The sequence below is a fragment of the Pygocentrus nattereri genome, chromosome 20, assembly GCF_015220715.1.
Source record: "Pygocentrus nattereri isolate fPygNat1 chromosome 20, fPygNat1.pri, whole genome shotgun sequence".
Classification (NCBI taxonomy): Eukaryota; Metazoa; Chordata; class Actinopteri; order Characiformes; family Serrasalmidae; genus Pygocentrus; species Pygocentrus nattereri.
In genome coordinates, this window is record NC_051230.1 from 22,649,806 (window position 1) to 22,793,984 (window position 144,179).

Here is a 144,179-nt window from a genome sequence, read left to right on the forward strand (position 1 = left end):
AGTCAACTGAATAAAAACCAAACAACATACTTTCATTTGTATTATTAAATGAAAACATTAATACTAACATTCTGATCTCAGGGGATGTTTGAATTTTGGAAACAACTATCATCAACAAACAAATAAAACTCAGTTAATCCATCACGGAAGGATCTTTTCAACCAGCAGTGAACAGAATTCATTTAAACGTGAAGTGAAAATATTTTTTTATTTTATTTGTTTTATTCTGTTTGAAAGTTTTGTTGATATTCAGAAATGATGAGGAGTAAATAAATAAAATAGTTCAGTTTGTAATGACCTTAGAAGAAGCCGTCACATTTGGCTGGTCTCGAGAACAATCTTCCACCTTACCCCAAGCCTGAGAAAAGTCCAAATGATGCCAAGACAGGACTTGAGTTCTACACCATATAGCAGAAATACTGTATGTAAGAGCTGTACTATGTAAAATTTGGAGACCTCTATGATGGAAATGTGTAATTCAACACACGGAAGGACATTCGTAATGTTTCAGACCCCTTCCCCGAGTGGATGAATCTGATGATTGCGAGTACTTTGGAAGAGCATTCAAAGAGAACTCGGTTGATTTAAGTTTACGTTATAATATGTAATATGGAAAACATGTATATGTATAATGCCATATTTGGTATTACCATCAAGAGAGTTGCCTGCAAAGCCTACATGATGTCTCATCCATTATCATGTGCTTAATTTCTCTCCCATTAAGGTGAGCTGACTAATGTCCTTGGACAAAACCTGTTTCCATTTCTGCTGGGTGATCAATATCCTTGATCAATATTGATTTCTTCATCTGCTGTTCTTTTTCTTTCCTCCATCAATTGCTCTTCCCTTCGCTGGGCAGTTTATCTTCTAGGCTGAGTGAATACGCTGATATCCTCCATCAGACAACATCCCTCATCGCTGTGCTGTGTCTGTTGTGTATTCTAGATGTGTTTATTTAAGCTGCTATGTATGAAGATCTGTGATTGGTACAGCACTTGTTCCATGTACTGGCAGTATTTTCCAAGCAAAATAACAGTCCTAAAAGTAAAGATTCCTCATTCAGTCTTGACCTTAAAGGGCCCACAGCCTACCTTTCTCTTGCATTTTATACCCCCCTAAGCTCCACTTATAATGTTTGTTTGGTTTTATAGAATTGAACAGGCTATTTTTGTTGCCGTGCCTTTAAGACTGATGTGTGTAAATGAGTTTTGTTCTGATTGGCTGCCTTGTATTGCGCCTCTTTCAAAAAGCAGACCAGGCTGAAGCACTTGTTATATCTTCAGTGTGAGTGGGCAGGGCTAAACTGCTGTAAGGCGGGGAGGCTAAATGCAATTTTTTGTGACATCACAGAAGCAACAAACTCAAAATGGGCTGTTTTTGCAGCTTAGTTTCCATGTGTGGACTATATGGAGTGAGGAGACAATGGTACATTTCAAAACTTTAACAATGTTCTTATTCTACATCGAAGTATATTTTCAAAAAGTGTGGAAAATTCAGTTTTCCACGATATGTGCCCTTTAGACGTTGCAGGTTCTTCCACCTCTTCAACATCTCATTTACAAAACTAGTTCTACAAAGCCCCTCTTTGATCCTCTGTCCCCCACCCCCCAGTATGTCTGTGTACGTGCCTTGTTACCCCAACCTGTTTTTCAAAACTGTCAAAAGCTATATACATTATATACGTAATTTGTACATAAATAACATATTTTAAATCATTTAATACTCAGTGCCTGACTCTTCTGGGCCTTGTACTTTTCTAAAATGGGTTTTCAGCAGAGAATAATTTGTAATTTAGTCAGACTTAATACATGTATGGATAACTAATCTTTGCAGGGTTTTTCACAACAATGAGCCAGCAGAGAATTCATCATTTAAGCCAAAGGTTGTTGATTAAATTGAACCAACCAATTGCTGTGGCAATTTGCAAAAATGTTAAGGGCCCAAGTTAATAGATGAAGCAAACAACATCAACATAATTGAATTGCCTTAATTTGATATTGTGATTTTTATGCACCAGGGAGGAGTTCACAAATCAAAAATGTGCACTAAAGGAAGCAGCATGGCTGTAAAGACCACCTCTAGTGCACCTTTTTGATATTTTTGGGAAAGGCACTGTGTGTGCGGGTGTTAATCACCACGTCTCAGTGAATGAGGCCTGTCTTGCTGTGTCATGTAAAAAGAGATTTATTATTTCTCTTAAGCAATGACGCGGCACACTGGGTGCTCAGCTGTGGAAATCACTCTATTGCCATGGAAAATAACCCAGAGCCAGATTTTGTGATCAGACGACGAGCTCATTTATTTTCTCCCCTTGAGTCGCATGTAACTAAAGCTGGTCTATTGTAGCAGTATTTTAGTCTGATTAAATTTAGTCTCACCTCCTGTCTGCCAAACAGGGTCACCCTAGTCTGGGTTCTTCAAGGACATCTGGTTACTGGAAAATGGTGCATTGAAACTGAATACAGTGTGCTTGATAAATTGTATTAACTCCTTAAGCCATTAAATTGGTGGGTTATTATAATTCAGTACATTACATGCCTATTATTACCATCATTAACCTTAGTATTTCACAACTGAGCTCTGCACAATACTGTGCGAAAGTCAGAGATCAGCCTTTTTTATTTCATTCCCAGTCAGTGTCAGTGTGTATGTGATTACTTGGATCAGGAGAAGTAGAAAATGCAACCAACTTCTTAGACCGAACTTTGGAGGAGGGAAGAAACATCCATGCAAGCAAGCAAACATGGAAGCTGTAAAAAAGTGTGCAAATTTAATACTGACCATTTTTAAATGTAGTAGTTGAGTTTTGTGTAATTTTCTGTTTGTGCTTTTTTTCTACATGATACTAAAAATGAATATCATCGTAATTAAAATCTTTTGACTGCAAATGAACTAAATGAAAGATGGCCTTTAATGGGTTCGAATGCAGGCTTGTTATTCCATTATTGATTTTAAGGCTTAACTATTGAGTAACTACTATGAAACTAAGATGTAAGTTAGGTAGTTATGAGAGTGAGGAACTTGTGGTTCATGAGTGATTCAGATCTTAAAGCATGAATTTCAACACATCACTTTCTCTCTTTGACCAAAATGGCTGGAGAGCATTCAGGCATAAATGGTAACAGACCAGTAGCATCTCCTTGCACTGTGATGCCAATGTCATTGTTATTTCTGCTTCTTGTCTGAGGCAGTTTTGCTGTACAGTAGACTTGCATAAAAGCCAAAGACACTGCTCAACTGAAATGATCAGACAGGTCATCCTTCACCATGTTCTCCACAAGTGTGGTGTAAACTATGTATAAATATGTATTTTATATTTAAATACAGTACATGCATAGTATATATAAACTGCATTGAATGTACCGGGCGGCATGGTGGTGTGGTGGGTAGCGCTGTCGCCTCACAGCAAGCAGGGCCTGGGTTCGATTCCCCGGCCGGGTGACCAGGGTCCTCTCTGTGTGGAGTTTGCATGTTCTCCCCATGTTCTCTGGTTTCCTCCCACAGTCCAAAGACATGCAGACCCTGATGGAGAAGCGGCTTAGAAAATGGATGGATTGAATGTACCATGTTGTGAGTTGGTTCTCAGTGTAGTATGAATTAATTATCCTGTTGATTTTGTTGCGTGAAAATAGAGATACCTTTGATAACATACAGGCCTTTAGATCTACCTGTATCACAGTCTTTATCAGACTTTACTCTCTGCTGCTTTATGATTGGTTTAATTCAATTTAACCAATCAGTTTGTTCTCTGCAACCAGTGTGAAGCAAAGATTCTGGGAGCAGATTAAATTGCAAGTTGTAGAACATTAATCTATTTCACATGTTGTCAGTGTGTGTGTGTGTGTGTGTGTGTGTGTGTGTATGGTAGTGGAGCTGATGCCTGGTCCTAATTATCAAAAATAGTTCATGCTCTCTGAGGTGTATCAGCTTCATTGCATCACTGAAATTCTTAGCCTTTGTTTAAGGTTACTTATTCCTAAACAAGGTATACATATGGTGCTTACAATGGGTTCTGATCTACCAGGCATGACCCACATTGTTGATACATTACAACAAACTGACTCACTAGTTGTCCACTGGGGAACCATTTACCAAACAACAGTAATCCTTGTTTCTCCATCAACCTCTACGTAGCTGTAATTTGTTAACAAAAGTATGGCCGACATCCTTCAAGAACAAGAGCTGAATCGACAGCAGCGGTTCTATGAAACCAGGATATTATTTTGGCTAGAATTCAAGGTAGAGTAAAACAGCTTCTGTCATTCTTTAGCCAAGCGGGTTAAAGATGCAGAACATGAAATATCATCCTGCTCAAGTCTCAAGCCATAATGAGATCCAACCATAACTCTTTTACTGGGTTTCATGCTCTATGCTCTAAACCGCTTTGTTAGCGCTGTTTCAGGCATGCTTTGTTTAAAGGATTAGTTCAGATTCAATTAATCTTCCACCCTGGAGAGTTTAGACCCAACACACCTGGCTCTAATTGTCAGATGCTCCTGAAGGCTTTTGTTACCTGGATCATGTGCATTAGGTTAGGGTTGGAGCTAAATTCTACAGAGTGGTAGATCTCCAGGACCTGGACTGAGCACCCCTGCTCTACAGAGAACACACATCTATACATTTTAATGCACAATTACTGTTTATTTGCTGAATTTAACATATTGGGAAAAAATACATAAAATGTGGCCCGTGCACAAGTTATGGCACATTTTATATTTCATGTTTCAATTAGTTCCAATATGTTAAACTCCACAAATAAAAAGAAAATGTGCACTGAAAGTTGGAGAGGAATCCAAACTTGTTTTCTCTTAGAAAATCAACAAAACATGTCATTTGGATACATGAGGATACGTTTTTTTTTGCCACATGATGTTTTTTTTATTTTTCTAAGAGCTTATTTTTTTCATAGTAAAGTATTTTAGAGTCTTTAAAAGGCTGTCCATGTGTTATTATTGCTCATTACTATGTGTGAATACTTTTGGGCTGAACATTAAATATAGAACACATACAAATGTACAGAAGGCCCCCCTTAAAATGAGCTCATCTTCGAGCTAGTATGTGTTCAGTAAGTGGTCCAGTAGCTGTAAACCGCACTGCGTGAAAAATCAGGAGACTGCATGTAATGGTTAAGAACAGTAGATGGCGCCCTTACAGCATTCAAAATAGCTCATTTCACGAGCGACTGTCTTTGGTGCTGACTGTTGGTTGTTGCATCACTGTTAGGATTTCTATTCTATTAATGTGTGATATTAGCTTGTATTATAGCTTGTATTTGATTGCATTGCATTATACTAGCTACTAGCAGTTTATAAAGTCACTTAGGGCCCCTGGGCCACCAGGGGTCCTCCGTATATGTTTGCTTAAGAAATGATTTGACATTATTTGTCCAGAGAGTTTCTTACATTGTTGTTTTGTCAAGAAATAACTATGTATTAATTATAGTTCTGTTTTCGCAGTCGACTACGGATACGACTGGGGTTGGTGAGGTGTGGACCACCCCTTTCCCCAGTAGGACGTCGCTCAGAGTCCCCAAATGTTCAGAGATTACCCTGCATCACACACTGTGGATGCAGTCTGTGCTGATCGCACATTGATCACCAGCCACTTTAACCTAATCATGGTGTCAAGACCTCAGGCCTGCTTCTGTATCTGTGTGTTAGTTACATGTAAATAAATGGTATCACTTTTCTCATGGGATTTTTATCAATTTGCATAAGCAAGAGTTAGATTTTTAAATTAGGTACCAAGTCTTCAGAGTGATGTTAAAAAAGACTGGACACAAACACACACTGTAAGAATGAATGAAATGCCACAGACATGTCTTTCTGCATGTCTGTCTATCTACTCCCTCATGTCTAATAGAAAGACTCAAGACAGTGGTCGCAGAATGCTTACAGCTCATATCTGATCTCTGTGATGGTGATTAATTTGCCTTGCTAAATTACATGAAGGCACTGAAGGCCTGTAAAATGGCTTTATAATTACAAATCTGCAGTAATTGAAAGGCACATGGCAATTATATGTTCTGCAGATAGTAGGGTGTATTTATAGAAAGCCACCGCTCATTGTGATTACATATTTCATCCAGCTGTTGAAGCCCCATCCTCAAGTGGAGAGACTGCAGTGTTCCATCTGCAGTGTGGGATGAATGTAAAGTGATCTTTTACATATTTAGCCATTTATGTAGGCCTGTTTATTATAAAGCATTATAGCAAAGTAATGTTGTAATGAAAAGCTGACAATCCCAGCATTCTTTAGAAATGTTGTGCACAAAAAAACAATGTATACCAGCTTACACATGTACAAAGAAAACCAACTACTTAAAAAAAAACTAATTGAAATCTGTCAAGCAGGAAGACTTTATGGCAGCAGATTAAAAACAATGTCTAAATTACCAGCCACCAAAAAGCGTGTTTTTCAGTATATTATGTTATTTAGGGTGATAGAAAGGCTAAAATATCGCAGAATTTGGTTGCAAATGACTAACGCACAATATGTCCGCACAGAGGCGAATCTTCCCGTAGTCCAGTACTTATTTCTACATCTGCTCAATTAAAATGCTCTGTATGTCCCCCTGGAGGTGGTCAGCATGTTGATATTTATCATTACTCTGAGAAATTACAGAACTTCACGTAACAGTATGCTTTTCTGGGCATACTGTGGATATAAAGAACAAATTTCTAGAACAAAGTTCTATTTGTATGGAACTAGTTCTACAAGGGGAGGCAGGGTGGTGTAATGATTGCTGGTGTTTCTCAGTGGTTTTAGTCCTGTCCGAAACAACCATGTTGGTCATTTTTATGGACTGCACCCCCCTGTGTTAGTGAAGGCTCTGGTAGCTTTAGGTACTATAAAGCAAACCCTAGAAATAACTCTGAAATATATTAATCCGGAATTTCCATGTAGATAAATATTCCATCATATCCTGTGAAAAGGGTGCTTTTTTTCAAGTATACAGAAACATAATAGGGGCCCAAATCAAGCATATATATATAAGGAAAAATAACAGAACATAAGTTTGGTTTTATGCAGCGTCATTGACTGTTGGGTATAAAGTCCCGTGCTAAGGATACACTACTTTCACTCAAGACAGCCAGGTAAACGAGTAAATTAAATTATAATTAAATCAAGGTTTTTGTTGTAAAAGTAATGTGTGAATTGAATAGCCGTTCTCATATCTGCAATTTATACAGAGATTTCTTATCCCATAAGAATCAGCCATGAACATTTCAGACACTCTAAGGTGAAATTGTGTTATCCCACTTCCCCATCAGAGTTGTACTATACAGTGCTAATAGTCCTAAAGAAGCCATAGTTTGGCCTGTTAGTTTTAATTGTAGTGTGATTAACAATTCTAATTGGGAAAACCTCAGAAAAACTTAATATAATTGCACTTATTGTGTATCATGAAAATGGTTGTATTTATTGTACTATATCACGTTGTTGTTGTACAGGGGAGGTCGCCACCATGAAGGTCCCAAACAGATACACTGTATTTGTTAATGCACTATTTAATTTTGTTATATGATGACACAACTGTGTAAAGACAGATTGCTAAGAACAAGGTAATTAAGTGATAATGTTCATTACGGAGAGGACGTGTGTTCACTGTGATTTTTTTGGTGTTTTTCATGTGAAAATTAAATAAGATGTAGCATCCAAGTGCAGCAGAGAAATTCAAAATGAGGGAAGAAAGTAAAAATGTTTGTTGCTAAGCTCTCAAAGCTAGTGATCAGTTTAATAGGGAAACTCCAGGTCTACATGAGTCAGGCAATACCAATAAACTGAGAAATTTGATTACTGAGCTGAATCCAGCGCTCTTTATCTGATTTCTTAATTGGATTTCTAGACCTTGCTCCGATCTAAGAAGTTAGAGGATACTGTTTACATGACCATTTAAATAATCAGAGAACTGCAGAAATCGGATCATGTTTGTATTATTGAATGCATGTAAACGCACTCACTGAGATGATCAGTTATTAATCTCAGTGTTACTGAGCTCTGCTAAATCACTGAGATGATCAGTTATTAATCTCAGTGTTACTGAGCTCTGCTAAAGACTGAGTAGACTGATAAATCACTGAGATGATCAGTTATTAATCTCAGTGTTACTGAGCTCTGCTAAAGCCTGAGTAGACTGATAAATCAATATGGTCAGTTATTAATCTCAGTGTTACTGAGCTCTGCTAAAGCCTGAGTAGACTGATAAATCAATATGGTCAGTTATTAATCTCAGTGTTACTGAGCTCTGCTAAAGCCTGAGTAGACTGATAAATCAATATGGTCAGTTGTTAATCTCAGTGTTACTGAGCTCTGCTAAAGCCTGAGTAGACTGATAAATCAATATGGTCAGTTATTAATCTCAGTGTTACTGAGCTCTGCTAAAGCCTGAGTAGACTGATAAATCAATATGGTCAGTTATTAATCTCAGTGTTACTGAGCTCTGCTAAAGCCTGAGTAGTCTGATAAATCAATATGGTCAGTTATTAATCTCAGTGTTACTGAGCTCTGCTAAAGCCTGAGTAGTCTGATAAATCAATATGGTCAGTTATTAATCTCAGTGTTACTGAGCTCTGCTAAAGCCTGAGTAGTCTGATAAATCAATATGGTCAGTTATTAATCTCAGTGTTACTGAGCTCTGCTAAAGCCTGAGTAGTCTGATAAATCAATGTGCTGATCAGTTATTTACCTCAGCATTACTGAGATCTCTGGACTGATGATTAAACTAATAATATCATTAGCTGGAAAGCTGGAAAAGCTTTCGAGTGATAAGTTTAGCATCTGTCTTGTACTGGACTTGGCTGGACTGGACTGGATATTAAAAATATGTTGTGTCTTATGCATTGAATCGTATTACATTACTGAATACAGTCAGGGCGTCTATCCAGGATTCAGCCATCACTGCTTTCTCAACGTGTCTGTATTTTTGTCATACATGCCTCGAGTTCCCTTAAATGAAGTGCAGATTTGGCGTTCAAACTCTTCCTCATGAGCGGCCAGGTGTGCGGGCATCAGTTAAACAGTCTGAGGACGCCGAGTGTTCAGCCGGGTGGGTGTTCAGGGCTGAGTGGAGACCCTGCCCTCACCGTTTATCGCCCCATTGACGTGCTGGAAGCGAATGGGAGCAGGAGGGCTTGTCTCTCGCCTCCAGAGGTCATTCCGCCCACAGCTGCCACTTGTTGCCAAAAAAGCCTCAGCGCCTGTGGACTCGCCGCGAAAACACACCTCTATAACCTTTATATTCATATAGTTTTTTTCTAAAGCCGAGTTTAATCGCGGTCGTCACATGTCGGTGTTGAGATAGGAATACATCGCCATCTGACTTTGTCTGAAAAAAGGACCTTTCTGAACAGATTAATTGCCTTTGACGGGAGAAGTATGGTGGACAACGCGAGCATAGCAACCAAATCCGCACTGGTGAGCATCCGCGGAGCTTTTCACTCCAGAACAGCCGATTTAACGTCGACTCCAAGTCTCGGTTTATAGCCGGTTTGTCGTGTATTTAGCTCACCTGGGTATCTGCACGTGCTGTGTTCGGGTATAGCTACAGTACCGTGACTGTAAAATGTGCTGTTACATGAATTTCTCCTGTAAAAAATAAAACACTGAATCACTTTTTTCTCTTTTAAATCTTTCTTAAGGAGAGTGTTTCTCTCCGGCGTCGGTTAGCTTTAGCGCGCGCGGCGATATTGACGGCTAACTATCCTGAAGGAGAACTTTTAACCGGCGCCTCGTGCTCGTTTCCATCTGTGCTTTCGCCTAAATGTCCAAGTTTTCCGTAAGTTTTCCAACTTTGCACAATAAAACATTTAGCCATCAGTAAAATGCGGGCGGTTTTTCTTTGACGAATGTTGGCCGAGTGATCCTGAGCAGGTAGCGCTCCGTCAGTCCGGCGGTTGTTTTATCTTCTCTTGTTTACCGCCGCTCTGTTTACCTGTCCGCCACGTCCACAGCTGTTATTACACTAATTGTCTAAAACTGAAGTCTTTTCTCTTTTTTCACCCACAGCAAGCCACGTTTTCGTCGGCCAGCGGTCTCCCCTTACTCGTCCCCTCTTCGGCCGCCTCGCACGGCCACTTCTCCGCCGCTTCGCCTCAGCAGCAGCAGCAGAGCCACGGCGGCGGCGGCGGTATGAAGTTGGAGGCGGTCATGGAGAACCTGCAGCGGCAGCAGGCTGCCCGTCTCGCCCTGGAGGAGAAGCTCCGGCAGGCCGAGAGAGACGGCGACTTCAGGGCGGCCGTGGAGACTCACATGCAGCAGCAGGCTCTGGCTTTCCGCCACTATCACGCGTCCGTCCGCGGAGCGCTGGCCGGTGCAGGGGCGCCCAGCTCCACAGAGAGGCACCGAGGAAGTAGCGGCGGAGGACAGATCGACCTCCGGCGGCCCCCTCAGCGCTCCGACACGGACGAGGAGCAGGACGCGGAGGAGCTGGAGGACCAGGAAAACGGCGGCCAGGACGACGACGACGACCTCGGAGAAGGTGACAGCGCCAACGAGGGCGATTTGGAAGAGGAGATGGAAGGCGTCGACAGCGTCCTGGCGCACTACCCGTCTCGCCACAGCCTCCATTCCCCGAAAAGTGCTCTCCCTTTGGCCAGAGTGCAGCAGCCTCCGTACCTGACGGCGCCCAGGCAGCCCGGCTCTCCGAGCGGCCTGGCGACTCACACAAACCCGCAGCAGCACGAGTGGACTTACCAGGAGCAGTTCAAGCAGGTAAGAGGCTCAGCCAGCATGAGACCAAACTGTTCCACCAAAAGTGAATAAAGTAGAGCAGAGAGACTCTGACTGAGCAGTAACCAGAACTCCTGCTTCTGATACTCGTAATACTCGTAAACAGGGTGGACTCCGGTTTTATGGGACACTTTTAGACAATCTTGTTTTTTTCTAGCTTCAGCTTTTTATTCATACTAGTGCGTTTGTTTTCAGAACAAATGCTGTAAGTTTAAAGAAACTTTTTGCTCTCTGCTGACCTGCTAGACAGTCAGAAATACTGCTTTTATCCACATTCACAGAAACAAGAACAGCCCATGGATCCGGGCGTTTTAGAGCATAAAAGCAGGGACGCTTGTTTTAATTGAATGTTCAGATCATACTCATTATTATATTCTTGGTAAAAGAGCAAGAATGCTGAAAGTACCACCTTAATCCACTTATTGAGGCCAGAATTATTCTGACAAAAAGGGCACTCTGGCTAAGCGACAGTCATAAATGCTGCTTCTGTAGAGACTGACATTGAGCAATAAACAGGGTATATCAATCTATAATGGAACATCAGGTAATAGAGGACACCTGAAACGTCTTTACTCCAATTTCAACTGATGCGATTAGGGCACTCCTTGTTAAAGAGCAAGAACAGTGTTAATAGGCTAAATTACATTAAAAAGAATTTGCCCTCCCTCTGCTTTTCAGTAGCAACCTTTCATCTGATGTGCAAGAGTCAGGAATAATATCTTCTTCCACCTACACAGAGACAAGCAGGGTGGATTCAGATATTATCAATCATCAGGTAACAGGAGACACTTTAATGCTCTGGGGCGAATCCTTATTTGTTTTTTGTTAATCCCTGATTTTGGATCACTTTCTGTTCAGGTAGTCCCTCTATCTGCTGCAGAACCCCTATGACAAATAATATTAAGAGTTATTGAAGTACATTTAAAATAAGTCTTTCCTGTTATGGCAGCACATTAAGACACTTCATGTGTTTATTTCTTGTTCAGTTGACGCTTACTGGTGTATTCTTTCTTAGTGAGAAAGAGGAAACTTAGTGGGAATTATATAAAAGACTGGCTTTGTCATTCAGGGCGTATGACCTACATATCCCATATTAACTAATGAACTGTCACATATTGCCTGGTGCCCTATAATACCTCAGTCCACCCTGCCTTAACCATGAATATCAGGGAATGATAGCTTGTAAACCTCATTGTTCGTACTGATTTTGCAGGAATCAGCACACCATGAACCTTTTCTTTGCTGCATGTCTCAGAAATGTCTCAGCATCTTCCTCTGCATCTCCCCAATTCTGTTAATCCGGGTCATATGACATGATACTGCACTGATCAGTGGGTCTTTTCAGAAAAGGGCTAAAGAAAAATGTCTTTAGGCTTTGTTTTGTGCACTTTATCTCAGAAAGCTGCATTGCATTGAAGGCAGCAGTCTCTTCAGCGTTTACTGTGACTTTACTACACTTACTACAATGAACCCCAGTTAACTTAAAAAATGTCTAAGCAACCTTTCCAGGCTGTAGTTCATTTCATTCGGTCGTATTTGATAGAATACGTTTCTATAAATTCAATAAAGATTTAATTATATGTCTTTGTCAGTGACACCGCAGTGAATATTCCAATTTTGTTCATATACATTCTGCTGGAGGGAGTTGTGATATGAGAAAACTAAGGTATTTGTTATGCAATGCAAACATGTAATGGCATGGCAGAATTATGCACTTCAATAGTGTTGGCATAGTGCTCCTATAATCTCCCCCAGAAGATAGCTCAAGAGTATTCTCTGAGGATAATTTAGATTGATATAATGAGCGCTGAGCTCTTAAGCTAACACAAATCTATATAGAGTGGGCCTGGATGGACTTTTCATTCTTTATTTATGATAGATCATTCAGAGCCATGGCTAAATGAGATATGTACATTAGGGGGCTGCATTAGTGTATGCACTGGTGTAATTTAAGGCGTGGAAATGCAATTCAAACAAGGGCCTGAGCCTTAATTGAGGGTCATAAAATGGAACATTACTATATAGGAGCCTTCTCGTCTTATTCGCACACGAAACCAGCTTTCATTGGTACCGAACGGTGAAGGATAGAGCAAGAAGTTTTACCTTGTCGACTTATGAGTCATACATTAAAACATGCTTAGGTGAAATGTTAACTATGAGGTCAAAATGCTGGACTTTTCATATTAGTGATCAATATTTTGATCATATGATGCTAATTATTACGAAAAAGGTGCCGTTGAGAGTTTTCAGCTATGGTTTATTCCAGTCAGTAAAAGGCTGTCCACTAATGTAAAAACATAAAAGTACATCGAAGCCTCAGCTAATATAGAAGTACTGGTCTAATCACATGCTTTTCGTAATTAGTCTTAAGATATTTCCACAAATCAAGTCACACACAGGAACAATGAAAGGATGCCAGTGGCGTTTGGCAGACTCGCTGGAGCCAGTATACTGCCTGTTTTTGACATTGCAAAAGAAAACCACATTTAAAGGCAATAAATGCCTCTCTGAAATAAGAACAAGATGTGGCTTGGGGGATGGGAGGATGAACTACATCGGACATCGAGACCAAATTCCTCATCTTTGAGTTAATGACAGTAAATAATGTGTGTTTGTCTTTGACCAGCTACCAACTGACAATATATATAAACATTTCATTTTTTAAAAGAAGAAAAACAACATTCTTCATTCACTAAATCTAGCAGTGCGTTTAGGCCAGGTTGTTGCTGTAGAGTTGTATTGCACGCTGTATATTATTTGTTGTAATTTGCGTCTTTCTCTCATCTTTAGTGCATATGGGTTGCAATACATCTTCAACTATATTTACCTCCAAGAATGATAGAACAAAAGAGCAAGAAAAGGCAGAAGAGAGGCGGAAAAGGCAAAACTGGAAGCACTTGCCATATGATTGCTTGTTGTTAAAGAAAGAGTGAGGCGAGGGGGAAAAAAAAAAAAACAAGAAGTTGCGTGGAGTTTTGGCAGGAGAGCAGAAAACTAGACCTGGTGGCATTCCAGTCTGGCTCCCGCCCAAAAACGCTGGGATCTCCCTCTCTGGCAGCTCGCATGTGTGTCGGCTCGCGGCCAAGCCATTACGAAACGAGCAAACTGCATACTTCAACACAATTCAGCCATACAAACGTGCATGCGTGTGTCCACAAAGAGCAGCGCGTACGGTAGACGTCCTCACTTACTGACACACTTTCGCCTGTAGTTGTACAGCTGTAGCAGATGCAGATGTCCAGATTGATTTATTTGGATTTGTATTTTGAATTAATGCTCAAAAAGCAAAATGCGTAAGACTAAAGAGGTAAAATGGCTAAATTTCAATGCAGATTTAATGTGAACTCAAACTGGTGAGGCATTGAATTTGCTTGATTTTATTATGTATGTTGTTTTCACATTTAACATCAATACCGTTATTGCCAGATGTAAATAAACTGGAAGACAAAATTCTGTTAATACTTTGCATTAATGGGGAAATGATTCATTTGCATTGAATAAATTCAATGCATCGGTTTTCTCAGTGCATATGTCTTTCTCAGCTTTAAACTTAGTGAAAAAGGGTTTTCTGAACATCTTTAACACCAATTACAGTCATCTTGTCAGAGCGTAAATCAGAAAAACAACAAGCGGGTTTTTTTGTCTCTTTGAACCCAAAACTTTTGATTGCTCAGTCCAACTTGAACTTTGGATTCAGGGCTCTTGTTTGATCTCTCCGTTGCCCTTGTCGTCCCAATGCCATGTTTTGCAAACATGAAAAACTCTCAGAATGGTTTTTTCCCCATAACAAGCCTCTCTTAGTAGGCCATAGAGGGGGGCTGGGAGGCGATGATGGGGGCGGAGGGAAAGGCAGCCTCGGTGTATGGTTTCACTACAGAAGCCTGCAGAGAGGCGGTTTGTGTTTCCTTCTTTTGTTTGCTTTGGCAGATCAGGGATAATGGTTGGCTTCTTGACTCTAAAAGTGTTAACTCTAAAATCGGGGCAGTATTTGCGCCAGGATTAATGTAGGTGGGTTTGGGTTTTTTCCAGAATCAAGATGAACAAATTAATCCATTAATTAAAAACTGATCAGTTTGATTAGTGTTTGTACAGCATTACTCAGTCTCTGCACATATTAATTAATTAGTTATGTAACATGTAGTTATATATAGCATATAAATATAGCAGCTAGATGTCAGATTGAGCTTGTGAGTTTATAAGGTGTGTTGAAAAGTGTGTTTAAGTGTGAGTGAATACAAGGACACATTGCATCCAACATACAGTATTGTGCAAAAGCCAGAGGCAACTTTCCATTTGTTTAATTTCCAGTCAAAAAGATCATTGAGTTGTTAGTTTTTTTCAGCACTAGAAAAAAAAGAGCAGAGAACATGTATTTAACAGAAGATTACACAAAAGCCTTGACAACCAAAACATAAAACCCTTTGCGTTCAATTTCCATTCAGTTCAATACAGTTTCTATTCTTTTCAAACCTGCTTTCAGTTTTTCAGAGAAATTTGCAGGGATATTTTTCAGACCTCCAAAGTTCAGTCTGAGAAGTTGGTTGCATTCTCTGCCTGTCCAAGCACATTCAGCGATAATAAGGTCTGGACTCTGAGGTAGCCAGTCCATTGTTTTGAGATCACAGATTTGTATCATTTAATATTTTTTTCCAGTTATAGGAACTCCTTGTTTTTCCACTTATGTTTCTTTGACTTTCCCCTTCTGTAGGCAGGATTACTTCATATCTAGTCTCCTCAGAAATGTCTCCTGAAAAGGTAGTAGCTTGTGCTTAATGGCCGTTTTGCCTGTAAATTAAATAAAGTATCTAACTTTTTTGACAGCACTGTGTATAAGCATTCTTCTAAAATGTTTCCCCTTGGTATATCCTAGCCACCAGAACAGCCAAAATTCTTCTTCTCTAAAAGCTTATGACCACAGTTGTTTTTTAATATCTAGACACCTCACCTCTCTTAGATATGCAGCACGTGATTACACACCAGATTACTCAATATAGCAGCAGTTGGCAGTGACCTCATTCACACTGTGAGGAACTGGAGTTAAACATCTCTTGGACGAAAAGGGAAATGAGGCAATTGTGAAATCACTGAAAGGAAGGCAGAGTTCCTCCTTAGCCAGGAAGACGAAATAGGCTTTGTGATTAAATAAACATTGTTATTGGCCTGAGGCTTTGAGATACCCACCTCTTTATTTTGATAAAGAATCTCCTTACGTTTGTTCCATTGCTGAATGTGGCAGAGAGGTCGAGACGTGAAGAAAGAAGTTCTGCAGGCAAGACTAGTCATAACCCATTCTCCTTGGCAATGTGATGTTTTTAACCACTATTTTAGCAAACATATCAGTGGTGGCACATTCAGAGACTTTAGCAAAGTCCCGATCAGCTCATTAAAGTCTGTTTGGCGTGGGAAAATGTGTAAGCGTGAGGAATTAGAGATGTGTTAGAGATGTGTGTTTTGAGCGAGTTTGCACACATATTCAGAATGTAATTTAGATCATTAAAGCTTTATTATCAATTTGTTTCATCAGTGCAACAAAACTGAGGAGCATGCATCCGTTTGCTTGTTTTAAAAGGTGGACTGACACAAATCAAAATTCAGAAAATCACAATATTCTACATAATTCAGCTAAACATGTTCTTTACATGTCAGAACAAATGAACAGCATCAACAAATCATGTTAGAAATGTAGATGAGTGGATAAAGAAACAGCATTGGCCTCTTTATTGGATTGGCAGTGAAAGGTTAAATGACATTCAGGTCAGCTCTCAAGTAACACACATTAATATCTTCATAAAATGCCTGCTGTATGCCTTTGACATAGACACAAGCAGACACATGCATACAAAACCCTCAGTGTCAATACAAGAAATTCTTTCTTTTTATGGCTCCCCCTCCACCCCTCTGGTAGCCCCTTCTGGTTGATTGTGGAGCTTAGGCCGTACCTTTCGAGTCCGGAGATCCATTAAGTCACTCGGCATGCAGCCCCTGTCAAGCTAAAACATATGCATGGAGCAAAACCCTCCATATGGCAAGAAGGTTGCGATTTTTTTCACCCAGCAGCGTTAGTGCAAACGTGGTATGAGAGCCAACACAGGCTCGCCCGACAGCTGTGGCTGCTTACTTGTGAATTTGTGCCATCATTGGAAATATTTAATGGCATTCCTGCAGTGCTCACCGTTCTAAATGGCTGTTTATATATGGGGTTGCTGCAGTGATGGCCACAAGCTCGTAAAAAAAAAAAAAAATTAAACATTCCGTATCCAAGTGCTGGTGTGTGACCAAATCTTCACCTTAACTTTTGTGAGAAAACTTTCAAAACTCTTCTCACATCTGCAGCTAGAGCTGCATTTACAAACACCACCCAAGAGGGTAGCTGGGCAACTGGCCTCTTGTCATAGTGTTCTGTTTTAAGCCTGTGTTTGCCAAAGCCTCGCTCTTCACTCAAGCTCTGTCAGTGAAAGTATGCATGGAACTTTTTTCACCATAACTCAAGCAAAGAGTGCCAATAAAATGCCTTTAAGGATACAATGTGCCATTGAAGCTCTTGTGTTTTGTCAGTAAAGGGCTCCTTATTCATTTAAACATGGGCTGGCTGGCTTGTTTGAACAGCCTTCGTCTGAGTTTTCAATTTTACTTGTGCTGGCCTAGTATTTCTGCAGCTTCTTGAAGAAGACCCTGTACTGGACAAGTCAGTTAACACTTAGAAGTTGCAGTGAAAACCTGTGGCAGCATAAACATGGTGTAGTGAATTAGTTCTCATTGTACTTCACTGAAACAAGTGGAAATTCTGTGGAAAAAATATATTTTATTTATAGATTTGTTAGGATTTTAGTTGAAATGCTATTGACTTGACTCAGCCTGACACAGAACAAAAAATGAGTGTAAATATAAGTCATTATATAACTTCATATGTAATTAAAATACATTAATTTATTAATCTAAATATGCCAACAAATGCAAATGTTCCTTGAATGATTAGTCGTCTGTCATAGCCACCAAGCCACATTTCTGTACTTCAGAAAATGCTAATGATGTCAATGATCTTAACCACCTAAACACAGTACAGTAATTTATAAAATGCTAAAGGTGCTTAAATGCTTTGTTGTTTATTGTAGACAACTATCCTCAGTATAGTCATTTAGCACCTGCTAATGCTGTTTATATGATGGGCCAAATTCCTAATTGTGTTAGTCACTAAAATCAACGCACTTACTTGTAGACCCTCCTGGTTTCAGATTGAATGTAAGTTCACCTCCGTAATCTCCCTGACATTCAAAGTCCAACTACTGTCAGAAAACAAAAGCTTAAGAAGTGAACCTCCTGCTGCTGTGGTGTTTACGGCTACACCACTGTCAACCGTCACTGTGCGGTCTGATATGTCTTGATCAGACAGAGAAGTAGAGAGTAGTAATCAGACTTTTTAACCTCTTTAGTTCAACTCAGACCTGCATTTTTGCAGTCTGAAAACAGACAAGCTAATCACTATAGATTACTGTATACCTGCCTGTACTCTGGTGGTTCCAACACTAACAGAAGACTTGCTTTTCAGACTGTGAGTGATCTATAGGATAGATATCCACATATTCATCAACTAAAGATTAGGCGTAAGCTACGTATGGATGCTGAAAGTGCAGCTATTAATTTTTTTTTGCTGTTTTAAGAGCTGCACTTTAGAGGATCTAGAGTAGGCAGCCCTCTGTGAAAAGTGTTACTAGTTCAAAATAATACTTAGTAATACCTGAGGTTGTAGTTAATTACATTAGTGCTTAATTAGACATCTTACATTTTCAGTTTTGCTAACGACACACTAAATCTAGTTAGTTGAACTCAATTTAACTGAGTGCAAACCACTGTTACCTAGTAACAAAACTTCCAAGTAGTAATTTGTAAGACTATAATTCGAAACAACAATAACAGTTTAAGTGGTGCATTATGTTACCTCATTACAAACCACTGCTTCTTACAAAGGGAGCCTTCAAAGGAATCCTACATGTACAACAGAATATTTGTTATTGACCTTTTTTAATGCCGACGCATGTAGCCACACTCCCTCTGAACACCAGCGAGTTTTGCAGTCCTGCACACTGTAATGCTTTCCATCATTCCTCTGTAGCTAATGGTCTCCAGTGCTTTTTTACACGTCTCCAGATCTCTACCCTTAGACCGAGAATGAGGTGTGATTCTGAACAGCTCGCAGGCCACATGGCATCATTAGTTAGAGTTTAACAGAGTGAGAAGCTGCGTGGTTTCCTCTAACCTGCTGTCAAGGAATTACAAAGTTTTTCACTGTGAATCTTGGGTTCTGTAGCACAACAGCAAGTTTGTTCAAAGAATGCTATTAAGCTTCTCATAACAAATTTTTGTATTTTTGACCTTTTTTTCTGGGTAGATGCACCCCATCTTCAGTCTGTATATGGTTAAATATTGTAAAAGTTCTACATAAATGCAGTGGGGAGGCACTAGGGATATTGGTAATGAGCTATACAGTCTTTCTGTGCATTCCATTGACCACATCTATAAATTTACCTCTTTCAAAAGCTGTATACATTATGGTAACACTGTCTGGGCTGGTTTTATAATAAACTTTAGCATACGTAGCTGCCTGGATGGACAACTCTACATTGGGGGCTAAGCAAAATGCACAGTTGACAGTGAGGTACATAAACATGGCTTGAAAAAAAGCTCCCAGATTGTTGATGGCTTTATTGACAGCGTGATTCTAGCTCAGGGGTTTTTAGTGTGAAGTAACATCCCAAGGCAAGGCTTTACTCCATTATAGTAGGACATCTGTGATTACAGCCTGACCCGTACTGTCTGCTTAATGGCATGTAGCGTATGCTTACGTGCGTTTTTAAAGTTACGTGGCCTCATACAATAAAAACGCTGTTTGTATATGAAGTCCAGTCATACAGTATGAATTGCTATGAATTTTATTGTGTGTTAAAAAGGTACATTTTGACATGTGAGCTTTGTAAAAGACTTGCATGTGTTCAAGCAGCGTGGCAGGTTTATATTCCACAGCTGTCTGTGTTACCTGCTACAGTGTATGTTTATATTTTTGTAAGGCCTGTCTTACACCATTTCTGCAGATTCAGTTAGATGGCAAAGACACTTTAGCCTACCGTGCTTTACTGTTAGCAGCAGTGGTGCTCTAATGTGCAGCACTGTCCAAAAGACAGACAGTGAGAGAGATTTACTTAAGTATATTTAAGCCAGTAAGCATAGTTATTCATTATTCAGCGTCAGGAAGGGAGGCAGAAAACATATTTAACACAAATTTACATAAAATTCTCAAAAAAAAAAAAAAAGCTAAATATATTCCTTTTGTTTTAAATATATTGAGTAAGCTGGCCTGCGTATCAGCATTGAATGCTCAATTTGCCATAGTAAAACTGAATTGATTCCCTCGCTGCAGGGCCGCTGCATGTGCTGTGGTCAGGAGGACAGTAGAGCAGGAACAGGCAGCTGAGGCCGCATGTCATTGGTTTCGCTCCATATGGCCTCGCGTGTCAGCATTCATTAAGGGCAGGAGTGGTAACGTAAGATAGACAGGAATCAAGCATTGAGTGTCTTAGGCTTAGGGTCAGCATCAGATATTCACGTTTCCAGGATTAGCTTCCTCATTACAGCCCCGCCACACACACACACACACACACACACACACACACACACACACACACACACACACACACACACACAGTTCATTGGAATACTATAGTCTGATTGGTTTCCGTGAGGCAGCTGAACGATACAGCTCAGCTTGATAGTCTCATATCGCAGCTGTCCAAAAAAACAAGATGGCAACTTCATAGGACAAGGCAAAAATATCCTTTACTTTTATTTAAAGTTAAGATTCCAAGCCATTTCTATTCGTCCATTTCTCAAGAAGTGTGCTAAAAAATGGAAACACTTATTTTTTATTGTTTTATCATTATTTCTTTTCGTACAGTGATGGTATGCAAGTATTTATACCTGCAAAGTTCAATGTGAATGTTGAAGTTAAAGAGATTATGTCATGAAAAACTGGATGGTCCTTATTTTGTTCAAATAAAAGGTTTGTATTACATAAACATTGATAGATTTTTCAAAACGTGGAAACTATACATGGAAACTAAGCAGAACAGCCCATTTAACATAGATCGTTTTTGTGATACATGTAGATGTATCTGCTCATTCAGCATACAGCAGGTTGGCCCTGGCCATTCACACCAATGTGTACGGTCTGCATTTTTGAATGAGGTACAATACAGAACAGAGGACATTTACATATATTAGTCTTAAAGGAACCGTAACAAAACCTCTGATGAAGACAGGTTGGAAAACGGTCATTTCGAAATCAATTCCGGATGATTTTGGTACATAAATACACACAAATGTCATGAGTAGGAAAAAAAATATCTGCAACTCATGCTTACAAACACAAATGTTGTATAGATCAAAGGTTTAGAATCACACGCATTAGAATTTACCACTTGTCTAAATAAGCTACAAGTGAGAAATAATAGTAAAGGATTGGTAAGATTTGACTGGACTGTACGTAGTTTTGTGTTACGCTATCGTCAAGGTAGCCTTTGCCCCAATTCTTCTGCTACTAAATAATGCATGAGATTTAGGGTAATCTCAGCCCGGCCCATTCACTGTGCTTCAGAGGAACAGTCGGGTGTAAAGATCAGATGTAACGTAAGTCAATTACCTCTGCTAATCCCACAGGCGGAGCAGGTCTGTTTGTTTTGATGATGGAGCAGCTGGATGATTCACTTTAGCATCTGCTCCCTTTGCTCTGTGAAGAAAGAGAGAGAGAGACGGAGAGAGAGAGAGACAGAAAAAATACTGCGCAGAGAGGAAGAGAGCGAAAGGGAAAGGAAGTGTCATTATCTTTGTCCATGAGAGCTTGGCCTCTTTGCATAGGTTTCACATTCCTGACCACTTTTAATCTTTTGATTTGTGTAATCATCAGTGCAAATGCTCTTAAATGTCACACCAACTTCATCCCGTCGTTTCTCGCCTGTTCTGTATTTTAATTAGAGATGGTGTTTGAGCACAGCTGTTGTATGAAGAAATAGTGCTTGTTAAGGGCTTAATCTGATAGTGGTGATTCATATGCATTGGTTTTGGAACATTAGAGTCAATGATAATTGAATATGATGATATTCTATAAATTTTATGCTCATTTTTTTTGCCAAAAATCACATTTTAAAACTTTGAAGCCTAAAACCACTTTGGCAGTGAAAGTACTTCACTGTGTTTTTAAAGAAACTTCTGAACCATACTGAACTAAAGGAATGGAAGGAGACTACAGAGATGCATTAGACTTGTGTGATATTGATTCTTCCCTCCTCATGATTTACCATTTTTAAAAACTTGATGAACAGTGTAGCCATAAAGAAACAGAATAAAAAGTATAAACTAAAAACATGGAGTGGCCCTGTTAAGGTTTAAACAACAGGGACATTGTGACCGCACGTTTCATTCGAACAAGCAGTTATGAATAACGCAGTCTATTTATTCAGCTATGCATAAACCATGATTATTAATAAGAATAATAATGCAGATATGCTGAAGCCTTCTTACCAGTATGAGGGCATGCTGAGGGAGGTCAAGCTCAATTCGGGCCGTTTGGAGTTGGTTTTTGCGCTGCCAACTGAGAAAACGTTGACTAGAGTATGTCGCCCCTAGATTTAAGTTGTGTCCAAAGCAACTCAGCCAGGCCCACTAGAATTTTTTGACAGCCGCCACAGTGTTGGAGCTTTTGTGACTCTTGTGCATCTCTTGGAAATTGTTGATCTTGAGGAAATTTGACTCTACTTTCCAATTGCTGCTGCTGGAGTGTGCAGTAAAGACATGTATGGCTGTAAATACTTAAAGATCGAAAGAACTGCCAAATATTTGACACCATGAATCATATTTACCACATCAAGCAGCCAAAATTATGTGAAAGTTTCACAGTGAAAAACCAGCCTTAGATGATTCTGTAGAGTCTGAAAGTAAAATCTCAAACATTTTTGCCATTTTAAAAGATTGAATTCCAAAACTTAATGGCACACTTGCTCGGCTAGTGAAATATAGTTAGTGCCACTGGAAGTCGTGGCAATGTCAGATCGTGTAGGGACGATCACATCATTATTCATTATACAAGCCTATGATGCGTTGATTTTTTTTCCTAAAGAATTTTTGTGAGGTCAGTGATTTACATCCCTAGAGCCTGTCTATACTAGCAGGGCCCACGTCAGATTGTGGATAATTTTGCCACCACTGCCCGTGATTTCGACTGTGCCCTTGACATGTGTTCAGTCAGGAAAAAGCAGCGGGCCAGGGAGGAAGCTGGGAAATTCAAGTTTTGCTTCCGGCGATGGCAGCGGCTCCTCATCTCTGATTCAGAAGGTTAGTAGTACGCCCCCCCCGCACACTTTGTTTCTTTTACTCTCCCCTTCCGTCACTTAAGTCTCACTAACACCCCTCACCCACCTCACCCTCTGCCTTACAATGAGAAACCTCTTACTAGTAACCCCCCTTTCCAGTGCGGTGACAGTCAAGTGAACTAACAATAGCCCGACAGCCAGTGTCTCTCCTTTAAAGCTCTTTTTCTGATGAGAGGTTGAAAGATGATACTCGGTTTTAATGCACTGTGATGTCTACTGCTGCAGTTAAAGTGCTTCCCAATAATTAGGCAAAAATCAAAATAAAACACTAGTGTATCTCTGGTTATATCGGCCTGGTAAAGCTTACTGTGTTACCAGCCAGTATAACCAGACAAACAGGCAGTGCAGAGAAAAGGGTGCTGTGTTTATTCTTTGCATGCAAAAACATTAAATATATGAAAAATGCGATTGTTCAGCATGTTCACCCTTTAAACTCTTTAATTCTTTAAATGAATGTAATGCTTCATTCATCGACTTACTTGTTATTTTCTTGGTATTAAGGCTGCACAACATGTATAAAATTCCAGTAGTGAGATTATATTGCAATATATTGCGATTATGAAATGTATCAGTGAATCAATAACATGACATTGGCTTGCAATAGTTTGATCAAGTTATTTTTATTGGATTATAATAATACCTTAATTTAACCAGTGAAAACACTTATCAACAACTTTGATTGGTCAAGATGCTCACAGCACACAGTAAAAAAAACACTGTGATTGGTTAGAGGGCCCAATCTCACCATTGCAAAAGCCAATCACAAACAACCAGTATATAGTGCAGCCTTAGTATTCATTAAATATAGTAGTTACTAATACGTCTTAAGATTGAACACTAATAAGCCTGCAGTGTAAGGGCTTAATATAATGTTGTCTGATGTTGATCCATTGTTGAAAAAGCACGTTTACATACCATTATATTACAGCATTGTCCCAGAGTCCCAGGCTTTATTAGATCTATTCTAGTTAAAGCGTATCTTGGTTTTCAACGTACATGAAGATGAGAGGGCCTGCTTTATTTTTAAATAGCCTCCAATAAATTCAGGGGTCAGTTAAAGCCCGGATTCCACAGCCATGTGATACAACCCCCCCCTCCTCATTTTACGAGAGAATCCTTCATCGTAGTCTGCAGCTTTTGTGTCCCATAGGCAATTTGCTGGGCAAAAACAAACCTCATTTTGCCTCTTCTTAAAAAATAAAAAAAAAAGAATAAAGTAAAAGGGAAAAAACCTACAACAGGAATTGACATTCTCTCACCGTGGAAGTAATTGACTTTTGTTTTGCTCAAAACAGAGATAAACTAACACCCAGGTGCTAACAGATTTGAGGGTCAGTGAAAGAAGTGGAGGAAAAAGGGGAGGCAGGACCACGGCAGCAGAGAAATGGGCCACAATTAATAGAGAAAACAGCGCCTGGCTGGCCGTATCCCAGAGGCTGTTTGTTTAACAGATTTTCACCCTGCTCCCAATTCCTCTCCAGCAGCTGTAAAGATGATTTATCAAGTCTGAGGGGAACGATGAAGCATTCAGAATAAAAACAAGCTCACATCACCCTTCACACAGAGTCCGCTGTGTTATTTTCCTTTCTTTTGTTTCGTGCGTCTAGTTCAGTTGGTGATTATATATGAAAAAGACAAATTACTTACTTGCTAGAACGATGAAACACAGTGAACGCAAACAGAGACAGAAATATGGTAAAGCTGTGATGCTGTGCATCTTAAAATCGAATTAAATCATGTCCACACCTCTGTGGATTTTCCTATGGGGAAAATTCCTCAAGTGCATATCCGGAGAGGCAGGAATGTTTGATTTGCCCAGAACTCCACTGAACGCATTGTTTCACATTCTGTCTGCAAAAATAAACAGAGCCGGGCAGGGTCATTTACTTTTGATGTTGTCATTACCAGAGACAGAAAAGTCTATTGTCTGTGCCTAAGCAAAGACAGTGTGTCTATTTATTTTTTTGGATGATGGTTTATGACATTATAAAAGCAAAGACACACATCACAGACACACCAATGAAAAACCACAGTGAATTATAGCAAGTGCTTTTGTTATTTCTGGGGCAAATCTGAAAAAGAAATTAAAAAGATGTGGAGAGATTTCATCCCAACATCATTAGAGTGCTTTTTTATTAGAAGAAATGTTATTGGCGGCACAGGCGCCTTTTACAGGCCACCTTTCTCTCGAGGCGTATGTTATGCAGCGGGACAATTTGTTTTATTGTTTGTAGGCAGGGATGCAGGAGGGTGTTTTTATTTGGGGATGCTTTGAGAAGCATGTATGTGGTGTACACAGTAATGATATGCAAAACAATTTTTATAAATTTGAATTTTGTGAGCAATTAAAACAGAGCTTCACAACGTGCTATAATGTGGTGAGAGGCAACAATTTACACATATACTTGACTAACCAACTGCTCCCTCCGCTCTTACACATTCTGGGTGTACTGTATGCAAATCAGCTGCACGGTGACCAATCAGATTACTGAAATGTGGTGTAGTAACCAATTGTGTCACACCTATATTCATACGCTGAGATTTAATACTTGACCACATGTTGAGTGTAGGCAAGTACACAGGTACTGGAGTACTCAGTTAATCTTTTGAGATGCCAGTATTTAAATACTGAAATCACTGTTCTGGTATTCATTATGTTTCATCTTGGGAAGGCAGTGAAAATGTACCGACCAACAGCTCTGTAAAACGATGACTATGTTCCAACAGAGCTGTAAAATGTAAAGGTTTTGCTTCTATTTGCAAGTATGTTATACTTTGTTACTCTAGAACATAAGTTTTGTAACACGTGCACGTTATTAAGTACGGGACCGAGAAGACTGAGATAATGCGGCTTATGTCTCTATACAGGCTGGACTGATGAGTCCAGAAACCATTCAAATGTGTCTCTGACAGTCTGACAAGTTAGCACATCATCCACTGAAGAGTGTCCATCAACATCCAGGGTTGTACTGGTTAGCTGTAGATTTAGTTCAGTAACTTATCTGAGGCAGCCTCCATTATCTTACTCATCTGGACCAAAATCCCTCTAATATTTTTGACTAATAAAATGTCTTGAAATGTATTCCCCGCAATTCAGCTCACTGTAAATGTAGCATTAATGTAAAGAGCACAGGGCAACAGCTGATTTTCAAAAAGTATGAATAAAACACAAACTCCACCCTAAAACAAACACACTTAGCTCTTTACTACATTAAGATTATGTTAATGCCCCCTCAGCAACCCCCATTTCCTATGTCCCTGTTTGTAGGCTGAAAAGGATTTCAGAATACATCTAGATGTCAGAGACATTCTGTTGGGATATTTCTCTGCTCTGTTTTTTTTTATTTATTGCAATGCATATTTCTTTTATTTTGAACGACTTGAGGGTTTACTGTACATCCTAGGTAACTGTCTCTAGCTGATGTTTGCAAGAGTCTGTGGTGTAAAAATAGGAGGACACACTCTGATTAATTGGGTTAAAAGCCATATCCGTGGACATCTTATCGGTAATACACCCGACTCACTTCTGCTACCCAGCACCCTCAAATAGGGCCAGGGAAGCAATCAGTAAATTTAGATTGAAGTCCCCTCAGAATCAATACAAACTAGATACATCTCCTAATGTTTTAGATCTTTGACCAGTCAAGACAAGACAGTTGTACTTCCTCGCTTTGTTTTTGGCTCTCGGTCTGCCCGGAACCACGTACAACAGTAAATGAATAAAAGTCAGAAGCAAGAAATACAAAGTGAGCTGATAAATCAGAGCATATAATATTAATTATTATTACTGGGACATCGGCCTTTGAACACAATAATAGCAGAAGAATGCAAATATGCAAATAAATCTTTAACCAAAAACAACTTTTTATGTGTGTTGTGAACATTTAACATGAACGTTTTTAATCACAGTGACAATATGTAGACATGTAATGGCTCTACTACTATTTTGTCCATATTGTGCGGCTCTAGACTGCATATCTTTGTAAAACTTTTGACCACCATCACAGATAAATATTTCAGACAAAGACTCAAACATGTCCGATCATGATGGACTACGCTGCTGAAAAGCAGCCAGTTCTATCAACAGAGGACATTATCCCCATCTCCTAGGATAAGGCCTAATGATGTTAAATAGAATTTTGACAAGGTAATGGATTTGTTTTTCCTTCCTCAATTCCATTCTCTTCCCTTCGGTGCCCCTGACAAACGTATTTGTGTAGAAAGGAACTTAGCAGGAAAAGGATTACTCAAGGTTACTCACAAGGGGGATGAAAGATCAATATTGACCCTGTTGGACAGGAAAAAAAGTAAGAAGAAAAATCCAATGGAGGCCTATATAATTTGGGAGCAAGTCAGCACTTAAATAGAAGACCGGGGTTCTTTTGTAGGATCGAGTGGACCATGAGGCTAGTTCACTGGTGCCAGCCCCTCTTTAGGGGGTGATCCCTGACCAATAAAACTTTATAACAGATAGCAGAGAGGAAGTCATTTGCAGAGGAACCCTGCCGAACAATTAAGAGCTGAGGTACTTTTAGCCATAATCAAGAATATATATTTTTATGTGTCCTGAAGTGAGACCTGGTCACGTTAATGGTTTGATTAAAAGAAGGCAATTAAGTGAGTGAAACACAGCTGTCATTTAAAAGTACACTCCGGCTGAGGATGGGCGATGTAGCAAAAATTAATCACACAATATGTGTCACAGTATTTTGTTTTGGTGAGTTGCAATGGACAAAATATGCAAAGAAGTCCATTTTTTTAAATTCAGTATTTGTAAAAATAAACTGCTGAAGAAAGAACAAGAGAAAAAAAACAAGCAATTGTTAAAGTAGATTAATAAAATAGCAAAAAGACACACTTGGCTGACATCCATCAGCTACTTGTAACTATGCTCTGAGGATGTGACCGAATGGATTCCTTCCCCTCATCAGTATTGTACTACATGGGATAAACTATTTAGTTGACCAAATTATAGTAAAATCACATAAATGTAAGTTAATTCTGACACCTTTTAATCATCACCCAGTATCAGTATTCTCCAGTCACATAAACAAACCAATTCGTTTTTCAAAAGGAGGCTGAAGTTCTTATTTGTAGCTGTAGACATGAGGATAACATTTTGAAAAGTGCATGGGAACATGAACCAGCAAAAATACTAAACTTGACTGGACTAAACATTTAGAGGACCAGTGTGTAATATTTAATGCCAACCAACTGAATACACCTCCCTCACCACTCCCTTTCCAAGTGTGTAGTAGAACCTACAGTGGCCATCAGGTTTTCTGCCATCTCCTGTCCTGATTTAATTTCGCTTCTTTGTCTTTTCGCTTCTTTGATGATGAGAATTCACCCTCATTTGCTTTTTCTTGAACTAAATAATGAGTTTGATCTTCCATTGTGATTAGCCACCACCAGCAGCAGCCATTCATTCATCCTCCAATCTGTGGTATAGTGGCACCAAATATAAGCTGCCACTTCAACATAACACCATGAAAAGCATCCTCTAGAGCCGGTGTTTGGTTTGTCCACTCTAGACTTCTGTAGAAACATGGGAGTGCATGTTTCATAGTTACAGTTGATTATTCATTGATGCAAACATAATTTTGTATTCTATATTCCATTCCTATTTATAGATCCCCCTAAATCATACACACTGCACCTTTAATTCCTGATCCACAGTCACAGTAAACTACAACATTACCGTTGAGTGTTTTTGCTGTATGGCGAGCAACAAACAGTAAATATGTTTTTGAGATTACATCTGCTGCAGTTTTTTGCCAGAAAATCAAGAAAGTCTGATATATTTTATTTCCCACAAACGTTCCACTGTCCCTTGTTTAATAAGAAGAGACTCACCATGCAATTTTACGACTCAGACACTAAGAGATAAGTGGCCAAAATACGTAATGGTGCTGTAAGATGCAAATAGGAATCCATTTCTGTCATCATCTGAGTGCCGTAGTTTACACGCTCTCATTAATCCGTCTAAATCTTTCTTTTTTATGATGCATGCAGTCGTTTAATGTTCTAAAGTACAGAGGATACCCTTGACATACTCAGAAAAAGCATATTATCACAGTAATGATGACATATCATCATATTCACCATCCTAGTCCAGAACATTTCCCTCTCTCTGCCTTGAAATCTTTTTAAGAAGGAGTATTTTTCTCTGTCCTGAGTTACTGTGTTTATAGGAGCATGGCTAATGCGTCCAGTGGTTCAGTGCTCTATAGAGTCATCATTATTCCTCCATGTTGGCGGAGCTGTACGTTCTTTTTGGGATCAGGAAAGTGGCGCTCCTGCCCCTTTAAGATGGCAGAGTAACGTGATCCTCTTTAATCAGCATTTGCCTCTGTGAAATCTAACATGGGCTTGCTGACACTTTGTTTCTGTTTAGCATAAGCAGAATCTGATGACCTTTGACCTACTCAAAACCCCCTCCCCCCATTCCAGTTCACCATAAAACAGCGTCCGCAGCTCATGGATTCCTTACTAGGTCAGAGATCATTAAGGGATCAAAGAGTTAGGAGGAAGAAAAAAGGTCACCGATGGCACACGCAAGGCAGCGGTGGCTAGAATGGATATATTATAATGATGTATCAGAAGAAACATGTATGATGAGAGAGTTTCTGTATTGTATTCTTATCTTATAAGGGAGGCAGGAATACAAGAATACGTGCATGCACATTAGTTTATTACCTATAAGTTAAGCTCCTCATATTTCCATGTGTCTAGTAGGGCTGTCAGTATCGATTATACTACAGATTACTTTGACAGTTATTCACATAATCAGGTTTAAAACACAGCTGAACAATAGATATAGATGCAGCCTCTTAAACTCCTTGGAACCAACGGTGGTTCCAAAATGCACTTTGTCATATTCTCCATAACTTTCATATTTCATAAGCCACATTCAAAAGGTGGGTGTCATGAAAGCTGTAACTGTCTTCTTTCCACTCAAATAGATGGGTGATGTAATTTTAAACCCTTATAATAAAAGCTGAACTAAAATTTTTTTCTACTGAAAGTCGAGCCATTTTTCCACAAATCTGGGCTATAAACTATAAACAGATGGTGTAAAAATGATTTTTATAAAAAATACACAGAGCGTCTGAGATTTGGTCTTTCAGTAGTAAATTGTAAGCATATGTGTCTGATCATAAACACATTTTCTGTCAATTTGAGGGAACTCAACTAAAAACTAAAAATATATAAATTTGCATTTATTTCATGTAGTTACTGAATAATTGGTCCTGAAAATTCAGATGGAAAAACAAAAATATACCCTGGAGAAAAAGAGGTTAACTAAGCAATGACAAAGCATGCATAGCCTTTCAGTCTAAAAGGCCTTCAAAAAGACGTCTTGAAAAAACGAAGTACGCTGTGAGGCAAAAATGCATATGAATGGGTTTCTGTCAGGCCCTGTTTCTTGTAGTTGCATGAGAAACCAATAGGGAAAAAAAACAAAACAAAATGTGTATCATCATCTTAAAAGTTGCCAAGTTCCAGTTCATCGAAAAGGAAAATTTGAAAGTATTACTTCTGAATTTAGTAATGAAGTTTAATCAAGAAGGTATGACAGCCCTACTTTGTTTATATTTAAGCTCTCCGTATTAATATGTGGCTATAGTATGATGATCATAGCAGCTCTATGGTTTGACTGTTGTCATTCTACTTCTTTCATCAAACGCAAGAGAGAAAAATTCTCTTTCGTCCACTCAGATAACCTGGACTCGTGTTCCCCCTATTCAGTTATTCAGGACCAGAACCATAAAGCTCTTATTAAAGGGCTTTCTTAGTCAGTTTTGTTACGTAGGCTTACATGCTGTCTTAAAACAGGGCGTCCTCCTGTTCAAACAATATATATTGTTATCAGGAGTATGACAGTATATGTGATCTGTTGATCTATTGATCAACAGAAAATTAGTCACTGATAAAAGTGGAAGCAACAGATTTGCAGGTACATTACAATTTGATGGTGAGATCACAAGTATAACAACTGTACAGGCTTTAATGCTTATTTGCGCCGATTATAGCAACACAAGTTTAATTTTAGATTTCCTAAATATAACCATCACTTTCATTATACTAAAATATAATCACAGTAACTTAATTTCAAAATTGTTGTTAATGGATATACAGCATTTTGGATTGGAGCTCTTTATATAAACACTGGTCATTGCATATTTTAGGGCTTGAAGAAGGTCAGTGTTTCTGGCCGTGTATGGTTCTGCTACCCACACAGCCAGATTATTCAGACTAACGAACTTCACTGCTTTATTGCAGACCAGCATTTTTGTAGGCTGGGTGTTGCATACTCCTTTAAACCCTCTGTTTTGGTAAATTAAGCTTCTCCTTTTTTGCTTGTATGAGAGATGCTAAGGCTAAATTTTGAGGAACTACGATAACGCTGGCGCTTATACAGAAGTAGAGCTCAGTTCTTGCTAATTGTCCAAAAAATCTTCAAACCAAAACAAGTGGTTTTCCTGTTTATGTAATGTCCTTTATAATCACTCAGGGTCCATTTTTTTATGCATGAGTGTCAGTGCAGTGTTTCAACCAACAACACGGAGAAGAGCCTTCATCTGGGTGTTGGCCTAGAGAGGATTAGATGGCTATCACGGTGTTCTTTTCGATGTACCACAGTTGAAGGTATCATTTGTGGTGATATCTTCACCATTGGCTTACACATTGTCGAATAGACTCGTCCCCTGGCAGGAAGGAAATGGCAACCCCCTAACTGATGATGTGGCAGTCTAACTCATAAATTTAATAGCCTCCCTCCCCTCCTTTTTCCTTGCTCCTCCCTTCCCTCCCCATTGCCTCATCCCTTCTTTCTGACCCCCTCCTCTTAGGATTGCTGACCTCTTTCCTTCAATTATTCGGCCTCCTAATTTTTTTTGTTCGCTGCTCCAATTTGTTTAGAGCATCATAAAACGGCCACAAGGGATGCATTTGTTGGCTTAGCCACTTCTCCCCGACCCCGTCTTCCTCCCCAACATTTGTGTTGTGATACGCAGATTTTTCGTCCTCATGGATCGGCTTGGTGGACCTTTGTGATCGGCAACAGCAGGAGAGAATTGATGAGAGGATTCCAGCGATTTCCTGTCATTTAAAGTCTTGTTGCCATGTGTCTGCTGATTTATGACCTGATTTATGGTCATCTATTATATAAATTAGGTTATCATAATGAAGTTAGAACTCCTGCAGCAGCAGCAGCGACGGGGGATGTTACTTGGAGGAATGGCTGTGTGTGTATATAGAAACAAGATTGACATCTACTGCATACCTTTCTGTTAGAACCTGCTGGAGTTAGACGGTAGTTTTAGCATGTTAGTATAGTAACAGATTTTATTTTGAACTATATGCCCAAGCCAATCATTTAGCAATCTTCCTTTTTAGGTTTACCAAGAAAAAACTGACTAATCACATGTACAGACAGTAATATGCCTTGGAGCAATGATTTTGAGATTTCAAGAATTGTACTATAGATGCAAAATGTGGTATAATCCCATCTATTAATGCACACACAAAGGAGAGTAAACAGCATGTGGTTAAAAAGATCATTACTGTGGCCTGTATGAAAAAAAAAAACAATGCAAACGATGTGCTTTGCTGTTGAGACTCAACATTTCTGGAAATACCAAACCCACAAAACCAAACAAACTGGTTATGAGCACAGAATGTCAGAACAAACACAGATTAGATTGTTACGTCTGTGCAGAATGCTAAAGAGGTATTGTTATCTTTTTTAGATTTTGTTGGGCTTTGTCAGCAGTTGTATGAAAGTGTTTCCGATCTGCTGATCTGAGAGCAGTTTAGTTGCTGACTTTCTAACAAAGTTAAAGCTTTGGAAGTCTCAGCTGTGGCTGCTGATAATGAAAACATGATTTTTAATTATTTCTCCCTTGTAGCTCATTAAAACAGAGAAATGGTGTTGAATCTGTGGATTCTAGACTGTTAATCGAAACCTCGTTTGTGTTTGTAAGTAGGAGAGCATGTATTTTATTATGATCTGAATTTTGTGACATCAGAACAGACATCCAGACTGACCTCACAGAATTTAAATCAAATGTAAATGTGTTTTTTTGCATAACTCACCGTGCCATTAAATACATAGTTACGTAATATAGTAGTGGCACAAAAGAACAGTAATAGCCTTTGAATACTAAGATTTAAAATGGTCTTTCTGCATATTGAAAAAGATATTTTCTAGCACAGATGCACTCAATGTAGAAAGAGGTGCAGAAGAGTTGCATTTCAAATATCTAATCACAGACCACTGGTAACTTCTTACAAAGTTCAAGCCATTGCAGTGGCTGACATACAGAATAATCAATGTGGCTATTGATTTAAATGTGATATAAGGATGTCAGAGTGACTTGTAGATCAGGCAGTGTGTGTAATGTGTCTGTGCAATGATATGAACATGGAAAGAGTTGTAACTGCATCAGATGACTGTTAGGCTGGCCAGATAAGGATGAGACCGCAGGTTAGGTAGTGAAAGTGGGTTATAGGTCTACTCATAGAGGCATGGTAACCATCTCGAGCCCTGCTGTCAAAGCCCATAAAAGGCTGCCTCACACAGGAGCCAGATTGTTGATATGTCAGAGCAGCCACTCCTTTATGCACATCCTCAGCTGGAGGGGTTTGTAAGACCCCCCCAACACACACAAACAGAGCTTATATTTTACATACCAGAGCTGCGAGCAATGAACTGTAACTCATCAACAACTTTACACAAGGTTATAAATGCCTCTCAGTTGGTAACTGTACAAAGCATTGTGGGACACATTTAAAAAGTAGGGTCATGTTATTACCTCTAGTAATGGTATGCCATTAATAGTGGCACACAGGATGTCATTATTCACAGATAAATGGGAAAATTTCATTATTATTATTATTGGTTTAATATTGGAATTATAAGCAATATTTGCAATCGATAACTTGGTTTCATTTGTGCTAGGGCGCATGTATAGTTACTAGTGGGGAGCATTTTGTTTTGTGTCCTTCTCAAACTCAGTGAAATGGATAGTTTAGTGGATAGCACCACATCCATCCACACAGAAGGTCCTTTGCTGCATCAATAGAAGTCCATGGGCATAACTCCCAAATAGAGCTGTTACAATTAAACTATGAAAATTGATTTCTCAGTAAAAAAATATTAAATTTAAACATACATTCTTGATGAATTGGCTTAGATAAAGATGAATTGGCTCAGCGATAAAGGTAGCGTCTGCAGGAGATTCTAAAACAATGGCAGAATGAAAATTTGAGAGATTTTGAGAGCACCACCAAAAAAAGGGGAAACCCACACCAGCAGGATTTCACTTTTTACACCATTTGAAAATGTCAGCTGCTCTCTTCATTGTGTTAATCTTTATGATGAATGGACCAATAGAAATTAAGCAAAATAATGACTGGAAATCCTGTTCTGTTAACTCCTATTAAAGTAAAGAATGTTTTTTTTCCTTTTCCTGTACAGTTACTGGTTTTGAGATAAAGGTTTTTTTCCAGCAGCAACAATGTATTTGTGTGTATATAAAGTAAAAGTGGGCATGAAGTACAAAGTGTTGTTTAACTTGGTTCAGGTCTGAACACTTTGTAGAAAATATCTAATAGCAATTTTATGACCAATATTGTGATTGCTAGTCAAGTGAGATTTTTTGGAGACTTGAATGCTGAACATAGTGTGCCAGAATGTCAGTGAATAATGAAGGATATAAATAAAAATGAAAATCTTGCTAGTTGAAATTTGCACTTGTTCACATTGCAATTTTGTTATAAATATGATTACTTGTCCAGCCCTAACTGGGTCTAGACTGAAGAGCTTCGCAGACAGCTAACAGCCTAAGAGCCAACTCCACTAATTGAAATGTTCAGTTAGTAAAAATGCAGCATACGACATAAAGAACATGCCACTTGAATGTCTGTTGAACACTAAGCTTTCAAATGCTTAGTTTGTCCATGTTTAAGAAGAATTGGCCTAAGTAGTATGAAGCCCTGTGTGGGAAGTGAACATATACCACCGCTAGCTTGGTGCTTACATAACATGAAAATAATTGGTGTAATCAATAGTGACAGCCCTACTCCTAATTGTTGCATTCAGCTATTATTATAAGTTTCTCGAGATAAGAGCTGCTGCTAAATATGTAGGTGTTTGCTCTATTTATCATTTGTGTATTTTTCTTTTGAAAAACCAATCAGTGACCCTTTTTTTTAGAATTTTAGAATCTCACACTCATTGCTCCAGTGATTATGGTGTCAACCTCAATGAACCTGAATCTGAAATTATGTACTGCACCCTTTATTACCATGTCAGTCCATGTTAGCAGATATTTCTGGATTCAGAGCTTCTGCTGGAACCTAGTGGGGTTAGGGTGTCAGTCAACAGTAGGACTGCACCTACAGGATGAGCAATTATTTTTGAATGCATTGCCTGACAGGAGAAATCACCATTGCACACTTCAGGGTTGCAGGACTAGGAACATCTGGCCAACTGATTTTTCTTTTCTTTCCCTTTGCTTTTTGATAAAAATGTTCTGAGGCTTTATTCTGCCATTCTGATTAACTGTGCATGTACCCAAGAGAATAACAAGCAGGAAGAGAACAGCAAATGACTAATCCAGCCTCCTCCCTGCTATTTCCACATTGTAGCTGTAAATTATTGTTTGCTGATGAGTCTGCTGATGACCTGCAGATATCAAGACTTATGAGATCAGTTGCTTGAAGGCACATCTGTGAGTAAATGTTTTTATGAGTGCATGGTAATGTTAGTCATTTATGATGCTGGTAGAGTTTTGATGTGATATATTGATATATGGTGATGTTTTGGTAGGGTTAGGATAGCTACTTTAGTAGTTAAAATCTGTAGCTAGCTACAATTTAGCTACTTTTCCAAAAAAGTAGTAGCTACTTTTTAGCTGCTTTCTAAGCACGATTGTCTGAACGTTTGTGAATCTCCACCTGACCCACCAAACAAGCCCAACTGACAGTGTGAACAAGACATTTAATCATGAGCCAGAAAGAATCATGCAATTGAAAAGCTGCATTGAAAAATATACAAAAAGATCACCAAAAAGTATAACCAACAATCAGACTTACACACCCAAAGGCATGATATCCAACAAAAATTAAGGCTAAATACAAAGTCAGTCATTCCAGGTTTATCCTAACAAAAATAACCAAATACAAACCAGAGAATTTTGTGCAAAGTGTTGTCAACTGTTGAAATAAAACTGCTCCAATTTAAACATTTCAGCAAGATACACCCATTTTAAACACCTCCATGTCACTGCTGGACTGAGAATAGTCCACCAACCAAAAATATACAGCCCACAGCGTCTTGTGACCACTGATGAAGAGCTAGAGGATGACCAACACAAACTGGGCAGCAACAGATGAGCTGTCGTCTCTTACTTTACATCTACAAGGTGGACCAACAGGATAGGACCGTCTAATAGAGTGGACAGAGAGTGGACACTGTTCAAAAACTCGAGATGTGCTGCTGTGTCTCATCCACTCATGCCAGCGCAACACACCATGTTATTGCAGTGCTAAGAATGATCCACCACCCAAATAGTACCTATTCTGTGACAGTCCATGGGGGTCCTGACCACTAAAGAACAGGGTAAAGGGGGCTAACAAAGTATGCAGGGAAACAGATGGACTACAGTCTGTAATTGTAGAACTACAGTGCACCTGTACAGTAAGAGGAGCTGATTAAATGGACAACGAGTGTAGAAACAAGGAGGTGGTCATAATGTTTCGTCTGATCGATGTGTATACAGACATGACATTCAGAGTCTTTATTAAACTTCAGCAACACTTTAGCCTCAAAATCCTCATCAGTGACTCTGGCTCTGTTTGGGGTGAGAATCAGGCCTGAATAATCTCTCCACTGCTGCTGCAGCTCCACAGCACAAGATAGATAAGATAAGATAAGATGCATTTATTGTCATTGCACAGTGTACAACGAAATTGAGCAGCTATCCAATGGCACTTCCTACATACAAAACAATTTAAACATAGGGCTAAAATATATAAAGTGCGATATTTAAGGGAAAAAAGTATCAAAAATCTTAAATATAAAGAAAAAGGACTATAAAACTATATATTCTAAAACAGTCAATATACAATAGACAGGTGAGGTAGCAGTTGTTGCACATTCCTTGGATAGCTTATAGCGTTATATAATATTATATAACATTATATATAATATAATATTATATAACAACTAGATTTCTAGGTAAAATAATAATCCTCCTTTGCTGTAAAATTATTATAACACACAGTTCTAACACAGTTTTCACTATAAAAGTTCTTAAATGCTGGAGATAATGTAGAACTGCTAATTCACCAACCTTTAACACTGAAGACTGACGTGCAGACTGCTGGTCACCATAGCAACGCAGATAACGCAACGGCAAAGAGAAAGAAGACGAACATCGATAATTTGGAGATATATGGACTTATTCACATTTCTAAATCACTCTGATTTGCTGATGCGTTTAATCTGCAACAAATCGCCACCTTAAATGGCGCAACAGGACAATATGGCGCCTCAGGCATCATTTAAGGTGGAACAGGGGAATTCAAAAGAAAAACTGGAGGATGAGAAGCGACTTCAACCTCATAAAAAATCAAACCTTGAGAGACATTTTACAAGAAACTCGTGGAGAAGTTTCCTGCGATGTGAGAAAAGCAGCTACAGCTGAGGTGAAGGTTAAAGCAGAGCAAAGGGAGTCTGAGTTTGTGTTTATATTTTCAGCCTGTATCAGCACATCAGCACATGCTGAGATATACTTACAGCCAAGAAGTAAAACAGACATAAAATGTTGTGGCTCCCAAGGTGGTTTGATTTTTGCTGAAGGGACAAAACGGCTCTTCTTAACATTTCGGTTGTGACCACTGAGTTAATCCCAGCTACTAGCTATAAAAATTTTTTAGCTAACTACAAAAAATGACTGCGCTACTTAGCTACTTCCCCTGTATACCAGTAGTTCTCATGGTCACTGGAGTAGCTTTGAATTTCAGAAGTCATCAAGACAAAGTCGTTACCTGCCCTGCTTCTAGTGAAAACCGTCAACATGCAGCTGTATGGACAAAATACTCCTACTAATACTAATACTACTAATTACATTTATCTTGCTATGTACTGCAAATGTGCTATGCCTTTCCCCATTGTGTGGGTGAAGGCTGCACTTTTTTTGGTTGTTTGGATCGCATGAATGCCTGGATACCTACATGAATGTTCAGATACCTACAGAAACATTTGTTGGGAAAATGTGCAGTTGGTCAAGATGCTTAGGAGAACACAACAACCAAATTTTGAAATCCGTTAGAGCACTCGTCTGCAGGCCTTAATCGGAAGCTTCATCGTGGTCTTTGACAGTTTGAGTAGTCAGCAGTGCTGTGTCACCGAACTTTACCACGCACTTCAGAGTGCTGACTGTTTCTCACTTCTTGCTGCCCAACTGCTATTCTCTTAAATGACATGTGATCAAGTCACAAATCTGTAAATACCACAGATGTTCCTGCCCCACTCTTGTTTTTTCACTTCCTAGTGTAGCGAGAGGGTTCCCGTGTCAACATCCTTCCCAATAAACAAGCATTCCTGGTTTGGATTTTGTTTCTTTAGACAAAACGTTGGACAATTCTTTAGTTTAAAGTGATAATTCAATGGAAAATCCTCCCCATACTTCAAATGGAGTGAGTCAGCGAAGACATTTCTGCTGTAAAAAATTTGGTTCCTCAGTTTTGCACTGGGGTTATAGGGCTAATATAGCTAACAAGTAATGGAAGCTCATGCCTCATAAATCAACACTGAGCTAAAATGGTGTCTTTGTTAGATTCCACTCAAACAGAAACGCTTTTGTGGTTTCTGACTCTATGTGACATTTTGGTATCTGAAAACTAGACAAAAGGTTCAGGGAACCGGGTTCACGATTTAATATGCGTGCAGCTTTTAGAACAAACCCAAATGTAGCAAAATGATGAGTGTGTTAATGTTGTTGTGCAGCTTACTAAAGAACTAATGAACTTGCAGGAATGAGACGCTGATTGGTGCTGGTTGTTTGCAAATTTTGGTGCTAAAACAACGGCATTCGATGCCATAATGAATTAAGGCCCAAATTCTAGAGTGCATCGTCACATCTCAACAATGCACATTGTTACATTTTGTGATTTCCTATGTCATGATACATTACTACACCCCCATTAGCAGGAATTCTTAAAACCTGAATTTTGGCTGTACATTTGTGTTAATTGTTGAGGTTTAGATTCAGTTGAGTTGACAATTCTTGCAGGACCTCAGGTGGTGATTTAACTACAAGCACATTCAGTACAAGTTTATCAATCAGTCACATTAGAAAGACATCTGTTATGACTTTTTCTAAGCTTTTTCACATGGTTGTCTCAGACAGTGTTATTCAGCACCAAGCCCTGCTTGCACAGCTTCTTCAAAAGCAGCTGCAGCTGCTCGTGCATGAAGTAGCCATCCGTCAAAACTGGCTTCCAGAGCCTGCCCATACTGAGAACCCCCCCCCCACACTCCTAAATTCTGAGCTTTTGCCAAGGTCTGCGTCACACAACACTTTGTTTGACCTCTCTCCATAGTGTTTGCTCACACTTGTGGCCTGCTGACTTATCTGGCAGCGTTTCGTTGGCCCGGCTCCAGCTGGCTGCTGGCTGCTGCTGCTGTTGCTGCTGCAGCGGGCAGGCAATACGCTACAGATGCCTGACGGCAGGGAGCAAGATTTAGGCTTTACGACAGAGGGAAGCTGAGGTTGGGGGAATGAAATGGTGCAGTGTGAACCAATTGCTCAGCTGATTCTATGCGCGAGTTCTCTGTGAATTTTTTTGTGCAAGATTTAGGGAGTTCCTCCTGTGCGTTGTGTGTCTGCTGTCACTTCTTGTTAGCAAGTCCATAGAAACCTCAAAGAGAGAACTTTAAGGGACTGGAATAGAGATCTGCACAGGCTTGATTATTAATGCCTGCACCTGCCTGCTTTAACCAAAACTTACATAGAGCCTAATGCCCACGCATCTCCCGAGCAATCCACACAAGCAGCCACAAAAATAAACCTATGAGTGTTGGAAAAGAGAAGCATATATTTGGTGAATTTTTTTTTTTTTAGGTTAAGTCAAACTATGAAAATCACACATTGCTGCACACAGTAAGTGTCATGTGAGGACAGTGTTGACAGACAACTATGTGGCTGCATAACCAAGCAGCTTGGTTTCACTTTGCTACTCTCTATCTTTATTATCGTTTTTGTTTTTTTCTGCATTAAAACTGTGTTATCAGCTAATTGCGTAACAAATCATCTCCAAGTCAGCCAAAATGAAATTAAAGCCGAAACAGATAGCTGTTGCATGCTGTGACGTGAGTTGAAAAGGCAGTTTTCTTGGACAAAAATATGTTAGATTTTTGTGTTAGAAGTTAATTAGTGGAGGATATAAAGCTTTATGATATTCTCTGTAGCACACATGCAGCTTATTTGTTGCCCATTCGTTTCCGCAAACAGCCAATAGTTCAACCCTTCCTAGCCAGCAAGCCATATAACACCCTCCAACAGGACCCTGCAACCTGTTGGCTGTTTACCTGCTATGACCGTGGTGCCTCAAAATTACTATGGCTACAAATTATTTCCCAGATCATGCAGTAGAACCTGCCTTATGTAGACCTCTAAGCTGGAGTCAACAACAACTGGAGTTCATTGGTGAGGACAAACCCAAGAGTGTGTTCCTAACTTCCCTTGCCAAAAATTGCACCATATATAATTTGTTAATTGTTATTGTTATATTCATGGCAATATGGCAGAATGCTGCAATGTACAAATGAGCCTCTAACCAGTCACAGCTTTTGTTCACTGTGTTGTGAGAATTTTGATCAGTCACAGTTCTAGATGAATATTTCTGTGGATGTTTGATGAATGGAATCCAATATGAGTAAATTATTTTGGTCAATCACTTTTTTTCAGATTTTTCTTATATAGTAAGGTTTATGTAGCAATAAATGACAGTGTTACTTTTTTCCATGTGGTGTCGCTCCAAACGTGCTCTAGAACATTCATTACACACCAAAAAGCAAACATCCGTAAACTTTGTATTGGCATCAGCCTGTTCCCCAAAGGTTTCTCACCTTTATCTTGGTACATCTCTATCCTTTCTCCTCGCTACTCACTCTTTCTTTACTTTTTTCCTCTCATCCTGGCTCTAAAAGGCTACTTAGCACAGAGGGGAGGGGTCCGGCTGACAGATTGAGGGGGCCGGGCTCAGGTCAGAGAGGTTAAATTGAACAAATCTGCCCATTGACGTCCTGTCTCCTCCACCTTCCACTAATATCATTATTGCTGGGTGTCAGGGGGCCAGCGGGCATGTCGCCAAGACTGACAACATGGAGCCCTGAGTGGCCACTTACCCAAAGAAGACCTCCCACCATGACAGGCTCCTTTTGTCCCGGGATGTGTCAGCAGAGGTAGTAAAGGAAAAACATTGAGTACTCCCTGTTCATCTGGGTAAATATATTCCAATGCAGACAGGGCTTGAGCTGCAGAGGTCCAAACATGAGCAGTAGACTGCTGCGTTGTCTGTAAACAGAGGGGCTTGATTTAGAGCAGTCATATTGCAGTCAAGTTGCAGGTTGTTCTTGTAATGAGGTCTCATTTTGAAGGCACAGTACAAAGGTGCTTCTTCTTTACTGTATGTTTTACAGTATGTGCTGATTCTCAAAATTGGAAAAGTAATACTATTTCTTATAATCTTGATTATGGTATTAACCAGTTATTTAACCTACTTACTAGGCCTAAACTTCTCCTGAGGGTTTTTTACTGCCAGGTTAAGTTTGTCTCACTGGTTCTTCTATCATAGAAGAAGTTTTGGTTGTGTACAGTAAGCAGCAGCTATTCAGTTTTTTACAGCAGACACAGACACATGGCATCCCCTTGACTTCAGCCAAAAATAGCCTAGGTGTGGACTTCTTTAACCAGTCGTTGATGGAGTGTTAGGTCTCAGGTCCCTGTTAGGGCTCAGTTAAAAGACAAATTGATGCTTTGCCTCGATTATCCTTCAACCTCAACTTTTAGCCAGCATTTTTTTTTTCATTACAAATGAGCCAGCGACTCAACTTCTTTCACAGCAGTGGAGCATCAAAGAGTAAGGCCTAATTATCTGAAACTCTGTGGCTTTAAGTGCTTTTTTTGGGGGGGCTGGAGGAGTGGCTCGCCATTCCATTCCAGCCATTTATTGTGTTCTAATAAGGACCAGTGAAAGCATGTTCAAACATGCAAGGCTGGAAGTCAAAGCAAGTGGTTGCATAGTGTCTTGAAGACCATCTAAATGGCATTTGAATGCATCTGCATTCTTGTAGCTTCCATGCTGTTTGAAAATTCTTCAGCCACTTGCAAGTACAGGACCTGTTTCCCAATGTTTGAATTGGCAGACCTGCCAAGTTTATATAAAATTAAATGCTGTCTGTTTTAATTCTGCTCAAAAAGCCCCTCACCCCCTCCTTTGTTTATAGGAAAACCAGACTACTGAAGACATATAGAAGCTTCTGGTTTAGCAACAGCCTGGAAAATAAGAGAGTAAAAAGGCTTGCTATTGTATCATTTGGTCACAAAGCACAAGTCTAGATTGAGTAATAAAAACAAAGGAAGGTGTTTCTTTAAGCTTTAATGTAAATCAGTTTGAACATAAGCATGAAGGACGTGCATCGAAAATGCAGTGTGTTTTGAAGATGTGAAACGAAAGCCACAGTCATAGAGATTCTTGCTTACTCCTTGGTATCCACACGAAAACACAAATGCTCCACCTCTAGACTAGACACCTTCATTATCATTGCTGGAGCAAGCCTTCATTGAGGAGCAGTCAAGCATGTGGAATGGGTTTAGGGTTTATGCCTCTCTCGCACGGAGCATTTGAATTGTCTGTCTCAATGTCTGGGTGTGGTTCCGTGCGTGTGTGTTGGGGGGGGTGAAACTGACCAAATCGCTGGTCTAGATTGCAGCTTTGCAACTTTATAGCAGTGCAATTACCCATCGTCTCAGCCTGCGAGCTCCTTTTGTCTCCTCCATTTGGCTGATGGAGGTTTTCCTATCAGAAGCTTCCATGTCTTTGTGGAAGTCTCAGTGATGATGAACACTACTGTAGAAAGTTCTTTACATGATTCTGAGTGGGACGGTTAATGCTTGAACCGAACATGGAGAATCTGTGGATCTTCTATGAATTGCTTTCTAGATCATTGAGTGTGTTGATGTATTATGAACAGGATTTTTCACTGAAAGATATTTGTTGTAGCAACACAACAGATATACTTGGGTTGAGAAACTTGGGAAGCATTTATTAAGCCAGCCTATAACTTTTTTTGCAATGTGCAAATGATGCCTAGTTAAATAACTACAAATCAACCTACAAATCAGTGTCATTTGAAAAAGAGTTTGTGTATTTTCTTATTTCAGTGACAAAATTCTCATTACAGTACGACTTTCCAACTTCATAATATCTGTGCTGTTATTGGACTAAGTATTTAAAGCTAATCATTAAAACAAAATATAGTATTTTGCATGAACACCTTTGCCAGCCATTGATGTTTGTGCCACATTAAAATTTGTTGTTTTTGTTCACTTCCTTAGAGTCGACAAGAAAAAATTAGAGTACCAGTTAAGAGTTAAAAGTAATACAGTCTTTTGTTTCAAATTAAACAAGGCAGTGCTACATATCAGTAATGAGAATGCAGTAGGTGGGTTGATTACAGTTGAGGTACAAGAAATGGCAAAACTTTAAGATAGAAAAATGAATTATTTAACATTTTGCTGTATCATATAGAGTTCCAGTTGATCTACTACTAATCATATGAATGTTTTTGTCTGCATGATGATTATGACAAATATGACAATAATGATGATCATCAAATAATTATGGTCATGGTTTGAGTTGGTTTTGTGAGAATTGCCCAAGTACGTAGTTTACTTTGTGATCATTGGATTAATCGGGCTTCATTCTAGACACATACTTTTCTCAGAAATGCTGTATGTTCAGTTGAATGGAAAAAAAGAAATTTGTAGCCTTTTGACTATGAATATTGTCTCAAGCAGCTTCACACAGATCTGATCCAAGATCTTAATAGATAGAAGCGAGAATAATAAAGGAGAACCTTTCCAGCATTGGATAGTGCATGAAATTGCATGAAATTTAAGTAAATGAGATGTAAAGAAATAAAGAGCGTTCTTAGTGTTTCGATGATGGGAAATACGTATCAGACAAGTCTCTTAGGCTACGTTTACACAGCAGGTAAATCTGATTTTCTCACCAAATGAGATTTTTTGGTTGGGCTGTTCACATTATCTTTTAAATGTGATCTGTGTTAGTCTGATCAGTCTGAACAGATCAGCTCCTAAACCGACCTGCATGCGTGAAAGAGCAATACTTCACGTGGCTCATCCAGAGGTAAACAGTCATGACGGACAGTGAACGCTTGTCGAAACTGTCGCAGTTTTGTGTTCGCCAGCATCACAGGAGCGAGTATGAAGTTCCAGTGGTCGACGGCTGGGCTCATCACCCACAGTGTGTTCGAGTTCACTGTAAAAAGGGCTCATTATTCGGCCACTTTGGTTTGTGTCCTCAGATTCTTTAAACGCAGCCTCGGGCTCCTCCAGCCGCTTCATTCGAAACCTCTTCAAACACGGAGCGGCTGCGATAAGTCTCTTCTATTTTTTTGGTACAGAAACATCAGCCTAAATGTGAGTCTCAGCAGCGCGAAATGATGACGAATGTCGAGTTGTACTGACGTAAAAGTTGCATGAATTCCGATCTGGCTGTTCAGACTGAGCCGCACTGCCGCAGATCGGATTTCAGTACCACATATGAAAGCGTCTCAAATCGGAATTGAAATGGTCAGATTCAGTGTGTTTTTTGCTGTTCACACTGACGCACAGATGACACATCTGTCTCACATATGAGGAAAAAGATCGGATTTGGGCTTTTACCTGCTGTGTTGTTGTTGGTTATGTTGGGAAGTAAAGAAGACGAGACTACGGAACCGACTTTACTCGGTGTTCACATAATTATTATAATTATTACCGCCTACCAAAATAATAATAACTCACATGTAATCACAGTCCAGTTTAGGATGCTCCACTGGTGGAAAAGGGGAGTTATTGTTCAAAAGTTACTTTATCATTTAAAAAGTTATCATAACTCTTTTCTTCTTTTCTGAGACAGAACATTTTCAGATGTAGGATGCTATGGTGGACAGCTTTAAAGAATTCCTCAGCAGCTGCCCACCATATCGAGGACTAGCATAGCCAGCACAGTCCCAGACCGTGAGTAAATTACTGCTGCTCACATTCCAGCGCTGACAGAAACCTATCGACTGGTTTCCATCTCCTGCACAGCAGCAGAAGACATTATCGCCGCTCTTGATAAGGCATTTGTCCCGCTTTTCCAGTATAAACACGCATGGTAAACAGTTTAAGTACATGCAGTACAAAACAATGACCAATGGTCAGACATCTTGGAGCGCCACAGAAGTAGTGTAGTGAATTAGTCAGGCAGTTTTAGAGACACATGGTTGGTAATTTAGGTTTTAAAATCTTCAAATATCTGGAATTTTAGTATCTATATTTACACAAAGATGAGTTATCACTACACGTGGTGTTGGGAACTTTCTAAAATAATAATTAACAATTTTAATAATTAACAAATAATAAATAATTAGCAATAACTTGAGCTGTATGTAACACATAGAATAAAGCTACTGGCAGCCATCTGGTACAGTTATTACAGTTAGGGATGCACTCACATTTCGGCTCATGACAATTTTAGGTTGAAAATGGTAAAAAATAAAAACACTTTCAGCCAAAAGAGGAAAATGGCCTACAATTTTGACTGAAACTAAAAAACAAAGTTTAGATAGACCTACAACAAAGTGTCAAAATCTAAGACTTTACACATAATTCTGAAAACAGGTTCCTTCACTCCCGTGTTGTTCAGAGTAGACACAAATGCAGACAGTTGAAGCCGCAGCGAATCAACAGTGAAAATGTTGGCTGCATGGAACCTTATCAGTTTCATTGATGAGCATTATACAGGTGTTTTATAATCACTGCTCATGCTGACAGAGGGACCCATAGAACTCCTCCACAATGTGTTTGAATTCTTTTGAAAACACGATATCCCCTCAATATGCAGAATACAGCAAAACGACAGGAACAAAAAGGAAAGCTCCTGCTAGAGCACCAGTGGCATCTGTAGTTACAGTTTTTGAAATGATGGAAAAACTCACAAACCACAGTGTCAAAGTGCAAAAAGCAAGTTAAAACTAATGGAATACATTGTCACATTTTGTTGTCGAAGGCATTGAATTTCAGCAGTTTTCATTTGATGTTGGCATTAATGGCCCATACTGTAGCGTATGCACTGCAATAACTTTAGTGTTTTTTTGCTAACTTCTTGTTTGTGTCGTTATCTATTATGGTTTCAGCTAGGCATTTTCATTTTGATGCATTAGTAATTACAGGGGCTAAGAAGTGTTGTTTGTTCATAAAACGGCAAGAAATTGCAATATAATAAAAACCCAGTGTTCATTTAACTGTAATAATCACCATAAACAGCTCTTTCCAAGCAGTGCCGTTTGGGAGCAAAAGACATAACGGAATAAAAGAATATTCTGCAAACAGCACAATGATTTTAATAACTGAATATACATTAACACAGAATTACTTTGATGTGTGCAGTTCTATCTGTGTATATTAAGTATTTTACAGTAGCTTCAATCAAATTATAGCACCAAAAGTGTCCTTTTTTATAATCTTACTATTCAGAATTCAGAGGTTTCCTGGACTGTCCAGTTGGATTAAAAATAAGCACACTATCAGGCTTTGTGCTTATCAGTTCTAGTACAGTCTGTTGAGTGTCGCAGATCCGACGCCTTAAAAGGTAACGCAAGGTTCACTAAAGCCAAGGATGTAGAATGATATAAACATATTTGGCTGAATGGAAACACCATGTGCTACATATCCAGTGTCATGGGACACTGGCATTGTTTAAAAAGCATTGTCTGATGCGTTGCGTGCCACGGCGCTATTGCTTTGGCTTGGCAGAGAGATCAGATAGCACTGATTATCAAAATAAATAAAATAGGTAGGCTGAACGCTTCAGGGCAGACTAGGCACGATTGTAGCGTAACATGCTCAGCTGCAGGTTAAGAACTGGCCTGGTCAGAACATAAATACAAACTGTCAAATTTAACCACTTTTAGCCACCTTAATTAGAACGTTACCAAGTTGAGTTGTGGATATTAATATCCAGTAGGTGTTTATTAAGATCAAGTATTTATTTTCTGTATTTTTTTTAATTCTACTGTGCAAAACCAGGAAGCATGGATCTTTGTTAACCATGTGCACTGAGAATTCACCAACTGGGCCACCTCAGAATCCATGCCTTCAAATAGTGCTGATTAAAAAGTGCCCTGATTTTTGATGAAGTCTGTCTGAAGCTAAGCCTTAATCTGATGCTCATCATCTGTTTTACTCTTTCTTCTGTATAAAAATGAATGGAAACTGTCACTTGAAAGTGCAAGTATGCGACGGACAAATGTCATGCAGTGGATTTAGCTTTATTTTTTTTTCCAGAAAAACTTCATCATCATCTTATTCCTTACGTTGAAATAACGTAAGTCAGGTATGTTATGTTAGAAAACATAATATTTCATATCGCTGTTGTCTAAAGAAAACCTCGTATCTCCAAAATGGTAACTTTACAGGAGAAGGAAAAAAAACCTTCTTTGCTTTTAATGTAAGTCAATGGAACCAGACGTCTTTCCAAGTAATTTTGTCCTGTTTCTTTTGGTCTGTTCATCCTGAAATTTATGTACAATATAAAGGACAACAGGCTTTTTCAAAATACATCAAAAACTGAAAAAGGACAAAAATGGAGATACAATTTTTTGGAGATTTTTGGAGATTTTTTTTCTGACAACAGTGATATGCAGTCTTAACTGAGAGCAGGTTTAATTTATATTGATGTGGCTTCCTGTACAACCCTTATGAGCAATGAAGTATGATGATTTGTCATTTGTTTGGGGCTTTGCTGGCATCACTGATTGAATTTGTTATGGACAAATGTACATCGGGAATTATACACAGATCTTTCCAGAAGATAGCAGAGGGTTGTATGTAACGATCCTTATTACCTATTTAAGTCGAAGAGGAAACAAAAACCCCATTTACCATTAATGTGTTGTCTTAGTGCTGTTATAATGCTGTTAGCATTAGTTTAAGGTGTAAAGAACAACTGAATTTTTATTTATCTTTTAAATAAAGTAGAACCTTTTCCGATTTTTACAGTTCTTCTGCCTGAAGTACTCGTTGCAGGTTAACACTGTTTCCACTAAAGCAACGACAATAACACCGATGACGAGTGGAGTGTGTACAGCTTACTTAAAGTGTTCAAGCTTAAAGCTTAAACAACCTTATCTCAGTTTCAATGGCTTCTCAGCTGAAGCAGAAGAAAAATGGGTTTGTCATATGGAGGAAAAGAAGCTTTGTGTCTGCATTTCCCCGCTTCTGATTAACATTATACTGAGCGCAGTTTGTGCTTTAAAGTTGCTGCTTCAGCCGCTTCCAGAGGAACAGTTTTCATTTTCCCCTTCAAAAACTGTCGGCGTCTGAGAGAGCGAGTGCACAGCAAGAAGTCGATGTTCGTTTACTGGAGCCGGTGGTTGTGTGAAATGTCTACAGTGGCACTACAGATCATGATGAGCTGACACAGCCCTGTTTAGCTTTTTGCCAACTAGTTTATTATTAGCAAGCTATTTCAACGTCTCCAGCTAGCATGGCTTATCTACCACCACCACCTGTCCATGGTTTTATCCCTGGGTAGATGTTAGCTGACATTATCATACTTTGATAGCTGTGGAACAATTTTTCCACAAAGCATTTATGTCCTTAATTTAGTTTGGGCTCCCACATGGTTGTGTGTTTGGTGTTCTCCAACAATTCTACACATATCCTCGAATTTCAGTCTTCACAACTATGACGAAGATAAAGTGACACACCTTTCTGTGGTGAAGTTGAAGTGATATGTATGCCTATTTCTGAGGTTATTAACTGTAACCGCTAAGACAATAGTGGAACTTGCTTTACCCAGCGTTTACACGCTTGCGTTTCTTGCAAAAAGGCCTATTCCGAATCTATTTTAGCTTGCCGAATGTGGTAATTCACGAGTCATAACTACTCTGCTGGCAAATTTAAATCACCAGAGTTTCTAAAAGCATCTGTGATTTATCTTTAAAAGCCAGAACACACCGACCGCACAAACACAAACACAAACACATTTGTTTGAAAGAGTCTAGAATGGTTCCTCCCATTCCTCTGGCCATTTTAAGAACTGCAAAATCTAAATCTTTGTCCCATTAGTAAATTGTGGCCAAATATAGTTTACTTTACTTACGGGATTAAAAAGCTTCCTTAGCAGTTGATAAACTCTTCTAATGTATTCCAGTGACTTAAATATGTGGCAGCATCTCGGAGTGTGAAATGCATGTGTGTTCATAATGCAAATATTTGCTTTGAGAACAAGACAAGACATCTTAAAGAAATGCTCTCACTATCTACTGTAGCCACAACCTTCCCTGACATTGTTGTTTAGGAATGAAACAAGTAAAATTGACCCTCCATTTGTTATTCAAAGGCCTGATTTGCAAAGCAGGACAGGTTAATTGTTATTGCAGGGCAAGGATACCGCACATGGCTGGCTACTACGTGGGATGAGGACGTTATTGTTTTTTTGCTTTTTTTTGTATGTATTTTTCTATGTTTTAGGTTAATGTTTGAATCACAGTCAGGGGTAATGTTAGGCAAGTTATGTAGGTCATGCTGTGCTTTTATTATTTTTTTGTGCAGCTTAACGGACCATTTCTATTAATAGGCATATAAATGAACGCCTCATCACTGTACATTAAACCGCTCTCTCAATTGGAACAGTTAAACATTAGACAAGTTATAGCAAGGTGTGACCATGCAAGGGCTTCACTATTAAACAGTGAGCAGTTTATAGCCAAGCCAAGGAGGAAATTGAATGCATTATGACTTTGTCTTATTTTTTTGCTATATTTATTTTTTAGTGTTGAAACACCACTGAGTTGGTCAGCTGTAAAAAGTAGTAGTTTAAAAAGTTGTGAAGTTTTTGATCAAAACTGAACTTCAATTTTTTTTATTTATTTAATTTTTGCCCATTTAAAGCGACCTTTGGACCTCTGAGAAAGGCGCTACATAAGTTGAACTTATTATTATTATTATTATTATTATTATTATTGCTATTATTAATTAAGCATCTGCTCATTTTATATAAAGAGGTGTGACTTGTATTGTAAAAACATGTGAGAGATAGCAATGAGTGGAAACTCTTCTTTGTCTGATATTGGTTGCGTTGGAGAGGTGGGCTTCCGTGTGCTGCTGGCCCCCAACCCAAAGTACACCAGTCATTAGGCTTTGATGTTGCTAGTCACCCTTTGTGTCACTGGGTTTACATAGCAATGAATAACTTGTGATGTTTGGGTCTCAGTAGCACCCAAACCGCTTTAACTCATCCTCTGGTGAAAAAAGAGAACTAGCATTGAATTACACTCTGTTCATTACGCAAAGTTCATTATTTTATTTGATGCAATACTAAAGTGTCTCGATTTGATACATTTTTTGATTGAGGCAAAGTGCTTCCATTTTCAGTTTACTGGAACAATATGTGAAACAAAAGCTGTAGTTAGCCACAAGCTAAACCGCTAGACCTGGCATTCACAATACGATTATACAACATGATAGATTTATATACAATATGATGCGTTGTATTGTTATGTCCCTACTCTGTACAGACTAAGAGTGGACAGTGCGACAAATATATACACATTATTCTTGAAGGCATTTTCATGATACACATTACGTTTTTGCAGCATTTCATTTGAAATGTGACATGTGACACTACTAAGTTTAAAAAAATAATCGGTTCAACTGCCATCGAATCAGCTACTTGTTATTGTGCAGTTTATGGACTTATACTGGTTGTTGTTATTGTTGTTATCAGACTCTCTATAGTGGCTCTAACTCTGTTTTTGTATGATACATACAAGTTGTTCATTGTTCTACAAGTAGCATATAATTGTAGCACTTTTTGTCAGAATATTCTCACAATAATAAAAAATGTATCTTTACATTGCCCACCTTTAATGTATACTCCTCTCATGAAATGGTAAGGATTATTGTGCTGGGCAGATCAAGCCTAACCTAACTAACCTTTATAGGCAAGTAGCTTTCTTCCTAGGCATAACCTAGAAGCTTTTTTGCTCATTAAACCTAAACATTTGTATTCTGCACGGCTTCTTGGCTTATCAGAATGTCAGACATTGTCTTAATGGTGCTCTGTCGCAAGAGTATTTACCCTGTATGAAAGGTTCTCAGGCTCCTGTCCTAAAAGGCAAATCTTCCTTGCATACTCTCTATTGGAACTTACAGAAAAAGGAAACTGTTTTATCTTTGTTATTAAATGGGACACACAGTTTGCGGTGTTCTGTTTGGCTCAAACATTTGCAAAATATTTGCTTCATCCAGAAAGAGCGCTTTGATCTTTTATTGCAAACTGTTGCACAGTCTGGAGTCATAAGTTCTGAATAGACATTTTTTTATTGGGTATTTTTTCTAGACAACCTCAGTAAAATATTAAACCAGGTTTTTTTTTGGTGGGGGAAGACGACAATAATATAATAAGATACACAGTCATATAGAAAACCTCTGACCAAATTATATGTAGTGCTGTGAAAATAAGTGAGCACCTCCTCACAGAAAGCACACTTCTGCACATTCTAATACAGTTACTTTTCATTTGTATTTAACGAATGGGGGGAAAATGTCCTGTGCAAACATTATGGCACATTTTATATTTTATGTTTTATTTTTGTGTGGTATGAGAAACTCAGCAAATGAATAGAAATTGTACACTAAAAATGACTGAAAAGTGTGCAATGAAAGAGCAGAATGAAAGCACAGTTCAGAGAAAGTTGTGGTTGTAGTGCCCGGTCACCTTTAATTTGGCCCCAAAGCTTCATTTAATCTAGTAATAAGAAGCAGAGTTGCACCAGTCACGAGTCCAAGGCTGATTAGCGTAGCCATTCACTGAATATCTGAAGCCATTCACCTTTTTCTCGTTAATGAATTCGTAACAAGTTGGCAATGAAATTGTAAAAGAATAAGTTGTACTAACCCAAAAAATACAGGGTAATTTTCTGGTTGTTAATAAATAATAAGTTAGTAATTGTATTGGTAATAACTCAGCAATGGAAAAGTAATGGTAACTAATTCCAATTACCTGTAAATAAAATGTCAATTTTGCAGTGGATACCAAAAGTCAGTAATGAACAATTATTCAGTCATTGTAGAGCCCTCTGTTTACTGTTTTTTACCTTTTATATGATGTAGTGTCCAGTTCCTACAGCACAATGTCTGGTTTATCATCATATCATAACACTTCTTTTAAACCCCTTACAAGGTCTTTATAATATTAGGACTGCCCAAAAACAGCAAAGCAGTTCTGCTGAAATGATGTGACTGTAAAATACTAGTTCACTCGGTTTTGCTTTGTTTCTTACCTGTTATGTCTTTAAAGGGTCATATACAGTATAATGTTCTGACACAGATTCTCAGTTACTAGATTTTACAGGTGACATCATTTCTTGTTCTGTTACTTTTACATAAAGTCTACCTACAGACAAGTGTTGTTTTTCAGAAACGGGTGAAGTAACTATACTGACTCAGAATCAGGGAATGGAAAATGCAACATCACATGTTCCTGTTGTGTTAGCTGTTAACAAAACTCTGTTACCCTAATATAACAGACCTGGTAGAAAACTCAAATGACAGCACGTACATCTTTATATAACCTGTTTATCTTTCTTTATCTTAGCTTGCTCTTTATTTACAACTAGAAACTAAGCATGTCGTTTTAAGAGGGTACAACTTGTTGCCATTATTTTACCATTTTATTACTGACTTGTTATTGACACAATCACTAACTTATAATGTAGTAACAACAAAAAAATTGATAGTGAAAAATTAGTGTTGCATTTTTTTTGCCATTGTCTGAAAGAAAAGTCTGCTGCCAGTAATCACAAAATGCCAGTTTGTTAACACCAGCAGAAAGTGTGACCTCCTTATCAACAGTGATGCGTGATGTTCCAGAAGCTGCAATGCCACGTCTCTGCCCACTTCTTCATTTCACAGCCATTATTTAAGGCATATTGCTGTCATGGCTTCATTGGGCTGAGATGTTTGTGGTGATACATTTTGAAAAATGTGCTTTTTTTCTGTTAATCTTCACACTTGCTACATGGAGGCTCTTGAGTAATCAAAACTACTGACCACAGTCATGAAAACAGCGAGATACTTTCTCCTCACATATACAGTATTCATAGCCATTTTAGTGTAGATATTTGCAACATTGATGACTACAGTCACACTTCACAAGAAAGACCACATAGGGTTGTAATGAAATTTGAACCAGTGTGTAGAACGCCTCTCAGTCAGGTCATTTGTTATATTTAATGAAATCAATTTCACAGAAAAATATTTAGAAATGTTAATTTTAGAAATTGCAATTTCAGAAATGTTAAGAAATAAATGTAAAATGATTTTTTTACCTACAATAATCTATCAGGTGTACATAGCTTTTATAATTGTATAAATTCATTTTTAAACATAATAATTGACTAAAAATTAAAGTTATGTACTATTACTGAAAACAAGAGTAAACTATTTTATATTGTCCCTGAATTCAAGGTTATATTTTTTCCAAACAGATAGACAGACAGACAGACAGACAGACAGACAGATAGATAGATAGATAGATGACAATTTTATCAATATTTGTGATGCAAAAAAACTGTCCACTATTTCTTAAAAGCATGTCAGAATAAAAGTCTTTTATTCAGAATTTACAGACAAATGTTTTGTAATTAGTTGAGTACTTAAGAAGTAGCAGTATTAACTTTAAAATCATAATGTTGTAAATTTTCAAACACACACACACACACACACACACACACACACACACACACACACACACACACACACACACACACATCTAAGCGGCTTATTCTTCTGGGTTGTGGGGGGATCTGAGCTGGATACACACTGGACAGGTCACCAGTCCATCGCAGGGTAGATTGACAGACATATACAATCACACACACATTCACACCTTGGGGCAATTTTTCAAACATAAAATCAACTTTAAACTGAACAATTTTATTTAGATTTTTTTAACTAAATTTGCTTCTTTAATTTGACTTAATCTGCCTGTGTGGTTGAAGGGATGCACCTCCTGACAGTTCAGACTATTGTCTAAAGACTATTGTCTACACAATGTACTATTTTTAGACCAATTTATTTGTATTCACTGAAATTGTGTTTGCATAAAAGAGATATTGTTGAATGATATATCACACATTTATTATATTATTTTATGGGAAAATAATGGATTTGTACAAAGATAATTCTAAAACTCAGAATATTACAATCCTCAGTTGGATGGGTAAATAGGTATATGGTAGGTGATCTCTTAAAGTGTAAAAGCTTGAAAAACCTAGGAACAGGTTAATGTTTGCCCCCTTTGTACTGTTTGTACTGTTGTTTAATATAGCTCAATGGCAAAAGTACACAAAAGGAGAATTTGATAATTGATCATGAGGTGGCTTATTTTAGCATCCTCCATGTTCTTGGAAACCCATTAGCACTAACTACACATTTTCCGTACTTGTCCAGACATCACATGCTTTTCATTTAGCTTCAACTCCTAAACATTAATCCAGGACAGGAAGCGGTCCGAGGGGAAAACAGGACAATTAGAAAACATTAAGCTCAAGCCGCGTTCTTTCGCAGCCAGCTAGCGTGAAGCAGCATCTCAATATCAAATGCAGAACGGCTTATTCCTGGTACTGATTAACATTGACATTTAGTCAAGGTGTTCTTTGAGGCCTTTCTGGTTAGCCATTTATATATCTTAAGAGCACAGGAGCGACAGCATTGGCCTTAATAAGGCTCATGGTTTGGGTCAGATAGGTAAGCTAATGTGTCTTGTGAAATGGCCGTTTGGCCTTTAGAGCTGAAAGTTATCTATGTAACTTACACATGGCACATACACATGATCAGGCCTGTCACGATTATTTCATCTAACCGCAGTTAGACTCACCAGTCAGTAGATTGGAGCCAGCATAACATGGTTACCATGATTAGTTGGCCTGAGGTAAAGAAATGTAAATAAAAGAATTCACTACTTTCTTCCCATTTTTCTAGTTCTGGAACACAAATGAGAGTGATAATGTGTAACATGACATAACATGTATAGGGTCATATAATGTGTTTTATTTGGAGACATAATAGCTAGTATAGCTAATACTTATGTTAGCATGTAGCATTTGACATGACAGGACAGTGCACTGCATTTTCTCTTGTTAGCTGTAAAATAAAGAGCTTGCTAAGCATGATAGCTAATAATCCAGTTCATCTGCTTTAGACTTGTAGTTAATTAGTATTGGATGATTAAATTTTCAGTAATTGCAGTTCATTTTCAGCTAATAGCTCATGATGGTGGCAGGCCTACACATGATGGAGGCTACACCCAATCGCATGAAAGCGAGTTGTACCAGTACTGTGCTCTGAATGACACATCCAGTATGGTGAGCCCCCACCATGCCACCCTCCCCCAGATGAATTATATCAGACCCGTGCACGTCAGCAAAACCGAAATATGGAGCAGCTTCCATGTAGGCACACCCAAGCAGCTGCATTGTTGTGGCCATTGAGAGCTCCTGCTGAGGTTGCATTTGCACTGTTCTCTGGCTATGGCCCCACGCTGCCGCTCATGCGCCATGTAATGTTTTTGCATTAAACATTTGTGCGCTTTGTTAGCCCTTACAGTGCATTGCAGCATCAGCCAAGGCAGGTTAGCTTCCCCAGATACATTCGCTGGAAAGGAACCAAAATGGATCTCTTGCCATCTCAGACCTACGACTTAATCAAATGTTCTACAAGGTGAAAGTTATACAACCTCAATTAAGGTGATACTTTATAGTGCTGTCACGATTACTAGAATAAAGGAAATCAATTTCAATTGAACTTCTCAGTGAATCTGAAATGATTAGTTTGCATGATGAAAGTGCATTTTTAAAGTCTTACAGTAAGGAAGAAATCCTTGAATGAATGAACCCAGACACTTTTTATAAAGCCTCTTTATTTAACTCTTTATGTTTGTACATTTTTGATGAAGTGAAAATGTATAATCTTAAAAAAAGCTAGGCAGTTACATTCACTGTTCAGTTACATCTATTTCTATTCTTTTACCTTTTTACAAAGATTCCTTCATCAAAAGTAGCCACTGTAGTACTCGATTACTAATGTTAGTAGGGACAGGCTTGCATAGTAGTGTCAAAACTAACATCTTACTTGCCACTGTAGTTTTATTATAAAATAAAATTGGATATATCGTTACCAAGGTTTTCTTTTGGTATCATGGGAAACCTCTACTGACAGGGCACTGACAATGTAGTAATTGCAATATTCGTATCCTGGATTACTATTGATTCACAAACTAAGTTTTTTGCTGTTGACCCAATAATAAAGCCTCAAACTGACTTAAAGAAAAGAAAAACAAAAAAAGCAGAGGTTTGGGATCTAACGATCACACCTGTTTTTGCTGCTTGCTTGGGCTTTGGGCATTAGGTCTATTTTTAATGACAGTGCTGGACATTCCAGTTTTCATGTGGGGATAATTAGAGACACGGCCTTGGGCTGAGAGGGTAAACATCATACAATTACAACAGGATGGAGGAGGGGCCCAAGCACCGGACGAAACGGGGTTGGGGGTGGTAAGGAAGCAAAAAAGCTTAATGATGGGATAGTGTTTGCAACTGTATCACTAGACATGGCCAAAGAGCAACAGACCACATTCTGGACTTAGTAAAAGCTTGTGGTGTCCTGCGTTCTGATAAATATATCTGCTTTCTAAAAGACAAAGCTACTCCTTTCTGAATACATTCTAAAATGTATGTATGTAAAAAATCTCAATGCTACTCTGTATCAGGTTTGATCATGCTGTATCATCGTGCTGTATTGTGGTCATTTGGCTATATACAGCTAGTGATGGCCTAATCTGCTGGTTTGGTAGGATCAGATTCTAAATGTGCTTTTTTGCAAATTGCAAAGTGACATTCTTTGCATTGCTTTGTCATGGTGTCACCAGAGACAGTGATGGGTGTGAGGTCTTTTGTAGGGAGGTAATTACACGTAGATCTGGGCGATGTTCCTATGAACCTGAACATAACATTATTCTACAGTTGGGCAAGCAAATAGTTATAGCATAATTAAGCAAAATTATGAACAATCTTTTTCTTGCATATTTTGTCAGTTGATTGTTATTGACAGTTATTGACTGTTTCTGTAATCATCCTTTACATTTAAAAGTGATTAAATAATGCATTGTGAAAATACAGATGCTCTTCTTAAATCTGTTAGCAGCAGTGCTGTGTGATATATATATATATATATATATATATATATATATATATATATATATATATATATATAGTTATTAAGAACAAGTAATAATAATATGTCCCATATTTTGTTGCCATGCACCGATATAGCTATTCTGCGTCGATACCAATATGTGTATTTTACAGAGAAATCTTAATTTATTTTTCTTTAGGGTTATAAATGCAGTAACATGACCACAAAGCAGATGCATTGAAGCCCAACATCATTAAACATCAGTTCTTCTAAAATTAGAGAGAGCATATGTGACATTTTTCGACAAAATTTATTATGGTATTTATTTACTGAATTCAACATGTTAGAAAAAATATGTAAAAAAAGAATGTGTCATAACTTTTGCACAGACTACATTTCATGTTTGAATTTTTTCCAATATGCTAAATTTAGCAAATAAACATGTCAAATTTTTTCTCACTTAGAAAACCAACAAAGCAGAGACGCCCACAGGTTTGTGTATGTGATAATAAGAGTTTAAGCCTAACCCTAACCTTAATCTCAGTACTTATGAATAAATAGTTTTACTTATCCTTCTTAAAAAAAGAAGTTTTGGTGGTCCTGAAATTGTATGTTAGCGCTACTTTTCTCAGTGTTTCCTACAAAATCTGGGCATTTTTATCCTGAAAATGTTCAAAAACAAACACATGCACACATGTACTTGGCCACCACTAGCAGCAGCCTTTCATTTCCCACGAGGACCTTGCAACCTCCGACAGCCACATTATTATCACTACAGAGCTCTAGCTTCCTCCTAATGACCTGAGGTTGAAACGCAGGGCTGAGGGGTTTAGGGATGCACTCATTGTTTGCTCACACCTCAGCAAAAAAATCGTTTTAATTTCCAAGGATACACTCATTCTATTTTCCCATAAATTAATGATTGACAACAGGGGGAGTCAATATAACAATCCTGCCATCGGGCCATATGTTGAAGACCACCCTTTATGCTCGGGCTTTGAGGCTATTTATGGCATCATGAGGTGATTATTGATTGACATTTAAATGCTATATACTACGTTTTCTCATAAGTGTGCCTCATGAGTCTGTTATTGAATCTGTACCTCCATACTTAAAGCTAATCATAGCTTATTTTTTCAAACTATAATCATAAAGTAATAACGCAGCCACAACTTAGCAGTGTGATCATTATTACAAGCTTGAGCATAAACATTATTTTGTTTCAAGTCGGACCAAAGTTAAGAAACTACTGTTTTTAGATCTTTACTTTTCAGTTGATTCTTATTTAAAGGAACAGTGCAGCCTTTTTGAGTAGATGTTCAGTTTCATTGGGTATTTCATGATATTTCTTAGTACAGGAATACATTTCTAAAATGATGTAATATAGTACAGTAAAACAGTTATGTTTATCTCATAAAATTGCTGTGATACTTTGAGAAAGTAGATGAATGTGAGCTTTGCGATGCCTAACTGAAACATAAATTTGAAGCAGTTGTGTTTAGTTCATTTTTAACTGAAATGGTCCTTGTAATCCATGAGAAAATGCTATTGGATGCCAGACATTGTCTGTGGTCACATTCAAATGTAATGACAAAAAAATTCAAAGAACAATTTACATATGATTTCCTTAAGCAAAGGTGTTACATTGCGTGATTGTAAAAATGACCCTTTTGTTAGTAGCAGTGTGGCTAGCTGTTAGCTGTCCAGAGTAGTTGAGACAAACAAAACAAAGCAGGTAATTAAGATATCTGTTTTGAACATTTGCATTTACTTATTTAGTCAACTGACCTGCTGTTGGCCATCAGATTTTTTGGGTTTGGTGGTTCACTTATTCAGTCTCGATGAGTTACTTTTCCTGATCATCTTCTTTTTTCTCTGGCTTCTCAGAAGTCATGTTGCTCAGTGGCTCATCACAAAGCCCAAATAGTATGTAGGGTTCCGTTTTGAGAGAAAACACAATCCATCAAACACACACCCAAGGCATTTGTCACATTAATTGTGCTCGGGAGGTGATCTGTAGCCTGTCTCAATCTACCTGGATCTTTGAAAACGCATGTCATGATTCAACAGAATCAAATTAAGGCCAGCGCGCTTTACCAGAAGTCAGATTAAATGTCTGGGGTCTTTCTTATCTATCAAGATTAGGTGTCCCTTTCTATGGATAATAGAAGGCAGGTGGACCTATATTTTGTAAGCCTGGTTTCACAAGAGCATATAATATGTTAGCGTGGGCCGCTTTTAATTCCAAGGGAGTGGCCGGCAGTGACATGGGAAAGGCTTGTTTAGTGCTAAAACAGGACTAACAGACATCAGGCAGGATATATGCAGTGATAAAAGGCAAAAGGAGACAATAACCTTATTTGACGAAATGATTTACCGTGAGGTTGAATCTGTATTATAGGGCCGGAGGGCATGGGGCTTTGAAGTGGCCAAGATTAAGGGAGTCGGGTCTGCATTGGTTTGAAGGCTTGTAATAATAGGACTGGGGGAAGAGAAAGAGAACAGAGTGTGGGAGAGGTTGGGTGTTATTTGCTCACCTTTAACCTTTCCGGACAGAGTATACAAGCTACTTGCTTACATTTTGAAATATTAAAGTACCATCCTCCAGTCTTGAGCGTGGAAGCCTATGGACTTTTTCTCAGTGTCTTCAGTTTAACGTGACCGAAGAAATAAAGCGTCAACCCTCATGTGTGTGTCCTGCTACAACAGTCCATGCAGTTGGCGTTTGAAGCCGTTGGATTGTGACGGAGTACGCTGTTATCGTAACGGAGCTCGCTGTGACTGGAACTGAAGTATTTCAGTCTTTGGAGATACACAAGTGTCTGTACCTTTTGCATTGTGAAAGTGTAGATAATGAAAGGTTAACTGATTCTTTAAAAAAATCTTTTAAAGTCTCAGAATTTGACACTGAGTGTAAAATACTTTAAACAGTGCAGATGTTTACACCCCATTTAAAACCTCATGATTGGTACGTAATTTATTAAATTTGATTTTTAGGATGAAAATGAATTACTTCTCGTTAGTCCTGGGTGATATATTTAAAAATAATTAGTGGTGTATTTTCCAGTTAAATCATGGTTATCATTTGTACTGCCAACCCCTGCCAACCAGTCAATGCGGTCTGCTGCAGTTTAGACTTACTTTATATTTTATTATAGCAACTTCTGAAAACTACTTGGCCTGTCATTGTAATAGTTGTTATTGCAAACATGTGCATTCATGAGCTAAATCTGGTGTAGCTTCATGGCGACTTGCGTGCTAATAGCACACCGTGCTGGAGAAACTTCAGATTGAAAGTGATTTCCAAAGCCACGCCCCCCAAATATTTTTTGACATATTACATATTAAAAATAATTTGTTGTTCTGCTGTTCTAGCTGAGTCACTCTGTAATTCAAGTTAAATTCTTGGAAACGGCCGTTAGAAAATTGTCCAATCAGAATATATTCCTCTTGGTATGAGTCAAGTGAGCTCTGAAATTGGTCAGGACTTCAGGAGCTGAACTAAAGTGGCTGGGGCCAATTTTGTGAGAGAGAATGCTGCTCTAGGCCTTCTGAAAGTCCTAGATACGTCACTGACTGTGATTATTTTTGTACTGTTAGAAACCTGAAGCAGTGGCTGCTTTTTCTGCAGGCCTGTTTACTGAGTAAGTCAACAAGGTAAAATATATGTTAAAATGGCTCTCACAAGCTGTCACTACAACATGGAATGTCTTTTAAAAGCTTCAAAAGCTGTATTTAAGGTAGAACGGCCACATTAACAATGCTTAGCCCTAACATACTGCTAGAATCCCATAGTGCTGCCAGCAGCTTTATCATAATCTTTCCCTCATTTTTTTGATTTGTGGCTCACACTGAAGGACTAGCTCTAATAGTCACGGTTCTCTGTTGCATTTCTGATTGGTATAGTTTATGGCTTTGTTGTAGAGACCCTTTCGCCTAATACCCTGTTTTGAGAAGAAGAGAGGACAATTAGACCCGTCTGAACTTGATAAACTTACCCATGTAGCACCTGTCTGCGCAGGCCTTCATATGCTCAAATTAGTGCCTCAAAGGTCAGAGTTGATAAGGGGCATAAAACTCCCACACCCATCATAAAAAGTCTGTTCTGGCCTGATTTTTCAGTCTTTCATTTAAAAAGGAGCTGTGTGAATTTACGATTCTAGACTGTACAAAATGTGAAAGAGTGAAACTGAAAAGAGAAAGATGTCAAACCCCACATAAAAAATCGATTTGTTCCTAATTTTGGATGAAAATAAGGCAATGAGATTACAGAAGTATTTGAGGCAGGAAGTTTATATTTCCGAGGAATCTAACAAATAAAAACATTAACCAAGCTCAAACCTTTCGTTGAATGCTCTTTGTTCACATGAGCTCCTTCCGTTTTGCATAAAAAGCAAGTCTGACCTCTCATTTCTCAATATTGACCTCTCAGACAATCTAATCTGTTGCCTTTATTTTCTGTTTTTTCAGTTATAAAGCAGACCATCTTAAGTTGAACATTAGCTTTGCCAAATGTGGGAAGCAATACAAAAGCCCTTGCTATATTCTGAGTCAGCTTTACTGCCTTAAGGAATAGGGGAAAGTCGCTGGCCACATCAGTGGAATGGGCATACAAGCTATAATGCTGAATTATTGATAGAAAACAGACATAAAGAAACAGTCCCCAATCAGACAATATATAATTCATGCAGTATTGTTTGACTGGCTGTGAATGATTTGCAGCTTCTTTTGCCCCTACCTTAATTAAAGGGCAAAATGTGAGTGCTGTGCAGTTTAAGGTATAATCCTTAAATTATGCTATGGGGACGTGCCATTAAAGTGTCTCAATTTTTGTCAAATGACCCACTTTCTGTTTTTTAATGAATGAGGTCAGAGTGGAGCTCTCGCACATGGAATCTGATTCACATTAAACTACAACAAAGCTAAAGGTAAAAGTCAGTTTATCAGAGCCAGATGTGGAGTATATCGGTGCAGGGGGTAAAGAAAAGGGCTTGTGCCTCTTTAGGGGTTAGATGTGCTTTTTGTATCTTGTTGACTGTAAATGTTTTTTGCAAGGTCACTGCAGTGTTTTAAGCTTTTCTACTAAGAAACCACATCTTCATTTGAGCACATAAGGAAAACACTTGGTTAAATTTCTGAACTATAAACAAAAACATTTTGTTGATTTGACAGTAATGCTTATATAATAGTGCTTCTGGGATGTTCTTGTATATAATATTCAATACAAGGTGGATGGACCATTATCTAGATTTCTTTTCCAGCCATGTCACACAGTGAGAGATGGGTTCTATGCTCTTAGAAGCTAATCAACACAGACTAGCTTACCACAAATTGACAAAGTGCTTAAGTAGTATTAGGAGTTGACTTTTTACACTAGGTAGAAAAATATCACTGCTGTCCAGAATGGTAATGTTACAAGAGAGGGCAAAATAGCCCAGTGTACAATAATATAAATCCATTTTATTCCAAGTTATTGTGGGGCATGTTTTTGGACAGGAACAATGTGCCTTAGCTTCAGATTAGTAGCTTAATTTGATACTTACCAGGAAATCTTTATGTTAATTGCTAATGTGGTTAACAGTGCAAGAACAACTTGCAATGTCTCATTTGCATATTTGTAACTAGTCCACAATAGCTTTTATTCATTAGTATTTTTGGTGGAACCATTCATTTAAATTAAATTTCTACCAAATAGTGATTTTTGATTTATAATGAATGAAGAAAATGATCTTGGAAATTCTGTCATATTCTAGTTTGGGACATTTGTCTGTATTTTTACAGATATTTGTCTAAATGTACCCCGACTTTCTTCTCTATTCATCTTTGAAGAAGTCAAGTTCACTGACAAAGCAAATGTACATTCTTTAAATAAAGACAGATGACATATGCTATGCTAACCTGTGCTTTCAGTTGCTTTCCATGACTTTGTAACGTATGCATGAGGTATTTGTATATCCAAAATACCTTATCTGATGCTAATTCGATCAAGGTCAGACTTCCCTGTGATTAAACTAACTTTTCTCTTTATTTACACAGTGGCGCCACATAAACTGTGGTGAGCGTCCTTCATACCTTTGAGATTAGAGGATAAGGTCTCATGAAATTATTTGGATTTCAAGTAGTTGGTGATTTCTGTGATGGACTTCCAAGCCTTCCAAAAATAAACAGAGATACAGCACCTCTCAGGCTGTCGCAGTGTTTCACGTTTGTTGTAACAGAACAGTTATTTTAGAGCTGGATGATGGGGGGGTGGGGGAGGAGGTCTCTGGACATTGGCTGTAAATGTACAGATAAATTAGTGCCATGCCTGACTTTGATCCGTGTGCTCAGAAATACCATGCAGGGTTAGAGGAGATCAGTTTTCAAGAGTAGACAGAAGACAGCCTGTCTATATCAAGGGAGACTTTATGAGATAAAGGAGTAAAGCCTAGAGAAAATGTTTAGGTGGCCATGTTTAGAGTGATTCATGTGGGATATGAGGAGTCAGCTCTGTAAAAGGCCCCCTATTGGGATACGGCCAAATCTAGCATGCTGTCTAGAGGACACACTGTGATGTAGCTGTAGGATGTACTTATCTGGTTACACTGATTTGCTGCGTAGTGCAATTTACATGACAGGAGTACTTATTTCTTTCATAAACCTTCCCTTTTTCCAGTGTGCCTTCAAAATATTTCAATGATTTCTGTTTTGATTTTTCACCAGGTCAGTATGCTTTTTTGTGGCCTTGGGGATTTTGCAGTCTTACTGCATGTCAGCTCCTGATTGAACCCAAGCTTAGAACATGTCCATGCATTAATCATTGTCTCAGGGGTGGGCAATATGACCATATTTATTGTGCTGTAAGTGATGTCTAAGTGTATCACAGATATCGTCAGTACTTATAGAACACTGACCAACAGTTGCATTTAAGAGAGTGTTTAGTTGATCCTGTTTAACTGGATTTAGTGTAGTTCAGCATGTAAAAGTTTGAAATCGTGCTACATTCCTATTTTTTGACAGTTTTATTAAAATGTGCCACTGGTTCTCTTCTTAAAATGTCTTCAAGTATCTTGATAATGCGTTTTTGCCATATCGTCCACAGTTCCACAGTGTGGAACTTTGTAATGCTGTTATCACAGAAGACAGCAGTATGCAAATGTGCAAACATGCAAATAACCAATTTTGTTTTTTAATGTGTACTGTGAACATCTCAACCAATCACAGGTCTAGATGGGTTTTTGTCTGTTCTGATGGATCAATCTATTGCTGTAAGCCAACAAAATTTAAGTATTTTGGTCAAAATAAAGCGGGTCAGTCTTTAACCGTGCCCCATTATTGATTCATCAGTTTATTTTAAATCATAATATGTAGTAATATCATTTAAATTTAATGCTTTGTTCATATCGTACGTAGTACATAGCCCTATCCAAATCAAGATCTGGCACAGAAGATAGAGACAAAATATTCAGTTATTCACTTCAATAAAATCTACTTAACCCTTTACCATCAACAAAACATAGCTATTTCTGATATTTAGTATACTCTTATCTGTTAATAAACCTTTTTTTGTGCTGTTGTTCCATTTATTTAATATGAAAAGGACTTGATCTAACAAAGATGAAAATTCTTAGTTTTTTATTGTTTGGGCAAGAAAGTAGATGAGCAGGAACGACACACACGTTGCCAGTATATTGTTATTCTATTAATATGAAACAATAATATGCCCTTAATGATCTGACTTCTGTTCCGAATGTCAGCAAACACTTGCTTGATCACAATACATCCAACAATAAAGGCAGCATTTTGCTGTTATATAGTGATAGAGAACATGGTAGCTCACAGAAAGCTCCTATTACATATGCTGATACAATTTATGGTTAAGATACAATCTGTGGTTAACATGGACGTGCTTGCTTCATAACTACACTGGTGTCAGATTTTAACAAGTCAGAGGGGACAGTATCTCAATGAATTGATGGCCAAATGTTAGGTTTGATAGAAACAGCCATTGCTTTGTGCGGAAATGCAGTCCTGGATGTACTCACGCGTCCAGTGAGGAAAAAGCCAGGGCACTGTGTAAGTCTGTGCCCCAGTAAAATAACACTTATCCCTGCCAATACACGCTCAACTCACTGCCACGTAATCCAGTCCATCAGCTCAAGTACCCGGCCAAATCCCATTAGGAGGAGCTCCGCTGACCAAGGAGAGACAAAGATCACCACTTCATATTAGCTTAGCTTCATTATGTCAGCATGCCGCTCCAAGGAGGATCATCCGTGTGTGTGTGTGTGTGTGTGTGTGTGTGTGTGTGTGTGTGTGTGTGTGTGTGTGTGTGGTGTGTGTGAAGGAATGGGAATAGAGCTGGCACAGAGCCATTTGGCCTGGTGCCAGCATGACCAGGCGCACTGTTCTCTAATTAACTCCTGCTCCCTTACACCAGAGCTGCTCACACACATCCGCCTAGTCCAGCAGTTTCCCAGAAGATCTGAGACCCCCACTCACACTCACAGTGACAGATGGGAAAAGATGGCTTTGTGATTGATTCTGCTGTCATGTTTTTTTTTCCTCTTCCTTTTCTGTCCGGAAATTATGCTTATCAGAGATGATAGTTAATCGTACATGCTGGACTATTCAATTCATGTTTAATTCTATAGCGTTTTCTGAACAATCATAACGATCATATATAAACATTACAATTCTGTGCAGAACTCAGAGACCTCTCCTCATTTCTTTAATTCCCAGTCAAAATAGCATTTAAGTACAAATTGTTCATTTTAAAATATAGTATGTTTTTTTCAATATTTATGTTAATTTGTCTGTTGTTCCTTTACTCAGTATTGGCACCTTGACAGTTGGGTTGTCTTGTCACAGTGGTAGGATGGGCAGAAACAACTGGATTTTTCAGATATGAAAGAAGAGAGTAGCTTAATTTTACCCTCTCTGTCTTGAATATGAAAGCTTTAAAGGGAGCTCCACCCATGTTTCAAAATTTCAACACAGTTATACAGCTGAGATGTAAACGGAGTCATTCAGAGTGGTTTGAAGTGAAAGACTCTATTTAGAGAAACCGAGTCAGAAGTGTTCACAATGGTGGTGATAGGAATCAGATGTCCACCTCTGAAAGTTCCCCTGCAGAAAGTTGTTACATGAAATGGTGAGATATATGCTGCAACATCCACTGAATTGTTTTAAGATTTTGAGTTTTGAGACAAAGTTTTGGCTTGAAATCCATTTATTTTAATCCATTCATGGTGGCGGGGTACATGAAAGGTGTTATGAGGCAAAACAGTCCCATAAGAAAACTTACTTTTTCAGATTTATCACTGTTTTACCATCATCAACCACCATCATTAGATATAAAAACTCAGAAAACAAGCGTAGGCTCAGTGGTGGTATTAGAAAGTAAATCAATTGGCTATATTTTTGTTGTAGACATTGTGACCCCTGGTTCCCATCATCACCACTGCAAAGAAATCTGAGTCTGTGAGTTTATTTTGCGATAAACCACTTCACATCGCAAGCACTGAATTACTCAAAAGTTTTGAAAAATTGGTGGGATTCCCCATTAGGTACTGTTAATCTGGTGGTGTCAGTTTTGTGGTATAGTTGTTAGGATTCCCATTTTCTTTATATCTTTTAGTGATATTTTTAGCTCGTTTTTTCCACTTATTGTCCTTTGACTTTGCTCTTATGCAAGGGTAGTATTTTGAATCTAAAACCTTCAGAAATATCTCCCGAAAAAAGAAAAAACTGTACTAATAGCTTTTGCCTGGAATTTAAATAAATGAAGGGTAGTCTCTAACTTTTGCATTCTAAATGATTTAAATCTGCCTCTTTTTCTTACAATGAAAGACGATGAAAGACGAGAAGTTTGATTTTTCAATAGCCTGTAACGTTCAACTCAAATTACCAGTCATTATGTCAAAAGCAGATTTCTCCAGGAGTGAGTTAAGACTCAGAATTCACAGTTATGACCAGCAATAAAAAAACATGGTTGCAGAGCACAACGGATGTATTGATTCGCTGGTAACATCGACTGGTGTTGACAGCACAGTTTTATCAGGCTCCATGAAGATATCACAAATAATCAGTGACAGGTTTTTTTTTTGGTTGCAGCACCTCCTGAAAATCCAGCTCACATTGTCTGATAAGACAGACTTTACATGCTTGTGCTACGTGGGAACCCAATACGAGCCACTCCCTGTTTAACTATGTAGCTCAGCAGTACACGCAAACTGGTGAATCTGAACACCAGCGTAACAAATATATGTAGAATGTTTCCAAGCCTAACCTTCAGAATTAGAATAACTCCAGCAAAACAGCCTAAATTACCCTTTTACTAACCTCTTATTCTCCAGGGTTATATTTAGTTTTTTCCATCTGAATTTTCATGACCAAATCGTAAGGCTATTTATTCAGTAACTGCATGAAATAAAAACATTTTCTTTTATAAACGTTCCCTCACTTTAACAGAAAATGTGTTTTATGATCAGACACATATTGCTATATGCTTACAGTTTACTGCTGAAAGCCAAAAATCTTGGATGCTCTTTGTATTTTTTTACAAAAATCATTTTTACAGAGCAGATCCCTGAAGAGGCACAATCTGTTTATAGTTTATAGCCCGGATTTGTGGAAAAATGGGTCGACTTCCAGTAGAAAAAAAGAGTTCAGCTTCTTTTACTATAAGGGTTTAAAATGACATCACCCATCTGTGTGAGTGGAAAGAAGACAGTTGCAGCTTTCATGACACCCACCTTTTGAATGAAATATAAAAGTTACGAAGAATGTGACGAAGTGCGTTTTGGAACCACCAGTGGTTCCAAGGAGTTTGAGTGAACACCAAAAACGAACAAACCCAAAGCGCAAAGGCATCTCCAAGTGCTTTAATATTTCTGTTATTTAAGACTGTAAGTTTCTGGGGTTTAGTTAAAGATGGGTGACAGTTAAGAACTGACAGTTATATCTGCCAGTAAAGCGCAGTTTAATTAAAACTATTAGAACATAAAATTAAAATCTAAAATAAATAGACCATTTTATTAGCCAAGATTATCACTTATCTATGTGAATTTTCAGCTCCTTTTTATATGTTTGTTTTATTACGATTTAATTTAATGAAAAGTTGCCGTGTACACAGACTTGTTTTGTGAATAGAAAAGCCATCTTTTACTGCATTGCCTCAGAGTGAGGTTGCAGGCCAAGACTCGATGTAATGTGAGTGTAATCTGAACGTAATGTGTAATTCACTGTGTATTTAAAAAGGTAATTCCCTAATTATATGTGAACAGTATAGCAAAAGGTGATCTAGAGAATTTGGATCCCAGAGGCGAGTGCTAATAAGCCCATAACATTATAGCTACTGCACTCCTATGCAAATGATGAAGATAAGGGCCTCAGGAAGGTCAGGAAGCAAGAATAATTTTGGTAACACTCCGAAATGTTTGGTGTGTTTTAGACTCGTGTTTCTTTCCTTGCCACACCATGTGCACAGAAAGCAGTCGATAAAACTAGTGGAGTGATTGTGAAGTTTGAAAAGAATTCTTGAGTGTTTTTCCCCAAATGTAATGAGCTTTTTATGAAACTGATACCAGAAGCATAATCCTTTTTGAATACTACTGCCCTGCGCTATCCTGTCAATGTTATTCATACTTGCTATTAATAACTCAACTTCCAGCTTGTACTTTATTTAGGTTGCCTATAGTTTCACATGGAAGAGCGATGTCCCGGTTTGTTCCATGACGAAGTGAGCAGCGTATGCCAAAATAGACCAAAACAAGTGTACTTGATATTTTTATGTAATCATATATATGCAAAAAATCAGCACAAAACGCTTTCCAGACAAAACAACATGGAGTGACAGTAAACAGGACAGAGTCGCTTACATAAACTGGAGATCTGACTTTGAGCACTTTCTTTTGTTTCAGTCTCTTGAGATGGACATTTGGACAAGCACACACATCGATTACAGACTGTGCAATGTTTGCAGTGTCACAGGGGCGACGGGTGACGGAATCAAAAGCATTTCCAAATTTTCTGTGTCAACAACCCGTCCGTTTGTTGACTGACCAGGCTCCAGTGTGATATGTTACAGGACAGGCTCCAAGCGCCTAAAGGTTCGCTTGAACTTCAGTTCAAAGTCATATCCGAGATTTTGCTCGCGCTGCTTTCAGTTCTTTTTGACAGTGAAAAACAAATCAGGGTACTTGCATTGCAGTGGTGAAGAATGTAGCCCAGTCACTTTGCCTGCTGCCACCCCATTTATGTCTTTAAAGATATAAAGAGGCAGTGTCAGCTTATGCGCACCACCCACCCCCCATCTAAAAGCCTCAAATTATGTATTAATATTGGTAAGTACAAAATACTGGCTTTAGGAGTTAATGCCAATGAATTAAACTCTTCAGTCTACAGTCCTGCATTTGGAACATTTATATGTGCACATGAATTTATTGTATTGTAAAGAGCTCCCTCTACTGAAACCTTGCAGTCAAAAAATTGTGCTCAGATTACTCAGATGGAGAATCTCTACTCAGGTTCTCTATAAAAATAAATGTGATCATGTTTGGCAGATTTGCTTTTTAACTGTCCAGTATGAGTGAAGGCGATCATGGTGATAAGGTGATCTTACAAGCATGGCAAAAATACAACACTATGGTATTATTTATTGCTGAAAGTAAGCGTTTTTAGCATGATGGATGCCTTTAAATTTCTATTTTAGTTTAGTTTTTAATAGTATTGTGCAGATTGCGCACACAAAGCCAGTTTGGGTTTTTTGTGTCTGTAAATGCACGAACAGCAGACCATTCAAGGTCAAGTTCGAGCATGATCGCTTAGTGTTGCGGCAGCCGGAGGAGTTTGACACAGTGAACAGCTCATGACATTCAAGACCGGGAGGAATAATTTAGAGGCCTTGTAGTCAACACACACATGCACACACAGAGCAGCTGACTAGTTGTTAAAAAGAAGGAGTGGGTCAGTGCACACTTCAAGACCTACCGCCCTCAAGCGTTACTTATACACAGGCCCCTGGTGTGTTCTGGGTAAAGTCAGGTTTGAAACAGCAATGCATGAGTCTAAACCTGATCTTTTGTGAGCACTAGCTTCTCTTGCACACTTAGCTTATTGTAAATGTGCAGGCTTTTGAAATGTCTCAGTTTTACAGTGACATTGTAATGTAACAGAAAGTAATTATGTTTACAAAATAGTACTAGATCATTATTTTATTTTTGCCATTTTGGAGTAAATATACAGAAAAGTCAGAGACTTGTTCATAAATTTCTTTTCTAGACAAAACGCTATGAAGTGCTAAAGGTACTGTTTCACAGAAAATGACAGAAGCACCTCGATAAACAAAAAGCATCAGAAGTTTCATTATTTAGTGTCCACTCTTTGCCTTTATTACGCTTCTGTTCTTTTTGGGAGACTTGCTTTCAGGGATGTTTTTCCACACCTCCAAAGTTCAGTCTTAGAAGTTGGTCAGTGTATTGTTCTGTGAACACCAGCAGCTTCTTGGTCTGATGTGCAACATTTCTTCTGTTGTCTGTTTCCGTTTCTCAGCATCAGCTTCTTGACAACTACACGTCCTTTCAGACTAGTAGTGTTGAGTTGTCTTCTCACAGGGGTAGGACGGACAGACAGTGTGATTTTATTCAGATCTGAAGCAAAAGCAGCTTGATTTTCTTACATCTGTCAAAAGTTAATGAACTAGCATTTCAGTTTTGGTGGTCTACCAGGTCTCGCACAGTTGTTAACAGTCCCTTTGTCTCTGTATGTTTTTTTCCCTTATTTCCTTATGTGGGTTAATTGGGTTATCTTCCATCTCCTCAGAAATCTCTCTTGAAAATGAAAAACTTACACTCAGTGATTTTGACTGGAAATTAAATAAATAAAGGGTGGTCTCTGGACTTTTGCTCAGTGCTGTAAAAATGTATTAAAAGTAGCGTATCTTGGTGGACTGCATGTCCCATTTCCTGCACATGCACTCAGAATCCTCTGAATAGAGTGAAAATGAATGTAATGTAGGCTGAAAGAGGAAGCAGAAGTCTAATGTACCATGTTTTCCATTGGTTAATATTTAATGAAATGTGGACATTGTGGTGTAAGATATTGTGACATATGGATCGAAAGCTGCTCCAGCTTACCGGTGGCCTATCTGGCACATGTCGTCACAGTTACATCACTTCCATCCTAATTAATCTGTAATTCACTCGGTCAGCTCCGGGCTCCGGTAGCGCGTGCGTGGCCTAGACCGCAGCTGAGCTCTGAGAGAAGTGTATATTTCACTAATCCCAAGATTTACCCAGGCGTGATCTCATGCATTTGTTTTCTTCTTTTTCTTCTAATTTTAGCTTCACAGTTTGCTTAAATCGAATAATTTGCCAAATTCATATTAATGAAGTATTTAATTGCTTTTTGGTTGAACTCAATGACACTGGCATATTTCCCAAGATATGACCTTTTGGATGTTTTTTTTTTCCACACCAAAACAATTCATTTCAGGCTATCACCTTACATATCTTGCATGGTTTCTCGGATATGACCTTTCGCATGCTTTTTTTTTTTTTTTTATCAGGGCAAGCAGGATTATCAAGTTATGCGTTCTGTACGTCGTGCTTCAATAATTATGTTCTCTTAGTCAACAATTTTGGCAGTTACTAGATCACATAGCCCTCTTCTGTACTAGTTTCATATGAAGCATATTATTCTGCAGATTACCTCATAGGAATTACTTTGAATTCAGCATCTAACTGAAAAATAAGCTTGATTATGTAGATGGCTCGAGAGTAAATTCACCTTTTCCCCTGAACTGTCGTTGTGTAAGGCAGAGACGCTTCCATATTAAAACTAACACATTCTTTGGTTATTTTTTCTCACCTTTGAAATGTCACTCATGATTCAAAGCCTGTTTCGCCTTCACACCTCCACCCCCACTGTAGCTTTTTTTTCTTCCTCAGGCATTGATTGCATTGGTCCTTTAATATTGGTGACAGCTAATACACTTCTAAATGATCAGTTATTATCTCTGGGGCCTCGTTCCATGTGCCCCGCTGTTTCCAAAGGTCATCCTTCTGTCTTCCTGTATCGACCTGCTCGCCCGGTAACATGGACTGGGCCTTATTGAAAGTGAAGGCTGAGGAGCATATTTCCATCAGGTTGCAGTCTTTCAAGAGGCAGCTTTTAAAAGGCTCTTTGACTCCAGGTCCATTCAGTGAATAGGGCAAAATCAAGAAACATAATGGACATGCTGGTAGTAAAGAAAGTCATTTAAAATACACATCGGTTTGAGCGTGAAACTGACTAACCAATAACATAGTTATGTTAATAGGAGTCATATACATGTAAAATACTAAGATAACTATATGTCTTTACATTCATAATCCGTTAGATAAAATAGACAATAAGGCTGCATGAAGGGGTTGTCTTCACAGTGTTACAATATTTTGCAATATTTTGTCTTTCTGAGGTTGACATTTCATACACTGCGCTATGCTGAATTCAGTTTAGTGAAAATTTCATTTGCAGTTGTTCAGTGTTCTGCAAATACTGATTATATCCACAGTATGCAGTAAATTTATTGTGACTTAGGTTGTTGTGATATGAAATTCTATTGTGATATTACCCACCTTTAGCTGTAAAACAAGGACAAAATCCTGGGATTGTATTAGTACATATTGTGATTGTCTATCTGTAATGTTACATGTTAATAATGTACTTGGATTATTTTGACTAAAACTTTTTGTGGATTCTGTGAATCCCTTATTCACCAAAATGCCCACAGAAACCGGAATCAGGACACATTAAAAAATGTTGCAATTGATTAGACAGCTCATTAGCATAAGACAGCCTTCTGCAATATGTGTATTGCAAGGGCTAATATTGCAATAACAATTAGCAAACAATAGATTGAGCAGTTGAGCAGTTCTAATGGATGGTCATTTAAATATAACATTTAATATTTAATATAATACAACCCCAATTCCAATGAAGTTGGGACGTAAAAACATAAATAAAAACAGAATACAATGATTTGCAAATCCTTTGCAGCCTGTATTCAATTGAAGACACTACAAAGACAAGATATTTAATGTTCAAACGGATAAATTTTATTGTTTTTGCAAATATTCACTCATTTTGAATTTGATGCCTGCAACACGTTCCAAAGAAGTTGGGACAGGGGCAACAAAAGACTGGGAAAGTTGAGGAATGCTCAAAAAACACCATTCCAAACATTCCACAGGTGAACAGGTTAATTGGAAACAGGTGAGTGTCATGATTGGGTATAAAGGGAGCATCCCTGAAAGGCTCAGTCGTTCACAAGCAAGGATGAGGCGAGGTTCATCACTTTGTGAACAACTGTGTGAGCAAATAGTCCAACAGTTTAAGAACAACATTTCTAAATGTGCAATTGCAAGGAATTTAGAGATTTAATCATCTACAGTCCATAATATCATCAAAAGATTCAGAGAATCTGGAGAAATCTCTAAGTAAGCGGCAAGGCAGAAAACCAACATTGAATGCCCGTGACCTTCAATCCCTCAGACGGCACTGCATTAAAAACCGACATCATTCTGTAATGGATATTCCCACATGGGCTCAGGAACACTTCAGAAAATCACTGTCAGTAAAAACAGTTCGTCACTCCATCTACAAGTGCAAGTTAAAACTCTGCCATGCAAAGCGAAAGCCATATATCAACAACACCCAGAAACGCCGCCGGCTTCTCTGGCCCGAGCTCATCTGAGATGGACTGACGCAAAGTGGAAAAGTGTCCTGTGGTCTGACGAGTCCACATTTCAAATTGTTTTTAGAAATCATGGACGTCGTGTCCTCTGGCCCAAAGAGGAAAAGGGCTGTCTGGATTGTTGTCAGCGCAAAGTTCAAAAGTCAGCAACTCTGATGCTATGGGGTGTGTTAGTGCCCATGGCATGGGTCACTGACACATCTGGGAAGGCACCATTAATGCTGAAAGGTACATCCAGGTTTTGGAGCAACATATGCTGCCATCCAAGCAGCGTCTTTTTCAGGGATGTCCTGCTTATTTCAGCAAGACAATGCCAAGCCACATTCTGCACATGTTACAACAGCGTGGCTTCATAGTAAAAGTGTGTGGGTACTAGACTGGCCTGCCTGCAGTCCAGACCTGTCTCCCATTGAAAATGTGTGGCACATTATGAAGCGCAAAAACGACAACGGAGACCCCGGACTGTTGAGCAACTGAGGTTGTACATCAAGCAATAATGGGAAAGAATTCCACCTACAAAGCTTCAACAATTAGTGTCCTCAGTTCCCAAACGCTTACTGAGTGTTGTTAAAAGGAAAGGTGATGTAACACAGTGATAAACATGCCCCTGTCCCAACTTCTTTGGAACTTGTTGCAGGCATCAAATTCAAAATGAGAGAATATTTGCAAAAAACAGTAAAGGAACATTAAATATCTTGTCTTTGTAGTGTATTCAATTGAATATAGGTTGAAAAGGATTTGCAAATCATCATATTCTGTTTTTATTAATGTTTTACACAATGTCCCAACTTCATTGGAATTGGGGTTATTTATATATATATATATAATGGCAAAACATTTTAGGAACCTTTTAATGTATATTATTATTATTATTATTATTATTATTGTTACTATATTATTCCTTTGAGCCCCATCTGATGGTCAAGATGCTCTGGAGCAGCCCAGCACATTTTTCTAAAACATGCTTCTTTCTGTTTTTTTACAGTTGTATGAGCTGGATGATGATGAAAAAAGAAAAGAATTTCTCGACGATCTCTTCAGCTTCATGCAGAAAAGAGGTAAGACCAAATGTCCTCCACAAATTGCATCACACTCACATCACCCCAGCACAATTACTGCAAATTAAAGTGCAAAGTCTTGTGACACATTGGTGACCTCAGGCATTGTGAATGTATCTTTTATTTTCAGAAAAATAGATAGTTGCATGTTCTTAAACCTGATTGGCTGGGAAGTGTTTGGGGCAGCTGTAAAATACTCATGCTCATGTAAAAACACATACACTGTATTACTCACATGACATTTCTTAGTGTCTACAATAGAATCTAGAATGTCTTAAAACAGACCTGTAGAAACAAAGAGTCATAAATGCGTTCACACCACAGTCCTTTCAACAATAGATAGCTGAGCTTCATTGTTTGAGTAAAAACTCTGATTGTATAGATGGAATTGCGATAGCTAGTTTGAGTTTCCTGATTAAAGCTCAGTTCCAGCTCTCTGAAGCACGGTTGCTATCACAGTGGCATGGCTTACTAGTGATGCTATCAGAAACAAAGAGTTGCTACTGTTTGTTTCATAATTATGCTGAGATTATGTGAAAATGGCCCAGAGGGGAAGACCTTGCCACAGTGGGGAGGATAACATCCTGGTATTATGTTGGCCTGCCATGGTGTAATGAATTTCCAGGTTCACCAAGCAAAGAGTTACACCACCAGAAAGTTTCTTTTCCCAGAAAGCAGCTTCAGCAGGCATTAGCTTTTAAAAAGTCTTTCATAATATGAGGAAGTTGGCTACCCAGGAACAAAAAAACAGAACTATTTTGAAAGAATAGCTGTTTTGTTCATTTGTGTGATTACTGGGAGTAAATGTTTGCAAAATACTATTGTTTAAATTCTTCATAAAAAAGTATGATTTTGAGCCCAACCTGATAGATTGGGATGCTCTGGATCAGGCGTAGTTCAGCATGACCAATGCCAAGTGTCTGCAAGAGGGATATAAAGCCACCCAGCACGGGGCTCTGGAGTGGTGAAACTGTCTTTTTTGGAATAATACTTTTGGGATGAGTTGGAATGGCGTTTGTGATCCAGAATTAGATATGATTTACGGTACTGTGCATTAGGCAAAGACCACCCTTTCATTTATTTAATTTCCAATCAAAATCACCAAAAGTGTGTTACATAAAACTACAGAAGCCTCAATAACTACAACCCCAATTCCAATGAAGTTGGCACGTTATGTAAAACATGAATTAAAAACAGGATACGATGATTTGCAAATCCTTTTCAACATATATTCACTTGAATACACTACAAAGATTTTTAATGTTCAAACACTATGTCCACTAATATATGGACATTAAAATGGTCCAAAATCAACTGGAATAAAATCTTTACTTTACATTAACTTGTTCCTTCTCAAATAAAACTATTATTTCAGCAATACCAAGCTTTGTTTGAACAGTGATATTATTCATACAGCACAGTACATACAGTGCTGTGCCAAGATCAGTGATGATCCTACGTATTTCTACTTTGTTGCTCAGAACAATGGACTGACCACTCCAAAGTCCAGATCACTGAATGTGTTTGGGATTAGTTGGAACGTGAGAAACACAAAATGCAACTTTTTAAAACTGAACTTTGAACTGAAACTAAAACTGAATCTGTAGATTTCTTAAAAAAACTGAAAACAAATCTCCTGAAAATAACGGAAGCTGAAATGAAGAGAGAGGGTGGAAACAGAAAATACAGAAAAATGTGAAATTTTATGTACAACCCCAATTCCAATGAAATTGGGACATTGTGTAAAACATAAATAAAAACAGATACAAATACAATGTAAATACGATGATTTGCAAATCTTTTTCAACCTATATTCAATTGAATACGCTACAAAGACAAGATATTTAATGTTCAAACGGATAAACTTTATTGTTTTTGCAAATATTCACTCATTTTGTATTTGATGCCTGCAATTGTCCATTGTTCTGAGCAGACTAGCAGCTTCTTTGATTGATTTGCAGCTTTTTTTTGTTCTGTTTTCTTTTCTCAGTTTCTTCTTGACAGCTACACATTCTTTCAGACTCATAGTGTTGAGTTGTCTTCTCACAGTGGCAGGATGGACAGAATCACCTGTGGCTTTTTCTCAGATCTGAAGCAACAAAGTAGAAATATGTAGGATCATCATTGAGCTTGGCACAGCACTGTATGTACTGTGCTGTATGAATAATATCACTGTTCAAACAAAGCTTGGTATTGCTGAAGTAATAGTTCTATTTGAGAAGGAACAAGTTAATGTAAAGTAAAGATTTTATTCCAGTTGATTTTGGACCATTTTAATGTCTATATATTAGTGGAAAAAATACAACTTAGATTTTGATATGACAGTGACAAAATATATCTTGGCTATTATGTCTTATATATTATGTGGTATTTTGCCAGGACACTGGTTGGAGTAAATGTTTGATTTGATTAGCTAATCATTATGACTTACCTGAGAATTATTAGTAGTTCTTGTTGTTCTGTTCTCTTTGTCTTGGTTATTGATAGAATTTGATAAGTTAATGGTTAATGGTAAGCATTTTAGTTTTTTTAACTGTGGAAAAGCCACAGCTTCACTACCAGTATTCCTGTTGTCTGTTTTCTGACTCATAACCTGCAGACAGATGTCATAAAATGCAGATGGATATATGCATCAGTTGGGACATGCTCATGTGAAAAGCACATGCCACATATTTGACAAGGCTTGTTCAGTAATCTGTAAGCATTTAGTAAGTGCACTCAGACACTCAGAGAGTCCTGCAAATTCCTTCAGGTGAAAGATTGGGGGTGAGCTGAGAGAAACCCAGCTCTTAATCCATTAATGACAGCTTTGTGTCCCTGAGAGTTGACACAAAATCTCCTTAGGCTGCATATGCATCTATAGTCATGCGTTCATCGACCATATAAAATGTGCTCTGGGAGTTGTTGCAACATATCTGTGAATGTTTCAACTCATTCAAAATGATTGCAACACGGTTTCCGGAGTTGATGCCCGCTGGATGTGACCATTATCGTTTTTGTTGAAATAATTTACCAAGACATTTACTTTTTCACAATAGTGATGAGCGAGGCATAACTGGCTCACCTGTAACATGGATAGTTTATGGTTTAACTTTGGCCATGTACTTATATTCATATAATGACCACTCTATTTATATCCTGTTTATTTTTATGAATATGTATTTGTGTATTTAGGTTGGGAAGCATGTCTGCTGCAAATAGCGTAGAGCTGCATTGAATTAATTGTGTTTTTAGTTGCAGTACAGCTAGCCCCACAGTCTGCTACCCTATGGCATTAACTCTGTTTGCATTCACTCCACTTTTGGCAGAAATGTTCACTTTATATGTGTAAATGCTGGGGGAAAAAATACAGTTTGCTTGTTTAAAAGTAAATATTATTTATCTTGCTTAAGTACTTTTAAAATTAAGTGTTATAAAAATTAATTATGAGGTGTAGTTACATGTTTTAAAAAATGAAGTGGCTGGACCATCAACATATCAGAAACCTCCTACTAAAAGCTTTCATTGATGTGATTTTATAGTTAATATTCTAAATTATAAGTGGAGAAAACTATCCTAAGTCTCTTTAAGTTCTTGAAAAGCTCTATATAATTATGATTATTATGATTATATGATATTTGGTACATGTGAATTTCCTGTGGATTAGTTAAACCAGTCAACCAGTCAAAAGCAACCATGTCCTGCGTACATGACAACACAGCCTTAAGGCAAAAAACGTGGATACTCATGGCCATAATTTGTAGAAAATGAACACAATTGAAAACACAGTATTTATCAGGTAAATCGCAGTTAGAAATGCTTCAGCCCAAGTGCCTGCTGTGTTCATTTATCATGAATATTAGCCTCTTTTTCTACGTTAAAACTCCCAGCTAGTGTTGTTTTTATATGAACGTCTTATGAGCTTTTCTCCAGGGTGTCTGATTTATTGAAACTGAAATACAGCTCAAAGTAGGAAAGAGCTAGTCAAAAATCAGCTCTGTGTCCTGTGGTCAAATGTCTGATGACAGGAATGTGGGGGTTGTTTTATCGTGGCTGGTGCTGTTGTTATGCCATTGGCTAATCCAAGTGAGACAGGCAGTTTGGAGTCACTGTGTCTAGTGATTCCATGCCATAAAAATGTGGGAGTGGATGAGTCCTTTTCACTTCAGCTCATGCATAAAGACCAAATTTAATGAAAACTCTGACGTCACTTAATGCCAGACTGTACAAGCACTCATCAAACATGAAAACAGACTCATAAATGTGCTGTTTTTGAATAGGGGCTCAACATTTGTTTAAGACACAGCGAGTGCTGTTTTATTTTTATGCTTTTGTACAAATCTGGATATGCTGTGTTACACGTAGGGTTGCCATGATTGCTGATTATGTCCATTTAACCTGACCCTCATGAAGAGTCCGCAGTGATGACTTTTTGGTATATTTCTATTTCCTTTTAATAATAAAAGTTTTAAAATGCTTTTTGTATATATTTTTCATTAAAGTAAACCATAAATCTTCAACAAGTGTTTGGAAGACTATACATAGCGATAGTTTAGTCCATTTGTATTGTTTGATCTTTTATAAAAAATCTTAACCACTTCCTTGATTTTTAATGCTGTCAGGCCTGAAAACTGGCCATATGTTGACCAAGAAAGTATATATGAAGCATTTCCACTTACAGATTACTTCATTCTGGTTTCTGCTTCACTTTAGGAATATCAGAGATTAAATATTCAGAACAATGTCCATTAATATTATTGATTTTTGCTGTCTCAAAGAATACCATGTCTGGATGAGACCAAGTAAGTTCAGTGTGGTGTTGTGTAGGGCGCCATATATTAGTAATCAAGTTATCTGCTCATTATTCTGATGATCACTTAATCAATCAGTTTTTGTTTTTTTATGTTTTTAAGGCCAAACAATAAATGTGCACTGATGAATACAATAAAGAGCCTTTCAAAAATTTAGAAACAATTGGGAAAACCTAAACTCTAAAGACCTTTTTAAAAATTATGAAAAAAACGAATTGACAAAAAGTGTATTTTTAGAAGAAGATCAGTTTTAAATGATGATTCTTTAAATCTCAAGCGATCGAGTTTAATGGAGTAGTCTCTAATACAGTGTGTGGCTGAATTGAGGTTTGTCACTGAGGTGATGCGTGAGTTGCAGCTGTCACAGCTGAATCATATCAGTTTTTTAGGAGACATTCCGAACTGTGACAGATCAGAACGAAGCAGATTATATGTTGCTTTGTATCTGGTTTGATTGATGGCTACAGTGCATGCGATGCTATGCTCTGAGTCAGTGTACTTTTTGAATAACCTCCCTATCAAACAAGTTTGTCGGGGCTGAATGTCAGCTGCCGGTTCTTTGTGTGAACGATGCTTCGTGCGCCTTTACGTTCTCTCATTAATTACACCCTATGTTTGTCCGATCCTGCTCTTGTGAATAAAGGCCTGTGTGTATTTTGACACTGACAGGTGATGGCGAGATAAATATGATATTGAAGGGGTGTATCAACATCACAGCAAGCTCCACTGCTACCAAAGCTTTTAAAATATGTGGCGCACCCAGTGAATTACCATGTTTGTCATTAGAGTGTACTAAAGTTATTTCAGTGCTGGAAAAAAACTTGGCATATCCATAGTTTTTCAAGGGTGGTCTCATGCAAGATGAAAGATACCAAATTACCTGTGTAGGTCCAGTCAAGTCAAAGCTTATGTATATTGCACGGTCCAAGCCCCCATGAGCATCACCAAAGGCGACAGTGGCATGGAAAACCTCCCTAAGAGCAAGAGGAAGAAACCTTGAGAGGAACCAAGACTCAAAAGGGGAACCCGTCCTCCTCAGCATTAGTATAAAATATTATATCACAAAACGGGGAGCTTCCAAAGCTGGGGGGGGTTTTTTGAGAAGAGTCTCCAGCCTGATGTAACTTTATTAATTCTAGGTACTAGTAGTAAGCCAGCACCTTGTGATCTAAGTAGCCGTGATGGTTCATAGTATAAGAGAAGTTCACTCAGATACTGAGGGGCGAATCCGATTAGGTAAAAGTTCTTATTGCATATGTATTTTTCCACTTGTGTGGACTAGTAACTTAACTTTGCTTCCAGTGACAGCACTTTACACATCTGAATTGTCATATTGAGACTAGGGATTAGAGCTGGGCGATATGGCAAAAAAAGTTTTCACGATAAGCAAAATTCATATCGTTTGATATAGATACATATCACGATAGATGTCAGATCATTGTTTCTTTCATTTGAAAGCTGATTTTTGCTCCTGGATGATTAATTGCTGTTTTAAACTATCCTTTATGGTCGGAACAGACAAACACCAAACAGTGGAACATTTCACAAATCTGTCAGTGGGAGAAAGTTTCTGGTGAGCTGTTTTCATCAGCTGCAAAAGCACGGCTGCAGTTTTTGTAATACTCATAAGAAAGAAAACAGATTATTTTTAGCTGTCTGGTGACGAGTGCTTGGCTATCCCGTTACAAATGCTAAACAAGTGGCCAAAACAGAGCAAAACTGTTTAGTTTCTCAACAAACGCCAGCTAGCAGACGACTGGATTTCTCTAATGTTATACTATCGTAGTAGTTTGAGGTGTGAACCGCAATATATCTAACTCCACGTTTCAGCCGTTGGTAAAGACTCATCTTACTCATGGTCCCCCCTTTCCTGGCGACAGGGAAGTAGTATTGCTTTCCTTACAGTAGAAAATGCCACCAGGGCTTTCGCTGATCGTGGAAATGTGAGGGTGTATTATATCGAAATTTATCGAACATGTCTTATCGCTCTATCGAGGAAACATTATATTGCTATAATTATCGTTATCGTTTTATCGCCCAGCCCTACTAGGGATGCAGATTTTGTCAAATCCTTTTGACTAGTTACACAATTTAAAGTAAAGCTTATGTTAGCCTATAATCAGCTTATAATCCCGATGTTATAATGACTCGTTGTTCTTATGTCAGTGTTACTTTACATTAGGCTGTTGTTATCATGTAACTCGCTTTATTTAACCAGGTTGCATTGCAAGCAATTTGATTATTTCAGGCTAGATTTGTTACAGAATTGGATCAGGTTATTCTTTCCTGCTCTGATATCCTCTGGCACTTCGTCCCAATATCTGCCCAGCAATGTTTTAACATTAATCATTTCAAGGCTCAATTTAAAAATGCCCTATGCTCTTTCTATTTCAAGGGTTTGTATTTATATGACAGGTTTATTATCCAAGCTTCTCTTAAAGAAGTAACCAGTTGTCTGATTGACACTTGTTTTGACATGTTTTAAAACGCATGTTCTTAAAATAATATGCGTATATTATACTTTTTTAAACATTCCTAGTCAGTAATAGACAGCATAGCATAGTGTCACGTTCATTATTATATTTAGCCAATTTGTTTAGATATTATCATGGAATTTACACATTAAGGCACAGATGAGCCCAATAGCTTATCAGAAGGACCAACATAAAAAAAAAAAAACAGGATCAGCTGAAAATATTTCCTTTGGCATTTGTAATACTTTAATATTAGCCAGCTATTAAAATCCAGACATATGACAGACTGCTATATGAACATCAGATTGTTTAAAAGAGAACAGTGATATAACAGTTATAGACTCCCTTTACCTGTCTTAGCTTCTAATATTATTGTAGTTCTCAACTATGAGCAGTTTATATGCACTAATAGATTAAAATTATTCAATTAATTATTATTTCTAGCACTTTGATTTAGCTACGTGAACTAAGCAACATTATACACATTGACTTAAACCCTGCTCTTCTTACCTGTGGCCACATAACTAAAGCCAAGTTCAGCAATGTGCCATAAATCAGAGAGGTCACTTATCAAAGATTGGGTACCTGGATCGTATTTATAACTGCCACAGTTGGTTACATTTTGAGCTTTGACCAAGCATGAGTGTAATTAATGTGCATATATATACATATATATATATATATATATATATATATATATATATATATATATATATATATATATATATATATATACTGTGTCTTATGTGTATGTTGACCTGTCGTGTGGATTCTATATGTTTAGACCTTCCATATATTTAGGCACATTTCTATAGCAGCTTTCATGCTTTAAATATCTGAGATGTTTGTAGAGTGTCACAGTATCTTAGATTTAATTTATCATCGCTCTAAACTTACTTGGAGTCTCAGTTATCTGTTTATATTTTTCTTCCAAATCTGAAAGCTATAAATGGAACAGACTGCTGTTTCAGAGCATTAAAACGTGAAGCACTGAAAAGTGTTTTTAGCTTACATTTTGAAAGCATTACTCTAAACTATATGTGCTCCCAAAATACTCAAATATTGCTATTGTTACAAAAATATGTTACCGTTACTAGTAAGATATGCCTTACGGTGTTTTAAAACTACCTTTATTCATGGAAACAAGAGCAAAACAAAGTGCAACCTTCTGTGACAGCATTGCGATAACATTTAACTAACAATATACTGTGCAGTCCTACAGTAGAGGTTATGTTTTCTAAGCATTCCTGAGTCCAGTGTTCTGAGACTACCTCTTTAACGTCATTCCAGGTTAAAGCTAAGAAAAGTAGATGAGTTTAGCTTGACATCATCCAACCTAGAAAACACCATAATCATCTACATGTTTCAAAATACAGCAGTCTAAATGTAAGGGGAAACTCTTCATCTATAATATTTATAATCCCATATCACAAATGCAGTAGGCCACAAAGCACTTTCATCATGGATAAGATGTGGTAGTCTTCTGTTGTCAGCACCACTGCTATCTGACCCCACCTTGAGCAAAGGCTATTAAAAGCTTTCTAAACAGACTTGGGGACTAGATTCAGGTCCTGTTACATCCTCATGCCACCCCGGTACATGATTGCAGTGGCACTCAGCTTTTGCCCTTGGTATCTCTAGTCATTAACCAGGTAATCCAGACAAAACGAAAACCTCAGAAGAAGGACATGTTTACAGAGGCCTGCTGCAAGACAGACGTGTAAAAATAGACACACCCAGTCAGTGTCCCTGAAAGCAGACGTTTGGCTTTTTGTGCTTGTGAACACAGATCAGGCTTGAGCTAATGCTGCTAACTCCTACTAAAATTAGCTAACAAATCAAAATATAGTGTTTAAATCATGATCTTAACCATGTTCCACACAAATCCAGGTAGTGTGGATATCCTCTGTAGTGTGTTTATGAGGCGACTGTCTTAGACCCACTTTTATGTTTGTTTGTTAGCTAGTTTTTAGGTCATATTAACTGAATTAGCAGAAACAATACTTCATCTGCAGTAGGACTGTCACTATTATATTATTTATCAAGTAATCTACTGAATGTTGTGATGAATAATCAACTTAACTGACAATATCAGACTATGCACAGCCTGCCAAAGGTACAGAAAAGATAGACTCGGAAGGCTTCATAAGATTTAAAGACTTCAAAATATATAAAATACAATATGGGCTAATTGCATGTAAATGGGTGTGTCCTTGACACACCATTGCCCATAAAAGAGAAGTTATTAGGATGGGGAGGTTTGGATTGTGTCCCCTTTTGCCTCAGGACTTCCTCTGATCTTCTAAATTTCACACTTACTTCACTCACTTCTTTCTTAGTCTGCTTCCTGGTTATCCTTAAGTGTCCTCACAGATTAAAGCATGGTCGTAAAGATGTTTCATGCCTTTGGTGAGGAAAAAAGCTAATGTTGTTTCAGTGAAACGGGATGCAGTTCCTCTCAAATCTCAAAGTAATTTTACCTTGCAGTGCATTTATGCCTCTTATAAAGTGGTTTGCCAAATTCATTAGTGTCCAAAATATAGACGGTAAACTGGAATGAAGTGATATCCCAGCGTTTTCTCCATACAGATTTCTTTCATTAGCTTAGAATGCCAAGGCTGCATTACTGGTAGATCATGTATGAAAGTGAAAACCTTTGATGCAAATCTCTTAAGCTTCAAGTTGTCAAGCTCTCATCAAAAATCAATGCATTCAGGAGGTTCCCCCGCTGTGTTAAGCTTGAAAGTGAATTTGTGCCTCCAACTTTGCCATCCCCTGTAGGCCTGGCCTGAACTCAAAGGTCAGTCGCCTTCCCAGTATCCCTTGGCCCCTGCCATCATCAATCATAATCTGCCAAACACCATTCGTTTGTCACAGGGCCCCCTGTGGATTCAGATGTCCGTATCTCTTTTCAAATCAAAATGGCCACCACTGCTCTACAGCTTAACACAAACAGGCCTATGTTTAAGCACCACTTATGGAGGCAAAAAGATTATATACGTTTCACTGCTGTCAGAATTTTCGTTGTTGTTGCTTTCCATGCCACTTGAAATTGCCAGCTGGCCTTATGTTTTGTGAAAATTTTGTTATAAGTGGATCAGTAAAAAGGGTATAAAATTACTTCGAATAAAAATTTAACATTAGGGAGGCCCCATTCCATTTTTTCTGTGCTCTCGATCTGATCCAGGTATCTAAATGTTGAGTATCAGCCAATACCAATCCAGCTACTTTAAAATCCTGTGGTACAATCACTCGATTTTTCAATAAGTGCGTAGTGGTGCAGTCTGAACTGTCCAGCAGAGTTTTTGGCGGAGTACTTACGTGAAATAACAATGTTCTGACAGCTCCTTTCTCTTTGTTTTCAATGTGCTGTTAAATGGTGGTTTTAACCCAGAAGCAAAACACCCAATATAGCTCAATTTTTCCATGATGACATCGTTTTTAACCAGTTGTGACTCAAGAGTGAAGAACGTCATGGGAGTCTATTGTATGTATGGTTGCAGCAAATGGCAGAAAATTGACTTGCAACACAGAAGCCACCTGGTCACATTTTACGTGTTTGTTTACTTGAAACACAGCAAGTTCAGACACAGTAGAAACTCTAGGATAACCTTAAAATACAGCACTGTACTGAGACTGCACTTTTATTTATTTAATTACCAGTCAAAACAGCCATTAACGCCCTCAGGTCAACAATGTCATATGCGACATCAAAGGGCATCGTACATAAAAGAATGAACATCTTGGGAACTCTGCATGATACAGACTGCTACTTTCTTTTTTTTTCTGGAAAGCTACGTAGTTTTACTGTTTCAGAGAAGGCTCTGTTGTGATTGTATCCCTTTCAGGAGCTTTGTCTTTTTGGGGACGTTTTTTTTTGGATCATTCCAGCACAGCGTCTTCTGTGAAGATGTATTTGTTTCACATTGAAAAGAGTTATGGTTAGCAGGGCTGCCTTGGGTTGGGACTAATCAGAGGATTTGTTTTTAATGTGTCACTGAAACAATGTTACCCCTCTCAAGCATGCAGCGTTCACAAAAACGTATGTTTTCTATGATCTACAATGTTCTTTGAGGCAGTGTTGGGAACGTTACTTTAGAAAAGTAATTAGTTATAGTTACTCACTACTTGTTCAAAAATGTAACTGAGTTAGTAACTGAATTACTCTATAATAAAAGTAACTTGTCACCAGGGAAAGTAACTATTTGCATTACAGTTAAAAAAAGTTATATGTCAAAGAATAAGGATTTTTTGAAAAAGCAGTTTTCACCGTCAGTTGAAATGAGTAGATCAGAAAGGTGTTTGTACATAACTTTTGATATTTATTGCACATCAACAGACCAGTACAGGATGAAATCCTTTAAAATCTCAAATCTTTGTAAAAAAAAAAAAAGCAAAAGTAAACAGTTACACTGTATAAAGTGCATTTACATCTATCAAATTAAATTAAATTCTCTCAACCTGAGACAACTGGTTTGTTCACAACAGAAGTAAACTTCACAACAAAACCTCTAAATTCTTATTCTTAATTAAATAAATCAAATACCCAGTCTGGTAGACATTCAGGAACTTCAAGTATTTTCTTAAAACTGTTAAATAATATAATGTATGTTTACAGTAACTGTAGAAAATGTAACAAAATGTAGCAGTAGCAGTTTAACAAAATGGACGTTTTTACATGTTGGACATCAGCTCCTAGATATTCCCCTACCCTTCAAACCATTTATTATATCTAAGAAGCAGCAGCATTTCAAATCTCTTGTCTGTCAACCTGTTTCTCTTTGGGGTGAAGACGTCTTTCTACTGGGGCACGGGATGGAGTGGTTGCATTGTATTTCAGTGAAACTTTCTTTACTAGAAGGAATCCGTTAAGCATGTCCATCCCTTGTGCTCCTGATTTTAAATAGTCACCAATTTGGCTTTCCACAGAAGCAGAGTTGTCCTCCTCCTCCTCGAAGGAAAAAAAAATCATCCTCTGTGGCTGAGTTGGTGCTGAGGTGGTGTGTTGGTGCATTGGTACCTGTTGGTTGGCCTTCATCTTTGGTAATTCTACGGCACTCTGCCAGCAGACTTGCCTTGGCATTGTCCTTCCTTTCCTGTGTCCGCAGCCAGCGTAGCTTAAATCTAGGTAGTGTCACCGCAGCCAAGACAGCAGTTTCACTTTGCAGCACCTCTGCAAATCTGGCTTTGATTGCCTGAAATCAAACACACAGCAAAACACATTATAAGCAAATAATAATATTAATAGTAATGGTAATAGTAGTAGTAGTTGTTATTATTATTATTATTAGTAGTAGTAGTAGTAGTAGTATATTCTTATAATATTATACATTTAATTTTACTTTTATTTCATACTTAATAATTAATACATATTTCATGTATGGGACTACACATTCAATGTATCTGAAGAAACACTAGCTCTTACCTTGACCACAGCCTCTGGAAGGTCACCAAGGATTTGCAGGCCAGTCTTCAAGTCAAGGATCTTGGTGATCAATGTCTCCAGTGTGGGGAGTAGGGTGCCATAGAAACAGTTGTCTTCGACCCTGAAGAATGTCAAGGGCTACTGTTAGTGGCTTCATCACCATGCAATATTCTTGGAGGAACTGGTACTCCCGATCTGTGATGGCCTTCAACCCAAAATTGTATGAAATGGTGTTCAGCTCGGTGATTGGAAATTCACAGGCACGAGCAATGGCATCATAAAACAAGTTCCATCTGGTTGTACATGGGACAAGGAGCTTCCTCTCAAGGACTTCATCCACAATCTCTGCACCCACTGTGGAACGGCTGGCCTTGTTCCACAAAGCTGTGCACTTTGAGATGGAACTTCTGGATACAACTTTTATGCCCGGCATTGAAAGTAGCCACTTCTCCACATCAGAGCATGAAATAAGGTTTGCTGTGTGCGATGCACAACTGTGGTGTGGTGGCAAAGTGACAACATCCGCCTCCACACCCTCTTCCACATTCATGTCTTGCAAGACGTCTTCAAGGTTGACAAAAGTCACTTCATCATTATCCTCCTCCTCCCCAGAGTCATCATCCTTAATGGGCTGGTAAACTTTAAAGGCTTTCACAAAATTTGAACCATTGTCTGTGACACTAGCAGTGATTTTGTGAGAAATACTGAAGGATGAGTGGATATTGTCCAGCTCAGTAGCAATGCTGTCATACGTATGACGGCCCTTAAAACATCTACATGACATGGCTGCTTTCTTTCGCTCTAGTTGTGTGGATCTAACCAGTGGGCAGTCACGCTGAGGTAACTGCAGTTGTGTGCAGTTCAAATATCTGCAGTTGTTGACAAAAAAATCCAACTCTTCAAAACTCTTTTTAAGCTCTGTGTTCATTTTGGCTTACTCAGCATCCAGGAATTTAGTAAATGTCTTTGAGCATGGTGTACAGACCCCTGCTTTTTTGGGTATTTTAGCAGTAATTGCTCGGAATGAATCATCTTCCAGTGTTGATAATGGCAACATACTTTTAACAACATACCTGTCTATCATGCTGTTGACTTCAGCCTGTGTCAAAGGTTTTTGATCTGAGGCAGAAAAATCAAGCCTTTGCTGCTTGGCGGACTTTGCTCCGAGTCCTTTGCTAGTGGTGTGGTGTTGGTGTTTCTAGCCACTAACTTTGTAGCTGCGTGGGTCACTGTGAGATGCTTTATTAAATTAGAGTTGCTTACAGTGGATGTCGACAAAGTCTTCACCCAAGGACATAATGTACACATTACATGCACGTTTTTGCCTTTAACCTCAATGAATTTGAAATAATGTTTCTATCGCCACCTTGAAAATGCTAACTTTTCTTCGGCTTGCTCCTGACTCGCCATTTCTGCCTCTTCTCCGTTTGTGTCGTGTGTCACTGGTGTGCTTCGGCACACATGTAAAAACACTGGCTCTGATTGCCTCCCATAACGCTGCCTTAGCCAATCACTTACTGACTTGTTAAGTTAAACAGGTGTTACACCGAGAACTGTGACCTATCGAGATCTGTGACTTCTTCTATCAACTGGTTAAGGTTAGGGCCAGAGCCATGGTTTGGGTGAAGGTTCATTAAAAAGATGGTCCTGGAACATCAGCAACACGGTGAAATCAGATCGACCATGTGTAAATATACAGCAGTGCCCCCTGGAGTCACAGATCTCGATAGGTCACAGTTCTCGGTGTAACACCTGTTACTCCTCACTAGCAGGGGTCCGCTCGGATTACTGTTAGTATATCAATATATAGTAACACACCGCTTTTAATGACCAGTAACGTCAATGGCGTTGTAACGACAGGAAAAGTAATTATTTTATCCCGTTACTGACAAAGTGACGTCGTTACCTAACGCTGTTATTTTTAATGACGTTATTCGCAACACTGCTTTGAGGTCACATACAACATCGTCGGCCTAAGAAGGTTTAGTACAAGCTCTTTGTTTTTTTAGGAGATGTTTCTGAAGAAATTCAATGTAAGGTTTAATGCATGGGAAATAGGAAAATCAAAATCAGTAAAAAAAAACAAACAAAAAAAAACAGCAGTTTTAATAAAGATGAAAAGATATTGGGAAACTGTGACTCCTGTCAACTGATCTGATGCTGAAAAATGGATAACGTGTACTTAATGGCCATTTTAACTGGAAATTAAATACATGAAGCGTGGTCTCTGACTTTTGTAAAGTATTGTAGGTTCACACTGCAGACATTTAAACCACTTTGTTACTTTCTGAATTTACTTCTCATTACCACAGGTTGTGGATAATGTCATTTATGGCACTTACAATAGTGATGTAAACAGAATGCAAAAAGGAAATGCCCTTCCCTCATTTACTGGAGGATTCCAGTAGTTTCATTCTTTGCTTCTCCTACAACAGATTCAGAGAAACAGACAATAACCATATATATATATATATATATATATATATATATATATATATATATATATATATATATATATATATATATATACTATAAGAGAGTAAAAACGTATAAAAGATGTTCAACACTTTTGCATAAGATCTACAAAATGAGATTTTCAAAGACACAGTGAAAGAGTAATTACAGCTATAGCTAAATGTTGATATTCTGTGATTTTGGGTAGAATTTGCAGTAATGTGTGGTCTGGGTGCAAAACTGGTAATAAGTCATTCTAAGGGAGATCAGCTCTAAACTGATATTGACTCTGTCATGGTCACGTTGGTACTTGAGAAGCTGAAGAATGAGGTGTGTGAACAGCATGTGTAAATCCTCGTATTGTAACTTGCCTCTAAGGTATCTTAAGGATCAAATCTGAAGAATGCATTCGTCAATCACATCAGCAACTTGAAGTGATGGGCCCATTTACAACTTGTGATCTTTAAGCAACAGGAACAATGCAAGTCTTATAGGCCATTGTATACTGATAAATACCCAGTGTGATTCATGATTTCCACCAGGCCCCAACCATAAATTGACAACATCTTGGGCTACCTCAGCACTTTCTACTGAGAGTCAATGCTTTTATTTTGCCTTTCACATAATTACCTGAAATGCTAAGGAGAAAAATAAAAGGCCAGTTGAGAGTGATTCTAATGAAAGACTGAGTCCTCAAACAGTGGCACTAAAATATTCAGGAAAGTCACTGGTGTTCCTGTATTTGTCAAAGTTCGCCCCTTATTTCCTTCCTTCCTCTGAGCCTTTCTCAGGTTAAAGCAATAATACTTTCCAAATACCTGAAAACCTCCTGTGGAAATGCCACGCTGCGAGCACATGTAAAAATATCAAGGTGTTTTGGCACATGCTGAGTGGCTGTTGTCACCAGACTACATTCTAAATTCACAAGGATTCAGAAATAACCTCATAGAGATATTTGTAGACATTAAAGAGTGGCACTGCAAAATATTTCTGTGCCTTTGTGTTGTGATGTTTTTGGGAGAATAGTCTGTTTTCATTTGTTTCTGTCACCAAAAATGACTTTAAAAGAATCTAACATAAGTTGACATCTCCTCTAATGAGAATCATGGCACATCAAACAGAATCACTCCTTTACACTGGTAAAAGTGGTTGGTGTGGAAGTTTGAACCAAATGTTTTATTTTGCTGATTATAGTAGGATGTCAGTTCAGCTTTTGATATGAAGGTTGAGAATGCCACATCTTTGCTGTGTTAGTACCTGTTTAATATATATTAACACTAACAGATACGTTTATAGATAAGCTAGGGATGCACAGTTGGAATGAACCAAGTTAGAAATTTTTGCTCAGAACACTTAATCAGCAATCAGCCAATTACTATTTTGATTTTGCCTGATCTATTTTGCAGTTTTATGAGTTAAATAAGTTTCAAGTTTATTTGTCCTGTACACATTTCAGGACATTCATGCCTTGAAATGCTTGTGGAAAGAAAATACTGAAACTGAAACATATGAAATAGGCACAAAATATAGAGACAGGAGGGGAAACTTTCCTCTCTGCTGTAAAAATATATTTAAACGGGATAATTTGTGAAGAATAATGTGAGGCAGGGGGGTGTACTTCAATGTAGCTGCTACACCTGAACCACAGTAGCCACATTTACATGCACCCTAATAATCCGACTAAAAGCTCAATCAGAATACAGGGTAATCCTGTAAATAATCCGTTAAATAGAAGAATAATAGCCATGTCTATGTCGCCTGAATCCGATTACATTCCAATCAGAATGTGCAAGTACATTATGCGCGATCGTGGCGAAAGTTAATAACGTTCAACATGGCAACAACTTGTAGCGAGCATGTAAACGATGATTTTCAGATCATCAGATTGTTGAATAGAGTGAGCATAAACACCTCAGTCTGAATCTGTAATCAGACTGTATAAAATCGGATTGGCAAAAATCTTTGCGTGTGAACATTGTCAATGTCACAGCATAATGATGCATGACTCATTTGCAATACAGCCAGTTTCCTCTTACTTTCAATGTAGCACTTTGATTCGTGTTATTTAAATAGTAAAGTGTTCATTTACCCCTCACAGTGTGAGGGTTCGATTTAAAAACAACCTAATCAAAATTGTAAAGATCCCTGGTGATGCTACGGCCATCCATGGACTGGAGTCCAAGAGAGTGCAATTGGCCCCCCCATCTCCCCCATTACTCAACGTGATGCTAGTCAGCGTAGACGTCTGTTACCTGATGTAACAGATCTGGTGGTTGGCGCTTTCCTCCGAGTGTGCTCGGCTGTCCAGTGACGTTGCATGAGCAGCTGTTCAAAAAGATGCAGTAGTGCTTCAAGGGGCTCGGAGGAAGCCTGTGCTAGACTTCGCCCTCCAAGCGCTGGCAGTATCATGTGATTGGGGGCTCCTAAATAGTGGGTGGAACTAAACTGGGGAGAAATTGGAATCAGCTCATCATTCATGGTGCCTAAGAAACATTTATTATGCATTTTTAGTCAATAAATAAAGACACTTTCAATGAGAAGTGCTGTAGAAACAGTTTGTGCACCAGTGTGTCACAATTGTTACTCGACCTCCTGATCACAGTTATGTAAGCTGACTGCACACTATCTCCCACATTTGTTAGCTTACACAATCATTTTCCTGCTGTCGGAAGAAAACATCTTTTTTTTTTGCTTTTCTGTTTTTGGCATAATTGTGTGTAATTTTCCTGAAGAATGGCCCAAAAGAAATGATCAAAATTGACTCAGAATAACGTCTGGTTCCAGCGACTTACAATAAAAGTAAAGTAGGTTTTTTCCATCTCCTGTAAAGTCACCATTTTGGAGATACCAGGTCTTCATCCGACAGCCATATGTTGACGTTGCAGTGAACACACTGTGTACTGTATGTGTTTTAAGGCAAACGTGTGCAATTAACCCATTTCATGGATCTTAAGAAAACAGCAAATGTTCTAATTTTTGATGACACCTTTAGAGGGCAGCGATGAGTAATGTTATTGGGAATTGGCAGCTACTATAGCTATAATAACTACAATAGCTGATTGGCCAATTTGGCCACTTTATAGCTGCATACAGTTAATTAGAAAGACAATAAATTGTTAATTGCAGTTGTTTACACCGTGTTTGACCACCTTGGGAAGGAAATTCATGGATGTTTTAAATGGGATTTGTATGTCTGGACTTCATCACAATCAACTCATAATCTTGCCCTGTGAAGGTAAATGAATGCAGTTTCAGTTCTGTGTGATAGAGACTGTTCAGGTTGCATATTTTATGCTTATCCTGTTCCTTTTGTATGTAGCCTGCTTCCACAAGAGCTCTGCATACTAGTGCACTAGCCACTTGGCTTCCATTTCACCGCGGGGAGAGGATGCTGCGGTTCTTTATATTCAACTGCAAAGGATGCAGGAAAACCACCCCTTCGTCCATGTGTTGTGTCTTTCTGACGAAGAAAGAGACTTACTCAAGCAAGTTAGCACAATTTCCTGCTTTATACACATGAATGAAGGCAGGTTTGGTTATTCTTACTTTTCATGCTTTGGAGGGGTGAGTAAGCGCAGACACATTCCCGTTCCATTATCTGCCTGAAGTGTGTGAAGAAAACACATTACCAGTGAAGCAAGCCACAGAGATGATTGGCTCCCACCAGCAGCTTATTCCCTTCACTACTTCGTCAATTACGCACTTTTAGCGAAGAAGCAATTAACAGGCAAACGGCACGGTGGGCTCAGCCGAACTTTTTTTTTCCCCCTCCGTGATCTGCAATCGCTCATTGTCATAATGATGCATGGCTGCATCAGGTTCTTTGGCCTGACAAAAGCTCGTTCTGGCTTTTATTCGCTGTATCTCTTTCAGGAAATCAGAGGGGACAAATGCATCACCTCAGCAATCGAGCACACATAAATCTCATTGTAAAAGGGGCTTGTCCCGGGTCAGATTCAACCAGACGCTGGCTTTTGTCGAGCCAGCTTTTATTTATTGCCCTGAGCTCTTTTAGGTTAGCCTTTTGTGTACGTGGATAAATAATTATTTTAACGATTATCTTTGGGGAGTTGTGTATTATGAAGGCTATTGTTTTAAACCTGGACCAAGGAGGGGGCATTCGGGCATTCTTTTCTTTTATTGCTAAGTTATTCTTAAATTGCTGGGGGTAATTAAACCTTAGATGAGACATGATAATTTTAGGGGGGGTTGTAGACCCGCTGTTAGATCTTTACAGTACGGCAAGAATTTCAAGAAAACATAAATTAAGCAGCATTTAATACCTCTAGATTGAATACAGAATGAATGAAGCAGGTTAACACTGTACAGATGAACATATCGCCACTGTCTCAGCAAAACCTTGTATTTCCAAAATAGTAACTCTACAGGAGAAGGAAAAGTCATTCTTAATCTATTATGCAAGTTAATGTAACAAGATTATATTCTAAGTCATTTTGGAGAATTTCAGTTCATTGGGTCCATTCATTGTGTCAAAATGTAAAGGACAGCTGGTGTTTTGAGATTATGTAAAAATATACCGTATATAGCAAGTTTAGCTGAACTGTTTGCTTATTAGTATAATTAAGTATAATATAAGCAGCATTAACCACGGCCATGGACTGTTATCTCTGATTTTAAGAGGCTTACCATCTTACCCTCTGTGACAGTTTTAAAAATTCAAAGCACAGTTTGCAGAGAATTTGGACAGAAAAGCCAGAACTTTTTTGGTTAATGGTAGTGTGATATATGGACAGTTTAGGGCGAAGTTAGAAATAGCAATTGATTGTTTTAGATGGTGCTGCTAGTTTAAATGTAATTTCATCATTGTCCTGTTCAGGTGGGCAGATAAATCTTTTGTTTTAATAGTGTCTCTTAGTTCACATGCCAGAGAGGCAAAATGAAGCCGTAATTACACGGCTTAATTGATGTGTTTTTACTGTTATGGACTATCCTTCTACTCCCTGCTCTCTTTTCACAGCGAACGCCCTGCTTGCTGTTGTTTGCGCTATATTTCTCTACGTATTGATTGCTATTATGGTAAATCCGATGGGCACAATGGAACTCTATCAGCAAAATACAGGTTAATTATCTTGAGGTCAGCCGGCCTCCGATTCACACAAAGGGCCAGTCTTCTTCGCTCTTTATGACCTAGCATTAAATTGTGAGCACAAATTATCACAGGAGATTCATGGAAATTAGGAGGTAAAAAAGGCAGGTTTTACAAATTACTTTCTTTTTTGTTTGTTTATCAACACTTTGTCTCCCAGCAGTGTGTTTTATAATAGCAGAATATCAAACATGGTCTGGATGGACAAACGTAAAGCTGTGTGTTGACCATTATAGGCCATTATATAGGAAGAAAATCTGTGTGCACTTTGTCTATGGTGATTTGTAACTGTCATACCCCACTGGCCAAAATTAGGCAGCTCTGATATCTAAACATCTAAATGAACATATTGGTTTTGTCTGACTTTTTTAACCATTTGAGCAAACCAGCTTCCTTTAGCACTGTGTGGACATTTCATGGTGAATAGCACAATAGAATATTATCAATATCAACCTTAATCGATCAACAAATTCAAATGATAAAATGCAATAGAGTTAAGAATTGAGCCAACACAAATAAGTAGTATCCGAGTTTTAATCTGAAACATTGGTGTTCATTTTTCTATTTCAGAAGCCACAAAAATTGCAGTCTAAACTACAAACCATTTAATCAGGAAAGGTCTTTAAATAGTTATTTCGTGTGGGAAGTGATTGCAGTTTTATCAGTCCTATTGCTTTGCATCCTGTGTCCAAGAGGACAGGCTACACCAAGGCAAGTGAGGTACCTGCCAAGTCGCTATCTGGGTGGTCCTCCCTGCGTTCAGAGGGGCCTGTAGTACCAAAAGCCGCTTAATCCTCTGCTCCGCTGTCTAGTGCCCAGCTTTGACTGGGCTCAACTTAACCTGTATGCTGCCCTTGCTGCCGTTTCCATGATAAAAACAGCAAACTAGCCAAATAAAATTACTATATAAAATAAAAATGATGAACCAAAATGAACTGCAACTAAAACAGTGATGATAAATCTAATTTATTACACTCTTGTCTTGATAAACACTGCAAGAGATACAAGTGACTTACACAAGCTATATTTGAGTGAGAGCTACAATCGCAGCAATGACAGTATGTGTTGTGAGAATGCATATACTTTGTCTTATACCAACCGCAGATTAACGCCTTCATAAACTATGAAATAGAGATGTATTGCCAGTATATCACCAACATACAGTAGAACCTTTTGATTGAGCTTGAGCTTCAGTTGAAAAGAGACTTTTTTTCCCAAATTGGAGAGGGAGGATGTCAGACATTTTACTTATGCCAGACTGATTGGCCTTATAAGCGGCGGTGAGACCCATCGATGAGGTAGAGTTAATGGCATTGATTGTGGATATTGTGTGTGTGTGTGTGTGTGTCTCTCCCACTCCTGCAGGGACTCCAGTGAATCGGATTCCTATCATGGCCAAGCAGGTGTTGGATCTCTACACTCTCTACAAGCTTGTCACCGAAAAAGGCGGCTTAGTGGAAGTCATCAATAAGAAAATATGGCGCGAGATTACCAAAGGCCTGAACCTCCCTACCTCCATCACCAGTGCAGCTTTCACTCTCCGGACCCAGTGAGTGCGATAACCTTTCACACTTTCAACCTGTTGATAACCTCCAATTGCTTCTTGACCATCGAGTCCAATTCAGATATCTGCTTTTAAAGTAGAAAGACTGGAAGATTATGTATGTATGACATGGCTCAAATGGTTACAATACTGAACCAAAGGGATGCTTTTGCTGAAGAATTCACTCTAGGGCTGCAACAAATGTTATAAATCAATCGTTAAAATATTGGAAAATGGAAAAACAAAAACATTTGAATAATTGACTACTGTCCTAGCAGTTCTATGGGAAAGCATATGTTTCTTTTATCCAGCTAAATGTTAGTCTGTCACCAGTAGCACACCAGCTCTGCACCCCAGCCTCACAAGTGATTATAATTTGGCTCAGCTTGCGAGACTCTCACAAGTTTAAATAAGTTTCTTACTTCTCTGGATTGCTAGTTAACACGTTCTCAGTTGCCTTAAATTACTGAGAATAAATTAGAATGTACTGGTCAGCTAGCTGACCAGAGCTGTAAGAAAGTTACTCGGAGTGCTGGCTGCGTTAAAATGGATGAATTTAGCTGATGATGCTTCAGTAAAATGCAGTTTTGAGTGGCTTTAAAACCTCGATCAAGAATTGACTAAAGTGTAGTCTCATTTTGAAGCTTATGGTTAAAAAGTTGCTGTTTCCTTTGTTTTCTTGCACTTTCCACTGCTGTTCTTACAGGCAGAATCGTATTACTGTTACTTTAGTAATAGTAGTAATTAGTCATTTTTTTATTCAGTAGTTTTATTAGAACACATAATAATAATAATAATAATAAGAAGAAGGTGAATCATATTAATAATGTTCAGTTATTAGGCAAAAACACACTTTGAACCTTTATTATGTTATAGAATATTTGAATATTTAAGATAATACTCACTAAAACTGAATTTTGCAGCCCTAAAAGCACAAATTGAATTTTGAATTTTATTTCCAACTGTATACAGCATTTCCTCATAACTAAAATATTACACACAGTTTTGTCTTTGCCATTATTTACCTTTAGCAAATAGATATGTTGATATGGTGTATGCATTTAAATCAATGACATTTAAGTCTTTGTTTTTTCTGTGCAAAATGAAAAAGTTATCTTAACCAAAATATATAAATCATTTCCAGTCATCATGTCACCCATACCTGTCATATCATCTCATTAACAATACTGCAAAAACTAACCTACTGTTTACTCCAGAAAGTGAGTTTTGACAGTTATCTGTTATGATCTGCTCCAAGTTTTGACCCCTTGAGTTGAAGCAGAGCTTGTTTGTGCAAGTCTATTCTCCAAACCATCATTTAAGTCAGTTACATCACCCTCAGAGAAGACAAATTTCTCCAAATCCCCATATAGGCTGCCTTAAACATATACAATGGCATTCAAAGAACATGAGTGCAATCAGCTTCACCTGGTCATGAACCCATCTCATAGAAAAAAGTGTCCTTTCATGTGGTCTTTAAAACAGATGTCCTTCACCCAGACTCATGTAGATCAAGGGAAAGCAAGAGACCTCTAGCTGGATTACATAGTCACAGACAGGGAAAATATAGTGACTCTCTTTGGTCTTTAATGTGCTTTAGCTTGAAGATATAATAACTTTCAATTCTCAGTTCCTTTTGTAGTAAAAGATAGCTAATGATATGTGTAAATGTTTAACTTACTAAGTAATGGGTGAGCTTAGAGCACTATAAAAAGTTTTGGGGGCTCAAAATGTGCCTTATTTTATCACTCCTTAGGCTATTATGTGAGGCCATGTAATTTATTTCATTTTAAGTTAAATTGTAGAATTTAGAGCACAATTTCTATTTATTTGTTTCACATAATGGAAAACTAATTCATACATTGTACAATTTGCAATTATTTTATGTTAATTGTTTTTCCACAATATATTAAATTCAGCAAACAGCTATCATGTGTTAAACTGTGCAGAAGTGTGTTCCCTGCAGAAAATGTGCTTTAACTTATTTTAACTTCAGCAAATTAACAAAACATGTCTATAATATAAGCAAGCTGTGACTTGATAAAATATAGTAATTGACTCAAATTGAAATCAACAGACATAACATGCTTATTGACACCTAGTAAACAGAAAAGTTCTTTCAGATACTTTATTTCTTTGTTTTGCTGTCATGTATCATTACTCTGGCTTATTATGTGGGGAAAGGCCTTCGCAGTCCTTGTTGATAACAGTCCTTTACATTGTGCAGTTTTTAATTCTTTAAAAATATCTGATTTAGTTCATCAAGCTTTCCTTTGATTAGAGCAGGAAAAAAAACTCTGCAGGTGAATCAATGGAAGCAAATCAAGTGAAGAATCAAATTTGTTCAGAAAATTTCACTGTTGGCCAGATGTTATAACTGCTGTATTTGTTTTATCTTTTAGAGTCTTCAGTCAGTCCGTAGTTTCGCCTTACCACAAAGACACGGACAGTATGATACCAAGAGTACCCTGTAAAAAAAATCACTGTGAAATTACAGTAAATGATTAGATACTAGTTGCATTACTTTCACTTTTACTGTACCATATTAACAGTAAAATAACAAATGAATACTGTCACTTCACAGTAACCTGGACCACAGTATTACTGGGATGTGGCTCTATTCTCCTGTACTCTTACAGAAATCTCCAAAACAACTGTAAAAGTAATGCAGTTGTAACAATGCAAGTAATGTAATTTACTGTAGATTTACATATGAAAAAGATATTTACCAGACCAGTAAATATGTATATTTAAATAAAGTTAATGATAAACTAAATCAAATATCAATCAGCATATTTTTTTTCAATAAAATGTATTACATTTAATGAATTTTTAACTGAAAGAAAAATAAACTTTTTTTCAGCATGTTTTGTACTTTATATACAAAGATATCTCAGGTAAACATTTTAAAAAATTCAAATACAGGCAAGTTTAACTTATAATTAATTATGCTTATAATTTGCATAGAGATAATCAAAAACTCACCAAAAAATCTGCTGTAAAATCTTAACCTCTTAAAAACCCAGGCTTAATACATACTAAGACTTACTATTCAGTAACTACAGGGACTTCAGTGCGAAGTGGCTCAGCTGTTCTCAGGTTATATCAGGTTATATAAAACACCAAAACCTGAATCATCAGAATGAAAAAATTTTAAATGTTTTTATTGGATTGTTTTACACCATTTCAATTTACGCTTCAGGTATATATATCCTGTGGTACAGCTCCACATTAATCTCACAGTAATTTTCTGGTATTATCGAAAATATGTTGAGATGAGTTGATTTCCCTAAAAATTGATGAAAACATGATGAAATGTTCAAACATGTTGCTCTAACCCCAGTGTTCCTCCTCTCCTCAGGTATATGAAGTACCTATATCCCTATGAATGTGAAAAGCGGGGACTCAGTTCACCTGGGGAGCTGCAGGCAGCTATCGACAGCAACCGCCGCGAGGGTCGCCGACAGAGCTATGGCTCCGCACTCTTCAACTATTCCCCCGTAGGCACACCCACCCTGCTGCCCTCCCCCAAGCTGACCATGCCCCACATCAGCATGCCCAGCCCCAACGGAGCGCAAATGGCCCACACCCCTGTCATCAAGAAAGGTGAGGAACGTTTCCGTTCACTGTGGTGGGCAGTAAAGAAATCATAATTAAATACCTTACATAATTATACCTTACCCTATGATGATTGGATATACTTGGTCAGTGGCCAATAACCTAAATAACATTAAATAACAATGGGCACAACTATAACTTCTGTCACATAGCTTTCACACTTCAGTGTATTCAAATGAGCCCTGTTCTTTATTAATCAAAAAACAGTAGACATAGCCATCTGTACTAAATAATAAAGTAAAATGTGTTTTTTCAAGCACTGCTTGCAAATTTTACCTCGGTAAGTTGTGAATCATACATATTATAATGATTTTATGTGTTTAAAAAATGCATGTGTGTCAGGCTCTGTTTTTTACTGTGAGAGATCAGAAGGAAAATTTATAACAAATATCATCAACATTATGCAACTTGCCTTGTAGGAATCACTACAGATTCGTTGAAAAGGTCAATTTTAAAAGGAAGAATCAATCTGTATTTGTGAGTAGGTGGTAAAGCCTGATCTGTATACATGCATGTTTGGATGTATCGGATTGGAGTGTGGTTTGACCCGAGTGGAAGTTCCTTCAAATCCATATCACAAACTGGCTTAAAGGAGAAGTAATTTCTATTGCGCAACGGCACGGTCCTTCTTTTTGCTCACGCTCATTGCGCATTGTGGCTTGGATGGTCGTGGCTGCAGACAGGAAACAGCTTGCAGGACTTCCTCTTGCCCAGGCTGCCAGTTTCCGCCTTAGAGCGGTGGGAGAGATGGAGTGCAGTGAGAATGATTCACTACAGCTCCCACATGGAAAAAGACACAGTCACGCAAAGCTTCCTACTTAAAGGATCAAAGGCTTTTTTAAGGTCTGTTGGTATTTATAGGGTGGTCACCATGGCGATTAAAATAGATCAGAGTGTGTGGATCATAATTTGGTGTTTCACATGACCACACGATAGGATTCTCTTTAACTGTGTTTCTAATTCATGCATCATATAAATGCATCTATTAATTAACACTTTCCATCTAAAGTAGACAGATATATATATATATATATATATATATAGAGTTGAATGTTAATACAGATTAGTTATGTATCCCTGCTTATGCAGCAGAATACCAGTGATGGCAGTTAAGTGAGCATCTTGCTGGTGATCCGTTCTGAAAATTTGTTGAAGGAGGATTTGGGGCATGTGTTGGCCATGGTCAGCATGTAGAATCTGAGCTTTTTATGCGGCTGTGTTTTCCTACACTGTGTAAAATATGCGCAAGACTTCATTAACTGTTGGATCCTTTTTTCAGAGTGGGCGTGTTAAACTCATTCAAAACACACTCATTGTTGACTTATTGTTGTTGAGTTTATCAGAGTAACACTACTGATGGCTAACGTGTATTCACATTTATGTTTTCATTTTCAGAAATGTTGATGCTGATACAAATTAAATAAAAATCTGCACATTTTCAGCTTAGGTAATATTCTTTACATATTAAATAAATATAACAGCACTGAGAAATCATCAAAATCTGAAAAAGCATTTTTGCTTCAGTCTTAAAGGGTTCAAATTAACTGCAGTCCTAAAACTGGTGGTTCAGCTTTTATTATTTTAATATAGCTCCCTTTAGTAATGAATCCAAAACAGAACTTACTACTTCTGTTTGCACAAAAGAGGTACACTGTTATCATATGGTCATAAAAATGGAGAAGTGCTTTGTGATGCATCAGTGTGAAGGTGGTTTTCTGTCATCAGCATTGGAAAGTTTTTTGTATCTGTTTTCCACAAAAAAGCATTTCATCTAGCTTTATTTATGCGATGCAGAGCATGTCTTCATTATAATTCTGAATTAGACCAAACTAGTCCAGTCAGATCATGTTGAAGTGAAATGTTTTGTGATGCACTGAATAGTTTCCTAAAGAATCAGGTAAGAGGGCTACACACCTACTTAATCATTCTTAAATTTTCTACATTTTTAAACATTTTTGGACCATTTTTTTGTCTCTTATCAAGACCAAGGACAGTTCAGTAGGTCTCACTGTATCCCTGTTCTCTGTTCCACAGAAGACCCCATGCTGCCTGGCTGTTTGACCAACCGAGTGGGCATCCCCGTGTCTCTGGCAGGACACCACGGCGTGGCGGCTCAGGCTGCAGCTGCCCAGGCTGCGGCTGCAGCGGCAGTTCAGGCGGCTGCACTGGAGCAGCTGCGGGAGAAGCTGGAGGCTGGAGAGCCACCAGAGAAGAAGGTGATGCTGATGGCCGAAGAGCAGCAGAGGATCATGCAACATGCGCTGCAGCACAACCTCTTCGCCATGGCAACCCAGCTGCCTATGAACATCAAGCTGAACAACAGAGGTGTGTGTGTGGGAGGGAGGCGTGTGTAGCCCTGTAGTGACAGAATATATATGAGAGTTCTATTCCTGCTAGAATATACCAAAGTTTAATTACAGCACAGTACACTGTGGCCTTGTAGTGTCTAATCCAGGATTCTCATTAAACACGTAATGATATTGAATTGATCATGAAAAAACAACTCCTACCATTAAAATGTACATATTTCACTGTAATTATAGCATTTCTAGTGGAGTAATAATAGATCTGTCTGGGTCATGCTATGGCTCTGTAATTTAAGAGCTGAGATTAGTAGTGATGGTCCCAGCCAATTTTTAATGTCACTGTAGGAAAACTTCAGCTATCTCACACTCTATCATATAGTACATTTACTCCCAGCAGTTAGCAGACCCAGAGAATTCTGTTTAGTCTTACACATATGATGTTGGCCTGCAGCTGTTCTAGTATTTAAGGAGGGGTCGCATCTTAAAGTCAGTTCACAGCCACAGATTGGTATTGCAAAGCAATAGAAGTAGAGATCAAGAGGTAATTCAAAACCTTAAACAACTGCCGCCTTGTTGCCGATAACAAAAGCATGGTGTGGTTTTGTTATATTTATTTTGCATAGCTCAATGAAACAAGCAGAGCAAAACTTCAACTTTCAATCGGTATCCCATTTGTATATCTCTACTGTCTGAACAAAACCTTGGATCTCCATTTTTGCCATTTTTCAGTTCCGGTCATAATTTGAAAGTGCCTGCTGCTCTTTACATTGAGTATAAATTTCATGATAAATGGACCAAAAGAAACACCCCAAATTTACCTGGGGGGGGGTCTGGTTCCATTGACTTACATTAAAAGTAAAGCATGTTTTTCCTTCTCTTGTAAAGTTACCATTTTGGAGATTTTTTTTGGAGGTTTTTTTCTGACAGCAGTGATATGAAGGAATACAAGGAGATATTTTATTATGATTTGGAAGGAAATTTATTGTTTTGTGTAAATAAATTTTACATACTTTTTTTTACTTATGTTACTATAAGTTTTAGTTATTTTTCAACATTAAAAAAACAAAAAGGTCAGAAGTGTAGGCCTGAACTTTAGTACAGAAAGTAAAGCTAATATAATGTAAATTAATAAGTGTCTGACTATAATTATACAGATTTGCTATATCAGCACATGCCTGTTTAAAAGTAATTACATAGTGAGATATTTAATGAATTATGCAGTCAGATACAGGAAGTAAAGCTGCATGCATGCAGGTTTATGTGCACCGTTACTGCTATCAGTGGTTTTATGGAGCACCAAAAAGAAACAAAAGGATCAGGATTATTATTGCTGATAACTGACACATTAAAATATACCAGCTACATTATCTGATTGCATCAGGACAGTCAATCAAATGTGCAGCAAAGCAGTATAATGACTATACTGAAGATTACATCTATGTACAACATATTGAAGTTAAATCCAACGTGTTTTATCTGAGGGGCATTATATGTTTAAATGAGTGGATGGAACACTCTCTGCTGTTTACACTGGACAGTAAGCAGCTGGCGAAATTCCAAATCCAGTGCTGGAAACAGAGGGTCACTATAATTTTCACCCATACTGAGTCTATGTAGTTGATGAATAACTCTTCTAACTGTATATAAGCCACAGAGAGTAAAGGATAGCAGACTATGAAAGCAGAGAGCTTGGCTCAGGCCGTCATTGTAAAATATTAAGCTTCCAATGATCCATCTCATTTAATTCAATGTATTATGTGTGCTGAGCGTATAAATGTTATAGAGAAATAACCCTCCTAAATTCAGGTCAAATACGAGCAGTTTCCTAATGAATAAAAATGCTGCTGTCTGGCTACAAGTAAAATGATAATGATTTCACTACACCTGGCTTGAAGATGAGCCATAAGTCATGCATTTCATAATGACAGAGTCCGTGAGAAGATTGCGGGGTCTATCTCTCCATGAGCAATATGTTATTTCTGCATGAGTGTTACTCTTGTATCAGTCATAATGACAGACTGTGCTTTATATACTGTGCGATGGGAAAATGAAGCATAATTCCATAGCGCTGGGCAGGGCCTTGATGTAATACAGTCAAACACTCTGCAATTTAAAGATTATTTTAAATGTTATTTGCTTTAACCACGTCTGGAAATACATTGAGGCGTCCCTAGTAATGACACATGAGATAGAAATGATAGACATTAAAGAGCTCTTTATTGTAGCTGCAGCCCCGAAAATGATGCAACAAATAATTTAGTCTCTGTGAGGGCCTTCAAGCCTTTTCCCTCAATAAGAGAACCAAAAAACGTTGCTACCGCTCAAATATTATGACTGTCATGTGTCTGAATCTGATCTGATACAGTGCAGTAAGCTTGTAGGAAATAGGAAAATTGTTCTTGCAAATCTTGAAAGGGTTGCTTTTCAAAATTTTTTGTTCATTCATTTGTTATGAAATGATACATTCCTACAATGTAAAGAGCATCTGCCATTTTCAAATGTGTAAAAAATGAAAGGACAAAAAATGTAAGATTTTCATCAGCAGTGTGCATGTCTAGATTTTTTTCATTTGGGTGTTTAACCTTTAGAGGTGATATAATTACAGTCTTATGCAAAAGTTTTTTGTATGTCAAATGTCAAATGACCTGTTTTTTGCTTCTTTACAAAACGTTCATGCATCCTCTACACAAAGAAAAAGCCACACATTTCCATTCAATCAAGTCAGTATACACAGATTTCTTTACTATGACATAAACTGATGGTACAAAATTTAAATATTTCAACTGTTTCAAATATTTTAACTGTTGGTCTTCATTCACTGAAATACACTTTCATCATTTTTTATATAAACTAGTTACTTAAAGGCAACAAAACTAATTTAATTGAATCAATTTAATATTTTCAACATATCAGTTTGTAAGTCCAAGAAGCCTGTTTTTGAGTCTACAGTTTTAATGCATAATTTCTATTTATTTACTCAGATTAACTTATTGGGAAATATGAAGCTTAAAATGCACCATGTGCAAAGGTTGAGGCTGATGCGCACACTTAAAAATGTTCAGCAAATAAAATACCCTACTTAAGTTTGTTCCCTGGTGATGTGTGAATATATTTGCAATTAGCAAATCAACAAAACATGTTCATTTACCAGGGTGCACAAACTTTGCATAAGACTGTATTGTTGGCTTTGCTATACTGTTTAACATAATATTGTCAGTGATGTAATAAACTGCATAGAGATTTGCTCTGTATTCTGTATGAAGTCTGCACTACTGACTTCATTTCAGATGTTTGATTAGAAAAGACAAACATGGCAAAAAAGATGTTTTCTGCAAAACAAGACTGCGTACACAACATTAAGTTAAAATCCTAAAATATCTCCTTCTTTTTTCATAATAATTAGCAGTATTGATTGTTTCTCTTGAACATTTTTTTGACTTGTTTCAACAAGCAACAAATGAGAAATACAAACCTCAGTTCCAAAAAATAGCGGGACAGTGAAATGCAAATAAAAACAAAGCAGTTTCATTGTTTTTTGTAAATACACACTCGTTTTGAAATTGGCGCCTGCAGAATGTTCCAAGTAAGTTGGGAAATTTAAGACTAGGAACATTGTGAAATGTTCAAAAACATCAGTAAACAGGTGATGAAATCATGCTCGAGTATATGAGGAGCATCCAGGAGAGGCCTAGTCATTCATGAACAAGTAGGTGTTGACAAATATTGCATCAGTGAATAATGTTGTTTTTTTCTCAATGCACTCGGACCACATCCAGGTGTCAGAATTTAAGTGCTGCACCGTTTAAGGTGGAAACTTTGAATAAGAAATATAAGGAAATATAGGAAACCAACTTCAGCCTCGTCAGACAGAGAAAAAGTGAACAGAAGTCACTTCTTTGACTTCTTTTGACTTTGACTTTAGATTTCAGAATACCCCACTGGAGACCTTCTTTATAATTATCTGGTGAAAAATAATTGTTACATGTGCAGAGATTTTACACGTTAACTTTACTGAACGTCTCTGTTGCTAGTTTGTGGTTCATTGCCAGAAGCCACAGTTTGCATGTGCCTGCAGCTGTAGGACAATAATACAAACCAAAACTGTTTATGCAACCAAAAAGCTCATAGTGCTGTTTATTTTATGTGGTTTTCAGTATAAAAAGTGGAGAAATGTTTAGCACATTTTAACAATACTTGATAATAGATAATACTTGTTGCTGTGATAATTTTGGTCACGATGGTCATGATATTTTTGGACCTGTCCCAGCTGTTTTGGAACATATTGCAGGCATCAAATTTGGAATGAGCAACAGTTTACAAAAACAGCAAAGTTAATAAGGTAAAACTTCACATATATTTAGTGCAGGTCAAACAAAATTTAATAAGCATTTCACTTACTGTCCCACCTAAAATTACAACATGCTTTTGTGTCGGCAGCAAAAAGCCCTTATCTAAGAGTGAATTCACAAGTCTGTGACTGTAGCTCTCCATACCATAAACAATATTCAGAATGGCTTGTATGTTATGATACAGACCCTCTATGTAGTACCTTCTCCTGAGATAACCGGAAAGTTCAAATGGATGTGATATGGTTTTGACAGACCCCCTCCCACCCCACTTCCTCTCCCTCCTTCTGAACTCTTTTAATAAACTGCTCCTTATCCTGTCACTCATGAGTTATCGCCGATAGTCAGCGGCGCGCTCCTCTTGCTTCTTGTGTTCCTTTTATAAATGCTCATATTGAGTTTTTCTCTCCCTCGCTCTCCGGCTCCTCTCTTGACAGATGATAGACAAGAGACCGCATTGAACCTGTCTACCAACGGCATTAGCAGCATCAACATGTCAATAGAAATAAATGGAGTTGTCTACACAGGTAAATAGAGCGGCCGTTTGCTGATGTAATTGCAGGCAGGAAATTCAATAAGTTATAGCAGCACCCCCTGCGCTTAGTCCTCCACACAATTTGATGTCTTTGCTATAAAATCCATTGTAATGAAGTGGCAAGTCCAATAGAGTTAAAAAAGTTAAATATCTTGAAATTGGGCCCAGGCGCTGTGAGGTCGATGGGGCTTATTGTCTTTCGTGCCTGAGTGGAAAGGGCTCCTGCTCAAGGTGGATACAGTGCTTGTGCCTGGCAAGCAAGCTACTGTAATTACCTGAAGATGGCCCATTGGAGTGGCCTCCATAAGTGTGCCTGGAAACTTTTCTGAGAATGAGATCAAGTGTATTTATTTATTTTATTTTATTTTACTGGAAGCCACGTTTCCAATAATAGTCAGAGCAGTCAAACTAAAACTTCTTTGTAGGTTTCTTTCTTAGTCACAGTAAAAAGACACATTTAAAGACTGAATCAATGAAGATTTCACACCAACTGCCATAGTGCCCAAAACCATTGTGCAAGGGATTGTGGTCAAATTGTGTCACCTGATAAAAGACACGCTATTACATGATGTTCTGGGGTGGCTGCTATTTCTTTTTGATTTCCTTGGAACACACAAGGTTGTTTCATCATCACACATGTGGGTCAGTGGAAGTTTGCTTCTTTCAGCTGCTTGAACTGATTCAACCACTTGAGCTATGTGAAGTTTGCATGCATATTGCAGTGGTTTTAATTTTATTTTTTATTAGCAGTTGGAGTCATTATGTCTTTCTTGTTATTCATTTGTTATGAAGGTTTATCACATTTACAGAATGAATTAGTCAAGCACTTTTCAATTGTTCCATAATACATAATGTTTCAGACAATTTTATCATAATATATACAAAAGTGTTCAAATGTTTCAAAGCACTTGCCATATTAATTTTGTTTGTTATACAACAATGTAGATTTAAATAGCACAAACTAGTCACTTAGTGAATTGTGAATAGTGAATGTTTTTGCTTAATATTTTAAGAACTGCATCACTAATTGTATAATGATAAATAATATACTGCTTACAATATCTGTTAACATTAATTTTACGTTATCTGTCTTGAGCTTTTTGAAATATAGTTTGTATATACATATTTATAGTTGCTGTTGGGACAAAACCTAGTATCTTTATCTTGTTGTTTTTCATTTTTTGACATAATTTAAAAAATGCAGTTATATGTTGTGTCAAAACTTCATGAAGAACAGACCAACAGAAATGGTCCATTTACTTGCATTAATGGTTAAATGTTTTCCTAGTCCTGTGTAGTTACCTTTTGGAGATGCAAGGTTTTATTCTGACATCAGTGATATACAATAATGTTCATCTCTGTGTGTATTTCTCTCTAAATGCAGAGAAAACCTTAAAACCTGAATCTGAAAGCCAGGCTAATGTTTCAAAACATATTTGAAATGTGACACAAATTGCATTAATAGTTTGTAGGATTCAGCTCAGATGCTGTTTTAAGTTTGTTCTGGTGAGATATACACTACATGGACAAAAGTATTAAGACACCTACACATTACATCTGCAGGAGTTTTATGACCCCTCATTCTAAATCTATAGGCATTAATACGGAGTTGGCACCTCATTTGAGGCTATAACAGCTTCCACTCTTCTGGGAAGCTTTGTACCAGTCTCCATTCTAGTTAAACCCAAAGGTGTTTGATAGGGTTCAGGTCAGGGCTCTGTGTGGGCCAGTCAAGTTCTTCCACAACAAACTCACCAAGCTATGAACCTTGCTTTGTGCACTGGGTCACAGTCATGCTGGAACAGAAAAGGGCCTCCTTCCCCAGACTGTTCACACAAAGTTGGAAGTGTACTATTGTTCAAAATGTCTTGTTATGCTGAAGCATTAAGATTTTCCTTCACTGGAACTAAGGGGCCTAGGCCAATCCCTGAAAAACAACCCCATAGCATTATCCCTCCTCCACCAAACTTGGCACAGTGCAGTCAGGCAGGTAATGTTCTCCTGGCATTTGTCAAACTCAGACTTGTTCATCAAACTGCCAGATAGAGAACCGTGTTTCATCACTCCACAGAATACCACAGCTAGAGAGTCCAGTGGCAGAATGCGTTACACCTCTCCACCTGACGCTTGGCGTTTTGGACTTAGTGATGTAAGGTTTATATGCGGCTGCTTGGCCATTCTTTCACAAATGTTTGTAACGGCAGACTGCATGGCTAGCTGCTTGATTTTATACACCTGTGGCAATGGGACTGATTGAAACACATGAATTCAGTGCTCAAGAGGTGTGTCCCAATACTTTTGTCCAGGTATTATATTTAGTGTATATTTACAATGATGGAGGGCATTTCCTGCAAGCTGCAAGCAGTTTTACCAGCAAGCTCATGTTATTGAAGGAACTGACTTTCTCTGTAAATTGAAGTCATACTAAAGTTACAAGCTTTCCTGTTTTCCAACCAGTGTACGGGCTCTTCCTCCTCTGTAATGTTTGTGCCTATAATGAACAATCAGTTCCTAAACTGCATTCAGTAATACCTAAGAAAATACTGTGTTGGGTGTGTAGTTGCGAGGGTGACTCTGAAAGTCTGGAACCGTAGACAGGTTTTTGAAGTTTACGGAGTAAACACAGTTTTTAATGGTTCATATGGTATTTCAGGATACTGATTTGCCATTTAGTTACACTTTACTGTCTTGCACTGACCGCAGGTGTGCTGTTTGCTCGCAAGCCGGCCATTTCGGTCATGCCCGGCAGCCAGCGAGTCCAGCACCACGCCGGCTCTCAGGGAAAGAGCAGCAGCCCCGGGCTCAGCAGCCACATCCAGCCGTCCTCTTCCTCCTCCTCCACATCCTCCTTGCACGGACCAGCTGCCTCGCCTTGAGCCACTCCCCCTGAATGCCACTGAACCTGCTCCACTTCTCTCAAAGACCCAAGCAGGCTGCTGTACTATCTGCTTCTCTTTTTTTCCCCCTACATATCCTCTGATGGTGGCTCTCTGACCTTTTTTCTTTCTTTTTTTTTTTTCTTTTTTATACGTCCTCCAATGATCCTATGGCGGAATCCCACGACTATCTCCTGCGAAGTACTTCTAAGAGAGAATAAAAGGTTACTGCTTTGTCCAGGCGAATTAAGCAGCGGCTTATGGCAGCACGTGTGAAGTGCATTAAATATACATACGGAGCAAGCTTTTATTTTCCCTCCGAGGACATGTTTTTAAGTGTGAAGCTTCTTTGCGAGGCTCGCTACGTGACAGTGCCACAAACACAGGCGGCCGTAAGATGATGAAAAAGGACAAAAAGCTGAAGAACAGAATGCTTCAGTTGTTTAAATGAGGCATTTCTGCTGGATTCTCCACATAAGTACATACTTGTTGGCTGTTGAGCATGAAAGTACATTTTGTCTTTTTCAAGTATCTTCATGTGAATTATTGGATCAAACAACAGACTAGCTCTACTTTCAGCTAATACCAAAGAGGATATGGGTAACATTGTAATGGTGTTTGTGACGTCCTTTGCATATGTATAGCTTCTCCTGTCATCGCCACATTTAGATGATGCCCATGCAGAAATATATATATATATATATATATATATATATATATATATATATATATATATATATATATATATATATATATAACATTAAGCACATCCCACTGAGGGTAACAGTCAGGGAGATAAGTGTACTTTCTGTACCCATTATAGCTTTGGCTTTTCTTCTGTAGAGAAAAGACATCATTTGAATATCCCCTTCGAGTCCTGCGTCCATATAATCTTTTATAGATTGGGACAATCATCAAAAATCATGACATCAGATATTATTTCCTCATGTGGAAAAGGCAAAGAAGGTAACTTTGGTGGTATTTTATGTTGCCTTATTGCTGGTTGTGGGGACAGAAATGCTTGGAAAGTTCCTTTAGAGGAGGCTTTCCCACCAGCTCAGTCTTTAATGGCAGGTGTTCATTAAATGAAACGAAAGATTCCATAATTCAGTTATCATTGTAAGCTGGTTAGATGTGTCAGTATAGGCTTTCAAAGCTACTCGGTGGATTTTGTATTTTGAAATTACAAAAAAAAAATGGTTGAACACCATATTATACCTGATGAATATGACACGAAATATGGAAAGAAGGCTAAATGGGACTAGACTAGGTCAAACCAGTAGTAGTTTATGAGACAGTTTCTTTATTGTGAATAAGATCTGATTTAAAAGTCAACAGAAGCGAAGACTTGAAAGTTACTTTTTTTATCCCTCTTTTCAGCTACTGAAACTCACGCTTTGTTACCTCTGCTTTTCTTTCTGTCTGTAAGGGAACTCGGAGGATATTCTTTAGTTTTTTTTTTTTTTTTGTTATTTTTTTAGAAGTCTGTAAACATATGATTTCAAATTCTATTTATTATTATAAGTTTCATCTTACTATTTTAATCTGGGGCTGTATCGATGAAGCAGCTCCATGTTCAATCATGTTTTTATTTTTTTTTTCCAAAAAACCCCAAAATTATTTTACATACAGCCAGATACCTCACAGATCTACCTGTACATACATATAATAGATTATGAATACAAGATATACCTCATTTATTTCATTTCTATTATTGTTGTGAAGCCACTTGAAAATCAATGCTTTTGTTTCAACAGATCACTGGATTTTTTTTTTCATATTTTGTATTGTTATACCAAAGAAGGGAATATATTATTAACACACATCTACCTCATTTGTTACAGACTGTGCCAACAAACATGACCACAATCGCCAATTTCTAAGTGTAAACCTTTCTTTTTTCCTTTTTTTTTCCCAGTCCAGGCTCTGATGTAATTTGCATTGCTTAGTGTCTTTTGTCTGTGGCATTGTTTTTTTTGTGTATGGAAAAGAATGCCAGAAGGATTTTATTGTATGTACACAATCTTCTCCAAGCTATTTAATATAGATGTAATATAGGGTCAAACAGGACACATCAGATAGATCAGTTACTGCACCAAATACTTACTAATAGACTGTATAAGCAATGCTCCAACCACTGATATTGCTTTGGGTTTCAAGTGTCTGTATATGCACAGTGGTTTGGAGCGTATATTTTATAAATTCCAGTGTTGTACTTGAATCACTGTGTTTCATGCACAATGTTTTAGGCTTCAGGAAAGCGAGGGCTAGGTTTGCTAAAGCATTTCATTGCCGTCAAATCAAAACCTTGTTCCTTGTAAACTTTTCATTTGTTTATTTCTTATATCATTTAAAAATGTTAGCTGTCTTTCACGAATGGAACAATACAAATGGTCCAAAATGACTTGTTTCAGTAATTCAGATTAAAAGTTAAAGACCGTTTTTCGATTCTCCAGTAAAGTTACCAATCCAGACATGGAAGGTTTTGCTATGATGACGACAAACTGGAAGAATTTAGCACAGCTCAGTGTCTAAACAATGAGAAATCTGTTGCTCGGTCACTTTGATTGAGCTAAAGGGTTTTGCTTAAGCTTGGAAACGATGCACTTGCAAATGGCGGCAGCAAACCTGGCCCTTCAAAACAAAAACCAAAAACTTGGAACTTCAAGGTTTCATCTGAATGTTGAACCATGCTCTAGAAACTTCACATTGATCGGATATTGGGGATGCTCACCCAAGGTCAAACGTAGTTTTTATACGGACCTTCTCATCATGTGGTCTCCATCCACAAAAACAATCTTTATCATTTTTATTGTTCAAATGGAATTTTTAGCACTTGGCTCCTAAATATTCCGGAAAAACATGGATATGTTTTCACTTCAGGCCTTGGTTGACATGCTAACCTAAGAAACATAACGGATGTTTCCATAATTTAGAATTTAGCACAACAACGCAACATATTGTAGCTTGACGATCATTTTTGTCATTGTATAGAAGCAAAAAACTGAAGAAAATATATGAATATATTTACAGAACATCACAATGGAGCACAATCAACGCACAACTGTCACTATTCCAATTGTTCACTCGACTTTGCTGATTGACATATTAAGGGATGTGCTCTTATTATTTATTTTCCATATCAGTGGCACAGTCTATTCTCATAACAACTGTCAGCTCCCCCTTCAACCCATATCGCTTGGCTGTGGAGATTTTTGCTGGAATCTCTGGAGTGTTTATAGACTGTGAAGCAAGAACGATTCCTGAAACCAAAGCTTTTTCCGAAAAAGAAACAATGTTCACTCATTCTTGTACATGTACAAGATAACCATCAGAAAGCTTGTTAACAAAGAATTATATCATTTTGCTGAAGGTTAAGAAAAAAGGGTTCACTCGTGCTTACAAAAGAAAAAATAATATGTTTACTTTGTTAGATATGTAAACAATGCTATGCTGGTAGATTTTAGATCCTATTCGCTGTGTATGAAGCTTCAAACATTTCTTTTTATTTTATCTTTTATTTACTTTGGATAAATCCAGTGCATTATGGGAAAGCTGGATTGTGGTGCTCAGGGGTTAAAAAAAAGTACAAAAAAAACAGGTGAAAGAGATTTTTTTGTTTGTTTGTTTGTTTTGCCATTAACTTGTAGCATAATTAGAAATAAAAGTACTGCTTTCAACTTTACCAACAACTGGATGTTGTCGTTATTTCATTAATAAATAAATAACAAACAAAATAGTGACCAAACACTCATATAAAGAAAGTTCAGCTTTTCATTTTTATTTCAAGTTGACAATAACAAAAGCAGAGTGTAATTTGATGTGATGTAATTTGATTTTTTACTTGTAACTCATTGAAACAAGTGGTGAAATTCTGTCAGACATGCAGATTATTTCTATTGTTATCACATTTGTGAAGAGGAAATACAACCACATTTCCAAACAAGATGGGACGCTGTGCAGAATGTAAATTGAAATAGAATGGAATCGTGTAAACCATGGGAAGTACGAGGAACAAAATAAAGGAAAATATTACATATCAACAACATATCAAATGTTGAAACTGAGAAATGATTGCTTTTTAAAAAATAAAGGCCCATTTTGAATTTGATGCGTTCCAAAGAAGTTGGGACTGGGCCATTGTGTTTCATCACCTCTTCTTTTAACAACACTGTAAGTTGGATACACTGTTGTTGTTGGGAACTGAGGAGACACTGCTGTAGTTTTGAAAGCGAAATGTTATCCCATTTTTGCCCAACATTTCAGGATGTTATTTGTCATATTTTTCATTTTATAATGCGCCGAATGTTTTCAGTGGTGACAGGTCTGGACTGCAGGCAGGACAGTTTAGCACCTGGACTCATTCAATACAGAGTAACGCTGCTGTAATACACAGAATGTGGTTTTGCATCGTCTTGCTGAAATAATCAAGGAAATAATTTCCTGAAAAAGACGTCGTCTGAATGGCAGTATATGTTGCCAAAACATGTATCTATTGTTCAACATTAATGGTGCCTTCACAGATGTGCATTTACTCTTTATACTCAATTATGTTAATGACCTGTTGCCAATTAACCACCAGGTGTTTTTTTAGTGTTACACAACTTTAACAGGCTTTTGTTGCCCCTGTCCCAACTTTTTTGGAACTTTTTCAGCATCAAATTCAAAATGTTCATATATTTTTGAAAAAACTATCAAATTTCTCAGTTTCAATATTTGATATGTTGTCTGTGCTATTTTCAATTAAATATAGAGTTTAAATGATTTGCACATCACTGCATTTTGTTTTTATTTACATCACAACTTTTTTGGAAGTGGGGTTGTTTTTTATTATGATTTTTGAATTTGATGAAAAGTTAAAAAGGAAAGAAAAAAGTAGCGTTATACATACAGTATATATGTTATACATACAGTTTGGCTTGTGAAAAAGAAAAACACTACATTTTTGCCATGTTTTATGATTTCTTAGCATTGAAACAAATAGGAAAAAAGTGAAACGTGCAGAGTCTGTGTGATCTCAAACAGCTTGCTAAAAATATGTAATAATATGTACATGTTTCGTTCCCTTTACTGCTAAATCAATGAATTATTATGGAACATTAATAAGCCATTGGGCTTAACCAAATTTTGACTGAGTTCTCTACAAATACTCTTTTAACGCACTCACAATCATGAGCTTCATCCTTTCGCAGAAGGGGTCTGAAGCATAACTGATGTTTAAAAATGTTCTGCATGTTGCCTGCAAGTACATGTTTCCACCAGAGAGGCCTACAAATCCCCCAAACTAGCATAGTGCAGCTTAAAAACAGGGAGTGCATTTACATGCACTTAATAATCTGATAACTACAGAAAGAAAAAAACTGATTTTGTCAGTAATCTGATCACCATGTTTGCATGCACTTCAGTAATAGGAAACTCTGGGTCTATATTTTATACCTGAAATTATAAATACATCATCTAGAAGATAAAGAATATTAAAATCCTTAATTTCATCAAGCATATAATTGGTCTCAGCATCACCCAAAAGGGTTTTTTTTGCCATCTCACGGATGCTGCATTAAACGCCGCTTGCTTATTTCCAGCACTGCGGTCTGTTTTCACACATCCTCAGACCGAGAAATAAGAAAGAATTCCGAGTAAGAGTATACATGCGCTGAGAAATCCGACTGCTGAGCTAAAATCTAGCTCTCTTTATCGGATTTCTTAACAGATTAATCAGATAATGTCAAGAGTTCCCTTCTGAAGACCAGTAGCTACTTGAGTAGCTACTCTTCATTAAACGTGATAAACGGTACGAAGCGCCACACAATCTCATTACAATCAAAATATAATTGGATTGACTTGGAAGCAGATGGCCCAAAATATAAACACAGGTGCTGAGCATTAAGGGTTGGGAAGTCAGCCATTAACCGATGTAACTACTGCAAAGACTAAATGGGGGCAGAAAAAAGATGACTTGGCAGGACAAAGGTCAGAATCCTAGTCTGCAAACGCAGATAATTAAACTAATGATGCCAAGGGTGTGTGCAGCATTAAGCAGCTAAAATGGAGTAAAGATTGGTTAATTAAGGGCTGAGAACCTGATGTAATTAGGAGCCGGGCCAAGATTAGTGGCTGTCAATGGTCTGGCCTGGGATTTGCAGGTAATAGAGTTATCATCGTGGGCTCAAGCAGTGTTACATTACACTTCAGAATAAACAAAAACAAATTAGCGGCGTCGGCCGATAATGGGTTATCTTGTCAGGCCCTGACAGAAATCCATGCCCTATAACACAGTGTTAATTTTATGCACCACTGACAACCACCGTCACAATCAATATGGCTACTATAAAGTAGGGGAGGCCATCAATCCGGCCTGAGGACAGGTGCAGGAGGAGATTTTTTTTTCTTGCCTCGGTGCTGTTTTTCGTAGACTTCACAGTTAGCACATTATTTCCTGAGGAAGAGTTCACTCCAAACTAAAGTGCTGCACTGTTTCACAAGGTGGCGACCACCACCGACACATCAATCTCTGCTTTGGCTGACCTGGCGAAAAAGTTTATAGCTTGTATTCAGTGCCAGAACTCAATGTGCCTTATAGGTTATTTCAATATATCTGGTGACCAAAACGCTTTGATTATTAATTTATTAAATAAAAACTTGAACATTGTCTTACTTCATCTCACTTACACACAAGTGTATAGCATGAGTCTTATTTTGGTGATGGACTTCAGGGCTGTTGCACTCTTAAAAATGAAGGAGCTGAAAATCTATAGAACTTTCAGTATGATAACGATTCTATAAATGATACACTTGAGTGTGAAGAACCTTTTAAAGTTTAAAGAACATTCACATCATGTAACAACATAACTTCAAGACTTCTATGGCATCATGAAAATAACCCTTGACGCACTATTTGTAAGAGTGTACTATCAGTTCTATTAACAATTTAGTCATCTACCAATTATGTTTGATAATTAATTGAGACGTATCATATTAATGGAATCCACAATACACCATGCATAGCCGATGAAAGATTCCAAACATAGTTTACTTGAAATAGAAAAACTAGATCTTAAAAAAGACGTTGGTTTAAACGTTTTAAAACACTACAGACTAAAACAGCTCATTTCAGACTAAAAGAATATCTGAAGAGATTCACCATCTCTATGGATATTCTTACACTCTTACAGTAGTCTAGGTCTAGGCTTAACCTCTGTCCAGGAAACCGGCCTCTAGCAGCACAAAATCTACAGTATTGTGCCAAAATCAGAGACCACCTTAAGTCAGAACTCAACAGAAAATATTTTTAACGAAATTACACAGAAGCCTCAACAACTAAATATCCCATTTTTCTGTATGAAGTGTCCACCCTTTGCCTTTATTACAGTGTCCATTCTTTTCCAATTTCCCTTCGCAAGCATTCTAAAAAAAAAGGAAATTTATTTTTCAGAACTTCCCAAGTTAAGTCTTACAATTAGTCTAAGAACTTTCAGTCTTAGAACTGCAAACTAATCAATGCTAATTTACTGTGTATATTTTTAATCAAGTTTAATTGAGTAATTGTGACAGCCCCAGTGAACTTAGATGTAACCATGGTAACGCTCCACATAAAACTTCCTCATAATACTGGAAATTCAGCAGAATTTCTAATAACATGCACTGCTTTATTTACAACCCCCTCAAATTAGCAGATAAGCTCTAACTTTCCACGGCACCGGTGAGACATCCAGCTAATATCAACGGCTCAGCCTCCAAGAATAGAAAAATGTCTGTTCCAGTGTGGAGAGGTGAAGCAGGGCATCTCTGCAGCATTCCCGTACAGCTCTGTACATATGATCTGATAGTAGACTGACCTGAGGCTGTACTGCCCCACATCCATCATGCGTCCCAAATAGACCTCCACTACAGTCTGGCATTAAAGCTCTCACGTGACCAGAGGGTCAGATTACCAGTGCCTGGGGTCATTTTAGCACTGCTAATCCAATAGCATATTTACAAGTAACAACTTGTGGACTAGTCTGCTGTCCATGCTCTGCTCTGACTTCTAGTGCTCTGAGACAGAAATCATGATCTAATGGTGGAAGTCTTACCTGCCTTTTGTATTGTACTGTCAACTATATACACAACTGTTATCCCTCCTACATTTAGCTCTACTCTTGAAAAAAAGAATGAATAAATACAAAATAAGAGCGTGAACTTTCACCTCAATTAAAACAACAAAAACTACCTTATCTTTATTCCTCTATATTTCTATTATGTGTTTGTTTTTATTTAACAGCTACTCAATGGAAGTAACACAATAGTGCCGTCTGCTCCCTGTTTTCTTAGTAGCCATCGATTATTTGATGAACTTTCACCCCAGGAGTAAAATTCCACACCAAAATCTCCTAATAGCTGTCAGGGGTGATTAGCTCAGCTGATCTGAAAAGACTGGATCGTGGTCCGTCAATACCAATTAGCAACTTCAGCATATACCTCTGCTGTAATAAGCCAGCCATAGCAATTAATTGGCCTTCTAGTTCATTACAGATACAACACACACCATGGTTTTGTCCTACTAGGCCCCACTGTGGTTAAATGGCAAGCAAAACATCTTCACTGTCGGAACAAATCCTCAAATGTCCGTTTTTGGGGGGTTTTTTTGTCATTTTTTGACTATTTGAAATCAACAGCTGCCCTTTCCATTTTGTCGCGATCTCACGATGAATGGACTAATAGAAATGCTCCACGATGGCTTCTCCATTAACCTCCATTGAAAGTTATGAATGTTTTTCCCTCTCTTGCAAAGTAACTTTTCTGGAGATATGAGGCTCTGGCAGTGATTATATATTGATATCGCTGCTGTGGGATCAAAACCTCGTATCTGCAAAATGGTAACTTTACAGCAGAAGGGAAAAACCTACTTTACTTTTTTCCTCTTTTTTTGGTCCATTTCTTCCATTCATCATGAAATTTAGTCAAGTCAAGAGGTTTTTTTCAAGTCAAGAGGCTTTTATTGTCATTCCATCTATGTACAAGTACACAGTGGAGTGAAATTACGTTCCTCCAGGAACAACACGGCGCAACAAGAAACAAAAAGTAGTACGTAGTAACAAAATGTAGACGTAGTGTGCAAACACAAAATTTAAGTAGAAGCAATAAATATGATCAATTAAACAGACATTAGACACAGTAAACAGACAGGACAGTGCAGCACCGACACAGCACTCATTCTGGACATGAGGTAGTGGAATAAGGTGCAGAGATATTAACATGCTGTGATCTGTGAGTCACGCAGTCAGATGACAGGCATAAAACACAGCAGTTACTGAGGTAGAAAAACCTGAGTAAAACAGTGAAAACACAGTGTACCAGCAATGTTCCAGATAGTGCAAGTAGAGCATCAAAAGTGTTGTGTATGTGGAGTATGGGGGGGGGGGGGGGAATTAGCTCAATCCTTATGAGTTTAAGAACCTGATTGCTTGAGGAATAAAGCTGTTGCAGAGTCTGGCAGTGGTGGCACGGATGCTCCGGTACCTTCTGCCAAACGGCAGCAGTGAAAAGAGTCCATGTGAGGGATGGATGGGTTCATCCACAATGTTAGTGGCTTTCCGGATTCAACGTGTGGTGTAGATGTCCATGATGGGGGGAGAGAGACCCCAATGATCTTCTCAGCTGTCCTCCCTATACACTGCAGGGTCTTGCGGTCTGAGGCGGTGCAATTCCCAAACCAAGCGACGAAGCGATAATACACTTCCATTGCATATATCTACTTAAACAATATATTAACAAAAATGTACATATTCATAAGCATAAACTGAGATATGTTTAGAAAATGTAAACAATAGGCAAAAAAGTATTCAGAGACTGCAAACCCTGAAGTTATGAGGGTCTTTTCAAAATTTTCTGTAAATTTCCAATGGGTCTCACTTCAGGAGATAGGCTAGACCATGCAAGCACCTTCACCTTTTTTAGGAACCAGTCTTAAGTTAATTTGGCTGTATGTTTGGGATTTTTGTCTTGTTGAAATGTCCATCTTTTCCCCAGATTCTGTTTTTTGGCCATGAGCTTCTTACAAATACAAAGCAGGGTTGAATGATTCATCATTTTTACATCAAATGCCATTTTCAAATCACAAGAGCTGCCACTTTTATTATAGTCTATTCTATCAACAATGTTTTCTTAACAAAAATGTAGGTGGGTAAATTTAACCTGATAACATGGAGCTTGTGAACTGTGTGTAGATGAGTTAGACAAGTCAGAAGCAACTAAACATCCATAATCACAGTGAACTGGTCTGGCATGCTATGTTTTGCAATTAAGCCTCAAGCCAGGAAAAATGGTTATGCTGGATGGATATATAGCCAAAAAGCTTGACACCATAACACAAGAAGAAGAAACCTTTTTTTGATGCGATATAGAACCGTAAGCAACACATTCTCCATCAATCTGAAGAACCATTGCACCATGCAAAGAACCAACCTTGTTTTAATACATGACCATTGTCTTTACTAAAGAACCCTGAACATCTTCCATAAACAAACAACAAAGTGTTTACCTGCTTAAATGTTCAGTCCACTTTTACTCAGTATTACTGTTCGTTCAATCAGCAATAGCACACAATGACAGAACATACAGAGATTCACAGTTACATACTTAATTGTGCAATAGAAAAATACTGAAATATTGACAGCTCTCATTTGCTTTGTATTTAGATGTTCAGCTCTTACCTTCAGTATGAACACATTTATCATTTTCACTAATGTTTTGAACATTACGGGCCAGATTCATAAAACTCAGCACCAGATTTATCATGACATTAAGTGTAAATAGCGTGATGGTGCCACATCTGCTCATTCATTAACTAGGATTACTGGCATGCTTTACTGCTTGTGTGATGTGAGATGTTGCTGCATGTCTCCTTCATTTACATATCATAACACAATCCCAGAAAAAATAACACCTCAGCTACTCTGACGGTCACTTTTCATGGTAAGGAACTGACATGGATTAATGTTTGTTCACTCAAGGAAGTAACAACAAATCACACAAATATGCACACTCAGCTGATTAACTAATATATTTCAAAAACACATTTTGATCTGTTTGGACTGAACATCATGACAAACCCTAACAGCTTGCTTGAGCAGAATTTTAGATCAGCAGAATTACTTAAAACAGCCTATTCTTCCTGCATTAAATTCAAATTTTAAAATTCATTTTATTACAAGCAATTTTAACTTGTTATATTTTTAAATTTAGAATGGATTTTACAAAGGAATTCAATTTACATGTGTGAAAATGACATTTGTGTCAATATTTAATATTATTAGTGGAATTTTAATTTTTCCTGAGGTCACAAAGGAAATGTTTACTAGTTGAGATTTAATTATCACATGTGCAAGTTGAATTCCTGAGAAGAAAAATGGGAAATAAAAGCTAAAACAGCTTGCCCTAGTAATTAGAATTTCAGTATGTGTGTTTAATTTTTTGTTGTAAGAACCATGTTGAAATTTTATGAAATTATAACTAATTAAACAACATTTTTGAATAACATCTTTTATGAGAAATAGCATGCTAAAATATAATTCCTACAATTAAAAGTTCATTTTACTTGCATGTCATTTTATTCTAACATAAACATTTTATGATAAAGAAACTTTCAAGTTAAAAGTATCTTTACCAAACAATTTACTATTATTTGTTAGCACTTCTTTCCTTAAAATTCACAGCTCACTTTCTGAGAATCAAGTTTTCAAAACAGAAAAATGTAATAAAAATAAATAAATAAATAAAATTTAAAAAGAACAGCCTTCTCAGTTGCCATAGTTAAGTGTTCAGTGCATCAACATTTCCGTTAAATAAACATTTTGCTGTTTGTTGGGGTTGAATGCAGCCTTGGTTTGGGTCTTTAATGTGTATGAACTTGTTTAGATTTGGATTTTGATGGGCTCTTGCTTAGGACACTGTAGGTGTTAAAAAGACACTGGTGCACTAATGACTGATAGTTTTATGAATCTGGCCCTACATGTCTCATTGCAGTTTTCTGTGGTCTATGTTGTTAGCCAGCTTAGTAGAGTGTTAGTAAACACTCTGCTCTGAATGTGTTTGCTTTCAGCATAATGATCACTGCTGCTTCACCGGGAAGTAAAGGGAGTATTTTAAATGTGAGAACCTTTGTACATTTCTAGTTGCATGTGGCAAAAAATAGACTCAAAGCTTTGACCTTCCACCACCTTTCACATGACAGTAATTAACTTACACATGTTATTGTGCTATAACCGACTTCCTCACAACACACTCATACACCAAGTTGGTTTAGAGCAAATAGGCCAAACAACAAGAAAGGTCTTTTTAGCCAAACAACAAAGTTAGAAAAGTAGTGTTGCCTGTTGGCCTTGTGCAGTTCTCAGGAAGTTGTCAGGAAAGTCTCCACATCAGAATAGGAACACTAAATTAGACATTCATGGTTTTAAAACATCAGCCTGAAACATAAAAACTATGAAATTATTGGTTACGTAAGTTCTGCTAAATCTAGGTCCAGCTCATTTTGTGTCTATAAACTCTATAATTGGATAATTGAAGCATTCTACTAAAATGTAAGCTGACTGTTGACTCCACAAAATAACAAAACTTCACCATATCTGTGATGGTACTGACTGTATAACAGTCATTAGTGTTATCTGATGTGCCAGACAAAAGAAAATGTTTGGCCTGCAGGCCACAGTTTGAAGAGGCCTTTCATAACCTAAACCTTTCTTCATACGCCCCACCGAAATCCGAAAAATGAAATGGTTAGAAGGAAGCTAGTCTGGATCAGGTGGCTGTTTTTTGCTGCTTGGCCTGCCTTGGGGGCGTGGTCAGATGAGGTCACTGTTGAGATTTATTGGGTTGCCCAAGCCCTAAAGGAAGCAGCACTTCAAAGGGAACCTAAGAGGGCAGTTCATCAAGGTCCCACACACTTGGTTCTCCAGTTTAGTACATTCACTATTTAAATGGTAAAAGTTGCTCTAAGGTGTGTGTCTAAACCTTTTTGTTGCTCATTAACAAACGCAGCTGGTGAAACAGTAAAAAGTGCTGCATAGCTTTAGAATGTATGTGTGTTGCATTATATTGACTTGTAAAGCTGGTTTGCTACACAAGGTAAATTAGCCAACTATAATCTGCTATATCTGTTACCTGGTGATAAATTATCTCCCCACTTTGTTTTTGTTTTCCTCACACCCTCATCAGGGCCCTTGGGAAACAGCCTTCTAAGGGTGCTTCTTACATCAGCTCTAATTCTGGAAACCAGTTTTAATTCAGTTCCAAAGAAATTCTGAAAGAACCGTCAAAAAAATGTGAAATTCTGGTCATTGTAGACTTTATATTCTAGTTCTCCACTCTGATCAACTGTCTTGCTTTGTTTCTTACAGAGGCATTTGCCTTCTTTGACTCTGAACAGAGTAAAACTTGGCTGTCAAAGGGCACAAACAAGCACTGATGGGATGTGCCTCTCCTGTTCTGTTGACGCTGTGAGCATGAGAGATATCTGAGCGGAGGGGGAAGGGCTGTACATTCCTGTTATTAACTAGGGGTTAGTGAAGGGCTAATGCATTGTGATGGGATTATTTTCTTCAGGCAGCTATCTAGGTCACAGTCCATCACCCGTCTTCTAAAATGAGTGGATTCCTTCCATGTTGCACCTTAAATACCCTCTCTCTGAGGTGATCTCCTGTACTAAGAGCCCAAGTAATGATGGGTGTTTAGTAAGTTTTTTCAGCAGCTCTTCCTCATTGTTGGAAATTAATGGTTTGATGGTTCTGACATATTCCATAATTTCACCTGCTTGTCATGAGTTTTAAGCTTATTTGTGACAATCAAGATCAACCAAGGCAAATATGATCATTTAAACAGCTCAGTGTAGTGGTTTACTTCATCGACTGCCAACTGCCAAATTGCTAGTGATAAACTCGTGCTACTGCCTTCTGTCTCGCATTCGACAATGAAGTTGGTTTTTTTTTTTTACTTTTCCATGTTACTGGAAATGGCGTTGCCATAATTACCAGTGGTTGCTATGGTGACAAACACCATGGTAACAGGATAGGTAGTCAATGAACAAATCAGCCATTGATCATTTCAGATTCACTGTAAATTGCCTCTGGCCTGGATTTCATCGACCAACCATAAATCGAACTTAACCTGCCATAAGGCCTTCTGTCAGTATGGAATGTTAATAGTGGAATGTTAGAATGATGCACCCACTCCTTTATTGAGAAAAATAAATGTTGCAGCACTGCTTGAACCTGAAATAGCTTACCTTTTTCACGCCACACACCAGACAGAACTTATCTTTCTAACCTGAACTGGCATCATTAAAGCTAAGACCTGAACCTCCAATCATAGGCCCCACTCATCAAGCCCAAGCACAGATAAATCAGCCAACACTTCACAATGCGCCCCTTTTGTTTGTCTATTTTTCCAGACCGGCTTTCCGAACACTACACTGACTCAGTAGCCGCCTTTGTGTGGATGATATGAAACATTTAGAATGCAAATTCACCAAAACACACAAAGCCGGGGCCGAAGCTATGAAGCGAAGTGATGAATGCATCGCTACAAACATGCTGACATCCTAACAAACACAGCTGGCCTGTGCTAGCCTTTGCTTATGTTTCTGTTTTGCCTTACAAATGGAGGGCCTTGTTCATGATCACAGCTTTTCCACATCACAAAGGGACATGGTACCACCACATGAATGGTGGTTTGATCACCAGCCTATAGGCTGCTTCCAGCTATTCATGTAACCTGCAGCAAGAATGTTACTACTTTGGAGAAAAAAGTATGGAACCTTTTTGGACTTATGATTTGAGAATGTTGAGATTAATATGGTGGAAATAGTGATTTAATGTGCAGAGGAACAGAAATATGAAATGATTTGGTCAACATCTAGTTGAAAGCAGACCCACCATGATTTTGCAGCTAATTTTTTTAATGTTGTGGCCTGAAAATACAGAATCACTACTTTCATTAATTGTTTCTGCAATTACAGCCACTTTTTTCAAACTTTAGACTTGGACTTTAGGCTAAAATGCTTTTTTAGTGTCCCTAAAGTATAATTGTGTTTGTTTTGTTTTTTTAATTAATGATTGAATATTCCATTTTGTCAACAACAAAATAATCATAACACTAAAAAAACTATCAAATATTTCACTAGTGACTGTTTCTGTAGTGACAATTTTGGGTAATTTTGAGCAGAATTCAAAAAACACTGTTCAACCTGTTGGTGTCCTGTTGGCTATAAGACGCCACAAATTACTTTATTCTATTTTTATGGAATCACGGGTCATATTAATAATTGCTGTTAAACAGAATAGCAACAACTATTATCACGATGGGTGATTCCAAATTTTTGAATGGTACTGTACATTAAAAAAAAAAAACCCAAGGCAATAATTGAGATAGTAAAAAGCTAAATGTACAGAAGTCATCATGTATAGAGTACTTTCTATTGTAAGGTGTCTGTCCCAAACCCTCTCTAACCTCTAAATGTCAACGTGTGACAATAATACTTGCATTTCTTTGTATTTTTTTTTTTCTTTTATAGTGAAGTTGAAATATTATAATTTATCACGGGTTTCATTTTTATATAAAACCACTTGCTGTCCCACATTCAAAACACTGAGTGCATAGATGGTGTGACTGCATCCCTGTTCCTCAAAGCCACATGCTGAGCAGTTAGATCCCATTATTTTGAAGTAAATATGTCCCAAAGTCTGAAAATCAGTGGGTAACACTGAGAATTATCACTACTGAAACACTATTTTCCGCAATTAAGTAAACTTATGTGTGTTTTAATGAAAATGTTAAGATTTTATGTGTGTAGAATGGTTCAAAGCTGTGTTTGCTAGTCATGGCTAGCATTTCTGAGTTCTGCTCAAAACTAGCTAAAATGATCACTACTGAAACAGTCACTACAGAATCATTTGGTTAAGTTCTGGCCGTGTTATGATTATTTTATTAGTGACTAAATGGAATGTTAAATCATTTATTTAAAAAAAATGAACATATTTAAAGTGTAGAATCATTTAAAAGCAAAAGAATTTTAGTGTAAAGTCCACATCAGTGAAAAGTGAGTTAAAAGTGAAAACATCAACTTTAAACCAGTTCGGCAGAATGATCTACATTTGTTTTACATCAGAGAATATAAAATGTTTGATGGTACTGAACCCAAAATATCTACACCACTAATACTAACTGATGCTAAAGGCATTATCTAACTGAGGCAGCCCCCCTTTAAACACCTTATTTAATATTTCGCTGCTGTCAGAACAAACCATGTATTTTATCGTTTCTCAGTTTGAAAGCCTTTTGTCCTTTACATCGTGTCAAACACTCGTGATGAATGGACTAAAAGAACAACCCAAAACTGCTTCGAAATATGTCTGGTTCCATTGACTTACATTAAAAGTAAAGTGGGTTTTTTTCCTTCTCTTGTTACCATTTTGAAGATACAAGGGTTTGTTCTGACAACAGCGAAATGAAATGCGTTCATTTCTAAAGACAGCATCTCATAAACATGTTGATTTTAAGTAATACTGTTCTCTGTTACGCTCTACATATGCTGTTTATTCTCGTTTCTTTTCTGCTGTCTGGCCGTATTTCACATTAACACATTAATTAGTGTCTATCAGATTCTTCCTACACATAAAAAGTCTTCAAACTGGAAACTTTATATACAGAATGTTCTCAGCTGCAATGTATGGTACTGTGATGAGACGTCATTTTGGACCATTCCTATTGATCCACTGTTCATAAAATGTGCACACAGTGTAAAGCCGGTGTTTAAAAATGGTTCAAAAAATAAATATAAGCAATATATGTTTACTGGGCATTAATGATATCCCAGATATATGGAGACCTAGAAAGGAAATCTAAGACCTAGTAAGCAAAGGTTTGGAATTACTGATTGCTGGGCATGGGAAAAGCTGCTTGACAGACGATGTTATCCAACTTAATGGAGAACCTGCTCACTCTATCAGTCAGTCAAATACAGTAAATAGAATCTGTCATTAAATTAATTAGAGCTAGTGATAATGCACTCAACCTTAAGCAATCAATATGTCAACAGTAACAAATTAGTGGTAGACTCCACCAACCTGATATTAGATCAGGAACTGACACGGGATACACCACAAATTGCTGCTAGCACTCAAGAACAGCACTGTTCGTACTTGACAAAAATGGCTGGAGCAACGTCCACCCGTTCGATTTTACGTTCGAATAACAACGCTGGGAGAGACAGGTACTTGAGAGCGAGTCCCAGTGGAGTCAACACTAAGCGGCCTAACAAGCCACTCCAGCGCTACAAGCTTCTGTATGCTTCTGCCTGGGCTTAGTAGCAGCAGCTTTGATTCTAACAATAATTGGAGTCTTGCTTCTGTCAAAGCGCTGCCAATAACACTAGTGAAGGTTAATAAAGGCAAGGTCTCAGGTGTGTGCGCGCATGTATGTTCCTCTGGCAGATTGTTCAGGTGGGAGAGGCTAGGTAATTAGATGCCATCGGCACTTTAGCTAGGCTATGGGCTTAAATGGCTACACTCTGTGCCCTTATCAATCACTTGTACCATAACCCAGCAAAACAGCAGAAAACAGTTCAGTTTTTACACCATCGAACACTTCACAGTTAGCCTGTACTCTCATTCACACGAGTTAAATATTTCTAAAACAGCTTTGTATGGCATGCATCGTAATAAAACATCGTAAAGTCCATTCATTTATTTGTAAAAGTTTAAACACTCCTAGACAAATTACATGTTCAGTTGATTTTTCAACCTCTGTGGCACTTTTCTGCAATTTTTAGTGCACAATTTCCATTTATTTGCTGAGTTTAACATATTAAAAAAAAAAAAAAAACTTCTGAAACTTTTCCAAATGATTGTTTCGGTAGTGACAATTTTAGCTAATTTTGAGCAGAGCTCAAAAATGCTAGGCAATACATGACTAGCGAACACAGCTTTGAATAGTTGTACACACATCATACCATTATCGCTGAAACACAAGCTACTTAACTGTGGAAAATGTGTTTCAGTAGTGACCATTCTTAATGTTACACACTGATTTTAAGCCTTTGGGACATATTTACAGTCACTACTGAAACAGAGTTTTAGTCCATAGGTGGAATCTTATTTTAGCCACACCCTTGCATTTTAGAGCAGGGAGTGAGACTGTATTAAAACATAGAACAAACTTTTTTAAAACAATACTGAAACAAAACAGCAATAAAAGGAAGTTTTATTTCTACAAGTTGAAAATTAGAGGTTAGGCAGTAGAAAGTACCTTACAAATGATGGTTTTGCATAAATTTTGTTTATTACTATATTTATTAATGCCTTTGGTTTCATAAACAGGGTTTTTACTTTGGGACCATAGACTGAATTAATTTGGTGGAATAGTATTTAAAATATGTTTTTGTTAAAACATTTTATGTTTCTGTATCATTTTTCCCAAACAAAATTCAGCAAATACACAGTAATTTTGTATTAAAATGTGCAGAGGTGTGTTCTCTGTAGAGGATGTGTAACTTACTTTCACTTAGAAAATCAACACAACATGTCATTTGACCAGGGGTGCCAAAACATTTGCATATAACTCACTACACAATGCATATCACTTGTGAACTTAAAATTAAAGGAACGGGTAGAGACATTATTAAAGTCACCTTGAAATGAAAAGTGACCTTTGCAAAATGTACCTTGACAACCACCTGTTTTAACAAAAAAACTGAAAACCTGAAAAGGAGTCATTTGAAAGTCATTCAGAGTTATTTATTGTGAAATACAGAGAAACTTACAGAGCCAGTGGTGGCGAGAGGGACCAGATGTCCGAAGCTTTTAATGCCTCGAAAACGTCACAGAAGATTAGTACACAAAATGGTTAAAAATGAAACGATGCCTTATGCTTGAGAAATATTGTAACAGTAGCAATAAGGTTTTGGCCTAATATGTATTTTTAAATCACATTCATGGCAGAGTGAACATGCAGGCATTGTAAGGCAGAATAGCACCTTAAAAATGATTTTTTAAATTTACCCCTACTGCATTATCAACATTACATAAAAAAGCTCAGAAGACAAGTGCAGCTTCACAGCACATTTTGATAGCAATAAAATGGCTATACCCCTCCATGGATCACCACCTTATTGTGGTGGAGGGGTTTGCGTGCTTGAATGATCCTAGGAGCTATGTTGTCTGGAGCAAAAGCTCCTGGTAGGGTCTCCCATGGCAAACTGGTCCTAGGTGACAGGTCAGACAAAGTGTGATCCATAATTACCTCTATGAAAACACAAAAAAAACAGGATTTGTGTACCCTGCCCGGATCAGGGTTACTGGGGCCCCACCCTGGAGGCAGGCCTGGGGGAGGGGGTCGCCAGCGAGCGTCTGGTGGCCGGGCATTTACTCATCGTGCCTAGCCGGGCCCAGCCCGAAGGAATTACATGAGTCCCCCCTTCCATCGGTGGTGGGTCGATGGAAGGGGGGACTCATGTAATTCCTTCGGGCTGGGCAGTAGTAGGGGTTGGGTGCTTTGTGGATCGGGCAGTGTCCGAAGGCGTGGGCCTTGGTGTTCTGATCCTCGGTTGCTGAAACTGGCTTTTGGAACTTGGAATGTTACCTCACTGGCGGGGAAGGAGCCTGAGTTGGTGCGCGAGGTTGAGAGATACCGGCTAGATATAGTCGGGCTCACCTCAACACACAGCTTGGGCTCTGGGTCCAATCTCCTTGAGAGGGGCTGGACTTTATTCTTTTCTGGAGTTGCCCACGGTGAGAGGCGGCGGGCAGGTGTGTGCTTTCTCATAGCCCCTCGACTCGGTGCCTGTATGTTGGGGTTTTCTCCGGTGGATGAGAGGGTAGCTTCCCTATGCCTTCGGGTTGGGGAACGGGTCCTGACTGCTGTCTGTGCTTATGCATTGAACAGTAGTTACCCAGCCTTCTTAGAGTCCTTGGGAAGGGTGCTTGAAAGTGCTCCTCCTGGAGACTCTATGGTCCTACTGGGGGATTTCAATGCTCACATGGGCAATGACAGTGAGACCTGGAGGGGTGTGACTGGGAGGAATGGCCTCTCTGATCTGAACCAGAGTAGTGTTCAGTTTTTGGACTTCTGTGCAAACTACAGTTTGTCCATAACAAAAACCATGTTTGAACAAAAGGATGTCCATAAGTGCACATGGCGCCAGGACACCCTAGGCCGCTTCGAAGATGCCGGTCAGACCAGGCAAACCCAAACGTATAGTGATCTTCAACTCACACCTCCGTCAAAACTTTTGACGGGGGAGGTGAGGGACATTGACTCAGAATGGGCCATGTTCCGCTCCACCATTGTTGAAGCGGCTGACTGTAGCTGTAGCCGCAAGGTAGTTGGTGCCTGTGGTGCAGCTGGCAGGTATCGACAGGCCAAGCGATCTGTGGCTTCAGTCATCACCAAGGCAAAAACCCAGGTGTGGGAGGAGTTTGGTGAGGCCTTGGAAAGTGACTTTAAGTTGGCTCTGAAAACATTCTGGCAAACCGTCAGATGAATCAAAAGGGGAAACAGTATGCCACTAGCACTGTATACAGTGGAGATGGTGTGCTGCTGACTTCGACTGAAGACGTCATTGGGCGGTGGAAGGAATACTTTGAGGACCTTCTCAATCCCACCGACACGTTCTCCAGTGAGGAGGCAGAGTATGGGGACACGGGACTAGGCTTGTCCATTACTGAGGCCGAAGTCGCTAAGGTAGTTAAGAAGCTCCTTGGTGGCAAGGCTCCAGGGGTGGATGAGATCCGTCCTGAGTTCCTCAAGGCTCTGGATGTTGTGGGGCTGTCTTGGCTGACATGCCTTTTCAACATTGCGTGGACATCGGGGGTGGTGCCACTGGATTGGCAGACTGGGGTGGTGGTGCCTCTTTTTAAAAAGGGGCACCGGAGGGTGTGTTCCAACTACAGGGGAATCACAGTCCTCAGCCTCCCTGGTAAGGTCTATGCAGGGGTACTGGAGAAGAGAGTCCGGCTTGAACCACGGATTCAGGAGGAGCAATGCAGGTTCCGCCCTGGTCGTGGAACACTGGACCAACTCTTCACCCTCTCCAGGATTCTGGAGGGTGCATGGTAGTTTGCCCAACCAGTCCACATGTGCTTTGTGGATTTGGAGAAGGCATTTGACTGTGTTCCCCGGGGTATCCTGTGGGAGCTGCTTCGGGAGTACAGGGTACATGCACACTTTGCCATCCAGGCCCTGTACAAACAAAGCAGGAGTTTGGTTCGCATGGCCGGCAGTAAGTCAGACATGTTCCCAGTGAGAGTTGGACACCGTCATGGCTGCCCTTTGTCACCAATTCTATTCATAATTTTTATGGATAGAATTTCTAGGCGCAGTCAGGGGATGGAGGCTGTCCAGTTTCGTGACCTCAAGGTCACATCGCTGCTGTTTGCGGATGATGTGGTCCTATTGGGGACATCAGGCCGTGAACTTCAGCTTTCACTGGATCGGTTTGCAGCCGAGTGTGAAGCAGCCAGGATGAGAATCAGTACCTCCAAATCCGAGACCATGGTTCTCAGGCGGAAAAGGGTGGAGAGCTCTCTCCGTGTCGGGGATAAGCTCTTGCCTCAAGTGGAGGAGTTTAAGTATCTCTGGGTCTTGTTCACGAGTGATGGTAAAAGGGAGCGGGAGATTGACAGGGGATTGGTGCTGGGTCAGCAGTGATGCGGGTTCTTTACCGGTCTGTTGTGGTAAAGAAAGAGCCGAGCCATAAGGCAAGGCTCTCGATTTACCGGTCGATCTATGTTCCCACCCTCACCTATGGTCATGAGCTTTGGGTAATGACCGAAAGAATGAGATCGCGAATACAAGCGGCTGAAATGAGTTTCCTCCGTAGGGTGTCTGGACTCCCCCTTAGAGATAGGGTGAGAAGTTCGGTCATCCAGGAGGGACTCGGAGTAGAACCCGTGCTTCTCCACGTCGAGAGGAGTCAGCTGAGGTGGTTCGGGCATCTGGTTAGGATGCCTCCTGGACGCCTCCCTCGGGAGGTGTCACAAGCAAGTCCACTGGAGGAGACCCCAGGGAAGACCCAGGACACGCTGGCGTGATTATATTGCCCAGTTGGCCTGGGAGCGCCTCGGAATCCCCCCCAGAGAGCTAGTGGAAGTGGCTGGGGAAAGGGAGGTCTGGGCCTCATTGCTTAGGATGCTGCCCCCGCGACCCGAACCCTGGAAAAGCGGAAGATAATGGATGGATGGATGGATGGATGGATGGATAAAATGGCTATATTAGTGTTGTAGACATGGAGACCCCTGGTTCCTATCACCACCACTGTAAAGAAATCCAAGTCAGTAAGTTATGTAATGAATCATTATATAATCAAACCACTCTAAACAACTAAATATGACACATGATACAATTACTGTGTAATTTCTACAGCTTTCAAATAGGAATATATATATATATATATATATATATATATATATATATATATATATATATATATATATGAGAGCAAAATCCTTGGACAGTTTTCCACCACCCAACACTTCATTACATACACCTTCTTGTTTCTACACTCACTGTCCATTTTATTTGCTCAGCTTACCAGATTGTAGTTCATCTGTTTCTCTGCATACTTTGTTAGCCCCTTTTCACCCTGTACTTCAGTGTTCAGGAACTGACCTGACACTGCACTGACACTTGTGTGGTGGTGGTGGTGTTAGTGTGTGTTGTGCTACTACGAGTGGATCAGACACAGCAGCGCTGCTGGGGATTTTAAACACTGTGTCCACTCACTGTCCACTCTTTTAGACTCTCCTAGCTTGTCAGTCCACCTTGTAGAGGTAAAGTCAGAGACGACAGCTCATCTTGTGTTGGTCATCCTCTAGTCCTTTATCAGTGGTCACAGGACGCTGCCCACAGGATACTATTGGCTGGACATTTTGGTTGGTGGACTATTCTCAGTCCAGCAGTGACACTGAGGTGTTTAAAAACTCCAGCAGCGCTGCTGTGTCTGATCCACACATACCAGCACAACATGCACTGCACTGCATTGCTGAGAATGATCAATTGACCATTGAACAGGGAAGCTAAAGAAGCTAAACGTATGCAGAGAAATAGATGGACTACAGTGTAATTGTAGAACTACAAAGTGCACCTATATGGTACGCGGAGCTGATAAAATAGCCAAAGAGTATAGATACAAGGAGGTAGTTAATGAAGTGTATCAGTGTACATCCCACATTAAAAACAGCCACAAACAGAGCAACATTTCAATATTCAAAATTTTTACCACTTTCCTCACAGCTGTAACATGTTTGTACAGGTTTCCACCTCAATGTTTTGACATTCTACTCTGAAAAAACTGCTCAAACATCTGCACAAACAAAAACTGCAAAACATAAAATTTGTGGACATAGTCCAAATTTAGTCATGAAGCCAGCCTCCACACGTACACACAGCCAGTTCATTAAGCAGTCACACTTGTTAGACTGTTCCCTTAAGGGAAGACAGATATAAAGCTGGCACATTAATGAAGGCAGTCTTCCAGTTTTGCTCTCAAATCACCTGCAAATGATAAGTCAATTGTACTATCACTGTCATCACACTTGTACTGCACCGTATTCATTTGGAAGAAAGTTGGTGCTTTGTGTGTGCTTTTCCCAAGTTAGGGGCTGATTTACAGTTCGTTCTACTGAATTGGTTCAAAGTTGGACCAATGAGTTGGACTTTAGACTGAACTTTAGACTCCTTTTGGTTTGAAAGACCCTATAGCGTAATTATGTCACTACTGAAAAAATTGATAAAGTTTCAGTAGTGACAGTTTCCATAGTAACAATTTGGCTCACTTTAAGCAGAACTCAAAAACCCTAACCAGAATATGACTGGCAAAAGCAGCTTTGCTAAAAATCACAATATTTTAATGAAAACACAAAACGTTTATTTACAGAAAATGTGTTTCGACAGTGACAATGTTTTAGGCTACACACTGATTTTCAGACTTTGAGACACATTCTTTCTTCAAAACAATGGGATCTAACTGCTCACCATGCGGCCATAAGGAACAGGGGTGCTCTACAATGCCAGGGTGTGGCTAAAATAAGGCTCTGCCTATAGACTAAAGCTCTTTGTGTAGTGACATCAAAACATGGGACAGCATTTTTTTTTTTTTACTTTATTTAATGATATTTAAAGATATTTAATGATAAATCTCTGAGAAATCTAAAAGTCACTTCCAAACGGAAAGAACCCTATAAATTATGATTTTGCATATATTTAGCTTATTACTGTCTTTTGTAAATGACTTGGGGTTAAACATATAATCACATTCTAGGTCAGAATACTTGTACAGTAACACAGAATAACTGTTTATAAATATTTTTTTACTGTGGGACCACAGTTTGAACTAATTCAGTGGAAGGTTCCATCTAGAAAAAGAAAGCAGTTATTAACCCCTCAAACTGTAAGGGCCTTTGTGGACACATCATTATAATATTCAGCAAATAGTTCATAGTAGGTACTGTATAATATATCTTAAGATCAATAACTGAATAATACACCCATACTTTCTCATAGTGATGTTACTGTGTTTTGTAGACCAAGAGAGACCTCCTTTATTGATGCTTTACATTTTATAGCTTTACCTCCCTCATGTGAATTAACACTCACTAGTGCTGGATATATAAAAAAATACTAAATGCCCCTGCATTACTTCAGTTACTACAGAGTATTGAAAACATTCTGTTACTCACCGTCAAATTTAATACCTAAGTTGGTCTTAATTGTCTGTTTGCCCATAAAGCATGACTGTTCCAAACTCTCGACTGCTAAATGACTCTCTAAATGACTTTCCGTATGCATATTATTAAAGTCAATGTTTCTTGATTAGTCTGTAATCTGTTGCGGTCAGTAAATACACCCACTTCCACACTCATTTCTGCTCCTGCTTAGGGCACCGCCAAGGCTAGAGTCGGCCCTGAGGAACAGCACCACTCCCACCTACAAGGTCATGTTTCAAATTAGTAGGGTATAGTGGGTTAAACTTACTATTTACTTGTTTTGCTCAGTGTCCTAAGCTGAGCATTAGTGTTTTTGAGTAACACAGTTCATAGTTTATATCCTTCATTCTTAGTATAGCAATCACACAAAATCACCATGTGGTGCTTTGGCCCTGATATTGCTGCTTGCATTCAGACCTACTGAAGAATTACTGAAAAAAAATCAGTCTTTCTTTCAGTACAAATAAATATGGTTAACGTTCAAACCCTCTTCCCACTAACCTGTATACAGTTAGAGTTCTGGTTTCTGCTGCCAGACATTTCGAGGTCACTGTACAGAGATGGATGAGGGGTTTTTGCCCTTTGACCACTACAGAAACAATGCTGTACCCTGTGGTGATAAATAGACAGAGATTATAAACCAGGACAATAGGCTTGATAAACGTGTAAGAAAAGGGCCAAATCTGAAACAGCTCACAATTCACGCATAACTGTTTAACGGCCTTGCAATAGTGTTATTAGCTTCCACATATATCGATAATGTGAATGAGCAGTAGCCTCTCCAACCCATACACCTGTAATATAGACATAGTTATATACTCTTACTCTATACCGACGTGTAGTTAATAAGGATTTTAAACTGACCGGTGTGGGAATAGCAGTCATTTTTCAGAAGGTGCTGGCTGTACTGCTGAGTTATGGAATGTCAGATGCAAACAAAGGGCAGAGACGCATTCTGATAGCGCCCTCTACTGGACGAAAGAGGCACTCGCACTCAATCCTGACAGGGACGGTTTTGACAGATTAACCAATAGACATACAGGATTTTAATGTCAGTATAAATTTTGATTCAGTTACTTATTTAACTGTATCTATAGCACAAAAACGAGGAGAAAAAGTAGCCTTTTCTGATTCTGGCATTTTCAAATGTTTATGACAAATACACATTTATTTATTTTCCTTATATGGAATTTTTTATTTATTATATTTTGAGAAAGTATTTATTTTGAAGAAAAAAAAAAACTCAATTTCCATACTAGGTCAGAATAAGTCATTATTCTGGCACAGTAAGTCAAAAATTACAAAAAAAAAAGAATTTCTATACAGTAGCTGAAAAAAGTGATTACTTCAATGTAATATATAGTTTTTTGACAAAATAAGTAAATTGTTCTACATAATCAGTAAACAAATTGAAAAAAAAAACAAGTGTTCAGACATTGTAAATCAAAGTCTCAAAAAGATAATAATATTTAGTAATAATAATTAATTTGACATAGTAAGTCAAACTTTAGAGAAAATAAGTCATTATTTCCCAATACTAGTCAATGAACTGGTCCTGCTGCTACAAAAAGAGAAAAACAGAGGGAATTTTTTTCTCCTCTACCTGGAGGGAATGGGCTTCCATACTATAGTATGGAAGTATATACCATTAATATATACTATATTTTTTGGCATAAAAAGGAGAGATCACATGTGACCGGACAAGCTGGTCAGGTGAGCGGGGTCAGTGGACAGTGCGGAACTGGACTCTGTGGTCAAGGTGGCTGAGAGAAGGACATTACACAAACTGCTCTCCACTATGGAGGATGATGGCCACCCACTGCACACCATCATCATGGACAGGAGGAGCATGTTTAGTGGCAGTTTGCAGTCACAGAGCTGCTCAACCGACAGATTCAGGAGGTCCTTTGTCCTCAGAGCCATCAGGCTCTTCAACTCTTCCCAGGGGGGCCAGAAGAGAAGGGAGGGGGGGAGGAGGACTGAATCTGACTCTCATGTTAAATGACGAATCATCATAGGTCTTACATCTCATGCTTATCTTGTGTTTCTTTATCCATCTGCACATATAGACAGCGTGCTGCACGTATTGCACTTTCTGCATACCTTACTGTGCATCTTGCACATCTGGACACTAGACACTTTATTTGGTACAATATCTGCACATATTTATTAATTCAGTACGGTCGTTATATGCCGTTACCTGTACCTCCTTGTACAGTCATTACTGCACTGCGTCTTTCATCTCAGGTTATAAGTATTATTACAGATTGTTGTATTTTTCTATTTGTATATATGCCTGTAGATAGGATCTTTTTATATTTATTCTTGTTATATGTCTACACCCTTATTACTATTACTGTACAGTGTTGTGCGTCTGCTACTGGCTGCTAAATTTCCTTTGGGATCAATAAAGTAGCTATCTATCTATCTATCTATCTATCTATCTATAGTGTTACATTAATTTTTTTTTTTTTTATTTCATCCACTTGGACGGTCTTCACCATATTAATTTGGAAACAGTTTTAAGCTAGTGTTTAGAAGTGAGTGTAGTCATACAGAGCGGTTTGATGTGAAATACTCTGATGTGCCAGAATTGTTCACAATAGTGGTAAGAGGAGCCGGACATCTGAAGCATTTAATTGCCCTGAAAGCAACTTCACGGTAAGTTATTACATGGAACAGTATGAATATGTTACCTGATGCCTGGTATTGAGAGGTTTTTGGTCTAAAACTAGTTTTTTTTGTAATTCATCTGTGGCAGAGGAGTGCATGTAGATCACTGTGAGGCAAAATAGTCTCCATAGGAAAAGATTTTTTATCACTATTTTTCCATTATCAGCTCAAATAGCACAACCTCACAGGGTGCACCAGAACAGCATAACCCATCTTAGACCATTGAGGAATGCATGCTGGCCTGTGCTGTTTTGGGTTTTTTTTTTTTTTTTTTTTTTTTTTTTTACAGTAGACTCCTATCACTAGCATTACAAAGAAATCTAAGCGCCACACTTTTGTTTATATCTCAAAAACTATATATACATTTTGAAAAAAATGGTGGAATTCTCAAACAGCCCTGCTGAAAAATCCAGCAAAGGCCAGCATGCATTCCATGATGGTCTAAACTAATCTGCCCTAGCTTGTGCTGGTCTAGTACTGGCCTGGTGCTGGTGTAGATGGTCACCTAGCATGGTCATGCTGGTTGACAAGAATACCAGCATCTAAAAAATACAACATAAGCTGGATTTGTTGGTCAACATTATATTAACTTTCATTGCGGCTGACCAGAAAACGCACATCCAAAACACGCCTCATGATGATTTTCCCAGCAGAGATGAATTTTTACTCAATCTGTAAATTACACTGCAAACCTAACTTCTTCACACAGTCGGTGTAATCTAATATTTCTGAATATAGGTTAAGATGGTGTGTTTATCTAGTTACCTTCCGTAATCCATAACTGTCCATCTGTCCGCTACACTGTAACGTGGGATTAGATTTCCACTCTATTCATAGATTCTAGCCATCACTAGCCTGAACGCGACCGAGGGGCTGAAACGTGTCCGCGCTCTCCTCGGTTTTCACACGGCGCTGCTGTTTTCTTTGCTGACGAGTTTGTTACGCTGCCTGTGTTGTTGTAGACTAAGTAATTTGCTTCAGTTGGAGTTGAACGTGACTGAACTTTCTGTGTGAAAGTCTTTTCATTTTCCAACACATACTTATGTTTCCTAAGAGCAAACGTCAGTGCAACTAAGGACTCAGGAACAAGTCGTTCTTTTGAACCGATTCATTAGTCCAAAAGGCAGGAACCAAACTTCTTGTTTACCTCTGAGGTCTGCTAAGAAGACTTGTAATAAGGAGTACACGTTTTCCTAATTCGACCTTAGGAGAGTAAATATTGACATGAATATTAAATAGCACCATACTAAAAACTATTTCTTTAAATCTGCTTATATTCTCCGTCTGTAAACTGCTCGTTGCCTTTGCCTTAAGACTGTGTAGACGTAGTTTGATGATTCACTGATTCACGTGTCTGGTCAACTTCATTCTGTACATTGGGGTGAGTCTAATCTTGCTATGTACTAATGGAGTCAGACACAGCTCAGACATCGAGAACATTAACAATAAGAGCCAGCAACAGCCTATAGAGATTCATTATTCATTATTTAATGATTTTATTATTCATTCGCGTTTTAACGCCGTTGTGGGAATCGGTTGAATCAAACGTTCAATCTGTTGAAACACAGTTCGAGGGAATCGGTTCAGTAAAGTGGATCACTGTCAGTGGTCCGGTGGCTACAGCTGCAAAGCCGAGCTCAACCTTGACCGGTTCATCGGCAGGATGAACCGAGCCAGAAAATGGCGGATATTGAGGAGTTACGGGTAGGCGAAAGTGTTATGATAGCTGGCAGCCGCTTTGCACTTCTCACAGCTTGAAAGAAATTTTATTCCTGTTCGCTAGCTTTTTAAAACTCGACGGCCACTTCTCGGCCTGCGAGGGTTTTGTAGTTAGTTAACACCGACATGTTTGACAGCCGTAGGCCGGAGAGCTGCTGCTACGGAGCCAGTAGGGAGCTGCTTCGTTAGCTTACCAAGGTGCTCGGGCTTCAGCTACATTTCATTACCTTTATGCCTTGGGATTTATTGCCTAATTCTCACTATACACTGCATGATTCTGTAAAATACTGTTTAATAGCTTTGCACGTCGAGAAACAGGTAAAAACCCAAGTCTCTTCGCGAATGTTTGGCTTTTCTTTTGTTGTTGCCTGTTAGCATCACAACTTAAGCTAGCAAGCTAGCTTTAGCAACGCAAACATGCAACGCAAACGTTAGCTAACCTAGTTATCTAGCAAAAGTACATTTGCACAAATTCCACCTCCGACGTTAAGATGAGAGGGTAGTACTTTTATACGGAATGGAGACTTAATTTTGTTTTATAAATCCATCTTAACCAGTAGGTTAGGTTAGCTACCAACGAGGCTGAAATTGGCTTCCTATTCGCAGCTTCTTGTTCGAATTTTCCCGTTCCACCTTAAAAGGTGCAGCAGTTACATGTGATTTCTGCACGATTTAAGGTGGAACGGGAAAATTCGAATATGAAGGTGCCTTCAGCTTCGTTAGCTGACAGTATAGCTAATGTTAGCCGTTGCTGAAAGCTACCGAGGTTAGCTCGCCAGGTTGTCTTTCCTGCAGGGAGTTGCTTGTGTTGATACCTGGTTATGTGCCTCGGTGTTTCTGCTTGACATGGCTTCAGATTAAAATGCTTTTCTAATGCTTAATTAAGATGAATGCTGGAACTGTAAACATGTGAAATAGTCTGTGATATGTGCAAGTTGTAAAGCAGAAGACTTTTCCTTTGTCCTTGATGTTTCAAGCATCTTATCCTTAATTTCTGTCTAGCTAGATAAATAAACTACGTCTTAAAGAGTAACGTTATTTTCCCGTTATTTTAGCTGTTTATCATTTCTTTTTCCTAAAACATGAAGCTTTATTAGGTTGAATGTCAAACATGTTCTGTGTCTTGTTTACAATGTTTATCTAATGGGTTTTGGAATTATTCTCAACATTTTAGATGCATTTCGCTCACATTTGTAACGGATTTTTAAAGAAAAAAGGATTAACAAGTAAGAACAATCAAGCATGGACCATATGTTGAAGGGTCAGTTGAGATTTTCTTACTTCTCTGGGGAATTGTGGAAGGGTTGTGTTTGGGCGGGATGTCAGCTCAGTTCACAGACTTGGTTTATTTACTATAAATTCTGTATTACACTGGGGTAGACATTTATCTGTTAATGTGCAAATAAAATTTTGATTTCTTTAAGAAGCTTTAGTCTGTTTTGTATAAATAAATTTGATGAAGCAACTTAATTTTACTTAACGTTTGCTAATTTCACTTTGAGTTTTGAGTGTGATTTCTCTTACTTTCATGTTTATAGTAATTAGTTCCATATTGTATGTTTCAAACTGCCAAAATGTGACAGAAACTGACTTCTCACCTCCTTTAACCATCTGTTGTAAAGATTCAGATTATCTTTATCAAGCCTTTACCTTTTCCTTGTTGCTCTTTTCAGCCTTTTGCCTTTATGGCTGTTTGTATTTGTTTTGCAGAATATGGTATCAAGTTTCCGTGTCTCAGAGCTCCAGGTACTGCTAGGTTTTGCTGGAAGGAACAAGAGCGGCCGAAAGCATGAACTTCTTCTGAGGGCCTTGCATTTGCTAAAGAGTGACTGTAGTCCTGCCGTGCAGATTAAAATCAAGGAACTGTATCGTCGGAGATATCCTAGGACGTTTGAGAGTCTGACGGAGTTGTCAAACATAAAGTCCTACTTTCAGACAGAGGACAGATCGGCAGTTGTGAGTCCGGACTTATCTTTTGGTGCTAGTCCTTCAGACTTGGTGCATCCACACTTGGTGACCTGTGATTCACCGGTGTTTCATGACTCAAAACCCAGGATGAACATGCAGCAGCCAAGCCCACTCATGCCTCCCGTCCACCCAGATGTCCAGATGAAGCCCCTTCCGTTTTATGATGTGTTGGATGTGTTGATCAAGCCGTCAAGTTTGGGTAGTGATGGTTGTCTTATTTTTATTGTCGGGGTTGGGGACTATTTGCATGGCTAACTGATATTTGTTAAACAAATTCTTCTGAAATGTATTTAATGTTTTCTTAAATTAAAATTGCGTTTTTTAAGTGTTGAAATTATGTAATCACTTGTAGGTGTAAAACTCGATGGCCTGTTAGTAGTCTTGTCTTAAAATAAAGGCTGCAGCTAAGGTAGGAGAGACCTTGCTGACACTGGTGTATAAAGGTTTCTATTTAGCACTCATGCGAAACTTCAAAGTAAGTTTGTTTCATAACTAAGTCTGGCACCACAGTATCTTGCCATTTGCAGCTGTTGCTGCCATTTTTCTAACAGATCTGCGCTGCACATGAATCATTTTGGGTAGTTAAATCCCTTAATTTCTCAAAACAAACGTGTTTCTCAGACAAAATCAAAGGATCCACCAAAACTGAATTGCCTTCTTTGACGTAATGGCTGAGAAATGTGACATGGTTCAGTACTGAACAACAGTTTCAGTACAACAGTTTTGTTAATTGCCACCAATTTCAAAATCCAGAAAAGGAAACTGGTATGGATTTGGAGATCCCCGCTATGAAGTAATAAAAAAAATAAATAAATAAATAAAAACAGGTGTTGCTGGCTTGGAACCTGTTCTGTATTTTAATCGTATTGTTCTCTTGCATGTATTTTTTTGCATACAGGGCCCAGCACTGTTCAGCGATTTCATCAGGAAAAGTATTTCATCTTTGCCTTGACTCCACAGCAAGTGAGAGAAGTTTGCATTTCCCGGTAAGAATGTGGAGTCTTTTATGCTTGTTGTTCCTCATTCACTGTTTTTTGTCTCTGTGTTGGTTTGCAAGTCACATGTCAGTTTCTTATCTTTCATTTATTTTTTTAAAGGGATTTCCTTCCTGGTGGCAGAAGAGACTATATGGTTCAAATACAACTACGGTAAGAAGTGTCAGTTTAACATTATTTATTTTCTTATCTTCAGTGAAGTTCAACATGCTGTGCTGTTTGTACATGTCTTTTTATTCTTTATTCATCTTTTTGTTTGTTTGTTTTTCGTTGACAGGTTCTGCCTTTCAGAGACCAGTTGCCCTCAAGAGGACAATTATCCTAATAGTCTTTGTATCAAAGTCAATGGGAAGCTCTTTCCTTTACCAGTAAGTAATTATATGGCATATAGTGCTGGAATAAATGATGTATAGACTTGTAATTGACAAAAAAAAATATGGACATGTCTGCACTGTAACCTTCAAAGTGTAAAGACAAAATAGGATGTTGTATTGAGAAATCTGTATGTGAAAGTGGTCATGGTCAGCTTTAATTAAGGTTCTTGCTTTTGTGCTAGGGCTATGCACCGCCTCCTAAGAATGGTGTAGAACAGAAGAGACCAGGGAGGCCTTTGAACATTACATCTCTCGTCAGATTATCATCTGCAGTACCCAATCAAATATCAGTCACATGGGCACCTGAAATTGGGAAGGTAGACCGTCCTCCTGAGCTAAAGAAACAATCTTTTTGTGTTGAAATACTTACATTAACTTTTCAATCTTTTTTTCCAGACATATTCGATGTCCGTTTACTTGGTACGGCAGCTGACGTCACCATTGTTACTGCAGAGGTTAAGAATGAAAGGGATCAGAAACCCTGACCACTCTAGAGCGTTAAGTAAGATAACACTAAATGTTTCTAGAAATTTAGGTATCTTGGTCTTTAAATGATTTATTGTAACCAGTTTTACACTGTTAATTTTCTTTGGTGTTTTTTATGTGCAAATTAGTATTGGGTACAATGTATTACTATCTGAAAAGATTTGTCAGTTTTGTTCTTCTCTTCCTTTTTTTTTTCAGTAAAAGAAAAGCTCACAGCTGACCCTGACAGTGAAATAGCCACAACCAGTTTACGAGTGTCCCTTATTTGCCCAGTAGGTTCCGAG

At 38.3% G+C, this 144,179-nt stretch overlaps 2 protein-coding genes across 9 annotated transcripts in view; both read left to right on the forward strand.

The window, feature by feature from the left end:
- Nucleotides 1-9,193: 9,193 nt before the first annotated feature.
- arid3c (AT rich interactive domain 3C (BRIGHT-like)) lies at nt 9,194-111,616 on the forward strand. The gene is made up of 8 exons (XM_037531900.1): nt 9,194-9,417; nt 10,009-10,713; nt 75,400-75,472; nt 97,088-97,271; nt 100,627-100,871; nt 102,918-103,208; nt 107,973-108,062; nt 110,774-111,616. Exons 1-8 carry the CDS (start codon nt 9,379-9,381, stop codon nt 110,944-110,946), a joined length of 1,800 nt encoding a protein of 599 aa, XP_037387797.1. The 5' UTR covers nt 9,194-9,378; the 3' UTR covers nt 110,947-111,616.
- A 28,318-nt stretch (nt 111,617-139,934) lies between these two features.
- The window catches only part of pias2 (protein inhibitor of activated STAT, 2), a 9,622-nt gene continuing 5,377 nt past the window's right edge, over nt 139,935-144,179 (forward strand). For 2 of the 8 annotated variants that reach the window (XM_017716078.2, XM_037531937.1), the window contains exons 1-8: nt 139,935-140,057; nt 141,783-142,248; nt 142,939-143,026; nt 143,138-143,188; nt 143,313-143,403; nt 143,592-143,726; nt 143,806-143,911; nt 144,094-144,167. In XM_017716078.2, coding sequence (XP_017571567.1) covers nt 140,034-140,057; nt 141,783-142,248; nt 142,939-143,026; nt 143,138-143,188; nt 143,313-143,403; nt 143,592-143,726; nt 143,806-143,911; nt 144,094-144,167 — 1,035 coding nt within the window. In that variant the 5' untranslated portion in view covers nt 139,935-140,033. The other 6 variants (XM_017716079.2, XM_017716081.2, XM_017716082.2 and 3 more) reach the window with 5 other exon arrangements.

What these genes read in the sequence shown, in the direction of transcription:
- arid3c (XM_037531900.1), top strand. Translation starts at nt 9,379, where the DNA reads ATGGTGGACAACGCGAGCATAGCAACCAAATCCGCACTG. An exon ending in CACCCCTGTCATCAAGAAAG is followed by an intron (nt 100,872 to 102,917) that starts GTGAGGAACGTT and finishes TCTGTTCCACAG; the next exon opens with AAGACCCCATGCTGCCTGGC. An exon ending in AAATGGAGTTGTCTACACAG is followed by an intron (nt 108,063 to 110,773) that starts GTAAATAGAGCG and finishes CACTGACCGCAG; the next exon opens with GTGTGCTGTTTGCTCGCAAG.